Below are 122,856 nucleotides of genomic sequence, written 5' to 3'. Positions count from 1 at the left end.
TGGAAGGAGTTTTTAAAGACTCCTGACAGGCAATTTAGAATGCCAAATCCTTCTAGTTTGAATGTTTCCCCAATTACACAATTTTCTCAGCCACTTAGTATTAAACTTAGTTTCAATAGAAAAATATACGCCATTTAAATTTATATTTCAGCCATTCCTTATAACATAGAACTGCCAAAAACAAGTGTGTGAACAAACATAACTGACTTTCAGCACAGACACAAACCAACTGGTAAGGGGAAAACAAAGCAGATGTTCAGGAAGGAGTATCCTGCTAACTGCATGCAATATGGTGTCAGCCTGTGTGTTTTACAAAGGAATGGAAGATGCCAGTTGATCTAGGAAGTTATTTTCAAGTTCCAAATCCATAATACTGTTAAAGCTTAATGCAATGTAATCATTAATGTTAGAACTTTATTTTAATAAATATACCGAAAAAGCCATCAGAAAGCAGAGTGTGGTACCTCGCATATATAATAGTTCTTCTCCACTTAAGATCTACTTATAGCTCCCTATTGCTCTTAGAATAAAGTCCAAAATCCCTAACAGATTTACAAAGCTTTACAATATATGCTTTGACTTTGCAGGCTCATCTTTTAATATTTCCTACATAAACAAAGAGATGGGGTTGGGAATGGGGAGGGGAGAGGAGAGCAGGGGAGATGTAGGGATGGATGGGAGGGGAGGGAAGAGAAGGATTTCTTTTATTCCCTTGAACTAGACTTATCTGGTTGCACATATTCATTTCCTCTGCCTGGAACTCTATTCTCTCATCTCTTTAACTGACAAGCTCCTGCAGAGCCTGAGGTTAACTTAGACATTACATTCCCTAGGATACATTTCTTGACACTCTTAGCTTTGATTAGGAGCCCATGCTATGAACTTTCATGACACCTCGTATTTCCTCTTAGGACTCTATTACTTAAAATGGATATTTTCTTGCTTATATCCTCGCTAGTGTTGGTTCCACACAGGCCAGGGTCAACATGTTCACAGCTTTATCTCTATCTCCTGCCGCAATGACTAACAGTGCTTGTTTGCTTGGTTGATTAAACCAGTTTTAAGAGGCAGAACTATTTGTTGACAGAGAAGGGCCCAGAATCAGACTCCTCTATTATCCACCCCACACAGCCATGTGATTCACAGAAGCTTTTAGGCTTCAGTTTTCTCACTGGTGTAGTGGGAGAAATAATAGAGTCTACAGGAGGTACAAAATAAGATAATATATAAAATACATAGAGTGTCTTGCTTACTCCTATAGTATGAAACAACACATTAACAAAATGAAGGATAAGAGCACTTTAATAAATGTAAAGAAAGTATCTGACAAAACTCAACACCCTTTCATGATTAACAAAGAAAAAAAAAAAAAAAAAGAGTTCCCTTCATGGCTCAGTGGTTAACCAACCCGACAAGGAACCATGAGGACATGGGTTTGATCCCTGGCCTCGCTCAGTGGGTTAAGGATCCAGCATTGACATAAGCTGCAGCATAGGTCAAAGATGTGGCTCAGATCTGGCATGGCTGTGGCTGTGGTCATGGCTTAGGCCAGCTGCTGAAGCTCTGATTCAACCCAGGAACATCCATATACTACATTTTTAAAAAGAAAAAAGAAAAAAAGTTCTAAAAAAATTAGGTATTAATTAGGTACTAGCATAGACTTTGACATTATGCTTAGTGAAATAAGTCAGATACAGAAAGATAAATAGAGTATTTTTTTATATAATGATTTTTTTTCCATTATAGCTGGTTTACAGTGTTCTGTCAATTTTCTACTGTAAAGCATGGTGACCCAGTTACACATATATGTATACATTCTTTATTCTCACATTATTATGCTCCATCACAAGGGACCACTTAGTTCTCAGTGCTACACAGCAGGATCAAATAGAGTATTATCTCACTTATATGTGAAATCTAAAAAACAGAACAAGCATATATAAAAGCTTATGGATATAGAGAACAGATTGGTGGTTGTCAGAGTTGAGGGGAAGTGTTGAAAAAAATGGGTGAAAGGATTTTGGATTTCAAAGTACAAACTTCCAGCTGTAAAATAAATGTCATGGGATGTAAGGTATAGCATGTGGACTACAGTTAATACTACTGTATTGTATATTTGAAAGTTGCTAAGAGAGTAGACCTAAAAAGTTTTTAGCACAAGCAAAAAAAAAAAAATTTAGGTCTGTAAGATGATGGATGTTAACTAGACTTATTGTGATGATCATTTAGCAATGTACACAAATATTGAATCATCATGTTGCAGACCTTTAATTAAAAAAAGCTATATGTTAGAATTTTTTTTAAAAGACAAATGAAAAGCATTCAACAAAATCCAGCAAATACCCTTTTATGATAAAAATGCTCAGAAACTAGAATGGAGTTTCCACAAATTGGTAAAGGGCATCTACAAAAACCCAAAGATAACTTCATAATTAATAATGAAAGACTAAGTGCTTGTTCATTCAGGAATAAGACAAGCATATCTACTCTCACCACTTCTATTCAACATTAGAATTAGCAGTGCTAGAGGTTCCAGCAAGAGCAATTAGGCAATCAGGCAAGAAAAAGATATAAAAGTCATGCAGATTATAAAGAAACAAAATTATCTCTATTTGTAGGTGACATGATTTTGTATACAGAAGATCCTAAGAAAGCCACTCGAAAAATATTAGAACTAATAAGTTCAAAGTGATTGCAAGATACAAGACCAATATACCAAAAAACAAAAATTGTATTTCCATACAATTGCAATGAACAATCCAAAACAAAGCAATTTTGAGAAAGCAATTTTCACCTATAGTAACGTCAAAAAGAATAAAATACATAGGAATCAAATTAACAAAGGAAGTGCAAAATTTATTCTTCAAAAACTATAGCACATTGTTCAAAGAAGTTAAAGATCTAAATTAATGGGAAAACGTTATGTTCATGAATCAGAAAACGTTGTTAATATGGCAACACTCCCTGAGTTGATCTACAAAATCAATGCAATTCTCAACAGAATCCCAGCTGACTACCTTGTAGAAATTGACAATGATTCTAAAAATCACATGAAATTGCATGGGACCCTGAATAGCCAAAACAGTCTTGAAAAATAAGAAAAAAGTGGGAGAACTCACATTTCCTGATTTCAAAACTGACAACAGTCCCATGATGGCCAGCCTGGGAATGGGGCCTGGAGCCCTATGTGGATTAAACCTTCATCTCCAGAGTGTTTACCATCATGGAGGAGACCGTAATGAGCATCAAAATGATCCAAAAAAGCCTCACTGAGATCCCAGCTGGCTACTGCTTTGTCAAATGAACAGATTTGGCCACAGCTAAGAAGTGTTTGCATAAAATTAATGGGAAACCTCTCCCACAAGCCACACCTGCAAAACACCTTAAATTGAACTATACCACTTATGAGAAATTATCAGATAATACTGTGTACTCTTTTGTTTGGTGGGTGGGCTGACCCACAATATGGAGGATGGCATGCTGTAAGAATTGTCAACACCTACCCCTCCTGTCCAGGAGGCAAGATGTTTTGGCCAGACAGGTATGTCTAAGGAAGGGCTATTGTTTTGTGAAATTCATGGATGAACTGGAAGAGAAGGGAACCCTGAGAGAGTGCCAGGGAGTAGTGGACCTGGGCTTTAAACTGGTGCTGCTGAACATGGCAATCCCTAAAGTGAGACATGCAAAGTCAGTGGAATATGGTCAGACGAGCAGTTGCAGCTACAACCAGTATTATCAGCAGTACCAGAAGCACTATGCCTAACAGGGCGAGGACCAGAACACAAGGCAGCCACAGTCACAGTTACCCCCCACTTCGGCTCTACCCAGAGCATCATGCAGACATAGGAATAAGTTTGAGAGGATGCACTAGATGAACCCATGCCAAGCTGGATATGACAGGGCAGGGCAAGGGCTGTATGATGCACTGATGGACTGGCAGCCCCTGGCAGTGTCTTCAGAGATCCTCACCATGAGGTAGCCAGGACAAAGGAGAAGACAGACTCCTTTAAATATGAGCATACATACATGATTGATATTTAAATACACACACACACACACACACATTTGAGGGATAAGAACATTTACTTTTTTGGAAATATGATTTATGAGATTTTAGTAATCAATGATTTATGACTATTTCTCCAACACTGCTGCCTTGCTTTGATAGTGAATCATTTGAGTTTGAAAATCAAATAACTAACTTTAAAGAGGGTTGAAGAAAGTTCAAATTTGCATTTCTTTGAACAAGAATCATTTACCCATGTAGGGTTCTCCGTATTAGAAATAAGAAGAGTTTAGGATTATTAACCAAAGTGGGTCATAGGATTCAGTTACTAAACTCTGGGTTTAGAGGTCCTTCTCAGATGACAGGCATACAAATCATTAAGATTCTCTGGAATCAGCATGCATGGATTACCTGCTGTGTGTTAAACAGTGGGCAATTTTATCTATGGTATTTCAGGTATCCTCACCCAATCCCCCTGACAACACATTTGCTCCAAGGGTAGTAGCTAGGTAGAACAGTTCATTAGGCACTCCAGCTAAGATGGGCCAATGTATGGCGGGAACTGATGGAGCCAGCTCAACCTAGATTACAAGACTCAAGACTTAGCGTTTACTCTAGGACCGGGTCTAGATTTACAAAGCCTCGATTTTTTTTTAGGAACAAGACTGTTGATGGGCTGTCAGGCCCTCCAACCCTGCTCTTGTGTTTCTTGACTTTATCTAAATTTATTAAATAGATATGACTCTAAAATAGAGAACCCAGGAAACTAGGACTTTATGATTTGGGAAATTTTCAACATATCCAGATTGCAAAAGATGGTAAAATTAAGAGATTTGCTGTCAAGAGTTTGCTCTAGAGAGAGCACAGAGACTGTACAAACTTTTGTTAATATCTCGGAAATTTTTCCTTTGAAGAGATTAAGTGTGTGATTCATAGATTCCCCTCAGAGAACTCATCAGAAGCCAAAAGTAGAGACGAGGTTATTTAGGAAAGCTCTGTGAAGTAGCCTTTGTTCTAATGGAATGAATATCCTTGACAAACACAGGAGATGCGCAAGGTTCCTGCGAGTTATATATCAGCAGAAACACTGTCGGCTTGGTCTAAAGGTCATACAAAATGAAAAATGATATTGAATCTACTAGTAGAAACAAGCTGATAACAATTCTCACGTGCTGTATTTCATGAAAAAGGATGACTCAGAAGGTAAAGTCATGAACGACAGAGAATTAATCTCAGACTTTGAAACCAAATGTAGTTTGTTCAGATGGATTTTGGAATTGCTTGGGACCAGTGACTTCTTTTCCTTCTATATTTTCCCTTTTTTTGAACCAGAATGTCTACAATTGTAATCAAATGCTTGTCTTACTCTGGTTTGTTGCAAGCAGATACCTTCTTTCTTTAGTTTCCCTTTTTTTTTTTTTTTTTTTGTCTTTTTTGTCTTTTTGCCATTTCTTGGGCCGCTCCAGCGGCATATGGAGGTTCCCAGGCTAGGGGTCCAATCGGAGCCGTAGCCACCAGCCTACACCAGGGCCACAGCAACGCAGGATCTGAGCCGCGTCTGCGAACTACACCACAGCTCACGGCAACGCCGGATCGTTAACCCACCGAGCAAGGTCAGGGACAGAACCCGCAACCTCATGGTTCCTAGTCAGATTCGTTAACCACTGCGCCACGACAGGAACTCCTTTTCTTTAGTTTCATAGGGCCACATATAGAGAGGAATTGTATCCCAAAATGGATCATACCCAAACCTTGCCCATATTTTAGATGAAGAGATTTGTGACATTCAAGCTGCTGAGATTAAGAAGTCATTTTGGGAGTTCCCGTTGTGGCTCAATGGGTTAGGAATCTGACTAGTATCCATGGGGATGTGGATGCACAGAGGCAGCTGGGATCTGGCATCACTGTGGCTGTGGCATAGGCCAGCAGCTGCGGCTCTGATTCAACACCTAGCCTGGGAACTTCCATATGCCATGGGTGCTGCCATAAGAAGAAAAAAAAAGTCACGTTGGACTTTGTGTTGATGCTGTAATAGTTTGACTTTGGGAATGGGACGAATGTATTTTGCATGTGAGACAAATGTGAATCTTTGAGGGCCAGACATGGACTGTGGTAGACATAATAATGCCCTCCAAAAGATGTCCATGATCTAATCCCTGGATTCTGTGAATATGCCACTCTTCATGGTGAAAAGACTCTGCAGTAATTTAAACCTAATTCCTTGTCTAAGGCATGAGGTAGTTGGGCTCATCCAGTGACCAAGCCTGTGTGGGTCTTGGGGTGGATGTGAAGTAGATAATGTTATAAACAAGACTTGGAGACTCAGAGGCGAGAAGAGGGAACTATTTCTGTATGTGTGAACCAGATTCTCAGCTCTGTCATTAAATCACTCCTATACTGCTGCTGTTTTATGGTCCCCTTGAGAGGATAAGGCTGTTTAGTGGGAATATGGTAAAATTAGTTTCTTCTATATCATCCCCACTGTTACTTAAGAATCACTGAATTCCTGTAGAAGACCCTTCAGATTCCATTTGTGCTAGTAATTTAGTACTACATGATGCTGAAGTGCTTGGCTCTAGTTTAGTAGTAAAGGCTCAAGTCAGAAAGTCAAAATTAGTATTACTAAAGGGTAGGAAATGTGCTTATTCTTTAACTCTTCCCTTTCATCTCCTCAGATACACTAAAAATTCAAAATCATTCACTTGTCTGCCAATTACATGATATTTCTGAATTTTAAAGGCATTTGTGTCACTTATCTCAAAAATAACTTTAACTTCACTGTTCAAAGATGAGAAATTTTACAAGCCACCACAACATTCTTGATTCCTATGGTAAACTTACCATGTACCTTACCCATGATCAAGAATAATTTCTATTACTCAAGTAGAAAGCATAATTCCCCAAATTAAATACTACTACATTTATACATCACCTAGTGCTTGTTGTGAACAACTCTGTAACAACCAATTAATATTGTGAATACAAGATTGACTAAAAAATAATCCCTAAAGTTTCCATTTCTGACAAATGGTGTCAAAGAACATGGAGATTTAATTACTTGGAAACAAATTACGTTACTTTAATAACATGAAGATAAATTATGGTATAAAGTTCAAATTCAAAATCTAAGTGCTCCTTTTATTGAAACACCAATTGATATCTTTGTTATGCTTCAGGAAATGAGGCCAAGAAGGAACCTGAGTGTAAAAGGAAATGTAATTATATAACTCTCTAGGCAATTCGCAACAGTTTAGAAAATAAGTAAAAATACTACAATTGACCCTTGAATACAGGGGCTAGGGGTTATGATCCCCCATGCAGTTGAAAATCTGAGTATAATTGACAGTTAGCCTTCTGGATCTGTGTGTGGTTCCTCTACACTCAGAGTTCCACATTTGGGGATTCAACTAACCAAGGATAGGGAAAATCCCTTACATCAAAGCATGAAAAAAAATCAATGTATAGGTGGAGCCATGCAGGTCAAACCCTGTTACTCAAGAGTCAGCCGTAATTGGAAAAGCATTGGTGATGCTCCAATTGATATTCAGGCATTCCAACCTATTCACTAGCTGATGACAAATCTATTTTATAAACTGACTAGTAATTCAGGCAGTTTTACACATCAGAAAGCATACTGGACAAGGTGCTTGAATATATGAACTTTTGTCCTAATCTTGCCAGTAACTGATTTGAACCCTCTGGGCATGCTTAACAAAAGGGGGTGAGGTAAGCCCTTTCCAACACATGGTTTTTACCAGTTTGACCATGACCTGGACAGACGTGTTATTTGTGATTGTTCTGTTTGGGACTTGTGATTCCAGAATTGCAGGTTGCTAATTTTTTTTCTCTTTTTTGGCCGCACCATGGCACATGGAGTTCCCAGTCTGGATCAGATCTGAGCTACCAGGTGTGGCAACAATGGATCCTTAACCCACTATGCAGAGCCTGAGATCGAACCTGCATTCTAGCGCTCCCAACAGGCCGCTGATCCCACTGCACCACAGCGGGAAATCCACAGGTTGCTATTTTAGATGAAATTTGGGAACTTTTTGATTTGAAATATTTTCTCGCTCCTCAATTCCTTTAACACCTAGATGGTCCCATAGATAGCTGAGTCTTTTTGGCATTGTTTTCTTAGTCCTTTGTGTGTGTGTGTGCAAGCTTGGATGAATCTTGTCATCTCTAAGTACATGATCCTTTGTTTTATTCTATCCACTCTACTGTAACCTTCCTCCAATGAATCTCTGATTTCAGATATTGAAATTTAGTCTGAAGATTTCCGTCTGGGTTTTTCTCCTGAAATGCCCATCTTTTCATTCATAATTTTCACTAGTTCTTATATACACTTTAACATTATTATTATAGTTAAAGTGATATCTGTTCAACTGTTTGTAGGTCTGTTTCTATTCACTACTTCTTAAAACTATAGATCACATTTTCCTTTCTTTCCATTTACATACCACACACACATACACAACAATATGAATGATATATTGCAGAGTCTTTGGGTTGCATTATCTGCCATTATGAGAGGATAATTAAATTTCAGATGGACCACCTTAAACTTGTAGAAACTTGGTTTCATGCTTTGCTAGGGTGGGGCACTTTGTTTTTGCCCTTTGTTCATTAATCTTGAGAGGTAGTTATTTATTCCCAAGGAACAGATCCTCTGGGGACAGGAAAAGCCTGGGGTGTTTCCAAGGCCTTGCCACTATGTAAGACTTGAAATACAGTCTCTTGTTTCTCCTGCACTAGATAGTAGCTGGAATAACTGCTCAGCTCTTTCAACCTTCCATCTGTAGGCTCTCACTAGAATAAAGTCAGAGTCAGGGTCAAGCCAGGGATCTGACAGGAAAATATTCCCTCGTCCCACATGTGATTCCACCTGTTCCTGACGTTCTCCCCTTGATTTCTGCCATGATGGCAGTCCTCCTCCAGTCTCCCTCAACTCTGATCCTAACTCATGCCGGCTCGTGTGATTAAAAAACAAAACAAAACAACATAATAGAAGGAAAATATAAAGTGATTGCACAAAAGTGGCACCATATGCTCAAGTTTATTGAACAGACACCAGTTACACATTGGAAACTAGTAAGCAGAACACTGTACCAGTTTTCACTAACTCAAATCAAGTTAGCAAATGACAAATTTTAGAACACACTCATCTTATGTCTCACCCAATGTGGGTGATCACAAGAGAACTACATAAAGAAAGTTACTTTCTATGTTATTTAGATAGCAAATTAATTGATATACACAGCTTCGAAGTGTCTTTAAGATATTGCAAAGTGTTTCAAAACTAGTAGGGAACTGTTCATGTCCAGCCTGAAATAAAGTGTAGAATGGACCTTTGGAGGGTAAATAATTTCACTTGTACATCTATTGCAGAATCACTCCTTCCTGCTAACAAAAATACTAATAAATTTCCATTTAGATTAGGTTTACTAAATTAATAATGACTGAAATATCTAGGTTTGGTTACATTGTTATATTGCACTTGAGAAGAATAACAACAAAAATCAAAGACTCAGTACCTCTTCCAAGAACTTCACTATGTATCAGAAGCTACAATGAAATAGAAACATATATGCATGCTACATGTTCATAGGTTTACCGTTCAAACTATCCTACCATACCAAAAAGTTTAAAGGGATACTCTCCAAAACACTGAGTATTAAGTCATTTCATTTACCATTTTGGATCCTGTATTGAATTTTCAAATTTTATATTGTTTTCTTATTAATCAAGCTATCACATATACAAGCTATCCAAGATCACAAGCACAGTGACACTGAGATAGGCAACAGTCATACAGAAGTATTCCAAGAATGACTTATTCTTTGCCAAGCTCAACAAGACATTTTGTAACACAGGAACATCTATGAACTTACAGGTTTTAGCCTTATTAAAAAAAAAAAAAAACAAAAAACCGGCTGATCTATCATATACTATATTTTTGCCACATAAATCTCTCTCTTAGAGTCATGATTCACTATCAAAAATCTTTCACAATCTCTTAAAGAAGCCAATATAGTCTTTCTAATTAATACTTGAATTTTTTATATAAAGTATCACTGAGAATTTACTATAACAGGTAGAATTGTGGCACTAATATTTTGATTAATTGTTTCACATTTCAGTATTAAGAACTTAATCAGAATTACAATAATCATTAGTCACAAAAAAAGGTAAAAGGAAGAAAAGGAAAGAGCATTCCTCACATAGGTGTTTCTCAAAATATCAATTCTGAAATAAATGTCTATGTAAGAAATCAACAACAGTATCAATATTTCTTACCAATATCAAATGTTTTAAATATCCTCTATTCCAACCATATGTGTTTTCTTAAACTGAATCAGATTATGAGAATTTTACATTCTAAATGGATTTCAATTCTCAATAAATCACAAACACAGCAGTGACTATTTTTTGACATTTTAACCAAAACATTCGCATGCTATTTTAGGGTAAGAAGAATCCCAACATCCCCCCACATATTTTCCTCAAAGACTAGGTTTTGAAATTATACTCCTATCATATTTTTGTAGAGATATAAATAATCACTTTTTAAAAAGAAAATATTATTGCTTAAAACTACATTTCCTAAGAGCAATTTAAAACATCATGTTAATTTCCATGACAATGCCCTTCAATCTCCTTCCTCCAGTTAATGCTCTCCCAACTGAGATATTTTGGCTCTTCCTTCAATCTCTGGTAAAACATTATACCTTGCGATAAGAGGCCATAAAAGAATAGATTGTGCAAAAGCAAAGAGAAACAATTTTTTTTTTTTTTGAAACTGTGACTTTCTAGCCAACAGAATGTCAGGAATGACTGCTATTAGGCAGGAAAACAGGTAAGGTTGAAAGAACAACTTAGTGACTATCTGGTGGCAGGTCCTAGGATAAAAGTATTTTTTTCTTAAAAAACCTTCAAATTTGTTGGTAATAAAAATACTTATTGCATATGACTAAGATCTTTTAAGAGACTAATAAAATCTATTTTACAGTGCCTATTAATTTTGAAAATCACTAAAGCTAAATATAGGGTCTTGTCAACATTCCAACTTGTATAACTCACCTACATGTATGTACTCACCTACATATATAACTCACCACGAATATATTCTAGCTTAGCCACTTGTATAGGGAGTTATAACAAAAGACATGGCAAGATAAATTCCCGTTATGGTTCAAACAGAAAAATCTCCAGTCCTTTAAGGGAAATAAAAGGCTATTAAACTCTCAATTTCTAATGTACAATATGATGTAATTGCACAAAAATAGGTATAATTAATAGTTATCCCCAGGCCTTGAAGAACTGTGAATAATTCACATATTCCTCCAGAAGATTCATCACCCTACAGACCTATAAAACTTCAACTTGCCACCTGTGCAGCTTTTATTTAAAAATCCTAGAAAAGCAATTTATCTTAATACATCTAAGAAAGTTTTAAAGGTTTCCAGGAACTTGAATTGCTTGTAAAATAACCTCACAGAAGTCATTCTGAGAGCTGGGACTGGTTTTACATGTTATACTTTGCTTAAAATGAGGTAATATCCACATGAGTAGCATTATGCTACTGCTAGAAGTAACCCAGTGAGCTACTTTAAGAATTTTAATTCTTAAGCATTTTTCTCGTGGGGTTGGGAGGTTGAATGCAGGTTCCTGCAAGCTGTAAATATTCATCATTGATCTTGACACATTCTCAGCAATAGATTTGGAAATATAAGAAAAAAATACATATATAGGAGGAAAATAAATTAATCCCAACTAAAAAACTCTTGGTCTAAGAACAAACTATTAATAAGCAATTCTATAGAAGACCTACAAATATAGGCTTTTAATTTAAATGTTTTTTTTTTTTTTTTTTTGTATTGCATATAGCCAGACTAATGCAATGGAATAAACATACTTTGGAAATGATTTCCACCTCATATGGCTTTAAGCATCATGATGTCTAGCAGAAATTAAATATTACACAAAAAAGGCATTTTTGACTATAGAACTAATTTTTAGTATAAGCTGACTTAAAGGATTTGAAATAGAACTTATACAAAATAAAATGCAATAAAATGGATTGTGACTAAAAATATAAATAAAAATTTAATAGCATGTGCCCAATATTCATAGTAAAACAAAAAAACTGTACCTTTGCTATTAAAGTGTTTTGATGGGATCATTTGTTGTTTTTATTTAAAGTTCTACCATGTAGGTAATATTAAAATCCAAGTTTATGCAGTTAAAAAGTTAGCTTGAAACTCAACTGTAGTGTAATGTGCATTAGTATTCAGTATCTGTACAAAAGATGTGGATAGTAAGGTCTAAATTTGGATTGCTTTAAAATAACAAAAACAAAAACAAATTCCAACATACAAAATCAGAAACAATAATTATAGGAAGTACTATTTTATATAAAGTGGTAACTCAGGCACTACCTGTCTTATGTACATTGAAGAGGATCACTTGAAATGTTATTATTTAAATACCTAAAAACACAAATCAGTGGATGTATGTTAAATGTATATCTGAAATTAATTATAATGAAAAGGTGGACAAATATTGCTCTCACTTTGTGGTTAATACCAATGGGCACCATCAGCAGTGAAGTCTTGATATTTTATTCTTCCTGAAGGAAATTAAAATCTATAATGAAGTTGGTACTTCTAATGGGTCAGGATGTAGCGTAACTTTAAGAATCACAGTTAAGTTTCTGAGTTTCCTTCACCATTTTCATGAGGCTGAAGCTGTTCCCTTTCCTGTTCTTCTTGAGGTGGTCGGACACGTTTAAAAAAGCCCATCTGTCAAGAAAAACTAACATTACTGTCATATCAATGGAAGAATATTGAAAGTATTCTAAGTGACCATATTATGACCAAGATAATTTAAATGGCACTTTGTACAATTTTTCTTCCTTCAAAGGATAAGGAATGCTCATCAAGCACCATCATTAAAGATTAACGGTCTTTTTCTTCTTCCCTTCTTTTCCTCCCTCCCTTCTCCTTTTCATCTGCTTTCCCTCCCTCCCCCTCTTCCTAAGTCCATCACTTACCCTGTACATTACAAATACCAAAACAGCCAGTAACAACAATCCCGCTAGAACTGCTAAAATGATCACCCACACAGGCACCGGCATGGGTGCTGGCTGAATGCCCCAGGTAACATTAGTGGTAACCTGTTGGGGGGGGAATGTTTTTGAGTTAGAAAATAGGTCACTGAACTATTCAACACATATCTGAATGTCTATTATATTTTATTTTAATGTTACATTATTTTCTTTTCTCATATATAATTTATACATTTGATATCAATAGCATACACATACACACATGAAATTTTCAACAGCTTAACCACTGACTGCCTCTGAAATGATTTTTAAATAATGCAACCCAGTAATCGTTTTTGGAAATATAAGATCCCACCTTAATTCTCAAATTAAAATGCCTTCACTTAACTGCAGTTAATTTCCAACTTTTTAACTTTGTGGGGAGAAATTCCCCATAATTTCCCCCATGAAATTATTATATGCTAAGAATCTTATATAGGATAAGATGCTAAAGTAAATGATCTACCTTTAATAATTTGGGGTTGGGGGAGTAAAATAGTAATATTAAACTAGATTATAATCTATTGAAATAATTCAATTACTTTAAATTATCAAGATAGTTAAATTGCCATTATTTAAAATAAAATTTAAATATCTAAGGTTCTGAACTCAGTGCATTTATTCCATTTCCCCCAATCCATGACTTACTAATGTAGAGTTGAAAATGTCCTCAATTGGAAGGTTCTTATAAGGAAACTCTATGACATTAAATGAAGCAGATGACTTTAGAGAATATGAATGATTCTGGTTTTCTTTCTGTATGGAAATAATAATTAAATGATTTCTTAGATATCAGGCCTTTTTCATTTCTTTGAAAAAATGGGTAAGTTTGCTGAATGCTGCATCTGCTCACTTACATTCATAAAGGTCTCGGTCCACAGTAGAGACTTTACATACAGGATTGCACTCTTTCCTCTGTCTAGTCGCCCCACCTGGCAGACAATCTTCAAGCATTCAGCAATTCCACAACCCTGCCAAAAAATAATTATTTTCTTAAAAGGTCATCCTATCATATTGTATAAAAATTAGACATTTGACTTGTTTTATATGAAGGCTGAAGTGATGATCCAGACACTTTTGCCTTATAGCAGTAATGTTTAAAATGAACAGGACAGGGAGTTCTGTTGTGGCTCAGCGGTAACAAACCCAACTAGTATCCATGAGGATGTAGGTTTGATCCCTGGCCTTGCTCAGTGGGTTAAGGATACGTTGTTGCCATGAACTGTGGTGTAGGTCGCAGATGCAGCTCGGATCTGGTATTGCTGTGGCTATGGCATAGGCCAGCGGTTACAGCTCCAATTTGACTCCTAGCCTGGGAACTTCCATATGCCTTGGGTGTGGTCCTAAAAAGCACAAAACAAAAGACAGAGAGAGAGAGAGCAGGCTAATAGTTGAGTCTATGAATGCTTCTTGTCATGAGGGGTTGGTTTTCACATGATTTATTATAGAAGGCTAAGATCTATAATATTAAAGTGTTTAACAGCTTGAACTCAACATTCTTTAGGCAAACCCAGAGCATACTGATTTTAGTAAGACATGAAAATCAGATCCCAATATGCCTGTGGAAAAGAAAAAGAAACAGAGTGAATCTTTAATAGTTATTCCATGTCAGACCTTTAGAAATCAAGCAGCATGATTCAGTACCTTTACTGAATCATGTATCAGTAACTTTAAGGCAGACAGTCAAAAGTAACAGATATTCTCTACCTTCTATATGCTAGTCAAACTGCACTAGACATGTCATATGCATACACTTCACAACAGTGCTATCCAGTAAGCGACACTTCCAACTGATGACTAGGAATAGATGCAAACTTCCTTGACCTGATAAAGAACATCTATGAAAAGCCCACAGCTAACATCGTACTTACTGGTGAAAGAATGGATACTTTTCCCCTAAGATCAGAAACAAGACAACAATTCCCACTCATGACACTTCTATTCAACATTGTTCAGAAGGTTCTAGCCAGTACAATTAAGCAAGAAAATAAATAAATAAATAAATAAATAAAAGGTATCCAGATTGGAAAGACAGAAGCAAAGCTAGCTGTATTCACAGATGATAGAAACTGATACATAGAAAAATTTAAAGAACCTACAAGAAAACTATTGAACAAGTATAGAAAAGGTACAGAATATAAGATCAGTATTACACATATGAATTGTTTCTATATACATTAGTAATGATAAATCCGAAAACAAAATTTTAAAAATAATTCTATTTTATTTATTGATTTATTTTTTCAGCTGCACACACAGAATATGAAAGTTCCTGGGCCAGAGATCCAGAGAGGTGACATGAGAAGCTGTAGTGACAACACCAGATCTGTAACCTATTGCACCACAAGGGAACTCCACAATTCTATTTTAAATAGCTCCAAAAAAATCATAAAATATTTAGAAGTTACTTAACAAAGGCAGCACAAAACTTGCACATGTTTTTGAAAACTACAAAATATTTTTGAAGGTAATTAAAGAAGACATACACAAAAAGAAAGATAACACATGTTCAAGGAGTAAAAGACTTAATATTCAGATGGCAATACTCCCAAAGGGATAGACAGATCCAATAAATCTCCTGTCAAAATTCCAACTACTATTTTTGTAGAAATGGACAAGCTGATCCTAAAATTCATATGGAATTTCCAGGGACTCCAAGTAACCAAAACATTCTTGAAAAAGAAGAAAATATTGGAAGGCTCACACTCCCCAATTTCAAAACTTACTGCAGAGCTATAATAATCAAAACAATTTGGTACTGGCAATAGGATACATGTTTAGATCAATAGCATAGAACTGAGAGTCCAGAAATAAACCCACACATATATAAGTCAATTCATTTTCAACAAGGGAGGCAAGACCTTTTAAGGGAAAGAGAGAGATTTTTCCAACTGATGATGCTGGGAGAACCGGAAAGCCACAGGCAAAAGAAGGAATCTCGGCCTCTACTTCACACTTTGCACAAAAATTAATTCCATATGGATCAGAGACATAAAAAATAAGAGCTAAAAGTACAAAACTTAGAAAACCAGAAAACTTAGCTGTAAATCTCCAGGACTTGAGTTAGGCAATGGTTTTTAAAATATGACAGTAAAAACATAAGCAATACAAGAAGATATAGGCTTGATAAAAGAAATCTGAACTTCTTCAAATAAAAACTTTATTGCATCAAAGAATACTATCAAGAAAGTGAAAAAAAAAAACTTAGAGAATGAGAAAAATTATATATAGTAACAGTTCTGATAAGGGTAGTATCCAGAATATACAAAGAACTCTTTATGACTCAACAACAAAAGGCAAACAATTCAATTTAAATATGGGCAAAGGGTTTGAATTTAGATTTCTTGAAAGAATGTATACAAATGAAAAGATGCCTAGCATCATTAGTCATTAGGGAAATCCAAATGAAACTACAATGAGATACTACTTCATTCTGACAAGGATGACTACATATTTTTTAAAGGCAATAGCAAGTGATGACAAGGGTGTGGAGAAATTGGGATGCTTATACATTGCTGGCTGGGAATGTAACAATGGGGCAAACATTTTGGAAAATAGTTTGGCAGTACTTCAAAAGTAACTGATAAACATCAATGAATATAAACACAATACCAGGTTCTCTGCCAGTTGATTATTTGTATATCTGTTAAATTTTAAAAACCTAAGTGATAAGCTCATTTATAACATTATAGTCATTAGGAGGCTAACTCAGAATGGTTATCATCAAAAAAGACTATAAACAATAAATGCTGGAGAGGATGTGGAGAAAAGGGAGCTCTCATACACTGTGTGTTGGAATCATGTAAGCTTATATGCATCATGTAAGCTGATGCAATCATGATGGAGAACAGTATGGAGGTTCCTTAAAATACTTAATACAGCACTAACATATGATCCAGCAAGCCCACTCCTGGGCGTATATCCAGAGAAAACCATAATTTGAAAAGATACATGTACCCCAATGTTCACTGTAGCACTATCTACAATAACCAAGATATGGAAGCAATATAAATGTCTATTAACAGAGGACTGAATAAAGAAAATGTAGTACGTATATACAATGGAATATTACTCAGCCCTGAAAAGAATGCAATAATGCCATTTGCAGTAACACAGTTAGACCTAGAAATTATCATATAAGTAAAGTAAGACAGAGAAAGACAAATATCATATGAGATCACCAACATGTGTAACCTAATAAAAAATGATACAAAAGAACTTGCAAAAGAGAAACAGACTAAAGATTTTCAAACCAAATTTAAGTTTACCAAAAAGGAAACATGGGGGAAATGGGGAGGGATAAAGTAGGGGGTTGGGATTTATATATACAAACTACTATATATAAAATAGACAGGTAACAAGGACCTACTGTATAGTACAGGGAAATCTATTTAATACTGTGTAATAACCTGTATGGGAAAAGAATGGCTATATATATGTGTATAACTGATACTTCACATGCTTTGCTGTACACCTGAAACTAACACAACTTTGTAATTCAACTATATTCCAATAAAAACAACAACAACAACAACAAAAAGAGATGGGCTGACTCAACAAAGGTTAATCATAATGGTAATTATTCCTATAATACATTTTTGTTGAGATCTTCTGGGTTTTTCCTGCAGTACTGCATGTAAGCTTCAAAGATTAGTGCAAGACCAAGAATGAGGTCAGTTAAAGGGACACAACCAGAGAAATAAGTTGGAATATAAAATATTTTTATTAACAATCTACAAATATTTTTATTAGCAAGATAGATCATTCGAACACAATGTGACATCAATTCAATTAGGGACAAAGAAAGTAAGAGGAGTGAATGGTATAAAAATATATGGAGTTCTTTCCAGCACAGCTGTTGTTATTTTTGAAATGTTCTTTGGCATCAGTTCTATAATCACATATTTTTAAATATTTAACGTGCTTGTTGTTGAAATGGCACTTACCAAAGTGTGAACATCTCCCTCAATGAGGGTGAGATCCCGCTTAGTGACAAGATGGTTCCGGTCACCCTGCCCACCAACTGTGTCATTCTTTTCAGTCTGTGAATTTGAGATCTAGGATTACATTAGTAAACTGGTGGTAAATAACAATGGGAAATATTTTGCACTGACATTCTGGCATCAAACTGTTACACGAGATTAAAATACAGTGACTAAAAATTTGGTATGACAGAAAATTCACCTCTTAATATATGGCCAAAACTAAGCACAAAAAATACAGATTAGAATCCTTAATGAGGGAAACAGTTACCTCTGCCTAGCCATCATTTTCTCCCCTTGTACAGCTAGAGGAAAAATAGATAAAATACATAGAAACAGCCTGAAATTTCAGTGTAGATCTGTGATATATGTCGCTCATGAGTATACATTTTTTATTTTGTTCTCTTAACTTTCCTTAGTCCAACCTGTGCAATAACCTCTTATTCAAATCTATTTGCTAGGACAGAGATGACTATATCCAAAAATATACAGAATTTCATAAAATGACATTTTCTAGGTCACGTAAGTCAAAAGAGGAAAGAGTAAAATGTTGGATCTTATCCTAAAGACAAAAATTTCAACATCCAAACATCCTTGACACAATATTACATGTGAATAAACCGTGATGTGATGAAACCAACTTAAATATGGTCACTTAAGATTATCTCTAGAGGCTCGCTAAACACTATGTAAATAAATGGTTCAGTAGGATTTCACAGAATTTGTCCTGACTCATAACAAAAACAAACAATTTAATCTATAGTGTACTGGTTATGAACTAAAATATTTTTGCAGAATGGGTTTACCATTGAGACAATTGTTTTAGGAGTTTCCTTGTGGTGCAGTGGGTTGAAGATCCAGTGTTGTCACTGAGGTGGCCTGGCACAGGTTCGGTCCCTGGCCTGGGAACTCCTGCATGCTGCAGCCAAAAAAAAAAAAAAAAACCCAAAACAGCCAGTTGTTTTATTTCCTATTTCATGTGTTTCTTTTGTACATTAGAAAGAAAAGCAACAAGGAGTTCCCGTCGTGGCGCAGTGGTTAACGAATCCGACTAGGAACCATGAGGTTGTGGGTTCAATCCCTGCCCTTGCTCAGTGGGTTAACGATCCGGCGTTGCCGTGAGCTGTGGTGTAGGTTGCAGACGCGGCTCAGATCCTGCGTTGCTGTGGCTCTGGCGTAGGCCGGTGGCTACAGCTCCGATTCAACCCCTAGCTTGGGAACCTCCATATGCCGTGTGAGCAGCCCAAGAAATAGCTAAAAAAGACAAAAAAAGACCAAAAAAAAAAAAAAGAAAGAAAAGCGACGAAATATCATAATAAAGAGCTGCTTAATTTAAGCACATTACCTTAATTCTCAAAGGGTTGATCTCCATATCTGAAGTGCAGTTCATTGGCCCATCAATATCATATTGAAGGATGTACAACAAAGTGTTGTTGTTATATTTGTAAGGCCACTGAAGATTTAGCATTGCCTTGCTGAATGAACTTGGACCATTGTTTCTCAGCTAATAAGGAAAAGAAAATGTAAAAACTTTGGGCAAAAATCTATACCATAATCCTTCCCCTACTTCAACTCTAGGAATCATTAAGCAACAAGATTTGAATAACAGCGGTTTCCATAGTTACTCTAATATTACATTATTATTATGCAAAAGAGCTCAAACTCAACATCTGCCTCTGCATAGGGCAATATGTGTCAGGACAAAAATGTAAACAGAAGAAGAAAATGTGAAAAAGTTCATTGATAAGATGGCACAGACCATTTCCTATGTATAGATACAAAATTTTGGTGATTTGCTGCAGGCATTTTCAATTTTTTAGTTAGAACTGAAAAATGTCCACGTGAAAATACTCAATGACCTATTCATTTTACTCGAGTAGAACAACTTGGTTTTAAAAAGCAATTTGCATAATCAGCTTTCTTTTACAACTTGAAGCTACTTGTCGAATAAAAAAGAACTTAAGAATAGCGAAAAACTGAAGAAATCTGATACATACTTAAATCATGCAGAGTTTACATAAAAATTAAATAGACTTAATTTTTTCAAAGTAGCCTATCTTTTCTTTTTGTTAGCTCTCTACGAGGTATCAGATAAATCCAACAACTGCAAACCTCATAGATGTGCTGAACAACTGGCCCAACGTCTTCCTCAGTCTCAGGGTTCTCCTTGTGCTCCCAATTTGGAATTGGAAGAAAGATATGATCGGGACTTGAGACTCTAAACAATGACCAAAGAAAACCTACCATGAATATCAAAATGATATGGTCAGTTCATTTTCAAAAGTATATAGAATCCAAGTGAACAAAGTCAGAATTAAAAAAAAAAAAAAAAAAAAAAAAAAAAAACCCATACATTTAAAAGACAAAAAACAAAACAAAACAAAACCCTATGCCCAATTATACATGTATGGGTACAGGCACACATATACAAACTACTTTTATTGAATCTAATGTAACAGGTGAATTGCTAAGTCAATTTGCATAAAAGTTCAATAAACTTCTTTTGGGCCTGCTTTTGCCATGTCTGGTTTATTTCCAGAGGATTATCAAATAAATATTTGTAGCTTTGGAACATACCTAGTACCTTCCTTCAACAGAAGCTACAGTTCTAGTAAAACCACAACTAAGCATGGAGTGTCTGCTATGCAAATATGCAAAAGAGGCCTGGAGACTGAGAACTTACTTCTAAGAAGTAACTCCTTTTTAAAGTAGTTTAAATCATGAGAATGAGATACTCAACTGGGTAATCATACTGACCCTCTTATCTCAACAGCAGCTAAAACAGCAAGGTCAACTTTGTAAGATACAACCGGGCTTACTTTGTCAAAAAGATTGGAGCTGAAAAAGAAAAAAAAAAATTAGGACTGAACTGAGCATAACTGTCATCAAAATCATACAGAATCAAATGCAGTGAAACTAAGAGTGAGCAAATTAAAAGTGATAAAAAAAATGACAAATTCCCATTGGGCTCAGTGGTTAACGAATCTGACTAGCATCCGTGAGGACACAGGTTTGATCCCAGGCCTCGCTCAGTGGGTTAAGGATCTGGCATTGTTGTGAGCTCCGGTGTAGGCCTTAGACATGGCTCGGATCTGGCATTGCTGTGGCTATGGTGTAGGCCAGCAGCTACAGCTCTGATTTGACCCCTAGCCTGGGAACCTCCATATGCCACAGGTGCAGCCCTAAAAAGATAAAAAAGAAAAAAGCAATGACAAACTGTACAAATCAAAATTTTTTCATTAGCATTTAATTCCAAGAAGATGATTTCCATTTAACTTTCAGTTTTGTTTTACAAACTTACAAGCAACAATAAAATTATTCCTACGATGTAAATATTGATTTTTAAATGCTAGGACTAAGTACTAAAATTTTAGCCTATCCCATTCTATAATACTTAAGTATATTGCATAATGTATTTATAACAAGTAATATTTCCTCAATAGTTACAAACAGAAAAAAGTTGTTTCATACCTTTGGATTTGTAAATCAAATTTAACAGAAGTATCCATCTCTGATTGCTGCTGCACACTGAAACGAAGACCAGCTAAGAGCTGAAGGAGGAGGAAAAGATGGCAGTGGTGGTTACAACAGTGTCTAATTAGTGAAATTTCAAAATCAATGTCCAAAGGAAAAAAAAACTGGTCTAAAAATAGAGTTTTTCTGACCTCACAATAAAACTGGAATTACTCTAACAAAGATAATTAAGTCTGATCATCTATCAAATCTCTAATTATTTAAGATACTTGGGCTGATCCATAATGGAGACTATTTAACAGCGATGATTAATCATAATTATACCTCCCTATAATATCAACTATTCTTTACTACTATCTCTTTATAATATTAACTAATCATCTCATAATATTAACTAATATTAACTATCTAAAAAATGCAAAAGGAAATGTTTGTTGATCCAGTGAAAGTATAGGAGTTACAAACAATGGTTTGATGACAGGACACCAACACCTGAACTTGTGCTAATAAAGCAGGAAGGAAGAAATGAATGGTTTACAAGAGTGAGAAAACTTGGCAAAAACAGACAGAAGTAGGAGAGCCAGAAGCAGAATTTCCTCACGCCACTCACAACTCCACCAACACCAAACATCCTACTTTCTGTGGGTAGGAAATTATCATTATTTTATTTTTATTTTGTTGTCACTTAGCCACAACATGAACTCCTTGGAATTTTTTTTTTAATTGAAACATATTTGACATATAATACTGTATAAACTAAAGGCGTACAACATGCTGATTTGATATATTTATACATTGTTATATGACTGCCATTGTAGTAGTAATTGCACCTCTGTCATGTTACATAATTATTATTTCTATTTTTTGTTGTTGTTATTTCCCCAACACAATTTTTTTTTTCCACTCTACAGCATGGGGACCCAGTTACACATACATGTATACATACTTTTTCCTCCCATTATCATGCTCCATCCTAAGTATCTAGTTCTCAGTGCTACACAACAGGATCTCATTGTTAATCCATTCCAAAAGCAACACTTTGCATCCATTAACCCCAAGCTCCCAACCCATCCCACTCCCTCCCCATCCCCCGGGGAACCACAAGTCTATTCTCCAAGTCCATCATGTTCTTTTCTGTGGAAAGGTTCATTTGTGCCATATATTAGATTCCAGATATAAGTGATATCATATGGTATTTGTCTTTCTCTTTCTGACTTCCTTCACTCAGGATGAGAGTCTCTAGTTCCACCCATGTTGCTGCAAACAGCATTATTTTATTTTACTTTTTTCATGGCTGAGTGGTATTCTATTGGGAATATATACCACATCTTCCTAATCCAATCATCTGTCAATGGACATTTGGGTTGTTTGCATGTCTTGGCTATTGTGAATAGAGCTTCAATGAACTGCAATGAACATACAGGTGCATGTGTCTTTTTTAAGGAAAGTTTTGTCCAGATATATGCCCAAGAGTGGGATTGCTGGGTTATATGGTAGTTCTATGTATAGATTTTCAAGGTGCCTCCATACTGTTCTCCCTAGTGGTTGTACCAGCTTACATTCCCACCAACAGTGCAGGAGGGTTCCCTTTCTCCACACCCCGTCCAGCATTTGTTATTTGTGGACTTACTAATGATGGCCATTCTGACTGGTGTGAGGTGGTATCTCATGGTAGTTTTGCTTTGCATTTCTCTAATAATCATGGATGTTGAGCATTTTTTCATGTGCTTTTTGGCCATCTGTACATCTTCCTTGGGAAAATATCTATTCAGGTCTTTTGCCCATTTTTCCATTGGGTTGAGTTATATAAGTTGTTTGTATATTTTAGAGATTAAGCCCTTGTCATTTACATCATTTGAAACTATTTTTTCCCATTCTGTAAGTTGTCTTTTTGTTTTCTTTTTGGTTTCCTTTGCTGTGCAAAAGCTTGTCAGTTTGATTAGGTCCCACTGGTTTATTTTTGCTTTGATTTCTGTTGCTTTGGGAGACTGACCTGAGAAAACATTTGTAAGGTTGATGTCAGAGAATATTTTGCCTATATTCTCTTCCATGAGTTTGATGGTGTCTTATCTTATATTTAGGTCTTTCAGCCATTTCAAGTTTATTTTTGTGCATGGTGTGAGGGTGTGTTCTAGCTTCATTTGTTTGCAAGTAGCTGTCCATGTTTCCCAGCAATTCTTGCTAAATAGACTATCCTTTCCCCATTTTATGTTCTTGCTTCCTTTGTCAAAGATTAACTGACCATAGGTATATGGGTTTATTTTTGGGTTCTCTATTCTGTTCCATTGGTCTGTATGTCCTTTTTGGTACCCGTAGCACATTGTCTTGATGACTGTGGCTTCGTAATATTGCTTGAGGTCTGGGAGAGTTACGCCTGCTGCTTGGTGTTTGTTCTTCAGGATTGCTTTGGCAATTCTGGGTCTTTGGTGGTTCCATATAAATTTTTGGATTGTTTGTTCTAGTTGTGTGAAAAATGTCATGGGTAATTTCATAGGGATTGCATTGAATCTGTAGATTGCTTTGGGTAGTATGGCCATTTTCACAATATTGATTTTTCCAATCCAGGAACATGGAATATCTTTCCATTTCTTTACATCTGCTTTAATTTCCTTAATTAATGTTTTATAGTTCTTGGCATACAGGTCCTTTGCCTCCTTGGTCAGGTGTATTCCCAAGTATTTGATTTTTTGGGGGTGCAATTTTAAAAGGTATTGTGTTTTTATATTCCTTTTCTAAAGTTTCCTTTTTAGTATACAGAAATGTGACTGATTTCTGAATGTTAATCTTATATCCTGCTACTTTGCTGAATTTGTTGATCAGTTCAAGTAGTTTTTGGGTTGAATCTTTGGGGTTTTCTATGTATAGTATCATGTCATCTGCATATAGTGATAGTTTTATCTCTTCTCTTCCTATTTGGATGCCTTTTATTTCTTTTGTTTGTCTGATTGCTGTGTATTTCTATTTTGTAGTTAGATAATTAAGACCTAGTCTCTTAGCAAGTTTGATGATTATAATGCAGTCCTGTTGTCTATAATCACCATTCTACACAGTAGATCTCTAGGACTTCTTTACTCGTTACAAGTTTATACCCCTAAACATCTAATAAGAGTGATGTTGTTTATAAGGGTAGATATGGAATGTTTAGTCCCATATTATCACAGGTGTCTTCAAATTACCAATATCTATGTGCTATTAAATTCTGTTGAAATGGTAACATGATATATATTGCTGTTTTTCTTCCTTGATACCAGGAATTCTACAAGGTATATTTTGTGCCCTTTTTAGAGGATTTGGGAAGCGGCCAACTGTGTGCTTCTTCTCAAGTGCCTGGGCTTCCTTCTCCACCACCTGAAAGGAAGTTTGATCCAACCACTGTGCTTTTTAATCCTACTGGGATGACTATTTAGGTTGGAAGTTAATGAGGTCATTCTAACTCATCTAAAAATGACAGTCTTGGTATCTGTTAGAATAGCTTTGAGGATGTAGTAGAGCATTAGTTTAAAATATCAGTTACAATCTCAGTCCTCAGTTTAAACTGTGTTTGCATACATTTACCAAACTGAAGGCAAAGAGCAGCAGGTAATATCACAACTCAGTACTTCAGTATCTTAATCAAAATAAAACAGAACTCTGATAATCATTTCATTCTAAATGAAAACCAATTTAAAGATACTATTTTGAAACATTTATTTAAAAAATTACTATGAACGAACTTACAGAAAAAAGATGCCATTCTCTATAAAAGAGAAAGAAAAAAAAAGATCCACTTAATTAAAATGTCTTACTTGAGTTCCAGCCTTCATTGGGTTTCCAAGGTCACATACCACCTGGCGGGTTTGGTTTTCTGTCTTAAATGCACAGGAAAGTCTTGCTAAGGCCTTTGATTGACAAAGAAAAAGGATTGAAAGGAAAGTAAATTAATAACCAAAAAAAAAAAAAAAAAGCAGAAGGCATAATAAGACTTTAAAGTTCCTAGATAATATAATGCAGTTATATCTTTAGGGTTCTTCCTTAACAAAGCAAATACATCTATTTAAGCAATGAAGGGTACAGGAGAAACAAAAATTATATATAATTGCCAGGTATAAATGTAAAGTGTTTCTGAAAGATCCCTAGAGGACTTAGATACATAACCATATACTTCTGACAAATTATTTGATGGATAGGTTCAGATACTTTATTCACCTGACCTTGTTACAGGCTCTTAACTAGCAATTTTTAAAATGTCCTATCAATGCATTGTGCAAAGTATTAGGCTTGAAAGGAATTATATAAGATAGACACTCTATTGTCTAGCAATTTAGCCTTAGGTAGAATGGCTAAGCTTGTACTACGCCAAATACAGGAGCAGCTCATTAATGTTAATGAGAACCATGAGTGCATTTCGATTTTGAAGAGGCTGCTTGCTTACTTCACTGTTGCGGACTACCCCGATGAAATCAGCCTGCGGTGGAATAGAAACGATGAGCTCAGCTTCATAGGCACCTTCTCCTTGATTTTGAGCCTTAACAATTAAGGTCAGAGGGTTGTCATCCCCAACATAGATCTTCTTTTGATCACTACAAGTAAATACAAATCTAGACAATGAAAAAAGACTGCATGGGGAGAACATGATTGTTCAAAGCACTGACATCTTCAACATTGTCTCAAGATATTTTAAGACCACTTCACAGCTCAACAGAAAACTGGAATTAGCACACTGGGTGCAAATCCAATGCTTCTCCCAGGAAAAGAAAACACTGATGCCACTAGCTTATCATTATCACTCAGATCTATTATGGAAGTAATTTTATAATAAGGATTTATTAATTCCCTGACTGTTTCTAAAAGCTGAGTTAATCATATGACACAGGAGTCACTATCATTTATACATCTTATAAAATGGCAATTAGAGTCCTTTAGTTAAGAGTATCCTGAAGAAGTTGTGTTACTTTGTGACATTACTCAATGGTGAATGGAAATAGGTCTATTAACCTAGGCAACTAGTGAAAACATAGTGCCTAATTTTTTTTCTTTTTTTTTTGTCTTTTTTTTCTAGGGCCCCACCCACAGTATATGGAGTTTCCTAGCCGAGGGGTCTAATTGGAGCTGTAGCCGCCGGCCTACACCACAGCCACAGCAACACCAGATCTGAGCTGTGTCTGTGACCTACACCACAGCTCACGGCAACACCAGATACTTAACCCATTGAGCAAGGCCAGGGATCGAACCTGAGACCTCATGGTTCCTAGTCAGATTCGTTAACCACTGAGCCATGATGGAAACTCCCCACCTATTATTATTATTTTTTTCTTCTGCTTTTTTAAGCCCTCACCCATGGCATATGGAAGTTCCCAGGCTAGGTCTCGAATTGGAGCTACAGCTGTTGGTCTACACCACAGCAATGCAGGATCCCAGTCTCATCTGCAATCTACACCACAGCTCATGGCAATGCCAGATCCCCAACCCACTGAGTGAGGCCAGGAATCAAACCTGCATCTTCATGGATACTAATTGGATTCATTTCCACTGTGTTAGGATGGGAACTCCAGTGCCTGTTTTTTAAAAGCTCAATGTGTATAACTTTATTGAAAATTAAGGTGTATTCTCCATCCTAACTCTTGTACTTTAATAGAAAAATGTACTCTCCATTTAAATATCTTATTATACTATTATTTGGAGCAAAACTTACCTATCTACAGAAACTTCAAGTTTAGGTTTACAGACATTGTCTTCACCACAGTCAAGTAGTATATGAGCCTAAAAAAAAACCATTTTATTTTTTATAATAGTACCAATACAGGTCACACATGCCATGTATATCAATACATACATGAATGTGTATGAATATACATTTATGCACACATACATGCATTTATGTATATACTCAACTTGTTTACATATCCAAATGCAAAAAAGATCACGGCTGCTTATTTTTAAGTAGGTCAGTGAAGTCAGTCAAGAATAAAAAAGAAGTAAAAGATTGATAAAGTATAATACAATTAGTATAATACAATGGAACCTTTTAGCTCCATCTCAAATTTGGCAGTTATGATTTTGGAATGAAATGGAGAAGAGAAAGTAATACTCAAGAAATGATGATTCAGCTTGAGCCTGCTGTTGCTAGCAGAGTTGTGTGATCTTAGGCACAATAAACTCCTTTCCAGAATTTCTCAATACAGACTACGCCTTTGCTAATATGATGGAAATATGGCTGCAGAGTATAAACGAATAAGGAGTTGTGAATACATAGCAGCAATTCAGACAGAAGACCAAAGGGAACAAAAACTGGACAAAAGAGGCCCAGCATTTGCCTGGCCATTTGGAAAGAGAAAAAAGAAAAAGGAACCAGAAGCATCAAAGTTGGCTGCTCCAAGATAGGTACAATAAGCAAAGACTTGAACTGTCTCCCTCCAGGTATGACTATGAGACATGCCAGCCGAAGCATTATGGAAAAGCCAACTGAGAAACAGTGGGAGGAAGTAGAAGAGATTGGGCAGGATGTGAAAGAAGGAACATATAAATTAAGAGAAAAGGGAAAAAAAAAAAAAAAAGATGAAGCCATCCTTGGTTTGTATATTGTTAACATCCAAAGGGCTTCAAGCCCAAAGGCAGACAAAAGGAGAGAAAAAGATTTGAGGAAAAAATAGCAACAGGCTTTCTAAAAAAAAAAAAAAAAAAAAGACTATGTTTCAAAGTTGCAATGGCTGCACAGCTCCCCTGAATAAAATTACATGAGAAAGTTTTTTTTTTTTCTTTTCTAGGGCTGCACCTGTGGCATATGGAAGTTCCCAGGGTCTAATCGGAGCTGTAGCCACCGGCCTACGCCACAGCCACAGCAACACAGGATCCGAGCCGTTTCTGCAACCTACACCACAGCTCACAGAAACACCAGATCCTTAACCCACTGAGCGATGCCAGGGATCGAACCTGCAACCTCACGGTTCCTAGTCGGATTCGTTAACCACTGCGCCACGACAGGAACTCCAACATGAGAACGATCTTAATTGTCAATTTAATTGGGATAAAACCCAAGGATACACATGACCTTAATTCAATGACCTAAATGTAAACAGTTGCTATGTGCTTCAAGGAAGTGGGGGGAAAACAAGGTCAGGAACATCAGAAGAACTTTGAGGTGACTCCATAAGTCATACCAAATACAACCACTACTAATTTTGTTTAGGAACAAAGAATGGATTTAATACGTGATATGGTGTGTATTAAGAGTCCCAGTTAGAATGGTAAATATCTGAAGTTTGGAATAAGAAGTATTATGAAATATTAATAAACTATGGAAAAGGGATATTTGACTAACTACCCCTCTACATTAAAGAAAAGGGACTAAGCTGGCATTGGTGCATCTCTAGCCTTAAATATGACGCTATCAGCAAAGAGTTTCAGAAGTGGAAAAAACAGAGCAATGTCTTCCATCCACAGATAACTAAATCGTTACAAGTATATACTTAATATCTTGTACAGACTAAGAAATGAATACATATTTGAATGAATAAATGGAGGGCGGGGAATAAATACCACTCTTACTGCAGAAAGGACTAAACCTCTAACTCCAAAGGATTAGTGTACAGAAAGGGAAACTCAAGAGCTGCCTCATCCAATACCATAGCAGAAGTGAGCCACATGCGGCATCTGAAAACTTGGAATGTACCTAGTATAACTGGGTAGTTGAGTTCTACATTTTGTTTTATTTTAATTAATTTAAATTTAAAAACAGAGAGTTGATTCTGTTACTGAAAAACGGAGTAAGTTTAGAACAACTTGGCTGTAGGAATCTACTTTTTCAATTGTAAATTCTATGAATTCTAAACACAGAAAAATTATTTCTGATGAAGCTGTGGCATCTGAATTGAGATGTGCTCTGTGTGTGCGTGATACACTCTGGATTTTGAAGACAGTAAAAAACAACATAAAATATTTCACTGATAATGTGACTATTTGGAAATAGGGTCTTTAAAGAGATAATTAAGTTAAAATGACATCATTAGTGTGGGCCCTAACCCTACAACTGGTGTTTCATAAGGCGATTAGGACACAGACACAGAGGGGAGACACAGGGAGAAGATGACCATCTACAGGCCAGCGGGAGAGGCCTCAGAAGAAACCAACCCCGCCAACACCTCCAGAATTGTGAGAAAATAAATTTCTATTATGTAAGCCCCCCAATTTGTGGTACTTTGTTGTGGCAGTCCTAGCAAACTAATACAGATATATCATTAAAATTAATGTCACCAGTCTTCTATGTTTTTTTAAAATTGTTGTTGACCAATAAATTTAAAATTTCAAATGTGGCTCACACTATATTTCTATTAGATAGCAGTGCTTTATAGAGACAGAACAGTAAAAAGATTTGTAATATGAGCAGTGAAGTGAAGGACCATTTTAGAGAGAAGTAAATAATAAGAATGATGGGGTAAGTAATTAACATAGAAATGAGAGTATATAATAGAGCTAAGAATAGAGAAGGAAAGATGCCTAACAGTAGGTAATGTCATTGTTGAAACAAATGTAGGACACAAAGGAAATAGCAAAAAGGTTCAAATAATGAAGAAGGGGATGGGTGTGGACAGGAGAGAAAGTCAAATATTGCTAAAGTTATTGTTTCCCTCAAAGGGGTTTTAAAAGTTAAGCAATTGGATTAGCCGGCTTTAAAACTGTATTAGTATTAAAGAGATTGGTGATATCAGTAACTTAAACAAGAGTAATGTTTGCACCAATAAATAACTTCCCTCAAAGTCTAGAATTATAGAGAAAATAATTATAACTCCTATATCAAAACACATAATATAAAAAGATAAGAAACAAATTAACTTTTTTTTTTTCTTTTTCAGCTGCACTGGCAGCATATGAAAATTCCTAGGCCAGGGATCAGATCCAAGATAGAGCTGTGATCCACACCACAGCTGCAGCAACACAGGATCCTGAACCTGCTTCAATGAACCAGGGATTGAACTGGCACCTCCACAGAGACAAGCCAAATCATTAACCCACTACACCACACTGCACACACACTGTGCCACTATTTTTTAAAAAAGCATAAAATTGAAATGACAGACTCAGAGAGGCTCAGATGTTCATTATTAAATTATTAATTAATGATACTGTGTATCCCCTAAAAATAAAAATACAAAAAAATATGAACACAGAACTATGCTACAGTTCTACACTAATGGGTAATAGAAAATAGCACATTAACTATCCATGTGCAAAATGAAATACAAAAAAATTTTAAATATAAAAATTATAAAAGGCTTCAAAACATACTTTCATTTGCCTTATGCTGCTGCTATATATAGTCGTCTCAAAATAACAAAAAAAAGAGTTTATGAGATCTTAGCAAGTTAGATTAAGTATAATCTAAATGTAGGGTAGGAGTTCCCATCGTGCTGCAGTAGAAACAAAACTGACTAGTATCCATGAGGATGTGGGTTCTGTCTCTGGCCTTGCTCAGTGGGTTAAGGATCCAGCATTGCTGTGAGCTGTGGTGTAGGTCGCAGACATGGCTTAGATCTGGCGTTGCTGTGGCTCTTGTGTAGGCTGGTGGCAAGAGCTCCAATTAGACCCTTAGCCTGGGAACTTTATATGCCGCAGATGTGGCCCTAGAAAAGACAAAAGACAAAAATAAATAAATAAATAAATAAATGGTAAAGCATTTTATGAGAGCAGAAACAGTAATCTAAACGTATGAACATGAGAGGGCAGGGGATTAAGATGGGGGAATAGAAGGACTGGAGCTCAACTTCTCTCCTAAAAACAACAAAATTTACAACCAAATGTTGAGCAGTCTTCAACCAAATGGACTGGAAACTTTCAAAAAGATAATCTTTCTCCAGAAGATAAAGAGGAGGCCACATCAAGAGGTAGGAGGGGTGATTACATGATATAAGCAACCCCATACCTCCTGGATGGGAAGCCCCACAGACTGGAATGTAACTGTATCACAGAGACTCAACCGCAACCAGAAACAAAAATATCACAAGTGACAAGGCTCAGCAGTAAAGGTATATATACAGTAAAGATACAAAATCATCCATACACAATTATGCCACCAAAATCAGAAATCATGAGAAGAGGAGGGTACAAATGCAGGACACTGGAGATGCAGTTGGCAGTTAAGAGCCCAACAACTTAAAACAATCTTGTATATATAGAAACTCATATCAAAACTTCAGAATAACTGCAAACCAAAAATCTACAATTGATACACAAACAAATAAGAAAAACCAACTCAAATATAATACTAAAGATGGTCTTCAAACCACAAGAGGAGAGAACAAGAGATGAAGGGAAGAAAAAAGAGCAACAAAAACAAATCCAAAGCAATTAATAAAATGGCAATAAGAACATACATATCAATAATTACCTTAAATGTGAATGGACTAAATGCCCCAAACAAAAGACATAGACTGGCTGAATGGATACAAAAATAAGATCCATATATATGCTGTCTTCAAGAGACCCACTTCACTTCTAGGGACACATGCAAATTGAAAGTGAGAGGATGGAAGAAAATATTCCATGCAAATGGGGATCAAAAGAAAGGTGGAGTAGCAATACTCATAACAGACAAAATAGAATTTAAAATGATGAATATTTTAAGGGACAAGGAAGGTCACTACCTAATGATCAAAAGATCAATCCAAGAAGAAGATATAACAATTTTAAATATCTATGCACCCAACATAGGTTCACCACAATATATAAGGCAACTGCTAACAACCTTAAAAGGACAAATCGACAATAACACAATAATAGTGGGGAACTTTAACACCCCACTTACAGCAATGGACAGATCAACCAGACAGAAAATCAATAAGGAAACACAGGCTCTGAATGACGCATTAGACCACATGGACTTAATAGATATTTATAGGACATTCCATCCAAAAGCAACAGGATACACATTCTTCTCAAGTACACATGGAACATTTTCTAAGATTGATCACATCCTGGGCCACAAATCCAACCTCAGTAACTTTAAGAAAATTGAAATCATATCAAGCATCTTTTCCAACCACGACACTGTATGACTGGAAATCAACAACAAGAAAAAACTGCAAAAAAACACAAACATGCGGAGACTAAACAACATGCTACTAAACAACCAATGGATCACTGAAGAAATCAAAAGGAAATTTTAAAAAAGCCTAGAAGCAAATTACAACAAAGATAGGACACTCCAAAACCTATGGGATGCAGCAAAAGCCATTCTAAGAGGAAAGTTTATAGCAATACAAGCCCACCTCAGGAAACAAGGAAAAGCTCAAATAAACAAGCTAACTTTATATCTAAAGCAGCTCGAGAGAGAAGAACAGACAAGACCTAAAGTTAGCAGAAGGAAAGAAATCATAAAGATCAGAGCAGAAATCAATGAAATAGAAATGAAGAAAACCATAAAAAAGATCAATAAAACCAAAAGCTGGATCTTTGAAAAGATCGACAAAATTGATAAACCCTTAGCCAGACATATCAAGAAAAAAGAGAGAAGACTCAAATCAATAAAATTAGAAATGAAAAAGGAGGCGTAACAACGGACATCACAGAAATTCAAAGGATCACGAGAGACTACTACATGCAACTATACGTCAATAAAACGGAAAACCTAGAAGAAATGGACAAATTCTTAGAAAAGTACAATCTTCCAAGACTAAACCAAGATGAAATAGAAAAGATGAACAGACCAATCACAAGTACTGAAATTGAAACTGTGATTAAAAAACTTCCAACAAAGTCCAGAACCAGATGGCTTTACAGGTGAATTCTATCAAACATTTAGAGAAGACCTAACACCTATCCTTCTGACACTATTCCAAAAGATAGCAGAGGAAAGGACACTCCCAAACTCATACTATGAGGCCACCATCACCCTGATACCAAAACCAGACAAAGATACCACAAAAAAAAAGAAAACTAGGGGCCAATTTCACTGATGGACATAGATGCATAAATCCTCAACAAAATACTAGCAACCCGCATCCAACAACACATTAAAAGGATTGTACATCACGATCAGGTGGGATTTATCCCAGGGATGCAAGGGTTCTTCAATATCTGCAAATCCATCAGTGTGATACATCACATTAACAAACTGAAGAATAAAAACCATATGATCCTCTCAATAGATGCAGAAAAAGCCTTTGCCAAAATCCAACACCCATTTCTGATTAAAAAAAAAAAAAAAAAAAAAAACCCTTCAGGAGTTCCCATCGTGGCTCAGTGGTTAACAAATCCTACAAGGAACCATGAGGTTGTGGGTTTGATCCCTGGCCTTGCTCAGTGGGTTAACGATCCGGCATTGCCGTGAGCTGTGGTGTAGCTTGCAGATGAGGCTTGGATCCCACATTGCTGTGGCTCTGGTTTAGGCTGGCGGCTACAGCTCTGATTAAACCCCTAGCCTGGGAACCTCCATATGCCATGGGAGCAGCCATAGAAATGGCAAAAAGACAAAAAAAAAAAAAAAAAAAAACCTTCAGAAAGTGGGCATAGAGGGACCTACCTCCACATAATAAAGGCCATATATGACAAACCCACAGCGAACATCATTCTTAATGGTGAAAAGCTGAAAGAATTCCTGCTGAGATCAGGAACAAGACAAGGATGTCTGCTTTCACCACTACTCTTCAACATAGTTTTGGAAGTCCTAGCCACAGCTATCAGAGAAGTAAAAGAGATAAAAGGAGTCCAAATTGGAAAGGAAGAAGTAAAACTATCACTATTTGCAGATGACATGATACTCTATCTAGAGAAACCTAAAGATTCTATCAGAAAACTGTTAGAGCTCATCCATGAATTTGGCAAAGTCGCAGGATACAAAATTAATACACAGAAATCGACAGCGTTTCTATATACTAACAATGAAAGATCAGAAAGAGAAATTAGGGAAGCAAATCTGTTTACCATCGCATCCAAAAGAATAAAATACCTAGGAGTAAACCTACCTAAAGAGCCAAAAGACCTGTACTCTGAAAACTACAAGCCACTGATGAAAGAAATCAAAGATGACACAAATAGATGTAAAGATAAATCATGCTCATGGATTGGAAGAGTCAATATTCTTAAAATGACTATACTACACAGATTCAATGCAATCCCTACCAAAGTACCAAGGACATTTTTCACAGAACTAGATTCAATGCAATCCCTACCAAAGTACCAAGGACATTTTTCACAGAACTAGAACAAAATATTTTAAAGTTTGTTTGGAAGCACAAAAGACCCAGAATAGCCAAAGACATCCTGAAAAAGAAAAATGGAGCTGGAGGAATCAGGCGCCTGGACTTCAGACTATACTACAAAGCAACAGTCATCAAAACCATATGGTATTGGCACAAAGACAGACATATAGATCAGTGGAACAGGATAGAAAGCCCAGAATTCAACCCACACACCTACAGCCAACTATCTATGACAAAGGAGGCAAGAGTATATATACAATGGAGAAAAGACAGCCCCTTCAATAAGTGGTGCTGGGAAAACTGGATAGCCACAGGTAAAAGAATGAAATTAGAACACTCCCTGACACCATACACAAAAATAAACTCCAAATGGAATAAAGATCTCAATATAAGACCAGATACTATAAAACTCTTAGAGGAAAACATAGGCCAAACACTCTCTGACATAAACAACAGCAGGATCTTCTCAGATTTACCTCTTAGAATAATGACAGGAAAAACAAAAATAAAAAAATGGGACCTAATTAAACTTAAAAGTTTCTGGGGAGGAAACCCTAAACAAAACAAAAAGACAACCCACAGAACGGGAGAAAATTTTTGCAAATGAATCGACTGACAAGGGATGAATCTCCAAAATTTATGAACACCTCCTACTGCTCAATACCAAAAACACAAACAACCCCATCAATAAATGAGCCGAAGATCTAAACAGACAATTCTCCATAGAAGACATATGGATGTCCAAAAAACACATGAAAAGACGTTCAACATTACTCATTATCAGAGAAATGCAAACCAAAACCACTATGAGGTACCACCTTACACCAGCCAGTATGGCCATCATCCAAAAGTCTACAAACAATAAGTGCTGGAGAGGGTGTGGAGAAAAAGGAACCCTAGCACACTATTGGTGGGATTGTAAATTGGTGCAACCACTGTGGAAAACAGTATGGAGATGTCTCAGAAAACTAAAAATTGAACTACCATTTGATCCAGCAATCCCACTCCTGGGCGTCTATTCAGAGAAAACCATGACTCGCAAAGACACAGGTACTCCTATGTTCATTGCAGCACTATTTTCAATAGCCAAGACCTGGAAACAACCTAAATGTCCATTGACAGAGGAGTGTATCAAGAAGATGTGGTCCATATACACAATGGAATATTACTCAGCCATTAAAAGTAATGAAATACCAGATTTTTAGCAACATGGATGGACCTAGAAATTATCATGCTGAGTGAGGTCAGTCAGACAATGAGACACCAACATCAAATGCTTTCACTGACATGTGGGATCTGAAAAAAGGACACAAGGAACTTCTTTGCAGAACAATACTGACTCACAGACTTTGAAAAACTTTATGGTTTCCAAAGGAGACAGTTTGGGGAGTGGGAGGATGCGCCAGGATTGTGGGATGGAAATCTTATAAAACTGGATTGTGATGATCATTGTTCAACTATAAATGTAATAAATTCATTGAGTAATTAAAAAATAGAAAAAAGTAAATAAACATATGAACATGTAATAAAAGAGGAAAAAACAGAAACTATAATAACAATATTTGAATGTATGGGTTTTACACAGGATTTTCTTAAAATATTTTAATATAGTCTATGAAATTTTATGCTGCTTTCTTTGGTTTTATGAAAATGTATTATATATGTGTATATGTGTACATGTACTATTTTTTACAATTAAAATATAAAAGATGATAAATTTGTTTAGCAAAATACTAAAATATTATGTAAATAAATTGGCATTGTGTTGCTTTCCTTGACTCACTTTACTGTTTTATGCATATGAAATCTACCTTGTCTTCCTCTGCATATCACTAAGTTCTCAGTGGCTTTAAATGTCTCAGATTTGAAAATCCAGATTCCTTCCCCTCTGACCTTAGCTAAAAACTCAACATTATAAAAGCAATTCTTTATGCCATTAAAAAATACGAACGATTAAGACTTTTTAAAAAGTTAAAAGTATAATATTAATGATAAAATCAATGATACATTAATAAAGTACAATACCTGTCGACTAATGTTGGCAGGAGTGAATTGGTTAAGAATGGGTTGCAAGCCTGTTACATCAGCAGCTGTTGTATAATCCAGTCGATACTCCATAAAAATAGTAATGGGAGTGAGTTTGTCTCTAAATTCAGATTCATCCTAAAAATGGAAATATTTTGAATTAACAAAGACATCAACTTGTGACATCAAACTATCTGGAGAAATCCTTAAATGCACAATACAAAGCCAGCTGTATTCAAGTCTTGATCCAATTCTATCAAAACTCTTTGAAAAGCTAGACTTACATAAGAATAGAGTATCCAAAAAGATTATCATTATCCAGTGAGAACCCTTAATCGATTTTTGTTTTATAATGTAACATTTGACTCACCCCAAAATATTTGAGGCATGTCATTAAAATGAGCACTGAAACACACACCTGACATGAATAATAACTAGGACATTTCCCACACCGCTTAAGTTACCCACATGTTCTTTTCCCTTTTCATCCCTCTGTCTTGCTTCCAGAGGTACCTGAATTTTACCACTGCCTGAATTTTATGTTTACCATTCCCTTGGTTGCTTTCAGTAGTTTTATTCTAGTGCATATGTCCTTAAACAGTATGTTTTTCAGATTGCTTTTCCTGTTTGTTTGTTTTTTTAAATGAGATCATACATATTCTTCTGTCATTTTCTATCTGTTCAACACTCTCTTTAAGATTCATTCACACTGTTGCATGTATCCAAGGTTTTTACTGTTGAATAATATTTATCATATAATAAACCCACAATTTATCCATTCTTCTGTCAAAGTTATTCATAATATTCTATTATTTTAATTGATCATTTATCTGTACTTACGTCCTTTTCAATTCATAATTTTGTAGAGTTTTATTTTTCCTTTTTTTTTTCTATTAGGTTATTTAGATTGTTTTGAGTTTTTTGCTTGTTTTCTCTATGACAAAAAAAACATGCTGTATTGTTCTACATAGCGGCAAGCAGATTTGTCACCTCTGTAAGATAATATATTATTTTCCAAAGTCTTCCTAACAATTTACACTGCCACTAGCAATGTGTAGGAATTCTCATTAATTCACATCTTGACCAATCAATAGTACTGGCAGATTTTGTTTGAATAATGTAAAATAGTATTTCTTCATAAATGTTACTTGAAATGTTTGTCGTGTTTGCTTGTACCTTGAGTCATTATTAAATTAACAACCTTTCCGGCACTTAGGTAAGATGGCCATATTTTCACTCTGTTCATTAAAGTACACACACACACATTTTGGCCAAGCCTGTGGCATATGGAACTTCTTGGGCAAGGTTTTGAACCTGTGCCACAGAGCGACCCAAACCACTGCAGTAACAATGCTGGGTGCTTAACCTGCTGTGCCACAAGGGAACTCCTAAGTTGGTAGATTTTTAAATCTTTTGTTTTGTTTTTTTAAATTTTTTTTTTTTTTTTTTGTCTTTTTGCCATTTCTTGGGCCGCTCCCACGGCATATGGAGGTTCCTAGGCTAGGGGTCCAATCGGAGCTGTAGCCACCAGCCTTCACCAGAGCCACAGCAACGCAGGATCTGAGCCGTGTCTGCGACCTACACCACAGCTCACGGCAATGCCAGATCATTAACCCACTGAGCAAGGGCAGGGATTGAACCCGCAACCTCATGGTTCCTAGTCAGATTCGTTAACCACTGCACAACGACGGGAACTCCTAAAATCTTTAGGCTTTAGTTTGTTTATATTTGCTTAGTGATTTTACATCTGTGTTTTTGTAAGACTGGCATGAATTCTCCTTGATTTTACTATCTTTGACCAGTCTGGGTATCAATTACACTAGCTTCATAGAATATGAAGGCGAAAATATATTTTGTTTTTCTACTCTTTTTTTTTTTTTTTTTTTTTTTTTTTGCTATTTCTTGGGCCGCTCCCATGGCATATGGAGGTTCCCAAGCTAGGGGTTGAATCGGAGCTGTAGCCACTGGCCTACGCCAGAGCCACAGCAACGCGGGATCCAAGCCACGTCTGCAACCTACACCACAGCTCACTGGCAACGCCAGATCGTTAACCCACCGAGCAAGGTCAGGGACAGAACCTGCAACCTCATGGTTCCTATTCGGATTTGTTAACCACTGCACCACGACGGGAACTCCTGTTTTTCTATTCTTTAGAAGAGTTTAATATTGGAATTTCTTGCTCATGACGGTTTTGTAGATATTGCCTATAAAAGTATCTGTGCCTTGTGATCCCTTAAGATTTTTAATTCTCAGTTCAATTTTTTATATGGTTTAAATGAATTTTTCAGTTTTCTGTTTCTTCATATGACAGTTGTATTAGGGTTTTCTAAGAATGTCTCTATTTTACCTAAGTTTTCTACATTTTCACACAAGGTTATTACTAATATTCTATAATTACAATTGATCCTTTATCTGTATTTATGGCCCTTTTCAATTTCTAATTTTAACGAGGGTTTTTTTGTTTGTTTTTCCTTCATTTTTTTCGTAATCTTTCATTTAAATTAAATAGTATTTAAGGCTATACATCTACCTTTACATTCTCCTTCTGGGATATATGATACATTTTGATGTAGTATTTTCATTATGATTCACTTCTAAGTAAAGTTCTAATATGATCTCTTTTTTGATCCACAAGTTACTAAAAATTATAATTCCTAATTCCCAATTTATCCTTGTTACTAATTTCTAAAAACTGCACTGTAAACAAATAGCATATTTTCTATTATTCCAATTTTTTGAAATTGTCCAGACTTCCTTTATAATCTGTATGTGGTCAACTTTCACATTCTCTACCTTTTTTTTTCTTTTTACGGCCCTTCACCTATGGCATATGCAAGTTCCTAGGCCAAGGGTAGAACTGGATCTACAGCTAGGGCCTAGGCCACAGCCATGGCAACACCAGATCCAAGCCACACCTGCGACCTATGCTGCACTTTACCGCAACAATGGATTCTTAACCCACTGAGGCCAGGGATCAAACCCACATCCTCACAGACACAACATCTGGTTCTTAACCCACTGAGCCACAATGGAAACTCCCAACTTTCATATTCTCTAATTGTTGGATGCCACATTACATACAGGTCTGTTAAATTGAGCTTGTTAATTATGTTGAGTCTTCTAAACCTTTACTGATATTTTTGTCTTTTTAAAAAATTTCATCCTTTATTTCTTTAAACACTTCATACACAGTTATATTTTGTAACTGATAATTCCAGCATCTCAAGCTTTGAAAGACTAAGATGTTTGCTGTTTCTTCTAATGGTTTATTTTCCAGTGTGTTTCACACTTTTCTTTGAAATGAATTCTATTTGATTGAACTTAACCTAGGGGACCCATACTAGATTGTTCCAGTAAGGCCCTGAATTTATTCTTGCTGGAGTCAGAGTGGTTCTTTGTTCTGGGAAGACTTTAGCCTCGTGGAAGAGTCTGGCCCTAATGCAGGAGGCTCCAGTCAGACTCCAGGCTTGCAGAAGGCCCCAGGTGAGTCTGAATCCCTGTGCTGGTGTCTGCAAGTCTGTTCACTCTCTTCCCAGATCCCATTCCTTCCTAGACACCCTGGCTCACACACTTGCTTACAACTCAGGTCAGGTTTAGCCAATGGAGTGTTTTTTTTTTAATTGATTGTTTGGTGGCAGCAGGGGGTGGGGGATTTCTTTTACTGCCTTGAGAGTCCAGCAATATTCAAGAAATACATTTGTCATAATTTATTCAGTAGCATTGCTGTGGAAAGGCCATGTAGAATATTCAGTCTGACAAGAGTAGAAGTCCATTACTCAAGTCTGATTCTTTAAAAAGCCCAATTTCCTCCCCACATGTATTTTTCTGTGTTTTCCTTGTGATTTAATGCTAAAAAAATTTTACAGAGAATCATTCAGATGAAAAGAAAAAAAAAAAAAAACAATAAGTAAAAGAAAAGATGTTGGAACAGAAAAGTATCTCTTACCCGCAGATATGCTATCAGTTCCTCACACTGCATCTGTCCCCCCCTAGAGATGGTCATGTTCTTGGAGTGACCCGGGAACCTGTTATGGAGAAACAGCGCTCGTCGAATTGCTCCTTTCTGCTTGAGTTTATCCAAAAGAAGCTCCACCTGGAAGTCTATCAAACCAAAGGATTTATTTTACAACCAACAGAATCTTCACGGACACTTACCTCTCCTAAATATCTTGAGTTTTCAATTATCTATGTATCCAAATAGGAGTTTCATATATCCAGAGGATAGGTATCTATTCCTTAAGAAGTAACTGCCTTCAAATTCATCAAAAATGTCTATACAGGAGTTCCCGTCGTGGCGCAGTGGTTAACGAATCCGACTAGGAACCATGAGGTTGCAGGTTCGGTCCCTGCCCTTGCTCAGTGGGCTAACGATCCGGCGTTGCCTGTGAGCTGTGGTGTAGGTTGCAGACGCGGCTCGGATCCTGCGATGCTGTGGCTCTGGCGTAGGCTGGTGGCTACGGCTCCGACTGGACCCCTAGCCTGGGAATCTCCATATGCCGCGGGAGCGGCCCAAGAAATAGCAAAAAAAAAAAAAAAAAAAAAAAAAAAAAAGTCTATACATTGTTGTGAGACCACAATATATTAATTCTGAATAAATAATTACACAATTAACCCAACTATCCCCAAATTAGTGTCACACATTAATTCAGGCAGTAGACAATGGTGGTAATAAAACAACTATCAGAGGGGAAATTTATTCTTTTAATTTAAACTGAGGGGAGAAAGTCAGAAATGAAATACGTGGATTAAGACTCCCACCATCAATGCAGGTAGCAGGACTCTTGCTGATTGTGACTAAGAATGTTTATAAATACACACCCCCACCCCATATTGTAACATTCACCACTAGGATGATTAAACAGTTTGTATCACTTGCAACTCCTACTTCTAACTAAGCTACCATACCAACCTGTCAGATAAATATGTCCTCATGAAGCAAATGACTAAACATAGCTCACTGGGTCAAAAATCACCTTAAAATGGAAGTACAGCCAGTAGTCTGAAACACAGTTGTTAGATTACCCTTCCAAGAGTCAGTTCTTCTTTAAATAGTTTCTTCAAAGCAGGTCTTTAAAACCACAAATCTCCTTTCAGGTTTTTCTCTGTGTTGAACTTCATGTCAAATCTGGCTGAAAACCCAGGGTTATTTTGCTTCTACCCACCCTTTGAGAAGAAGTAAGCTCCTGCCTCAAGCCTTGACTAACTGCCATTTCCTCTTTGCTAAGTACTCCTTCAGACACCTCTTCGCTCCTGTATTTCCTTCAGGTCTTTACTGAAACATTACCTTCCAGTGAGACCCTTGCTACCCTATGTGAACTCTCATACATGAACATGATACCCCCAACAAATTCTTCCTCTATCCCTGCTTTATTGCTACTCCTTAGCACTTAACATACTGACAAATTTCAGCAACAGTAACTTAACACTCCTACCTTCCTCTCAGGAGTGTAGAAACCATTTTTTTTTTGGAAAGGAAGTCAAGTTAGAGTTTGCTTTGGGGGTTAGATATAGTGGTCAAGCTTTTTCTCCTTCTATTTCTAAATCACTTTTAGAGATTTTTGGGGTTTCCCCAAGACATAAACTTCTCATAGGTCATTACTTATAAAAAATGATACACATTTCCCCTGCAGTTCATGTGCCTCACACTGGTAAGTGCTTAACTTTCTGAAGGCCATACTAACTATTCCGTGGGCTATTTTGTTCACAATGTCAATAAATAAATTTGTTATTTCTGAATTGGTTTAAGAGTTGCCAAACAAAATAATTATGTTGCAGTTTCAAATGTCATTAAGTATTAACATTCCAAAAAAAAAACCCAGGAACTATTTGAGTAGTTATTCAAATATCCTAAAACATTTTTAAGTACAATGTATGCAGCATCATTAAAATAATATAGTTTTTACAGAGAACACTTACTAAGTTTCGTGGGAAGTGTTCCTTTGCCATCCGCCTTTAAGCAGAACCTGACATGAAAACTGCAGAAAAATAAAAAATAAATACAAATCTGCTCTAAACATTTTTTTAAATATCATCCAAATGTCACATTTCTAATACTTAGTTTACATTGTGAAGCCTTATATCTTTCTCTCCGTCATATTATTCTTTTCTTTTTTTTTTTGGTCTGTGCCCATGGCATAAGATCCTAGGCCAGGGATCAAACCCATACCCCAGCAGTGACCCAAGTCACTGCAGTGACAATGCTGGATCCTTAACCGACTGTGGCACAAGGGAACTTATGTCCTATTATTCTTAAAACATGAAACTATAGAGAATAATCTAATTCATCCTTCAATAATTTAGGTACATTTCCTTACATGATATCTTAATGAGAAAAAAGAAAAAAAAAGAATTTTCTAACTTCCTCTCAAGTTTATAGAATCTGTTGATGAATCTAAATAAGGGAAACAACAGTCCATATTTAAAATAAATGTCTCATTTATTAAAAAGCCCCACAAAGCTTCCCATTAATTAGCAAGCTCCAGCAGAACAGTATTTTTCACAATTTATTAACAAATCATGGTGTCAGTTTAAAGGGTTGTGTCCAGCGTCTTAAAAAAATACATAGAACTTACTTAAGTATAGAGGGTAAGATTTCATGAAACTTCTGTTTTAATTATATACATGTGTTAACAGGATTATGGTACAAAATGTATTCCATCCTATGTGTCATAATCAAAACATACAAAAGCTACTGCTCTAGTTAGTGTATTCAAAGCCTCCACATTGTTACTATAATCATAAGTATATTATCAGCAACTTTACCAGGACACAAAGGGTGAGTACAGGGAAGAAAGGCAGTAAAACTTAGAACCAAAATCTTGAGAACAAATTCATTGGCAATTAATGAAAATGAAGACCAAATATTACTGAATTTTTAATATAATCCAATGAAAGAAGCAAAAAATTGTGTTATGGATGCTTATTTATTTAATATATATTTTATTATAAATACAATTTTGAAAGGTGGTTTTTAAAAATTTTTTAATGATTTTTTTCCATTATGCTGTTTACAGTGTTCTGTCAATTTCTACTGTATAGCAATGTGATCCAGTCACACACACACACACAGACACACACATTCTTTTTCTCACATTATCCTCCATCATGTCCCATCATAAGTGACTAGATATAGTTCCCTGTGCTATAGAGCAGAAAGGCGGTATTTAATAACTATAATAAATAATCCAAAAACAAAATCAGGAAAAATATCTTTTCATTAGCCCTTTTGTAGTAAAATATTCCCAGCTTCCAATCATTTTACCTTCATCTCTAAGTCCTCTGATTTTTCTGTGTGAGCAGGGAACTGAACAATGTTTCCCTAAGTGAGATAATCAGGGGGAGTTTCATAGTATATGGGTCAAGATTTTTCATTATTAAATTTGTATTGATTTTGACATGTATGAGAAAGATACTAGTTTCTCCATTTTATGTGTCTTAAAGTAAATCATGAGTCAATTTAAAGAAAAAATCTTAAGGGGTTATAAATGCAGGCAGAATGAAAATTGTAGCAAAAATCATACAATATAGCAAAAAGTTAACATACAAATAATGGAGATGAGAGAATTCAGACAAACTTATTTTTTTAAATTACATTATTCTTTAGAAACGAGTAAAGGAATAAGCAGAAGACCAATATATTAATATTTTTTCATACAAGCTGGTCATAGATATTAAATCTGAAAAAGATCATAGTTTTAAAAAAATTGAAATGTTCACAGATTTAGAATTAAATGAGTTCTGAAATCTTACTAGCTTTTTCTTTTTGAATCTATATTCACCAAGCATGCATCATATTTTAAAAATTAGTTTTACACTAGTTTTTAGCATTTCTGGAGCCTTCTACATATCTTCTTTGCAACATTATTTCTATAATCCAATCTACGATACGAAAAAAGAGTACACCCATAGAAACTGCTTTAGCAATATTTCAGCCCCCGTCTTCATTTTCAAATGTCTTAATAATGACTGAACCAATAATCACAATAATAACTATTACATACAAAACAAACATCCTTACCAGGAAACTTTGAGATCTGTCCCAGGCAGTGGGCAGGTTTTATTGTCTTGATTTAAAATACTAGGGTACACTTCAAGGCCAGCATTTACAGTGATAACTGGTCTGGCCCTGGTTAAAAAAGAAAGAAAGAAAGAGACTACTTAAAATGTTATATTGATCTAAGCATTTTTGGTTCACATTAACTGCATATACAGTGTGATGCACACTGAAGTAGTGTTTATAACAGCAAAAAGAATAGAAACAACCCAAACACAGAACAACCAAACATCCAGGTTTGCCCAGGACTGTCCTGATCTTAGCAGTGAAAGTCTCACATCCTGGTAAATTCCTCAGTTCCAGACAAAGGACAATGGCCACAACCTCATGTGAATGCAGCCCATTCAAGCAGGATAGTTAAACCAGTCGTGGGTCATCTACTTAATGGAGTACAATACAGTGGGGGAAATGAGTGCTGTAAATCCAGCATGTAAAGTGTCAATGTGGTGTGTGACTTCTAGGATATAGACAAGGCAGAATATCAGTATAAGAGAAAAAACACCATGTACAAAGGATGCGATACACACACACAATTTTTTAGTACACAGACTAGTTCTCAAAGCATATACTAGTAAACTAGTAACTGATGTGAGGAGAAGTATTCTTTTTATTGTATGCCCTTTTTATATTTGTTTGAATTTTAACAGCAATTTTTAAAACTGAAAAAATAAATTAAGTAATTTTCCAAAGTTCAGGTGCCAGGTTTCCACTCTGTGCAAAAATATGGCAGGCTCAGATCAGTGTGTCTGCCTCAATCATGATAAGTCCTGGAATCTGTGGACACAAGCTGCCCCAAGAGGCACAATCAAGTTGCCCTACCATAACCTCCACTACACAGTGGCAGTATTAGCTTTCTTGTCATGTATCAGCACAACCCACAGAAGTGTAAACATCTTAATCTATTTGGGATGCTAGATGATATTGTAAGGTATGAGGAATTGATGTAATGTAGAGAATTACTGGGAACATGATTAAGCTGGGAAATACAGACATGTGGGTTTATACATATTGCTGTAATAAAAATATTCATTCTAGAAGTCATTACATATTGACTTGTAGTCACAGAATGCTATGGCACAAACACCAAGTTAATTTCTCGTCTCTTAGCAGAAAATGTAAACTCCTATCATATAATCTAAAACACAAGAGAATATGTTTGAACATAATTTAAAGAATAGAAAAAATTTGAAATGCTTTTCTAAATTAAAAATCTACAGGATTTTCTACTTTGGGATCGTCTTGGATCACCACCACTTGCCTGCAGCAAATACTGAATAGAAAGAAATTTTAATCATTACTTCATGAAAGTTAAATTCAAACTGAAATTTTTTACTGAAATTCAAACACTGGTACTTAACTGTAAACTTTCATAGAATTCACAATATTTCTACATTATAGGATATGGAAATGTTTACCTGTATAACACAGCTCTATCTACACCAAAAGCTCCCACAATTAAGTCTTAAAAGAGAGAAGAAAAAAAATTAATAATATTTTTTAATTCTCATATCATTTTATAAAACATTCAATGCATATAATAAAGATTTAGACATAGTCTCAAAACTATTCTTCATTAAATGGTTTTAAGAGAAAGTCGAAAAGGTTAAAATGTGTGTGAAAACTCCAAATACACTACCCTCAATGGTAAACACTCATCATAAAACTAATTTTTTCCATCCATCCAGGTAGATAAGAATCTTTCTAATGGATACCTAGTAAAAAACCAGCAACACTAAGGAAGTGTAAACCACCCAAACACACATATCCCCAAAGGAAAAAGCTTTATAGATACCAGTGGATTTTGCAATTTCATTGTAAAATTTCTCTTTTTTTCACTGTATTTATTTTGCTTCAGAAACAAAATTTAAAAAGCACAATATGTATACAATTGACCCTTGAACAACACAGGTTGCAACTGCATGAGTCTACTTATAAGTGGATTTTTTTCACTGAATATAGCATCACACAACCTGAGGTTAGCGAATCCACAGATGCGGAACTATGGATACAAAAGCGCTGACTGTAAGGTTAGTTATACATGGATTTTTGACTGTGCAGAGGGTCAACACCCTTAATCTTCACACTGTCCAAGGATCAACTGTACTTAGGATCTCTAGAATGACAGCAGACAGCATCCAAATGAAGAATAGAATGCCTTAGTTTTTACATGCAGGCATAGCACTGGTTCACAATTAGGAAAAAATGAAAACAGAATTCTATCTCGTTGTATACCCAAGCTAAATTTGACAAAGCCCTTTCTAAACAGACAAGTATTGAGAAACCACAAAGATAGGAAGACATAGAAAATAAGAAGTTCTTTATGCCCAAAAAGAAAATGTGATAAAACTGAGAAATACATATGAGTTAAAAAGTGCCTCAATATCTAAGGCACTGCCAAAAATTTAAAAAAATTTTTAAAAAAGAAGGAAAAAAAAAAAAGAAAAATATTCCAATAGAAATGGAAAAAAAGGTGTTTGAATTCCTGTTGTGGCTCAGTGGGTTACAAACCAGAAACCAGACAAGTATCGATGAGGATACATGTTGAATCCCTGGCCTCATTCAGTGTGTTAAGGATCTGGCACTGCCATGAGCTGTGGTGTAGGTCGCAGACGCAGCTCAGATCTGTGTGGCTGTGGCACAGGCTAGCAGCTGCAGCTGCAGCTATGATTCAACCCCTAGCCCAGAAACTTCAATCTACCACAGGTGAGGCCCTAAAAATTGAAAGAAAAAAAAAAAGATATAAAATAGAAATTCACTAAAGTAAATATACATATGCAAATAAACAAAAATGCTTATTACTTTCACTAATAATCCAAAACTGTAAATTAAAACAAAATAACATTTTCTACCTATCGTAGAGTTTAAAGTTATTTTAAAGGAAATAAAAGATGATGGAGGTTCCCTGGTAGCTCAGTGGGTTAAGGATCCAGTGTTGTCACTGCTGTGGCTCTGGTTACAGCTAGGGCATGGGTTTAACCCCTGGCCCAGGAATTTCCACATGCTATGAGTATGGCCAAAAAATGAATAAATAAATAAAGAGAGAGAAATAAAAGATGACACCTAGTGTGAGCACAATATGGGAAAACGATCACTCATTTGCCGCTGGTAAGTGCTTTAAAAACTTGCAAAATCTTTCTGAGGGAGTGAGATTATAATCTGACAATGTGTATCAAGAGCCTTTTTTTAAAAAGTACATCTCTTTGACATTGCAATGCTAGAGTTTTGTCCTAAGGAAATAACCAGAGGTATGCACCAGAATTATATACAAGGATATATTGGAGTTCCTGTTGTGGCTCAGTGGAAATGAACCCAGTTAGTATACATGAGGACATGGGTTCAATACCTGGCTTCACTCAGTGGGTCAAGGATCCGGCGCTGCCATGAGCTATGGTGTAGGTCGCAGACTTGGCTCAGATTTGGCATTGCTGTGGCTGTGGGTGGCAGCTGTAGCTCCAATTCGACCCCTAGCCTGGGAACTTCCACATGCCATGGCTGTGGCCCTAAAAAGCAAAAAAAAAAAAAAAAAAAAAAAAAAAAAAAAAAATATATATATATATATATATATGCAAGGATATAAATGCCCCAAAATAAATAAGATATGACAAAGATATCTGATAGAATGGAAAACACAAATTCATGCTTCAGAAGAATAATTAGTAACCTGAGGAACTATTTGATACTTTAAGTGAATAAAATATGCTATTAACAGTACGTAAAGCATAATTCTATTTTGTTAAAGAATGTATGTCAATGTGCTGGAAAAAAGAAAGCATAATGAAAGATATGCTTTGCTTATTTTCTAAAAGTTCTATAATAAATATATTGTAACAAAAAACATTTCCTAAAATAACACTAACATGGTAAGAATCAACTTTGTGTCCTATTTCTAAAAGCATTTCAAGATACTTGTACACTGAGCTCATTAACTATTTCAAAGACAAAAGTAATTAAATTTTCTATATTAAAGAATATACCCATTATGACCCTAGATCCATTAAAATATTCCAAAGTGCCTAATCATAAAAAGGCCTCACTTCCTGCACTAGCACAAACCAGTAGGCAATGTATAGCAAATTACCTTCCTCATCCAGAAAATGGTATATAACAGGTGGAGCCAAGCCAGCTTATAATCCTTACCAGCCTTATTGGAAGAATTGCGTATGTTTTTTAAAAATCACAATGATTAGTCAACTGCATGAAAAAGTTAAATCTTTAAAAAACAAGAAAAGATGGCTGACATTATAAATCCTAGACTGAGCTTTGTTTACAGCTTCTACATTTTACTCTGACATTTCATTACAGACCTCAAGACAATAAAAGAAGAAACTGAGTACGTGTTTTCTATTGGATGTTCCCAGAACACACAGCTGTCTATGCTTTGTAGCACCTTTAGGGATGAGAACAGTGTCCTGAACATCAGCATGGGCTTGAACAGTACTAACAGTACTTGAAATATTGAACTGAAATGATGTGTAACATAAAAAAAGAAAGCAGTAACTAATGCTACTTGCTATTAGGACTAAAAAATCTAAGAAGCTCTATGTATGTCTAGGAAAGCACCTGGATATCCATTCTTGTCTATGTCCGTGGCTCCTTTCATTGAATAGCCGAAGCTTGGTGGCATGCTCCGAGCAGCCCACTTCCCTTCAAGGATCTGAGATGGTACCGCATTCAAGCCTGTGGGTCTTCCGTTGAAAATATAAACAATTCCTTTTTTATCTTCACCCCCATATGGAGCAGCAATTGCAATATCTGAGGGGGGAGAGGGAGGAGGAGGAGAGGAAGGAGAGAAAAGAGGAGAGGAGAGAGGGAGGGAGGAGGAGGGCAAGGATGGAGGGAAGGAAGTCTTAGCACTCATCATTACTTCTGTGGAGAAGATTTTAACATCTACAGAACCCATGTATCATGATAAACATCGATTCAAAGGTCAGTAGGGTACTCTCAATTCAAATGCAACAACCAAATTCAAGCAAAACTGTATGGAAATGACATTAATTTAGAGACGGATGATCTGGGTCTGACTTTGGACGCATCCTAAACTTTCTGGGCCTCAAATGTCTCATCCTTAAAATAGAGGGGAGGGAACATGTCAAAATATTCATCTAAGGTTCCTTCTAGCTCTCACAATTCTAGTTAATTTAGTTGGGTATAGGTTCGGGGTTTTTTGGAGAGGTCAATCTGGCTTGGAAACTTGAAAGCTATGATTTCATCTCTATCTTGCTCAACTTATATTGAAATGAAATAAACAAATAAAAAGTTGAGAATTCTTTTAAAAAAGGTCACTATGACCTTTCCTAACTCTAGAATATATTACAGAAACTATTTCTACTTCCTTCTATCTTTGCTGGTACCACCCTAGATAAGCCCTTCTCATCCTTTGCCTGGACCCCTAAAGCAGCCTGAGTGGCCTCCCGCTTCTTCTCTTGTCCCTACATTCCTCCTCAAAACTGCCAAATGTTAGTATCTTGTCACCTTCCTTCATAAAATCCTTCAATTATTTCCCAAAGCATTTATAGGTTATCTGATTTGTCCATTCATCACCCCAATTCTATCCTCACTCACTCTTGCTACTTGGCCTTTTTTTTTCCTTTCTTCAACTCGCTAAGCTAGTTCCCATCTCTGGTTTTATACTTGCTATTCCCTCCATCTTAACAGCTCTTGCTCCAGAGCTTTTTTAAGCTTTGCTCCTTCTGTTTGTCTAAATCACAGCTCAAATGTTATCTTGTCAGAGAAGTCTCCCTGGCCATGCTATGAAGCAATGCCCTTTTTCTTTCTATCTAGGCATGCCCTATCACATTATCTTGCCTTTACATGTTTGAACTCACAGCCTTAATCACTCTCTGAATTTCCCCTTTATGTGATGACTCTATAGCTCCTCCACAAAACATAAATTTCATGATAGCAAGGACATGTCCATCTTGCCTATGACAGCCCTTATGTACCCCCATTCCAAATTGCTTCAATTTCTTTAACACACCCAAACTGTTTCAGTCCCCTCAATGCAGCATCTCCAGAGACATCAAAGACACTTTGGTCACTCGTCTTTTCTTTAAGACCATTATGTCCAGGAATATTTCAAACACAGTGATGACTACATTCTAGTTTTTACTTGTTCACATTAAACTTGCCCCTATTGCTGCTCAAGTCCTTAAGGGCATGGATGGATTCTAATAATTTATCCTCTCATTTTTAGAATAGTGCTTGGCCTGAAGTAAGAACCAATTAAGCATTTGTTATTTGAAAAAAAAAAGTATTTAAATTATGTAAAAGTCCTTTTCCTTTTTTAGGCTTCAAAAGATAAATATAACTTCTTAATTGATATGTTCATTAAGAAAGTTTTTTTAAATATAATTTTCCAATAGAAGATGGCTCTACTGTTGAGGGATGATTTTTAAAAATTACTTTTTCTAAACCTTTCATTATTCATACAGTCTAACCATCTTTTCTCTCTGGCTTGTATCTCTCTAGTCTAGAGAGTCCTACTTTTTCATGCAATTAACCTCTTCCTTTGATCACTTTAGTTTCTCTTTTCTGTGTGTGTGTGTGTGTTCTTCTCTTTGCCTTTCTGGAGGAGTACTACCAAAAACCGCACATAAATATGAAACATAATTTTATTGTTTTAAGTATCCCTCTTGATGATACCTAGGGTTTTCCTGGTGGGTGCCGGTAGAAAAGGAGGAATATAGGAACAATGGCATAACAAAAGGTCAATGTCATCAGGTCTGAACAAGGAAAAGATCCAGATTATAACTAATACTTCATTATATATACATATATATATACTATATATACTATAAATATATATAAACAATATACATAGTTAGATAAATACAGCTCAGATAATTTTCTCCTTAAGACATTATTATTCGCAATCTACCAAATGGGATAATAAGAACCCAGGAGAAAATCTGGGAGAACAAACTCGTCCTCTAAGTTTTCTCTAAAAGTAAAATCTTTTTGTAAAATTGGAGTAAAACTTCAATATTTTTTAGCTGTCATTGCTTATAATTGTTTTGTTCACAGATTATACTTTTTTATTTTGTCTTTTTAGGGCCACACCCACAGCATATGAAAGTCCCCAGGCTAGGGGTCAAATCAGAGCTGCAGCTGGCCTACACTATAGCTCACAGCCACGCCAGATCCTTAATCCACTGCGTGAGGCCAGGGATCGAACCTGCGTCCTCACGGACGACAGTCAAGAGTCGCTTCGCTTCTACTGAGCCATGACGGGAACTCCATTTTAATAAAAATTGAGAAAGCAGAATGAGATGTTTTCTGCATGATGATATTAAAGAAACATTCTTTAATGTTCCCGTCATGGCTAAGCGCTAACCAACTCAACTAGTATCCATGAGGGTGTGGGTTCAATCCCTGGCCCTCTGCTCAGAGAGTTAAGGATAAGGCATTGCCATGAGCTACAGTATAAGTTGAAGACACAGCTCAGATCTGGCATTGCTGTGGTTGTGGTGTAGGCCGGCAGCTGTAGCTCTGATTTGACTCCTAGTATGGAAACTTCCATATGCCACTTGTGCAGCCCTAAAAAAAAAAGAGAGAGAGAGAGAAAAGAAACGTTCTTTAAAGTGGCTGGAAAAACCTCAAAACAAGGTGACAGCCATGTCCAGGCTCTCCCAAAACACAGGAGACAGGCCCAATTACAGCAAAAGAACTCAAGAGAGGACCTCAAATCTGGACCTGGTTTTCCAGGAAGTTTTTGCTATCGATAAGTAATGATTTTGTCTGTTCTATAGTATTCTTTTCAAGTTTTATGCTGAACTTTATACCAGAATTCCATTTGATTTATGTTAAATTTTCTTGGTGGTAAATATCTTTAAGGCTATTTTAGGAAGCAAAATGTCCCCTTGAGTAGTTTTTCTTTTTTGCTTTTTTTGCTTTTTAGGGCCAAACCTGCAGCATATGGAAGTTCCCAGACCAGGGGTAGAATCGGAGCTACAGCTGACAGCCTATGCCACAGCCACAGCCACGTGGGGTCTAACCCATGTTTGCAACCTCCACCACAGCTCATGGCAACAATGGATCCTTGACACATTGAGCAAAGCTGGGGATCGAACCCGCCCCCTCATGGATCTTAGTTGGGTTCGTTAACCACTGAGCCACAAAAGGAAATCCCTTTTTTTTTTAGCAGTTTTCATTAACAATGAAACCTTCTAGGGTTGGAGATGACACTTTAAGCATATGACATAAAGCTACCCACAAGGCAGGAGTGGAGTCTTGAGGCCAAACAAACATTCTCCTTTTCTACTACTACTTGAGAGATTTGAAAATTGTCTGTATTTTTGAGGTTTTCATCTTAATTTATTATTTTATATTTTCAGGGGGATATCCCTATATATTGTTTTTTGTTTGTTTGTTTCTGTTCACAGCCACACCTGAAACATATGGAAGTTCCTGGGCTAGGGTTCAAAATGGAGCTCCAGCTGCCAGCCTACAACACAGCCACAGCAGTGCCAGATCCAAGCCACATCTGTAACCTATGCCACAGCTGTGGCAATACCAGATCCTTAACCCACTGAATGAGGCCAGTGATCAAACCCGCATCCTCATGGATACTAATCAGGTTCTTAACGCGCTGGGGCACAGCGGGAACGCCTATGTATTGTTGATTATATAAACCAACCAACAGTTTAACTCTCCATTCAGTGATGGCTAGAAAGGTTTTTAGCAGTATTATTTAAAAAAAAAAAAAAAACTTTGTAATTTGTAATCTATATTTCATTATATAGTAGAAGACAACTGTGATTTTTAAAGATATCTACAGATATTAATTAACTTATTAGGAAGTTCCCTGATGGCTCAGTGGATTAAGGATCTGGCATTGTTGAAGTTCCCATCATGGCACAGTGGTTAACAAATCCGACTAGGAACCATGAGGTTGCAGGTTCGGTCCCTGCCCTTGCTCAGTGGGTTAAGGATCCGGCGTTGCCGTGAGCTGTGGTGTAGGTTGCAGACTCGGCTCGGATCCCACATTGCTGTGGCTCTGGCATAGGCCGGGGGCTACAGCTCTGATTCAACCCCTAGCCTGGGAACCTCCATATGCTGCAGGAGCAGCCTAAAGAAATAGCAAAAAGACAAAAAAAAAAAAAAAAAAAAAAATCATTAAATGGGACTATTATAAAACTATGAGCTTATACCTTTTTACTTGTCCCCATGAAAGGAGATATAACCTCCTTCAGAATATTCTGGACAGCCACAAAAAGCTATGGCTTTAAAAATATTAATGGCTAATCATACCTTGGAGGGATGCATCAGGGTCAGCATTGCCTCGACAATGTGCCTGGGAGCATTTTTTACATTTGTATCCAAATGGACAGCAGAGGGCACTGCTGCTAAGCAGGATAGAGTCAGAGAACACCACCAGCTCATACTGGGTTCCCTGGAATGCAAGCTCCTTTCAAAAATTAGCTACTCAGACACTCCAATTTGAGGGTATTTGAACAATAACTCATGAGAATCAGTTTTTGAAAGTTTTGCTCTAGTTTTTAAGGGAAATGAGCATCCTGTGTATCATTCAAATCCTTCTTTCCAAGAAAGACTTTTGTTTGTGTGAATCTCTATAGTTGGGGTCCAGATTTTCCAGGTGGACAGTGAAAATCAGGGACCCACCGTTGCTAAACTTTGACCTTACCATTAAAGCCATCCTGGTCCAGATCTCCCAAAGGGGCTATGGCACTGCCAAACCTCGCGAAGACCTCAAACCCATTCAGCTTGGTCGTTTGGAAGTTTCCCGAAGCTTTCTGCAGAGACACTGAGACTTGTCCCACTTCCTGGAGTTTGCCGTCAGAACCACGATCCATGAATAGAGGCGCTCCAATAAACACATCAGCGTAACTAAAAGAACAGAAGCTTTTTCACCGAAAGCAAGATCAAATGCCATGTGACCATTAATAATCATTTTCTTTCATATTCTTTCTAAAACTCAAGTTTTCCTTTCTACACTTCTCATGGCCATATCTGAAATGATCATTTCTAACTCAAACCTTCCTTCAGCTCTTTTAAGAAACTATGAGTAATTCATAAAATTACTTTTTTCTTTAATATTCTAAAAGCTATTCCAATAAATTATGAACAACATAAAAGCTTTTCTAGTATTTGTGATAAGGTTGCTTCAAATTGGTTCTTTAAATAGAAAGATTAGCAGGAAGGGGACAGAGAAACGAAAGAAAAATGTTTAGTTTTAGTGAAGTGTTCATAAACATGAGAAGAAAACTGTCTCTGGAAACATTTTTTAAAACTTACTCATCCCCATTAATGTCAGTGGCAGCGACAGAAAATCCAAAATATGCAGCCATCTGGATAATAAGATGAAAATGAAATGTTTACATTTCATCCAACTAGTTTAGACAATTAATATTTGTTGCATATTTATCAGATAGAAAGGATGAATTTTTCTCTGCATACAGTTGCTTCAATCTCAATTTCTTCTTTTGTTTATTCTACCAACACAGTGACAATCACGCAATGAGGCTTACACATGTTCCTAGATTTATTGGCAAAACATAGCCCAGGTATATCACTTCAGTGTCTTCAACACTTGCCACTTAAGTCCAAGTACAATAAAGGCTCCTTCAGAGGCCCCACCTGTTATCTCTCTTCCTCAACACCACCCAAAGCATTCCAGACAGACACACTACCAGAAAGACAGACAGTCATAGATGTTTCAATTGAACCCAAGAAGTTATAAATGATGACTATGCATAAAGACAATAAATAATAATTATTAATAGGTCATAAATGGCTCTCCCTATGTGAAACCACTACAAATCTAAAGAAAATACTGTTTGGAATTGAAACAGAATGCAATACATTCTCGTTTCACATCTCACTTAATTATGTGTCAGTGGTTTTGCTTTTGAATTATACACAGTACAAATGTGCGTAGGTTTATCATGGGTTTGTTTTGGAGAATGAAAAAGAATGTCCTTTCCCCCACCATAGGGGGCAGCTGGCCATCACAGACAAAGCAGCCTGGCTAGTAATAAATGTGAAAAAAGAACGTTCTAAAGAGATTCCAACATGTAAAACAAAACTAGGAGAGGTGACATTAAAGATGAATGAAGGTGAAGGATGAGTTAACAAACCAAAGAAAGTAAAGCTAGCAAGCTTCCTAAATTTGATTAGCTGAGCTATCAGGAGGGAAAGAGTCAGGAGAATCCTACATTAATCTACTTTTGGTTGATACAGAGTAAGTGAGGGAAAAATGAGAGGTGCAATCTGTGTTCAATCACAAGGTCAGAACATGTGTAATAAAGTGCACTGTATCTGGGGTACCATGTTGAAGTACTGACTGGAATTTAACAGAATACTATTCTTGGGTCTTAGTCTCTCAGGATGTTCAGCCTGAAACTGTAAAGAGAGGATGGCATTTACCGAGACAAGTTTTGTCCTGGGCACTATCATGAAAATGTTATCCTTTGATCCTCACCACCACCCCAGGAGGAATGAGCAGTATCCCTATTATTATACATGAGCTACCAGATTTACAGTGGTAAACACCTTGTCAAATGCAATCAGACTGAGTATGGAGAGCCCACATCTGTCCTAATGCAAAGCCCGTGCCTCCCCAACAAGAGCTGAGGGGGAACAGAGAAAGCATCATGGACTGTGAATGACGTAATCCAGAGGCACACATGGGCATCTGACAGGAGAAGATGCTTAAGGTGAAGAAGTCACAACAGCACAAAGGGAGAACTACTCCTGCTACAACCCTAACAGCCTGTCAACTCCAGGCCATTCATCACAGTGCCTCAACCCTGATCACCACACAAATGGGAAGAGGTTACTGGGAACCAGAAGGCTAGTTCCCCATCCTACCAATCTGCTCGCAAAGCCCAACAGTCTTGAATGCCAGATCTGCAAACTAGGAGATGTTCTTTCTCTGCCAACCGATTAATTTTTTCTTTATCATTACAAGCATACCTTGGAGATATTGTGGGTTGAGTTCTAGACCATCGCAACAAATCAAATAGTCTGATACAATGAGTCACACAAATTTTTGGTTTTATATACATATAAAAGTTAAATTTACACTATACTATAGTCTATGAAGTATGCAATAGCATTATATCTAAAAAAAGGTACAGATTTTAATTTTAAAATACCTTATTGCTAAAAAATACCATCATCTGACAACTCAGGGTTGCCACAAACCTTCGATTTGTAAAAAAATGTAGAATCTGTGAGGCACAATAAAATGAAATAAAACAAAATAAGGTATGCCTGAACTCACTTATCATTTCATTGAGACACACAATACAGGATTTTATAAAATGCCTATGATTGTACAGAATGTCTAGTACTTAAAAGTACTAGATGTTTTTAACTGAAGAATGTTCTATTTCGGTAGTCAATAGAAGTGTACTTGTACTATCTATAGTACCCACATACATCTGTACCATGTTTTGTTTTGCATTTAATAAAATTAAAAGGCATAGATCATTCTTTAAAAGAAGTGAATATCATCAGCAATGAAAAAGGGATTTTATTTTGGCTTTGTATGTATGTAATTTGATTTTGCATTTTCTTCAAAAAAAAAAAAAAACCTCAAACTATTATGGCAATTATAAAGGTCTTTGTTTATACAAATCACTTTGGTTAAAACAAGGTGAAATATTCAAAGCCATTTTAATAATCTTTCATGTCAAATACTAAAACAGTAGTTATTATTTATTAAATATTAAACCATTAGAATATTGCCAAGCAAAGTTTTAAAAGACATCAGGAAGTGCTGGTGTTAAAATGTTAAGTGAAAAAAAGAACACTTTAAAAACATACCTGTTCACCAGTAAAATTGTGTAAGGAGGACATGTTTTTCCCATCATAAATATAAACCTGCACAGAAAAAACAAAAGCATATGAAACAGAGTAAAATATAAAATAACCCAGAGACTATTTTAGAAAATACTTTTTAACTTTCCTACCATTCCCAAAGTCCTCGCTGCTCTTGGAACTCCCGAAACAAAGTCTGAAAAGAAAAAAACTAAATTACTGATTTTTAAGACCAGTATTGGCAACTGCAGGAGTAAGTGGTTATATTAGAAGGCTTTAAATTTCAGTAAAACATAAGTAAGAGATAAAAAAAAAAAAAACAACTTGGTTTTTTCTTTTATAATAAATGATTCCAGCATTTTTTTAACCACAAAATCAAATCTTTACAAAATATGGAAAAATTCTTAAAGACCATTCAAATAAATGCAGCTGTGCCCTCAAGGCATTTGTAATCTTGTTAAAGAGAACAGACGAGAGAAGGGCTTAAGGATGAAGAAAAGCTGTATGTACAATAATGAAAGGTAATATAGTAATGAAAGGTAATACAGAGTAAATTGAAACTGAGTGGAAATGAGAGTGGCACAGAAATGTGATCCAAATCAAGTAAAGTCAAGGATCCCCAGATTGAGTTCTCAAGAAAGATGGAGAAAGAGAGAGAAGATGGAGTAACAGCCTTAGAGACAGAGCCCAGAAGGTTACAAATCATATGCCTGAAGAAAGAAGAAACTACTAAACTATGCCTCTCCAAGAGACCTGAATCTGCTGAAAGCAAGGAGTTCCAAATATCATATGAGATCACTTAAATGTGGAATCTAATAAAAATGATACAAAAGAACTTATTCACAAAACAGAAACAGACTCAAAAAACTGAAACCAAACTTAGGGTTACCAAAGGAGAAACTGTGGGGGGTGAGGGGGACAAATTAGGGGGATGGAATTAACATACATATACTGCTGCATATAAAAGAGTTAACTGACAAGGACCTACAGTATAGCACAGGGAAATCTACTCAATATTCTATAATAACCTATAAGGGAAAAATGAATATACATATCCATATATCTATATCCATTCATTTTTGAATAATGTGTTCCATTTCAGGCATACTCTGTTGCTGTACACCTTAAACTAATACAACATTGTAAGTCAACTATACTCCAATAAAATTAGAAGAAAAAACAAAGAAAGAAAGAAAAGAAGGAAGGAGCTGAAGAAATAACCAGAAGTGCTGGCAGCTACAAATAAGCAGATGAGAAGCCACTGAGGCCCAAATCCCACAGCCCCCATCAGCTGCTAGAGGAAGTTTTCCACAGACCAAGCTCAATCTTATACTCCTTAACTGCTGAAATTTTTCAATTCTTAGTCTAAAATTTTTAAAAAGGATTAAATACAGTTCCAAGTGCATCATACCATCTATGCCATCACCGTTGAAATCTCCAACAGCCACTGAGTAGCCTAAAAGGGAGCCAAAGGAAAACACCATCAGGGCAGGACTGGTTATCTTTTTTTTTTTTCCTTTTAGGGCCACACATGTGGCATATGGAAGTTCCCAGGCTAGGGGTCGAATCGGAGCTGCAGCTGCTGGCGGACACCACAGCCACAGCAACATGCCAGATCCAAGCTGCGTCTGCGACCTAAGCAGCAGCTTGCAGCAATGGAGGATCCTTAAGCCACTGCGTGGGGCCAGGGATTGAACCCACATCCTCATGGATATCAGTCAGGTTGGATACCACTGAGCCACAACAGGAACTCCAGGACTGGTTATTTTCAGCATTCTTGCCACCTAAGCTTTCCTCGATAATATCCAAATAATTCCTTTATGTAATATTTTGTCCTCTGGGGTAATGAGTCATATGCATATGATAAATGAATCTTAGAGAAAATAATAATAGACTTAAATACTCAAATAGTATAATCTCTGTTAAAAATATAAGACTGTTGGGAGTTCCCGTCATGGCTCAGTGGCAGCAAATCCAACTAGTATGCATGAAGATGAAGGTTTGATCCCTGGCCTCACTCAGTGGGTTAAGGATCTGGCGTTGCCATGAGCTGAGGTGTAGGTTCCAGCTGTGGCTCGGATCCCATGTTTTTGTGGCTGTGTTGTAGGCCGGCAGCTGCAGCTCTGATTTGACCCCTAGCCTGGCAACTTCCATATGCCATGGGTGTAGCCCTAAGAGACAAAAAAAGAAATATAAAACTGTTTTATCAACTTTACAAAGGAGTTGGTTAAAAAGAGGGTAAATTGACTCATCATAGAGGAGAAACAAATAACAGACCTTCTCAATCAACAAAATATTACTTTTGTCATGTATACTTGGTTTAATGAATAAGAAAAATTAAAAAGAGAGAAGTTCCCTTGAGGCACAGTAGGTTAAGGATCTGGCGTTGCCACAGCTGAGATGCAGGCTGCAGCTGCACTATGGGTTCTATCCCTGGCCCAGGAATTTCCACATACCACAGGTGAGGCCAAAAAAAAAAAAAATAGGTCTCAAAAAAAAATTTAAAAAGAACAAAAGTTAATAAATCTTAAACCAAAATTGTACTTTAACATAGTGGATAAAAGTTCAGGAGTTAGACTCCTGGGTTTGAACTTCACAAATGCAAGTTATAAGTGAGGAACTTTAGGCAAATTATTTTGCCTCTCTGTGCCTCAGTTTCTTTATCTATAAAATAGGAGTAATAACAGTATTCTTTCATAGACTTGGTGTGAGAATTAAATGAGTTAATATAGATAAAACACAATACAGAAAAATGCCCAGAATGCAGTAAGCACATCTTAAAGGTTATCTATTATTATTATCATGGTATAAATAATCATGCACTTAAATTTCAATTACTGAAGTACGACATAACCTAAGAACTTAATAAACTGAAACTGTATGTTCCTTGTATGTTAAGAAAATGTTAATCTACTTCACATAAAAGATTTTCCTACCTAAAACAGCACATGCAAATAAAGGATAAATCCACCACAACACCAGAAAATAAATCCATATTTTGGTTTTACCTACCCAAATAACTGTCATCAAAAATAGCTTGTGCAGTCCGAGTTGCTAACTGGTTATTATACTTGATGCTGTAAACTTTGGGATCATATTTAGATACAATTTCTGCTACTTGATCTGAAATGAGCTGACCTGAAAGAAATATGTAAATTAAATTATAATTTGAAATGAACTGACCTGAAAAATACATATAAAATAAGAGACAATTTTCTAATGGGTATTTTATGATGCAGACAACAGACGGCACCCACATGAAAGAAAATAGACTGGGTATGTCTTCTAATTATTGGCCTTAAATAACTCTTTTTCATAGTACTAAATCAGAAATTTGATTATTTTTAAGTCATAATTATTTTTATTCGAGCTAGTACTTAAAATTAGTCTCTACTTATAACAAAAATTTATATGTAGAATTTTGTTTTAATTTACTAAGAAATCAATGGTAAATGGAACCATAAAATCAAGGATTGTTTCCCAACCAAATTTTATTTTATTTTATTTATTGTTTTTTAGGGCCACACATGCAGCATATGGAGGTTCCTAGCTAAAGGTCGAATCGGAGCTACAGCTGCTGGCCTATCTCACAGCCACAGCAACGCCAGATCTGAGCCATGTCTGCGCCCTAAACCACAGCTCATGACAATGCCAGATCCTTAACCCACTGAGCAAGGCCAGGGATTGAACCCACATCCTCATATATACTAGTCGGATTTGTTTCCACTGTGCCACAGTGGGAACTCCTCCAACCAAGTTTTATTTATTTTTTTTTATATTTTATTGTATTGTATTTTGTCTTTTTGCCTTTTCTAGGGCCCCTTCCCACGGCATATGGAGGTTCCCAGGCTAGGGGTCTAATAGGAGCTGTTGACACCAGCCTACGCCACAGCCACAGCAACTGGGGATCTGAGCCGCGTCTGCAACCTACACCACAGCTCACGGCAACGCCGGATCTTTAACCCACCGAGCAGGGCCAGGGATCGATCCTCCAATCAAATTTTAAATTAAAACTTGAAAAATCTACTGAAACAATTACTTTAATCTTCATAATAACTGGTTAAACTGATTTTTTTTAACAAATTATTTGGACAGCTTTATAAAGCAACCTGGGTGAGTTCACTTTTCTTCACAACCTTAAGTTATTAGGTACAACAAGAAATCCAGACAACTACATAAAAATAAGACTGCCTTCCTGCCCAAGAAAGGTTGGCTGATTTATCAAATGCCATCTCCATAACACAGGGAAAATAATTTCTTTATTTCTGCTATTTCAGAAAGAAAATCATATAGTTAAAGATTTCAATCTTGCTCCAATTTTTCCAGCCATATAAGCGGAGTCTGTAGGGCAGAAATATGTTGTGTATGGGTCACTACTCTACCCTCTGTGCCTAAAGAGAATCTAACACATATGAGGGATTCATTAAATACTCCTTGAATCAAAGAACACAAGAAAATTTCTCATCCTTCGGAATAAAACATCATTATCATTTTTTCTATTCTTACAGAGACAATTCTGAGATCTGAGGAAAAATTCATCCTAACATCTTCCCTATTCAGGGAGAAATGTGCTGATTTTAATCTTATTAAAATAAAATACTTTATGCCCAGTCACTGAGTTTTTAAGTTACATATCATATATCATTTATGATAAATCTCCAATGAACATAATATTAATAGTATCTATATCTGTCTTAATTTATAATAAATAGGAATGCAGTCAGACATTGTGCAATACTCAAGGTATTAAAAGAACAAATCATTTGAACAAGTTCACAGCTGTGTCTCTTAAAAAGGCAGAGTAGGCAAGGAGCCCTGATTGAAAATCACAAAATTTATCTTTGGTTCCTACACATGCCCATCAGACACTTCCCTCCCTTCCACTTGAATGATATACCTAGCAAAAAAGAAAAATAAATCCATGTTTTACAGCTAACTAGAAGGTATTAATATCTATTTCTTATATGCAATTAGAACTATTTTAACTTTCATCATAAAACTATAAAACTCAAGTACAATTTTCCCAAGTCATTTCCAGTAGATGTATATTCCACAAAATTCAAAAATTTCAGTTTCAGTTAGTACATCTCCTATACTGATCCATCTTTGCCTGATTTTTCTCTTTTTCATTTTCTCCTTTGCCGTCCTTTTAATTTTTCCCTTATTCCCATTTCTGATTCCTTCTTATTTTCCTTCCATCTTGTTTTCCTTCAGCAAATCTCATTCTTTAGTTTCTCTTTCTATAAAGCAAAAGCATAGGTTTTTCCTACAAAGAAGTAAAGAAAGTATAGTGGAGAATACAGAAGTAAAATTCAGGATTAGAAAGTACTTGCAAATTAATATAGTCATAGATTTTCCAGTTTTTCCAAATATTAATATTGCTTAAATATCAGAATGCCAATAAACAAGAGTTCTGATCTGGTAAATGGCACTTTTTAGCAGAAAATAAACATGAATATATTGACTAAATAAATGTGTATCTAATGATAAATGAAACATAAAGGAAGCAAATAAGCAGATATAGTTACCTGTTCTCAAGCTGTCAGCAAATAATGATGTTATATTGCTAAAATGGTAATTTTACTAGGCCTCTGAGAATGACTAAAGAATGCAGTGATTTAACTTTACATCAGTCATCAATGCCAGTTTAACATATTCTTTTGAAACTTAATAAGACCTCTATTTAAAAAATTCCCTAAACACAAAGAAATCATTCTTGTTGTTAGTGATTAATGAGAAAACAACCATTTAAACATTTTAATGAGCAAACTCAAATTAATTTGTAAAACATGAACTTTTGGAATGCCACAATTTACCTATTACAGATCAATTCCACACATTCCCTAATGTTTAATTAAGTCATTTCCTCTAAAGTACAAAGATAGAGAAGTACATATCATAAAAAATTAAAATATTTAAATTACTTTATAAATTTTCTTTATAATTTACTTTTGAAAAATTCAGTTTATTTTATACTAGGAATATATATATATAACACAAATTATATATTATGGTATATATTTTGCATATATCTTATTCTATATGATGTCACAGTCTTTTTTTAAAAAACATATACAGATACTGACTATACATTAAAATTATATTTTTACATTTCTTTCTTTAAAATAATTTGAAAAGTTTCATAGGCACATTATAAGCCAGGTGAGTGTGAAACATGGTCACTATTGGGTAGTTTTTAAAAGATTAACCTACCTTGCCAATAAAAGCTACCAGGACCACCAAGAAGTACTCTGTCAGCCTAGATTAAATCAAACAACAAAAAGATACATATTTTAAAACAGGAAGCTTTAAAATATGAAAGCAATATAATAAACATAAAAGCTACACATGTGTGTATATATGTGTGTGTGTATATATATATATATAAGCAAACAAAATCATAAATTTCAAACTCATCTAATTCAGTTTCAATAACTTTCACTGTATCTTTGCTAAAACACAATAAAATATTAAAAAGGAAAGTTATAATATATTCATTTAATATAGGAAAATATACAAACATATATACATATAGATTCTGTAGCTCTTGGCTGCTTCACATCCTTAGTATGAAGTACTATCAGCAAAGTATTATGGGTTACAGTAAGAAAAAGTCACTCCATCATTGTGTATATTACATTTGTGACTACATAGGCCAATTTCCTTTCTAGTAATCATTAAAAATATTTCAGCTAAAGGAAAAATTGTAGTGTCATATAGATCTAAACTGGAGTAAGGTTAGAGGGTAAATTTTTCATGGTATATTATAAATACAAATTACACTTGACTAGCATTTCTTATATCTATAAATTACAAGTATCTAATTCAAAGTAGTTAGTGTTTGAGTGTTTATATATGTATGTTTGAGTGTTTATATAAATAAAAAATATACATATTTTTGTCTTTTCAAGGTTGCACCCATGACATATGGAAGTTCCCAGGCTAGGGGTAGAATCAGAGTACAGCTGCCAGCCTACACCACAGCCAGAGCAACATGGGATCCGAGCTACGTCTGTGACCTACACTGCAGTTCACAGCAATGCTGGATCCTTAACCCACTGAGCAGGTTCGAACCCACATCCTCATGGATACTAGTCAGGTTCATTTCTGCTGAGCCACATTGGGAACTGCTTGAGCATAATATTTTAAAAATTTCTTCTTGCTGGAGGCAAGAGAAAAATTTTCTCCCTCCAAATAGACATACAGCCTTCCAAGCTTTCAACAAGCTCCTGCCCTGGCTATGTAAAAGATATTTCTAAGTTGTCTGCTTTAAAATGACACCATTTTCAGAAATGAGTTGAAGAACACAGTTAATTTAGCAGTGACTATTCATAATACGGGAATACTTCTGGGAATATAGTTACACTGGCATAAGTACAGAAATCGAAGACATTTTTTGTTTTAATATAATACCTATTTGAAAATACATCATCCAAGTTTAAACCTAATATGTATTAACATACTTTATCTCTCTTTGTTATGCTTCTTTAAAATTTAAATTATGAGTAATTATGAATAAATTTTAAATTATGAATTTCAAATTGAGTGAATTAAAATTAATTACTTAATAAGGAGAGAACTATAATTATCTCTCTTTGTTATGCTTCTTTAAAATTTAAATTATGAGTAATTATGAGTAAATTTTAAATTATGAATTTCAAATTGAGTGAATTAAAATTAATTACTTAATAAGGAGAGAACTATAATTATTATTACCTAATCTAGAAAAAAATTTGAAGATATAATACAATTTTTTTAAAGATAAGAAAATGCTTTATTAGTTTTTCTGAATCACATGATTATAGTTTCTGTTGTTTTAATAAATTTAAGGCAACTCTGCTTGCATTTTCTAAGAAAGCCATATTAAGCTTTCTAAGGAAGCTCTACTTTTAATCAAGCAATATATATTTGAGACTTCTCTAGGAGTAATTAATATCTTCACTTTGATATTCAAAATGTTCATATGTCCCAGCCAAAAAAACCACACACATAAAAAAAGAATCAAATAAAGAAAAACACTTAAGAAAAAATTTCCTTTGAAAATATAAATAGAATTCTTATTTTAGAAAAACCGATTAAAAACTATTAACTCTGGACAGCATATTAGCTTAGTTAAAAATATGCAGAGCCCTGTATATGAAATTTCTTACAATAATTAAATTGCTTCATCTTACTTATTGCATACAGGCACATTATAGACAGCAAACATGCATGTTTTCCAACTTTCATGTAACCAAACCCTAATTTTGTAATAAAATTCCCACTGACAGTTTTTATAAAAACTCAATTTCAGTCAAAAAAAAGAAAGTTTTAACATTCTACAAATTTAGCTCACTGAAAATTTTAATATTAAGTCATAACGACTATCTATCTTCTACTAAGGATTCTCTGTCCTCCATTCCCATTTTGATGTTTATTTCAAGTAAGCAATGTCTCCTAGGGAGAGAATAATATATAAGGCAAAGGATATCAAATTTATGGGTCGTTTTTATTAGTTGTTTTCATACAACAGGTTATAATCACAGAGAAGCTTAAGTAGGAACCAGTTAACTTTTTTTTTGGCCACGCCTACGGCACATGGAAGTTCCCAGGCCAGGGACCGAACCCACGCCACAGCAGCAACCCGAGCCACTGCAGTGACAATACTGGATCCCTAAAACATTGCACCACAGAAGAACTTAACTTTTAACCATGGTTTACGTAATAAGGTAGATCTGAATCTCATTCAGTCTTAAATGAGAACTTACTTTAGTAAAATCAATGCTGAATCCTCCTTGACAAAATCCCTGTCCATCAGCATCAATATTTTCTAAAATAAAAAGATTGGAAATATACACAAACCCAAAAACAAATAAATAACACAAAACAAACAAAACATGAGAAAAATCTGATATCACTGTAACTGTAAGATAACACACTAATTTCTGAGAGGGTTGATTCACTCAAGCACTTAATGAGTTATTACCACATTCTGAAAAAGTTAGTATGCATGTCTATCAGCACTCGTTAATCAGCTAGGGCAACAGAGAGAGATGAAAGTATGTGGACCAGTCACCAGGGAACAGAAAGATCACCTCAGATGGTGGATTTCAAACTTATTTTTAACCACAACCCACAATAAGATTATAGTTTATATCACAGATCATACAACCCAATATACACACATTATATTTCATACCACTTTTTAAAAATGACTGGTTATGACCCACTACTTTGATTTCATAAAGCAGTGATGTGTTCTGATCTTCAAATTAAAAATCTGAAAATTCTATTTCTTATTATTATTCCCCTGTAATAATATTCCCCTAGCCTTGCTAGGGCTTCACCAAGTTATTATGAACACTAATAAAGAAATATCTACATCCCTGATACATACATTTCCTATACATATATTTAGAGACAACAATAACAACATGTCTGTAAAAATGTAGTTCAGAATTTGGGGAGACGATCAGACCCACATTTAAGGTTCTGCAAAGATGAAATCTACCCTCACAACACATTTAGAACTGGGATTTAATAAAAGTCAACTTTTTAAAATATAACACTTTTGTGTATTTTCCAAATGATAATAGACTCAATTGTTTTACTCTTTTACAGTTACCCCTTTTTTGGAATTCTCACAAAAGGGGACAATACTCGGCTAATTATTATTAGCCAATTCAGTTAATTCTAAACAAGACTAATACTGTACCTAGAACAGAGGTTAAGAGGGAACCTGAAGGCTCTTTCATATTTTATTTTGAGGATAATAAAGAATAATGAAAAATAGCTACCCTTTAGTCATCAAGGAATTCTTGCAGTCAACATTACAATATATAAATTGTGCTACAGTATTCTTATATTTGCCATCCAAATTCAGGAACCAAAAATACTTACTTTCAGTCATAAGGACAACTTGCAAGAATTTTTGTCAAATACTCCCATTAAAAATTTTGAATGCATTTTTAAAACCTGGGAACTGCCCCAAAATTACACCCTTAATATCTAAATTTGGAATTTTTTTCAGAAAATAACCTCAGGAGTGTAATGCTAACCCAATGTAAATTTTTCTAACCAAGAGGGAATGGGAAAATGTGGGGCTGGGGTTTCCAGTGTCTAGTGAATCATACTAAGGCATTCTGTTCTGACCTCAAGTCAGTTGTTTATTTCCTTTATTCAAGATGCATCTGGGGAACTATTTCAAGCTATTCATAAAGACATCCTTTTTTGATTATCTACTGTATAATTATCTACTTTATTTGGTTTCCCAGAACATCCAGCTAGAAAGTATCACTGTCCTTTAAAAATTTTTCATTTTAACAGGTATATATTAAACAGTGCGCCAATGTAAAGAATTTTAAATTGACTATAATCTAGTTCAGTGAAGGCTTCTGTTTTTATTTCTATGGACAATTAATACTTCTCCATGTGTTAGGCCTGACAATATTAGAAATAATAATGTTATTGATCATGACCGTAACAGCAGCTAACGTTTTTTGGTTTTGTTTTTGTTGTGTTTTTTAGGGCCGAGCCTGCAGCATATGTAAGTTCCCAGGCTAGTGGTCAAATTGGAGCTACAGCTGCCAGGATATGCCACAGCCACAGCAACACGGGATCCGAGACACGTCTGTGACCTACAGCACAGCTCACAGCAGTGCCAGATCCCCAAGGCCAGGGATCAAACCTGAATCCTCATGGATGTTAGTTGGATTCATTTCCACTGTGCCACAATGGGAAACTCCCAGCTAATGTTTATTAAGCCCAGTAGTATATGAAAGCATTTAAAATCTTTAAAAATCTTTAAAGCAATCTCATAAGAGATACTATTATTATTCACAATTTACAATAGAAAGAAACTAAGGCTCATAGAAATTGAGGAACTTGACCATAGCCAACCAGCTAGTATATAAAAGAGTGTAGATCTGACCACTAGGCTGGACTATTTCAAACCAGCAATGTATTTATAATTTCCTGAGCAACTATCAAGAGGAAGAAAAAGCAAACTAAAAATCATAAGAAATACATTTGCACAAATAACATTATCATCAGAAAGCAGACAGAAGGAACAAAAGACTCAGTCTGAACATGGAGTATTTAAGCCATATGATTTGTGGTTCAGACACTTTTACAACAGAAAGATATTCAACCTATTGGGTAAGGTAAGGCCAAGAATGGTCACAGATACATATATGAAAAGCCAAAAGCAATCAGTAACAAGGTAAGTTTTTTAGACACTGAAGTTTCATAGATCCATGGAGGTCATGTTAAAAACAAAAGCAAACAAACAAAAAAATGAAAAACAAGAACAAAAACAAAAAACAAATAAAAAACCCCCACAAACTACCACCACTGAAACAAGCAAAGCTATCAAGAAGTTAGCAATGTAGCCCTACAAAAGGGACATACATCCTCCTGTAAAATCAGTTACTAGCTTACATAATTTATTAAAGTATTAGGAAGATGCAAGATACAAAAATTGCACCTCTCAAGTTTTTTTGTATAAATCAGTGTTTTACCAGTGATGAATCACCTACAATTACAGGCAGGTTCTCGGCAGAGTGTGAGAATACAACCCAAGTTCTCAGATTCCCACTCTTGAGTGTTTTCTTTCTCTGAGCAGGTTGCCCCTTGTAATTTGGACCTACAGATAGCTTAATGTTTCAGAGGTTGAGCCAAAAAGAACATACAATGATCAAGGGATACTGAAAGCCAGACTTATTAGGAAGAAAGGCATTCACTTTGATTTTTTTTTTTTAAATATTGTTCTTTGTGCTTTTTCTAATATTTGAGGTATTATTATTCAGAACAGGGATTAGCAATGTCTTTTGCTAAGGGCCAAGTAAGAAATGCTTTTGGATCAGGAGCCATACAGTCTCCAGGGCAAGGACTCCTCTCTCCCTTTAGAGATAACACATAAACAAATGGATATCCCAATAAAACTTTATTTACAAAAACAGACTCACAAGCCATAGTTTGCTGAGCTGATTAGGATGTTAAATACTTTAGAAAATAAGGCTAAAATGTCTGTGTCCAAAACAAATAAGTGAAAGCATTATGTAGCAGCTACTTCATGCAAACACTGGCTTAATCCTTTAATGCATGTTAGGAAAAGAACTAGTTGTTACTGAAAAGGCAAAATGATGAAAACTACCAGCCAAATATGGCATAGCCTCAAGGGATTATCATCAGAGTGCTTGTTTCTGAAGGATTCTGCGGCCTCTTACACAGCAGAAATTATGAAAGCAGAGTGTATTCTGGGCAGAAAAGCTGTGCTTAATACAGAGGGAACTGAAATGGAAAACATTTTCTATCATTAGTTGATACAGGGAAAAAATTCCTTTGGATTAAGACAGATCTGGGAGTAAATTCTCATTAGATCACTGACCACCATAAGAAATAGGGGGGGAAAAATGACTTCAATTGTCTGGATCTCCATTCCCACATGTATCAGATGGGAATAAGGGTGATTTTACGAGTGTGTCCATCACATAAACAATAATTTACAAGCCTGGCACACAAAGGTTAGCTCATCATTGAGAGCTATCTTCTCACAATAGGAACATTTTTGCAGTACAGAGGTTAAAAACACAAACTTGGTCCTCACGTCTTTCATACACCACCAAAAAGAACAGTACTACGACCATTACCAACATAAAGGTGGTGATTCAGATGGCATCACACACTGAGGATAAAGCTGCCCATCACCCCCATCCTTGGAAGGCTGTGCTTTCTGACCTATCCTAATAAACAAAGTGGTTTTTGGTACATATCATTCTTTTCATGTTTACCTCCCACTTAACAACAAGTAGGGCCAAGGCAGTGGGAGAAGATATAAGTGTTTAATGCAATCATTTGTAATTTCTCAGAGGCTCAATTGCTTAGAATTTTGAGGATTAAGTAGATACATTGACCTGGTGTCACCAAGCTGCCTAACAGAAAAAAAGAATCTAGCAGTAACAGACTTACTGTTGAACTTTGGCACTCTCTCTACTACACTACCTGGTACTCAGTGGAATAGAAAAAAGTCATGGTCTAAAAAGTGCTCTAGATAATAAACACTAAATCGGGTTTTGGTTTGTTTTGTTGGGTTTTGGTTTGTTTTTGCTTTTTAGGGCTACACCTGCGGCATATGGATGTTCCCAGGCTAGGGGTCGAATCAGAGCTGTAGCTGCTGGCCTCCACCACAGCCACAGGGCATCCTTTACCCACTTAGCAAGGCCAGGGATTGAACCCACATCCTCATGAATACCTGTTGGGTTCGTAACCCACTGAGTCACAATGGGAAATTTCCATATTACATTTTAAAAAGCTATTTTTAGGTTCTGGTATAAAGAGCATCTGGAGTGGTGGCCAGTTGATGGTTGAAAAGAAAAAGGACTGCAATCTCCAAGAAGAAAAAAAAATGTATAGAGTTTGGAAAACAATCAAAATTATAAGTGCTCAACATCATCTGTCGTCACAATATCTATTTCATTTGAAATTTTAAATAATCTGAGAGACCAGGGTAAGATCTTTTGGGTCATCAAGAAGAGTGAGCTTAGTTAACAGACTGACAAAGGAACTCTGATTAAAGGCAGGGAATTTCAGACTGGGACTCCTGAACACAGTGTCTCACCTTCTATGTAAGCCCTGTCTCTTAAGACATAATTTTTTACATTTAATGTCATTATTAATATAAAGCTGTAGCTCTCAAACTTTGGTGTCCATCAGAATTACCTTGTAAAGTTTGTTAAAAATGAAGGTACCCAGGCCTGACCTAGACGAGCTGAATCAGAATCGCTAGCTGGGGGCCTGCATCTCCGTTAGAGCAGCTCAAGGGAGCACATTTTGACTAACAGTAACTAAACATAAAGGGTTCTGAAATCAAATATTAATTATTAATAACCAAGGAAGATGAACACTAGTTCTTAGGAAGACGTAATCCATAATTTCTTTCTCTTTCTTTCTTTTTTTTTTTTGCTTTTTAGGGCCACACCTGAGGCACATGGAAGTTCCCAGGCTAGGAGTCAAATCAGAGCTACAGCTGCTGGCCTACATCACAGCCATAGCAATGCAGGATCCGAGTCTGGTCTGTGATCTACACTGCAGCTCATGGCAATGGCAGATCCTTAACCCACTGAGAGAGAACAGGGGTTCAAGCCGCAACCTCGTGGATCCTAGTCAGGTTCATCAACCATTGAGACACAAAGGGAACTCTCATAATTTCTTTACATTAATAAGACTGCAGTCATCAAACATCATAGCATGTCTACAAATTTTAAAACACACACATACACTTTTTAACGATCTAGGCTTCCCAACCTTCTTCACAAAAACCAGTACAACTCCCTATACATACTTGATCTGCATGGAGCATACTCAACAGTCTTTGTTCCGTCCTGAAGAAAGCAAGTTCCAACAGGCTCTCTCTCCTGTTTCATTTCAGTCCTCCAGTGATATAGCGGAGCACAAGCCTGAAATCAAAGGGGGTTTCATAAAAAATTCTCTGAAAAAATTAGTGTTTCAGACAATCTACATTGCCTCTAATTATAACATTCCTTTATATGCTTTAATAAAAATTAATCAAACCTATCCTCTATCTTAAATTCCTTAACACGGCAGTGGATAAAGATTTTAAAAGTACTCTTCTCACATTCTTCTGAAGGCTGTATTTGTAGTTTAGGTATTTTCTTTTTCCAAAATAGTTATTAGCAAAATTATTATTTTGTGCAGCACCTTTCTTGATGTTATATGCTAAGCAGAAGTCATAGACTCAGTCAACATTTTAACTAAAACACTTTCATGCAAGTAGTATAAAGTTATAAAGCAAACAATTTATCAAGAAGAAAGTAAAAGACTTTGCAGTGCTTATTTTATTACTTTCCAAATAAACTATGACCATTCTGCTTTCGGAGTTATAGATTTCAATACCATGTATAAGTGGCAGAATGCATGTTTTAATAGCATAGTAATGTACCAAAATGTAACAATTCAATTTGCTGGAAAAAAAGTTCCATGAATTTTCAACAATATCCTTTGAGGCAAAATATTTTAACACAAACCCCTGGAAAACACTTGGTTATTTTATATTTACCCTAAAAATTGAAAGTAAAAAAATTACTGTTACTTCTTTATATGTACTTGATGTTCCAAAGTGGAATATTTGTCACTTCTGCTTATTTTTGCTTCTTTGTACCTCTTTCTGACCAGATTATTTGTCACTTCTAGTTATTTTTTTGCCTCCAAGTGCCTCTTTTCGCCACTCTCAACCCTCCTTTCACCTCCAATTGCTAAAATTTGACACAGCATTTAAAGATATGCTGAAATTTCACTTTCTAAACAAATTCTTCCCTATGCCCCACAATCAAATTTTTTAAAAAATACTATGTAGGTAATAAAAACAGGTAAAGGCTCTCTGAAAAAATAAAAGTAGAGGAGTTCTTGTGGCTCTGTGGTAACGAATCCAACTAGTATCCATGAGTACTCAGTTTCAATCCCTAGCCCTGATCAGTGGGTTAAGGATCCGGTGTTGCCATGACCTGTGGTGTAGGCTCAGATGCCGAGTTACTGTGGCTGTGGTGTTGGCTGGCAACTGCAGCTCCAATTTGATCCCTAGCCTGGGAACTTCAATATGCCATGGGTATGGCCCTAAAAAAATAAAAGTAGAGCTGAAATCAGAAAGGCAAGGAGCCAGCTCCAGTGATAAGCAACATGATGAACATAACACAGGCAGCGGGATGAACACTAAGAAACTAACTGAAATGATGTGGCATGGAACGAATAAACAGACTAGCGTAGTTACACATGTAAAGTGGAGTGAGATGAGGCACAGCACCAGTGACTGGAAGATGAAGATGCTTGTAAAAGCCAGGATGAGCATGAAATTTTTATTCTGAAAGTGATGAAAAGCTGCTTGGCTATTTAAATCAGGAAGGTGAAATGTTCTGGTTCACTCTGGCTCTTCAATAAAGGATGGGTTGTACTTGGGGCAAAAGAGCAAGCAGACAGGTTAAAACAGCCACTGCACTGGCCCAAATGAGTAATGCTGGTGTCTTGGTACAGGGTAGGATAGTGGAGATGATGATTTCTTGATGCATGTGGGATATATTCTAAAAACTGAAGGCAGAACTTACAAGGCTTGCTGGTGGCTGGGGTAGAAAATCATGCCTCTAGCTAAGCTGGGAAAATTTCATATGGAAATAGTTATTCTTATAGTTTTTCTTTTATGATGGAGGGTAACAGTTCTGTTTTGTTCCCCATTCATTTCTAGTAATATAGAAGATATCCAAATGGCAATGCCAAATTAGTAGTTTGGAAATATGACTTTAAAGATCCAAGGAGGAGTTCCCTACTGGCTCAGAGGGTTAAGGATCTGGCTTTGTCACTGCTGTGGCTCTGGTTACTGCTGTGGTGCAAGTTTGAACCCTGGCCCAGGAACTTCCACGTGCTAATGACACAGCCAAAAAAGAAAAATGAAGACCCAGAACAAAGCTCAGAGATACTCCACTATTTAGAAACTGAGCAGAAGTGGAGCTATTAATGGAGATTTCAAAGGAGCAACCAGTGAGAAGGGGGAAAACCAGAAAAGTATAGCATCCCAGGAGCCAAGGAAAGAAGAGTATTTCAAAAAGAATGGGTCAACTGACCTTGTTGCATGGTACTTAGAGGGCAAGAAAAATATTCTTGAACTGACACAAGGGTAACCTTGGCCATGTCTACCTGAGCCTGACTGCAAGGGTTGGGAAGAGGATGAGAAGTGAAGAACTGGAGATAGTTACTACAGAAAACACTTTCAACACATCTTTGAAAAGAGGAGCAAAGGAAGGAGACTGTTGCAGAGAAGAAGATGGCAAAAGCAAGGGTGTTTTATTTGTAAGGAAAAGGAAAGGGTGTTTGATTAATCAAAGGCACATAATTATTCCTCAACCTGGCTGGAGAGAAACAAACTGATGGGAACTCTTAAGTGGGGCAGAAAAAGTGGGCAATGTAGGAATGAAGGTGAAAGCAGCAAAAGCCAAGTCTTTGAAGGATAGAGAGATGAATGCCTTAAAAGTGGTAGCCTTTGATCAGAGCTATGTTAATTCATCATACTCTCTGCTCTGGAGTAGTGAATTTTACTACCAGCTTTCAAACATAAAACTTCCTGTGTTGACACATAAATTGACTAAACTTAACCTGTGACTAAATATCCAAAACACTTACCAAAATTTTATCCTGTTTTGACCTCACAGATGCTCCAAACCACTGGTGGGACTTAAACTCCAATGGATCATCCTTGGCATAGTCTCTGTTGCCTTAAAAAAATTAAAAAAATAAAAATGTGAGGAGTGAAAAACAAAACATAAAAACACATACTTTCTTAGTATAATAGAATTTATTTCAACAGCCAGGTTTACAAATAGTGTGCCTTTGATTAAGCAAATATTGCACAGGCTATTTATCTCATATACTTTATACATATTAGGAATTTTCAACTAATCATAAAAACAAAATACAGGGTGACTTAGAAGTGTCTCAGATTTGATATTAACTATATCAATTATCATAATGCAAATGTGAAAAAGTAAGAGTAAGTGGTTTTCCAGTTGCCAAATTATAAGATAATTAACTATTAAACAAATATTTATGATTACCTTCTCAATTTCCAAAATTTCTTTCTGTGGCATAAAGATATTTATGCAAATAGAAGGCAATGAAACACCTTTACAGAACACCAACAGTAAAAGACTAAGCAGAAGACTAAGACCTTGCCAATGACATTATAACACAAAAGTCAGAATCCAGGAGATATGATTTGGCTGGCAGGAAAAAGAATTAGATTTGGCATACTACATGTAAACATTTATTTTTCAGCCTATATTATTGAGAAAATTATTTTCAGTGTACCAGTTATTCATATAAAGCCCTGTATATTAAAAAAAAAAAAGATGAAAATATTTTCCATGAGAAAGTTCTTGATCTGGTCAATGAAAAAATTACCAAAATATATGCATAAAGTCTTTTGAGATGGAGAGACTTTTTTTTTTTTTGGGCACACATGCAGCATGTGTAAATTCCCCAGCCAGGGATCGAACCAACACCACAGCTGCAACCCAAGCCACTGCAATGATGCCAGATCCTTAACTCACTGTACCACAAAAGAATTCCATTTTCTTTGGGGGGGAGGGGAGAGACAATTTTTAAAGTCTGATCTGTTCCTCTTAAAAATCTGTCTATAATAGTCATTCCTTATAAACAACTATATTGGACAAATACATCAGGCAAGTGTTTTAAGAATTTTAAGAATGTCAGCATTCCCATTGTGGCTCAGTGGGTTAAGAACCAGACAGTCTCTGTGAGGATGCAGGTTCAATCTCTGGCCTCACTCAGTGGGTTAAGGAGCTGTGGTGTAGATCACAGAAGCAGCTTTGACCTGATGTTGCAGTGGCTGTGGCATAGGCCTGCAGCAGCAGCTCTGATTCAACCCCTAATCTGGAGCTTCCATATACTGCAGGTACAGCCATAAACAGGAAAAAAAAAAAAAAAAGAATGCCAGCCAACATGTAAATATCATCAAAACATTTGGTTAAAATCTGCTCCCTAAACCTTACCCATCTAACTAACATAGAGTTTATGGGTTATTCAATTCCATTCTAAAGACTTAAGACCAACTGGGGAGTCATAAATAATTAATGAGCATTTCAATGATGCCAGATGTTTATAGGCAAGGTGAAGGGTATGACACTGTTCACGGTACTATTCCTTGAAGTTTTTCATTGATTTGAAAAAAAGTTTAATATGTCAATCTCCAAAAGCCTCTATCTGTAGTCTAAACACCACTGTTCTTTCTCAGGGGTCACAAAGGTACCTTTTTAATAGTAAAGGGAAAAAAAAAACAGGCTATGAATTCTCCATATTTTAAATAGTAATGGGGAAAGGAGGAATGAACTAGCTAGTCCATGCTTTTTACCATGTAAACCAAAGTTTCCCAGCAGTGGTTGACTTGCCTTTGAAGACTATGTTCACGTGCTGTTCCCACTGGAAACAATACACAACAGTGACCTACAGACTACCAAACAGTCCACATGCTCCCTTCCATTCCCATTATCTGAGCATTAAGTTAAAGTCACACAGCACATTCTTGTCAATAAGCTAAGAGCAGAAGTGGCATGTATCCCTTCCAATTCAAGTCAGTTAAGCTTGCATTTCATCACGGAAATGCAAATCAAAACCACAAGAAGATAGCATCTCATACCAATTTAAAAGGCTATTATCAGAAGATATGGAGAAAAGGGAGCATTCATATACTATTGGCTGGCAATGAAAATTGGTACAGCAATTATGGAAAACAGCATGTGGGCTATCCAAGAAATTAAACATAGAGTCATTGTGTTATCTAGCAATCCCACTTCTGGGTATATATTTAAAGGAAATGATGCCACTATCTTGAAGAGATATCTGTACTCCTACGTTCACTGCAGCATTATTCACAACAGTCAAGACATGCAAGCAGCCTTAGTGTCTATGGTCTAATGAATAAAAAAGAAAATGTGGTGTAAATAAAATGGGATATTATTCAGCCTTAAAAAAAAGTACGAAATCCTGCCATGTGCAACAACATGGATGGATCTAGAAGACATTAGGCAATGTGAAATAAGCCAGACACAGAAAGACAAACATTCAATCATATCACTTATAAGTGAAAATCTCAAACAACAATGCATTAAAAAAAAAAAAAAAAAAAAAAAAACAGGCTATGAATTCTCCGTATTTTCTCTCTTCCATCCATGAGGTTAGAAGACTAAATGGTGTGGAATCCCTTGCCGGAAGCAGCCTCAGTTCAAATTTCTAAAACACCAAGAACAGCCAAATAACCCACACAAGATGATGGCATAAATAAGAAATTATCCGCTTTTTTAAGTGAGTGAGATTTGGGGATTCGTTTGTTTTACAAAACATGTTGTTACTGCATTATAGCCTAGCACACTTTGAATAACATATATTCTAAAAACAAAATGCTATTTCCAAAAGACCCTGACCTACAACTACAAAGAGGCTAATCCCTTGGAAGAATTGGATTCAATTAATTTTTTTTCAAGGATTTTAGCCATAACATGTACAGTTACAAGTTATTTAATAGGATTCTTTTAAAAGTTCCAGTGCAAGCTAACTGTGCTCTCTCACTGTGTTGCTGGCTTTCTATTCTATTCCTTTCTACAAAGGAAATAAAGACATTTTTTCTCCCTTACATTAGTGAAACAGGAGAAACACAGTATGACAGTGAAACAGCTGGTGCTTAGAGGGATTCACTTCTATTCATTGTCCCTTGAGACCATAAGCATCATGATAAACTCAGGTAAGCTTCCTGAGGGAACTGGCTTTATGAGCTGATGTATCTGAACAAAAAGTACAGCATTTTCACAACTGCTGCCTCCTACTTCTGCTTTCATTTAAACAGTTTTTTCAGCAAGACCTTAAAAATACTCAAGAAGAAGCATAACTGTTCTATGTCAGAGGAAATCTTCCATGAACAGAAGTGCCACATTAGAGACTAATTCAAATTAAGGCTCCACATAATTCTCATACTCTCTAAAACTTCAAAAAAAAAAAAAAAATGCAGACCCAACATCAGTATATTCTTGCTGATATACGTATTCCTGCCCACAAGACACCTGGTATAGCTTCTTCAAAATGTCAGTGTCATGAAAGACAACAAAGTAAGATTCAAGATTAAAAGAGAACAATGAGACATAGCAACCCACTGCAAGATGTGATCCTTGATTAAATCTTGTATCTGAAGAAATTTTTTCAAGTTACAAAGGACTTTTTTAGATAACAGTATGTGATAAGGACATATACCTAGTGTGTGATGATAGTATCATGGTTCTCTCAAGCAAGGTTCTAGTTATGAGGAGACATCTGCTGAAGTATTTAGGGGTAAAGTTTCACAACGTTCACAACAATACTTGAATCTAGGTGAAAGGTACTTTGCTCATTGTATTACAGTTTCTAATTGTCTGTAAGTTTAAAATTTTTCAAAATAAAAATGCAGCAATCAACAAGTACCCATTGTATACACCATACAGCCAACAACAGGTAATCTCTACTTCTCTTTATTTGAACTTTTTATTAAATTTACTCTAAAAACAATTACTAAAAATATTACAAAATAAAAACATAAAATAAACCTACATGTAAGGTCGAGTCTAAATTCCACAATCCCAACACAAGGAAACATTTTTGTGCCTATCCTAAAGACGTTTTCAGTAATACACACATATCTTTTTTTATGTAAAATAGATACTTTAAGCCAATATTAAAAAAAAACATTCGGAGCTCCCATCGTGGCACAGCGGAAACGAATCCAACTAGGAACCATGAGGCTGAGTGTTTGATCCCTGGCCTCGTTCAGTGGGCTAAAGATCCAGCGTTGCCGTGAGCTGTGGTGTAGGTCGCAGATGCCGCTCGGATCTGGTGTCTCTGTGGCTGTGGTATAGGCCGGCAGCTGTAGCTCCAATTAAACCCCTAGCCTGGGAACCTCCATACACCACAGCTGCGGCCCTAAAAAGCGAAAAAGAAAAAGAAAAAGAAAAAATTCAAGTTATTATTATATATAAATGTATATACCTTTTCCCCTCTAAAAATATCTCAAAAAAGTAGGCCTACAGCACCATTTCCATTGTTGCGTAGTACATTATACAGCTGTACAGCAGTTACTTAATCCCCTGTATCTCCTTCAGTTTCAAGTTTAGAAATATTTCTATTTTAAGAGACTTACGGATTTGCTCGAAGTCACATCTACTTCTTCTTCCATATATATAAAAAGCTCAGCATAAGCTATCTAAGAATGAGCTCATTGCTAAATCAAGATGATGAACCTTCTAGAAAACGGTGTGTAATACAGAATATTATTCTAATGGATAAACTTTTATCGAGGTTCCCAAATACACTTATTTTTATTTGTAAGAATTCCTTACCCTGAATCCCCAGTGCCTGATACAAGACCTGCTCATTCCCATCTGTAAGCCTTTGTACCCAAGAGCCTCTGGAAACCTTATTCCTTCCATGTTTGATTCAAACCCTAACTGAAAATTCCGTTGTAGTTGTCCATGACCATAACACATGATGAAATGGTCATCTTCCCCTGAAGAAAATACCTGACACAAGAGACAGTCCAGGAAATGAGTAATTACGGTGACACAATGGTAGAGAAGTGTCTAAGGAGGAAGGAGTACCTGGAAAAGCAGGGCAAAGTACAAGGGAGGGAATACTTTCTGGGTCAAGAGAAAATTCTGTGCAAGAGAAACAAAAGAGCGGATGTTCTTTAGAGACTTGTGAGCTGGCCGGGATGGCGGGGGCGGGGGCAAGAGCTTTCATGCCACCTGAAGAGTAAGCTTCATCAGGTTTTTGAATCGCCCTCTATACTAAGCAATTTTTCTTTAATTATATTCTTGAAAGACGGAAGATAAGTGTCCTCTTTGTAAAATGTCATTCAATTCTCTTCCAACTACTACAAAAAGCTGCCTCCATAGATTTTTTTTTTTTCCTAAACAAATAGAGTTTTCTAAATTTGTATGTGGTAGCACAGGACATTGCTATACATTGTCAAGTAGTATTTGATTCTCATCGCCCCCACGTTCTATTTCCTATTTTTTTAAAAACATCAAAAACATCTCCTACCATTATGATTACAGGTTTTTGGCCTTTGTGGACATCAAGTTTAGCTTAAGCTAAGAACTCTCAAAATAAGTAGAAATTTACATTATATTTTGGCTTTATTTTTATCAAGTATTATGGAACACAGATGTCCATTGTTTTGTCCAATATGGCAAGCAATTTACCCACAGTATTTAAGAAGAATGAAGGAGCACCAGTCAAAGGTGAAAAAGCAGCAGGCAACAGGGCTCTTTTTCATTAAAAAGTACATTTGAGGGAGATCCCTGGTGGCTGAGCAGGTTAAGGATCCAACATTGTCACTGCTGTGACCTGTGACAAAGGTTCAATCCCTGACCTGGGAACTTCTGCATGCCATGGGGGCAGCCAAAAAAAAAAGTGCATTTGAAAAATCTGGAGCTTAACTAAAACTTAAATATGCCCCAAGACAACAGCCATGTCTTAAAGCACCATGAGATTAAATGTGTTTTTAATTACACTACCAAACAAAAGAAGCCAAATATATGCTGCTATAATGCACTGGTATACACTGGCATTCAAAACTCAGTCAACAGTTTTCCAAAAACTATGTCACCCATTGCTTTGAATGCTTTCAGCTTCGACAGGGTCACAACCTCAAATTACCATCTTTTCAAGAAGTTTGCTCAATGGGAAGTTCTTCTTTACCAATCAGAACTTTTGTTTCCAGAGACCAAGTCTTAAAATAGCCATTTCAACCTTAGGCAGAAGTTTCACTGAGAGGAAGTGTGAATAGAAGTGGGTGGGGAGAAAGAAAAAAGGAAAGCCTGCTCTCCAAACACATTGACAAGAAGTTCATTCATGACCTGGCTGAAACTGGCAGCTAATCCAGGGCGCATGAGGGAAGTAAATATTTTGAGTCACAGCCTTAAGTCACTATTTCTAGTGATGCCAGAACTACAAGGCTGCTTGGACTGACCATGCCACCAAGCTTGAAAGGGAAATCGAATATAGACAACTGCAGAAATTCCAGTGCTACAAGAAATGCTTCAGTCAAGAAAGAACAATAGTTTCTGTCCATAATTCTGTGAAACACCTTGGAATATTAGCTCTGGTCTCCTGACTAAATTAAAGGGGAAAGAGTATCTCACACAAGGGCAAAAATGAGAAGAAACTGCCCTGTATTGTGTAAATTAACAGAAGCCTCTATATTATCACTTTCAAAAATTCATAGAGGAACATGTTGCTAGAGAAACTTGAAGTTAATTAGCAAGTACACCAAAGACTTGAAAGTGTAATGTCTATTTTTGTCAGCTTTAAAATTTGCCAGTTGTGCTTTATCAAACTCCCAGGGTTGAAGACTTCAGGACAGAAGCATACTGAACAACAAAAACTGTCATAGTTTTAGGTTCTGCCCCCTGATCAGTAGCCAGCTCTTCTCATTTTTTTCTCATTTCCTCTGAGTGTGTGAAAAGACACTGTAGAACATTCAACATACTGGAGAATTACAGAGGATGCTTATTTTCAAGACGAAATTACTTTACCACCTAAAGGCAGATTTTTTTTTTTTTTTTTGGTTCTCCTTTCCATGCCTAAAGAACATCCTTTGGAGCAACAAGATTATGTCACCTTTTCTGAAGAGGCCAAAGGTAAGAAGAATGTCAAAACATTAGAAAAGCAAGACAGTAAACTTCTGTTTGGAAATTACCTGTGTACTTAGTCATTCAGTTCCTATTTGTTACTTTATGAATAATGAAATACTGTAGGTTCTCAGCTTATTTTTGCCCCCAAAGTGACCATTAAAACAATGTACAGTATGGTGTATAATTAATAATACTGTATTGCATATCTGAAAGTTGCTAAGAGAAGAGATCTCAAAAGTTCTCATCACAAGAAAAAAAAAAATATTTTGTGGAGCAACACTTGGTGGTGGGCATCTCTGCAGCACCAGGATGCAGGCTCGATCCCCAGCCCAGTTGAAGGATCTGGTGTTGCTATAGCTGTGAAGTAGGTCACAACTCCAGCTGGGATCTTATCCCTGGCCTGGAACTCCATATGACAAGGAGTAGTAAAAAAAGGAAAAAAAATAAAAAATATTTTGTAATTATATATGATGACAGATGTTAATTAGGCTTATTGTGGTCATCATTTTGCAATATATACAAACACTGAATCATTACGTTGTATACTTGAAATTAATATGCCAATTATACCTCAATTAAAAAAAAACAATGCCACACTACATTCATCCTTTAATAAAACAGACAATTTGCAGGCTTCTTTTTGTGTCTGTCTTTTAGGGCCACAACTGTGGCATATGGAAGTTCCCAGCTAGGGGTCGAATTGGAGCTGTAGCTACAAGCTTACACCGCAACCACAGCAGTGCTAGATCTGAGCCACATCTGCAGCCTACACCACAGCTCACAGCAACACCAGATCCTTAACCCACTGATCAAAGATAAGGACTGAACCCATATCCTCATGGATAATAGTTGGGTTTGTTACCACTGAGCCACGATGGGAATTCCTACAGGCTTCTTCAAGCAGCTTTTTATCTCAAACATCACTTTTACTCAGTCGCATTTCCTAGAACAAATTTTCCTGAAAGAAAATATCTCCTAATATGGCTTACTTATTTATGTGAAAATTAACAGGTGAGAGGAAGAAATCTCTTTGACCACTTATTTAAATAAATCAATCATGGGTACCTCCTATGTCTAAATGCATAGAATATAGCTGTTAAATGAAACAGATAAGGTCCCTGCTTTCAAGGGAGAGAAATAATAAATAATCATGTAAGACATCTTCAGAGAGTTATAAATACTACAAAAAAAATGAGAGAAAATGAGGAAGTAGACAGCTGCTGGTGTCATGTATTTGTAACTTAATGCTACTGTGAAATAATGTGTTTCACTGATTCAGAGCTGCAAATATTCAGACAGCAACATCTTCAAAATATGAATGTGTCTTATAGTCAATGGTGACAGAATTATAATTAACAGTATTTTAGTAGTACGTAAATAGCACATTTTAACATCAATGACGGTGCAAATGGGGAGTGGCTGACAATGAACATAGAGTTTCTTTTTAGAGGGTAAAAGAAATGCTCTGGAATTACATTATAATGGTATCTGCAAAACTATAAATATGTACCCTGAAAATACGTGAATTTTATGATAAATTATATCTCAATAAAACTTTTTAAAAATGACAAACTCGTTGGGTAGAAAGGTAGCTGCCACATAAAATAGGTGAATTTTATGATAAATTATATCTCAATAAGACTTTCTAAAAATGAAAAACTCGTTGGGTAGAAAGGTAGAAGTGTACATATATAATACTTTTCCAAAAGCAACAAAAAATAAACAGCATCAGTAGGTAAACAGACTAAGAATATCAACAGACAATACAAAACAAAAACAACACAGAGCCAATAAACATATAAGAAATTATTTAATCTCACTAGAAATCAGAAATGCATTTTAAAACAAGGTAAATTTCACCTGCCAGACTAAGAAAGATTATATCAAATGTGCTTCAAAGATAGGTCACATCAGAGTTTCCCGTTGTGGCTCAGCAGTAATGAACCGACTAGAACCCACAAGGATGCAGGTTCAATCCTGCATCCCCTGCACTGGGCCTTGCTCAGTGGGTTAGAGGATCTGGCATTGCTGTGAACGGCAGTGTAGGTTGCAGATGTGGCTCAAATCCTGCATTGCTGAGGCTATGGCGTAGGCGGACAGCTACAGCTTAGATTCAACCTCTAGCCTGGGAACTTCCATATGCTGCCGTTGCAGCCCTAAAGAAAAAAAAAAAGAAAAAGATTATAAGATAGACTCTATCAACGTTTTCCTGCTTTGCAAATATATACCCAATGTGTGTTAAAAAACACATCCCTGGGAGTTCCCGTCATGGCGCAGTGGTTAACGGAACCATGAGGTTGCGGGTTCGGTCCCTGCCCTTGCTCAGTGGGTTAACGATCCGGCGTTGCCGTGAGCTGTGGTGTAGGTTGCAGACGCGGCTCGGATCCCGCGTTGCTGTGGCTCTGGTGTAGGCCGGTGGCTACAGCTCCGATTGGACCCCTAGCCTGGGAACCTCCATATGCCACGGGAGTGGCCCAAGAAATAGCAACAACAATAACAACAACAAAAAAAAGACAAAAAAAAAAAAACAAAACACATCCCTTTGACTTCTAAATTTCATTTTTAGACATTAATCTTAAATAATTTAAAATATGAAAACAAAGACTTAAACATGCTCAAAGCATTGTTATAATTTTTTTAAAAAGCAGCAAAAAACCTATCTCCAACACAACAGGAGATAAATTGAATAAATTATAATTTTACATATTTATACACACATAGACACACACATAGACACAGTATTACAAAGGCTACAAGGTACATACATAAACATGTTATACACATATATCCAATTATATCCTATGGCCACTGATTTCTTGGGTGGTGGAATTTGGGAGATTTTTACTTTCTTTTTCCTCCTCAGAGTTTTCTCATTTTTTCAATCAATGAATGTGAGTTATTCATACGTTTTAAAAAAGGTGAAAAGAAATGTGGATGTGTATCCAATAATCTTCACATCCAGCTTAGGCGCTTCCACAACACCTCTTAATTAACTGTATGTTTACATTTTCATCTCCCACACACAAAGGAGTTGTAGTTCATGAAATTCAAGAACATTTAAATTGAGCAAGCTTTTTCTTTAGCAATTTTTTTTTTTTTTTTTTTTTTTGGTCTTTTTGCCTTTTCTAGGGCCGCTCCCGCAACACATGGAGTTCCCAGGCTAGGGGTCTAATCGGAGCTGTAGCCACAGGCCTACACCAGAGCCACAGCAACTCGGGATCCAAGCCGCGTCTGCAACCTACACCACAGCTTGTGGCAATGCCGGATCCTTAACCCACTGAGCAAGGCCAGGGATCGAACTGGCAACCTCATGGTTCCTAGTTGGATTCATTAACCACTGAGCCACGACGGGAACTCCATTCAGCAAAATTTTTATAAGAATTATTCTTCTATACTCAATACACCTTATGTTTTCTCATACTCAAACTACTATAGTAGAATACTGGGAAAAATAATTCATTAAAAAAAAAATCACAATTCCAGATACTACTAAAGATCAAAATGGAGGTTAATAACCTCTTTGACTTAATGAGAAAATAGCTTCTTAATTTAAGAAACTCTAAAAGACAGTATGTAGTGGTTAGATAGTAGTATTAATCAAAGGATGATTTGCTTTATAAACTTTAAAGTGTCTTTAAAGGTTTCTAGAAGCATATTTGTATTGACTTAAAGTGACAAAAGATAAAGGTCTCTAAATCTAGTGTTTGGGGGCCACGGACTACTGAAAAACTAATCATTTGTGAACATAAAAATAAGTTCTGAAATCACAATCTATGAACACAAGAGAGTGATAATAATTTACACAAAGCTATCTGGAAACATCTTTTATATGAAATTGATATAACTGTTTTTCAAAAGCAAATAAGAAGAGTCAGAAAGGTAGAGCCGGAAGAAAACATAATGAAGTTCATTTTGCTGGGGATTGGTGTTTATTTATTTATTGAGTTTTTACTACCATGGGGAACAGAGAATCAAAATCTCCCTTTTTTTCTATGAGCAATTCTGATGCTTCTAATGGAGCCAAAGCAAAGAATACAGGCCCTTTGAAAGCACCCAAAGCTCTATCAATGCTGGTTTGTTTCCTCCTAGTGATGAGAAGGAAATGATCCTGACAGCATCTAACATTTTAAAACAAAAACTCTTTACTAAAAATTTAAAAAAGAAAAAAGCCAAGTCAATGTTAAGTCCTACAGTAACGAGTATGAGTCAGGTCAAAGTGGGCCGGAAGACGATGGCCTTCAAAGGAGCATGTGAACTCAGTTCTGGTAAAGCATTTAAAGCATTAACATACCAACTAACTGCAATTAGTCAACTAGGAATAAAGGATATGGATTAAAGGATTTCTAGGTTGCCTGCCAGCTCTCCGCTGTATAATTCTGTATCAGGGGATGACAGATTATATCAAGAGAAACAGTTTAATTTAAAAATGTATATATATATATATGGAGTTCCCTGGTGGCCTAGTGGTTAAGGATTCAGCATTGTCACTGCTGTGGCTCAGGTTTGATTCCTGGCCTGGGAACTTCCTCATGCCATGGGTGCAGCCAAAACAAACAAACAATCCCCAAAAAAATCAGATATGTATATATAATATCTACATATATAAACCCTTAATATAAATTTATTTTATATTAACAAGGGAAGAGAGGCTATTTTTCTCTGTGTTTTCAACTGTAAACAGGACTGCTGCAACCAGGACAGACACCTAGACATAACTGAAATATAGAAAAATCACCAAGCAGACAGTTTTTCAGTTGGCCTGATAGTTTTGATTGCAGTGAGTTGAAAACTGTATGGCACAGAGGCCAGAGAGCTGCTACGTTTTCTATTTTCTATTAAATACAGAACATAGTAAAATCCAGAAAATACTCCACAGCATTTTTCTTGACCAGAAAATTGGCATGGCCGGGATTTGCCCACAGCCTACAGCCAAGCCCTTCTGGGAACAAGCAGTACATGTTCCAGCAAGTCGTTTGGGTGGACAGGGCAGTAATGGGACTTCTGGCCCCCCCTGGGACAGATATTGGTGGGGAGAGGTAACATCCATTCACTGAATTTGGAACATAAACCTTGGAGCTTCTCCTTTTATTAAGGGATGCATTTAACATCCATGCAGGCAAGCCCATATTTCTAAACAAACAGACTTGGATGATGCCAGGTGCTACATGTTCTTCTCTGTCTGGGTACACCGACAGTCTCTCTTTTGGGCAAAAACTTACCATTGAGTAAACTGGGCAATGGTCAGTCTGTTTGTAACATCTGCTTCCTAACAGGAAAGCATGTTGCAAAAAAAAAGGATTTTCCTAAATGTCACCACAGCAGAGGTTACAACATAAACCAACATCTAATCCACTTAAGAATATCCACAATTATCTTCATTTTTTTTTTCCTTTTCCATAATCATCACTTCCCCACAGCTGTAGCATGGGCATGATACAAATCATCTTCTCTTCATTTGTACACTGCTGCATCATTTATGAAGTCCCTTCATAACATCCTCTCATTTGATCCACAAGACAATCTTGAAAGGTAGGTATTATGTTTATTTGATAAATAAGAAAAATTGAGGCTGGCAAACTGAAACTACTTGCACAAAGTCACATCTAATGAGTGTCAGAGTCTGAATCTGAGCTTACACTTTCTAATTTGCATTCCCCATAACCAAAGAAAAAGAATAAGAGAACAAGGCAGATTTATATAAGCGATAGTTGTGGCCTAAAGTAGCTTACAGTATAACCAATATCAAGGTATTTTTTTTATCAAAGTATAGTTGATTTACAAAATTGTATTAATTTCTGCCATACAACAAAGTGATTCAGTTATATATACATTCTTTGTCAGATTCTTTTCCATTACAATTTATCACAGGATATTGAATATAGTTCCCTGTGCTATACTGTAGGACCTTTTTGTTTAATCCCTTCCGTCTGTAATAGTTTGCATCTACTAACCCCAAAGTACCAGTACATACCTCCCCCACCCCCTTTCCCCTCGGCAATCACAGAGTGTTTTAAAGGGCACTGTAGTAATGGAATACTGCCTCCCACTTTGTCACCTAAAGATGTCTAAAAGTCCTAATCCTGGGAAATTTACATGGCAAAAGGGACCTTGCAGGTGTAATTAAATTAAAGGCCTTGTGGAGTTCCCCTTGTAGCTCAGTGGTAATGAACCTGACTAGTAACCATGAGCATGTGGGTTCAGATCCCTGGACTCACTCAGTGGGTTAAGGATCCAGCATTGCCGTGAGCTGTGGTGTAGGTTGCAGATGTGTCTCAGATCCCCCTTTGCTGTGGCTATGCTGTAGGCCGGCAGCTGCAGCTCTGATCCAACCCATAACCTGGAAACTTCCATACACTGCAGGTACAGCCATAAAAATAAATAAATAATAAACTAAAGGCCTTGAATGGAAGATTACTCTATATTATCTTGGTGGGCCTGATGTAATCACAATCTCGGGATGGGGGGCAGAAGAGTCAATTTCAGAGTGATGTAGCCTGAGAAAGACTTGATCTGCCACTGCTGGCTTTTAAGATAGAGGAAGGTGTTGCAAGCCAAGGAAGGTAGATGATCTCTAGAGGCTGGAGATTCTTCCCTAGAGCCTCCAAAACAAATGCAGCACTGCAGACATCTTGGTTTTGGCCCATTGAGATCCATTTGGACATCTGACCTCCATAACTGAATATAACAAGTTGGCGTTATTTTTAAGCCTCCAAGTTTATAGTAACTTATTATGACAGCAATAAGAAACTAATTCAGGCAACGAAGACAAAATTGAGGTAACAGACTACCCCTAATCTGCTACATAAATATTCTTGATATTGTTTTGCATGCCAACATAATTCAGTTTTAGAATTTTACTTCCTCAAATACAGAGATCAGTAATCCTTAAACCAAAGCAGCTTTGCTTAAGTTCTACTTTTCCATGTCCAGATTCAGATAAATTGTGTTTTCTACATAACAATTACCTTTTTTTTTTTAAAGAGATAGGAGAATAAGATGTGCAAACTACCATGAAATGAAATAAGCTACAAGGATTATACAGGGAATACTCCCAATATTTTATAACTATAAATGGAGTATAATCTATAAAAGTTGTGGATCACTATATTATATATCTGAAACATAGATAATATTGTAAATCAACTACATACCTCAATAAAAAAAATCATCTCAGAGTAAAAAAAACATCATAGTGACCAAAACTACCTTTTTTTAAAAAATTTAATTTTATTACAGTATAGTTGACTTAATAATGTTGTATTAGTTTCAGGTATACCAAAATGACCTTTTAATTTGCAACAATTCAACAATGTTCCAAAGTGCATATTATTCTGTCAATTTACGGAAAAATCAGTTTTTAGCCATTATGCAAACCTTAGTCAAAACCTACAAATCTTGTGGAGTCATGGACACTAGTCAGGTTCGTTAACATAAGAAAACAGGGAGTTCCAGTCATGGCTCAGTGGTAATGAACCCGACTAGTATCCATGAGGATTTGGGTTAGATCCTTGGCCTTGCTCAGTGGGTTAAGGTTCCGGCATTGCCGTGAGCTGTGGTGTAGCTTGCAGACTTGGCTCAGATCTGGTGCTGCTGTGGCCATGGTGTAGGCTGGCAGCTGCAGCTCTGATTCGACCCCTAGCCTGGGAACTTCCACAATGCCTTGGGTACAGCCCTAAAAAGACAGAAAAAAAAAAAGAGAGAGAGAGAGAGAGAAAAGAAAAAAGAAAACAAAGAAGACAAAATTCAAAACCTTGAAAGAACTAACAGATTGCATGTTTGGGAACCTAAGTACCACAAATCCAAGAAATAAGAAATTTTAGACTGAAGTTTCCCTTTGTTCCTGCAGTCTCAGTAATGCATAAATACCACTCAAAATTCAAGGCAGTAAGTAAGCTTGGATTGAATTTTCTACTAAATTAAACTTTTCATCACAGAACCCTACACTTTCCCTTGTTTAAAAGGCATGTCTACAATATTTTGGAGACATCCATATGATAATAATCATTATTTTATGTAACTTGTATAAGTGTACTAAAAGTAATAGCTAGGAAAATTAATACAATGGGTACTGAAAGTGTTACTTTCTCTGTACTGCACACATCAAATCTACCCAGCATGGTGAGGAACCCAGATCTACCCACTGAGCTCTTGATCTTTTTTTTTTTCTGTCGTTTGTCTTTTTTGGGGTGCACCTGCAGCATATGGAGGTTCCCAGGCTAGGGGTCAAATTGGAGCTGCAGCTACTGGCCACAGCCACAGCAATGCCAGATCTGAGCCGCATCTGTGACCTACACCACAGCTCCTGGCAACACTGGATCCTTAACCCACTGAGCGAGGCCAGGGATCAAACCCACCACCTCATGGTTCCTAGTCGGATTCGTTTCTGCTGCACCATGACGGGAACTCCTTGATCTTTTTATTTTTCTATGTGTGTTAGGTTTGGTAGCAATTTTATTTGGTTGGGCTTCTGGTTTAGGGTACCTTTTCCTTTTTTTTTTTTTTTTTTTATCTTTTTTAGGGCCTCATCCACAGCATATGGAGGTTCCCAAGCTAGGGGTTGAATTGGAGCTATAGCTACTAGCCTATACCATGGCCACAGCCATGGCCGCATCAGACCCCAGCCTCACCTTTGAACTACACCACTGCTCACAGCAATGCCAGATCCTTAACCCACTGAACAGAGCCAGGGATGGAACCTGAGTCCTCATGGATACCAGTCGGGTTCCTTACTGCTGAGACACATGATCATTTCTCATCATGCCCTCAATGCTCTCATACAACACATATAAATTGTATACTCATATACAGATACACATATGCAGGTCACATGGAATTACCTGACTTTCACAAACATCTTTTACTAATCTATGCATATACTGTTCCCTCTTCCTGGAACCCTCATCCTCATCTGGTGAATTCCATCTCATCTTTTATTAACTACCTTGAATATCACCAATCAATCTGGGAAGTCTGTCTTAAAGGCCCCAAGACAATGAGATACCTTGCAGGTATGCCCCCTTTATTTTGGTATAAATTTTTGTGTCTACTGTTCAGAGTTAAAGTGAAATAAATTTATATTGGTCTTCTAAACATATTTTTGAAAATTTCTTCCTCTCACTACCCAAAATCATGCCCTGGGATAGGAAGGAAAGCATACTAAAAGTATTCAACTTCCTCTTTAAGCGCTAAGAAACTAATTGTTATGCTACCTTAATATCAAAATCTAGGCTTTCTTTCTTAGCTACTACTACAACTCAATGTACATGACAAGCTGCAATAAAAGAGTAAAATGCCAGAGTTCCCGTCGTGGTGCAGTGGTTGACGAATCTGACTAGGAACCATGAGGTTGTGGGTTCGATCCCTGGCCTTGCTCAGTGGGTTGAGGATCCGGCGTTGTCGTGAGCTGTGGTGTAGGTTGCAGATGTGGCTCGGATCCCGCATTGCTGTGGCTCTGGTGTAGGCCGGCAGCTAAAGCTCCGATTAGACCCCTAGCCTGGGAACCTCCATATGCTGCAGGAAGCGGCCCTAGAAAAAGCAAAAAGACAAAAAAAAAAAAAAAAAAAAAAGTAAAATGCCCTAATTATATACCGTCTAATATCCATATATATTTTTGATAAACAGAAGGTAAAATTGGTTCATGAATTATTGATCAGTAACAGATACACACTAGATTTGTAAAGGATGTTTTCTATTACCATTTTCCAGCCCAAAAGAGAAAAAGGCACTCTTTTACTACTATTCTTTTTCTTCTTTGAAAGGACCCTGAGTTTTAATTCTCTAAACAAGCTCATAATCTATCATGTTTTAGCTGTGCAAAATAAGACAGACCTTCCTCGACAATCATAGGCATGAGGTTTAGATTCAGCCAATCAGATACTATAATGACAGCTTTGAATCTCTAACAAATAATGCAGAGAGCCAGGAATGGTAAGAAATTATTCCCATGGTGTAGCCCCAGAGTCAGCAAGTGCAATTTCAAAAGCAGTAAAATCTAGCACTCCTGGTTCCTCTGTTGGCTTCTCTTGCCCATTTTTCAGGAAACTAGTGAGATACCAATATCCTGTCAATTCCTATCCAGCAAAATTCAGCCAAAATCAATTTTTATTGCTTTGCATGAACCCAACACCTACATGAAATAAACACACATATACATCCTACCACGACAGGCACTTCTCCATATACTAGCACACACTACCAAGCAGAAACAAATGTGTTTCTTTTTTGATGAGTTCACAGTCTTGTCAGAAAAACAAACATAAGATGCTCAGAAAAAGAAAAGAAGTATATATTTCAGCTAAATGAAGAAAAAGAGCTGTACTCAGTGAACTAACTGCCTGTATAGCAGAACCTGACTTAAAAGGAAGAGGAAAGGAATGGGAGAGGATGTTCACAATATACGATATAATACCAAGCATTTACGGTACCTCCAAAAAGCCTCTTAACTGTAAGAGTTTATTGTTTTGTTTTGGGTTTTTGTTTTTTGATTTTTTTAGGGTCATATCCGTGACATAAAGTTCCCAGGCTAGGGGGCGAATTGGAGGTGCAGCTGCCGGCCTACACCACAGCCACAGCAATACAAGATCCAAGCTACAATAGCAGCTTGCAGCAACATCAGATCCTTAACCCAATGAGCAAAGCCAGGGGTCAAACCCGCATCCTCACGGATATTAGTTGGGTTCTTAACCTGCTGAGCCATAACAGGAACTCTCTTACTGTAAAAGTTTTCATTGTGATTCTGGAGCTAGTGAGGTTTGTTCTTTCCACAAGAAGGGATAAAGTCACTTTTATCCACTTTAATTTCTGTTTTATTCTTAAGAGAAATAGCCCAAGAAACAAATGAGAATACAGAACTTCACAGTTAGAATTTCAAATGTTGATGCAACAACTATCAGGAGGGCTTCTCAAGGGCCAACTAAACTTTCAGACTTATAAAACTACCAAAGGCCACATGTAGCACCAGTCTATTTAGAGGATATAGGACAGAACCGGACATACCTCCCTGATGAGTCCTTACATGAACTTCCCCATGCAGCAGTACACACAGCTGTCCAGACTCTTCTCTTTAACTCCCCAGGTGACAGCTCAGATACGAAGAAACAAGAATCTGGTAGGTATAGGAACTACCCTCACTTCAAAGCTTCATGCCTCATAGGAATGCTTCTCTTGTAATAACGCAACAGCACAGCTTTCAGGAGTAACTGCAAAGGACATGCCAGCTGTGAGAGTCCCTGTACTCAGGGAACCCAAAAGCTACATCTTCTTCATCAGGTACTTATTCTATTTATAGTTTCTCCCAGTCTAAATGCAACTTACCAACTAGGGGCCATTCTTAGCATAAGCAATGATATCAGGTCACTTAGCCATTCAGTACCCAGTAAAACAGAACAAGAAACTTAACAGAGGGGAGTTCTTTTGGGGTGCAGTGGGTTAAGGTTCCACAGGAGCATGTGGCATTGAGGACCAGCAGGGCTTGTGAGCAGGAGCTCCACGGGACTGGGGGAAACAGAGACTCCACTCTTGAAAGGTGCACATGGGCTTTTGTGTGCACTGGGTCCCAGGGAAAAGCAGACTCCACAGGAATCTGGGTCAGACCTGCCTGCAGTTCTTGGAGGATCTCCTGGGAAACCACGGGGTGACTGTGGCTTGTTGTAGGGGAAGACCATCGGAGGAAAAGGTCTTGGAAATAATCATCAGTGTGAACTACCCTGGAGGTGGCAAGTTTGGAAATATCTGGCCCCACCCATTAGGAAATAGGCTGCCTAAAGATCTCCAGGCACACAGCTGCCTCTAATCACACCCAGAGACAAAGCTCCACCCAAGAGAGGGATAAGAATCAGCTCTACCAGTGGGCAGGCACCAGTCCCTCATCAGGAACCCTGCTGCAAGCCCCTGTATCAACTTTAGCCATAAGGCGGGGGCGGGGTGGGAGGAGACATCAGAAGCAAAAGAGGCGGAGTTCCCATCATGGCTCAGTGGTTAACATTAGGAACCATGAGGTTGCAGGTTCGATTCCTGGCCTTGCTCAGTGGGTTAAGGATCCGGCATTTGCCATGAGCTGTGGTGTTGGTCACAGATGCGGCTCGGATCCCGCATTGCTATGCCTCTGGCATAGGCTGGCAGCTACAGCTCCGATTCGATCCCTAGCCTGGGAACCTCCATATGCCAAGGCAGCGGCCCAAGAAAAGGCAAAAAGATAAAAAAAAAAAAAAAAAAAAAAAAGCAAAAGAGGCTACAACCCTACAACCCTATTGCCTGCACAATAAAAAATGAGAGAATTATGTCTCAGATAAAGAAATAAAGCAAAACCCTAGAAGAACAGCTAAGTGATCCAGAGATTACCAACCTCCATAAAAAAGACTTTAGACTAATGACAGTAAAGATCATTCAAGATCTTGGAAATAAACTGGAGGCAAAGTTGATAATTACAAGAAACACTGAACAAGGAAATAGAAGATTTAAAGATTAAGTAAGCAGAGATGCAAAATACAATAACTGAAATAAAAAAATTCACTAGAAGGAACCAACAGCAGAACATAGAAGGCAGAAGACAGACTGGTAGAAATCACCAACCAGAAAAGAAAAAAAAAGTTTTAAAAGAACTGAAGAGACCTCTGGGACAACTTTAAACGCACCAACATCTGTATTATAGAGGTGACAGAAGGAGAAGAGAGAAAGGGCCAATGAAATTATTTGAAGAGATAATAGCTGAAAAATTCCCTAACATGAAAAAGGAATCACTCACTCAAATCCAGGAAGCACAAATAATACCACATAAAATAAACCAAAACAGAAACACTCTGAGACACATATTAATCAATCTGACCAAAATCAAAGAGAAAATATTGAAAGCAATTAGGGAGAGGAAACAAATAACATGAAAGGGAACCCCAATAACGTTATCAGCTGATTTTTCAGCAGAAACTCTGCAGGCCAGAAGGCAGTGGCACAATACACTTAAAGTGATGAAAGGAAGAAAAACCTCCATCCAAGATTACTTTACACAGCAAGGCTCTCATTCAGATTTGAAGGAGAAATCAAAAGTTTTACAGACAAGGAAAAGCTAAGAGAATTCAGCACCACTAAACCAGCTTTACAACAAATACTAAAGGAACTTCTCTAGGTGGAAAAGAAAAGGCCACAACTGAAAACAAAAATATTGCAAATACAGGAGTTCCCGTTGTGGAGCAGTGGAAAGGAATTTGACTGGTATCCATGAGGATACAAGATTAATACCTGTCCTCATTCAGTGGGTTAAGTATCCAGCACTGTCATAAGCTATGGTTTAGGTCACAGATGCTGCTCGGATCCTGCATTGCTGTGGTTGTGGCATAGGCCAGCACCTGTAGCTCCAATTAGACCCCTAGCCTGGGAACTTCCATACACCACAGGTGCAGCCATTAAAAAAAAAAAAAAAAAAAAAAAAAAAAAAAAAAAAAAAGATGCATCATACAAGATGGATTTAATAGATATTTATAGAATATTCCATTCAAAAGCAGCAGAATACACATTCTTCTTAGGTGCATAAGGAACATTCTTTAGGACAGATCACATTCTGGGCCACGAGTCAAGCCTCTGCAAATTATAAAAATTTGAAATCATATCAAGCATCTTTACCTAACACAATGCCATAAGACTAGACATCAACAAGAAAAAACTGCAAAAAACACAAACAGATGGAAACTAAACAACATGCTACTAAACAACCAATGGATCACTGAAAAAACCCAAGAGGAAATTTAAAAATACCTAGAAGCAAATGACAACAAAGACACTATAATCCAAAACCTATGGGATATAGCAAAAGCAGTTCTAAGAGGGAAGTTTATAGCAATACAAGCCTACTTTAGGAAACAAACAAAAAATCTCAAATAAACAACCTAACTTTGCCCCTAAAGCAACTAGAAAAAGAACAGACAGAACCCAAAGTTAGCAGAAGCGAAGAAATCATAAAGATCAGAGCAGAAATCAATGAAATAGAAATGAAGAAAATCATAGAGGGAAAAAAAAAATCAATGAAACTAAAAGCTGGTTCCTTTGAAAGGAGGCAACAAAATTGACAGACCCTTAGAGTCATCAAGAAAAAAGAGGACTCAAATCAATAAAATTAGAAGTGAAAAAGGAGACGTTACAAGGGACATCACAGAAATAGAAAGGATCATAAAAGACTACTACATGCAATTATATGCCAATAAAATGGAAAACCTAGAAGAAATAGACAAATTCTTAGAAAAGAACAATTCTCTAAGACTAAACCAAGAAAAAACAGAAAAGATGAATGGACCAATCACAAGTACTGAAGTTGAAACTGTGATTTAAAAAATTGCCAACAAACAGGGAGTTCCCGTCATGGCTCAGTGGTTAACAAATCCAACTAGGAACCACGAGGTTGCGGGTTCGATCCTTGGCCTTGCTCAGTGGGTTAAGGATCCGGCATTGCCGTGAGCTGTGGTGTAGGTCACAGACATGGCTTGGATCCTGCATTGCTGTGGCTCTGGCATAGGCTGGCGGCTGCAGCTCCTATTAAACTCCTAGCCTGGGAACCTCCATGTGCCGCAGGAGTGGCCCTAGAAAAAGGCAAAGACAAAAAATAATAAAAATAAAAAAAATAAAAATAAATTAAAAATTGCCAACAAACAAAAGTCCAGAATCAGACGGCTTCATAGGAGAATTCTATCAAATATTCAGAAAAGAGTTAACACCTATCCTTCTGAAACTATTCCAAAAAATTGCAGAGGAAGGAATACTCCCAAACTCATTCTATGAGGCCGCCATCACCCTGATATCAAAACAAGACAAAGATAGCACCAGAAAAGGAAATTTACAGGCCAATATCACTGATGAACATAGATGCAAAAATCCTCAACAAAATACTAGCAAATCAAATCCAACAATACATTAAAATGATTGTACACCATGATCAAGTGGGATTCATCCCAGGGATGCAAGGGTTCTTCAATATCTGCAAATCAATCAGTGTGATACACCATATTAACAAACTGAAGAATAAAAACCATATGATTCTCTCAATAGATGCAGAAAAAGCTTTTGACAAAATCCAACACCCATTTCTGATAAAAACTCCCAGAAAGTGGGCATAGAAGGAACCTACCTCAACATAATAAAGGCCATATATGACAAACCCACAGCGAACATCATTCTCAATGGTGAAAAGCTGAAAGAATTCCTGCTGAGGTCAGGAACAAGACAAGGATGCCCACTCTCACCACTTCTATTCAACACAGTTTTGGAAGTCCTAGCCATAGCAATCAGAGAAGAAGAAACAAAAGGAATCCAAATTGGAAAGGAAGAAGTAAAACTATCACTGTTTGCAGATGGCATGGCACTATATCTAGAAAATCCTGAAGACACTACCAGAAAACTGTTAAGCACATCAATGAATTTGGCAAAGTCGCGGGATACAAAATTAATACACAGAAATCAACTACATTTCTATATACTAACAACGAAAGATCAGAAAGAGAAATTAGAGGAACAATCCCATTTACTATCACATTGAAAAGAATAAAACACCTAGGAATAAACTTAACTAAAGAGACAAAGACCTATACTCTGAAAACTATAAGACCCTGATGAAAGAAATCAAAGATGACACAGGAGTTCCCGTTGTGGCACAGGGAAACAAATCCGATTAGGAATCATGAGGTTGTGGGTTCAACCCCTGGCTTCACTCAGTGGGTTGAGGATTCAGCATTGCCATGAGCTGGGATGTAGGTCACAGACACTGCTCGGATCTGGCATTGCTGTGGCTCTGGTGTAGGCTGGTAGCTGTAGCTCTGATTGGATCCCTTGCCTGGGAATGTCCATGTGCCACAGGTGTGGCCCTAAAAAGACAAAAACACCAAAAAAAAAAAAGATGACACAAATAAATAGAAAGATATACCATGCTCTTGACTGGAAGAATCAATATTGTCAAAATGACTATACTACCCAAAGCAATCTACAGATTCACTGCAATCCCTATCAAATTACCAATGGCATTTTTCTCGGAACTAGAACAAAATATTTTAAAGTTTGTTTGGAAGCACAAAAGACCCAGAATAGCCAAAGCAATCTAAGAAACAAAAATGGAGCTGGTAATATGCCCTGACTTCAGACTATACTACAAAGCTACAGTTATAAAAACAGTGTGGTACTGGCACAAAAAAAGAAATACTACCTCCATGGAAAAGGATAGAAAGCCCAGAATTAAACCTATACACCTATGGTCAACTATTGTATGACAAAGGAGGCAAGAATATACATGGAGAAAAGTGGTGCTGGGAAAACTGGAAAAGAATGAAATTAGAACACTCCCTAGTACTATATACAAAAATAAACTCAAAATGGATTAAAGACCTAAATATAAGACTGGATAATATAAAACTTTTAGAGTAGAACATAGGCTGAATACTCTCTGACATAAACAACAGCACTATCTTCTCAGATCCACCTCCTAGAATAATGACAATAAAAGTAAAAACAAAAATAAATAAATGGAACCTAATTAAACTTACAAGTTTTTGCACAGCAAAGGATACCCTAAACAAAACGAAAGGAAAACCCACAGAATGGGAGAAAATATTTGCAAATGAAGCGCCTGACAACAGATTAATCTCCAAAATATATAAACACCTTCTGAAGTGCAACACAAAAAAAACAAACAACCTAATCAAAAAGTGGGCAAAGGGGGAATTCCTGTTGTGATGCAATGGAAACAAATCCACCCAGTATCCATGAGGATGCAGATTCAATCCCCACTGAGGCCTTTCTCAGTGGGTTGGGGATCCAGCATTGCCATGATCTGTGGTTATAGACGCAGCTTAGATCCTGCGTTGCTGTGTCTGTGGCTTAGGCTGGCAGCTGTAGCTCCAATTCGACCCCTAACCTGGGAACTTCCATATGCCACAGGTGCAGCCCTAAAAAGACAAAAAAAAAAAAAAAAAAAAAAAAAAAAAAAAATTAGGCAGAAGATCTAAACATGTAATTCTCCAAAGAAGGTATACAGATGGAAAAAAAAAAAAAAACCATAAAAATTAGTTCAACATCACTAATTATTAGAGAAATGCAAATCAAAACTACTATGAGGTACCACTTTACACCAGCCAGAACCATCATCAAAAAGTCTGCGGAGCCTCCTTGCCTGCCCACTTGTGTCTCTCACAATCATCCTATCTTCATAAATCCATTTCTTGACTTAAAAAAAAAAGTCTGCAAATAATAAATGCTGGAGAGGGTGTGGGAAAATGGTGTACATTCCACACTGTTGATGGGAATGTACACCAGTGCAGCCATGGAAAACATGGAGATTCTTCAAAAAACTAAAAACAGAATTACCATTTGATCCAGCAATCCTACCCCAGGGCAACTATCTGGAGATAACCATGACTCAAAAAGATACAAGTATCCCAAAGTTCACGTAACACTATATACAATAGCCAAGACATGCAAGCAACTTAAATGTCCATCCACAGGGGAGTGGATAAATAAGATGTGGTACATATACACAATGGAATATTACTCATCCTTAAAAAGGAATGAAATAATGACATTTGCTGCAATATGCATGGACCTAGAAATTGTCATGCTAAGTGAAGTTAGACACAAATACCACATGCTATCACTTACATGTGGAATCTAAAAAGAGGGTACAATGAACTTATTTGTAGAACAGAAACAGACTCACAGCCTTTGAAAAACTCATGGTTACCAAAGGAGACAGGTTGGGGGGAAGGATATACTGGAGGTTTGGGGATGGAAATGTTCTAAAATTAGGCTGTGATGATGGCTGTACAACTGTAAATATAATAAAATTCACTGAATTTTTTTAAAAATCTAAAAAAATTAATCTTTGCTGAATTAAAAAATAAAATAAAATAATAAAAGAAAAGGGGCGGGGGAGAACAGGAGATAAGTGAAAGATAGTAGTGTTTCCAAGGAGGGAGAAGTAACAACAATATAAAACAGCTTATATACTAAGTGAGCCATTGCAATGTGCCAATCCCTGCCCGAAGCACTTTACATGTCTTAACACATATATTAATCAACTTATTAGGTTTAATGCATTCCAATGGAGGAGGGTTGATGAGGACTCTCCATCAGGGAGAGGGTGGTAACCTGACAGTAACCTGTGCAAGTTAAACAGCTATAAATGACAGGGCTGGGGTTTGAGCCCCAGGCAATCTGCCTCCAGGATCTACTCAGCTAATTACCTCCCCCATCTGAGATGAGGGACAGAAAGAGAAAAGCCACTATCCCTCTTGAGATAAGGGAAAAGTATAAGCTGTCAGTGGTGCAGAGATTATTTATGTGTTTGGGCTAGGATGGGACAGAGGTGTGAGGAAAGGTCAGGAGGAGGCTGTAAGTTATAAGCATTTCTTCCATAAAGTCAAGATATAATCTAATGGTGCTGTTTCTAGACATACATTTTCATGACTAGATTACTGAAACCTATATTGTCCTCTTCTCTTAAATTTGATAGATTACTGAAACCTATATTGTCCTCTTCTCTTAAATTTGAACACTATTTGGATAAAATTTCCAATGTAAAAAATGCTGTCAATTTGTAAACTCTTTTCATAAAAGAAGTGTCAGAGGTATACAGAATGATTAGAGAAATATCATAAGGACAAAAAGAGAACAGAACAAAAAAATCCATATTTGTACATGTATAACTAAAGGACATTAGATATTTCCTCACTATAGAAAAAGCTCTTATGATTCATTCATTCGTCTATTCAATTTATTGGGCACCAATTTGTGCCAGGCACTGGGCATTGTTCTCAGCCTTGGGGTTTCAGCAGTGAACAAAAACAGATAAAAACTATCCCTATGGAACATATATATCCTAATTGAAAGAAAGAGACTAACTAAAAATAAATAATGGCACTCCCACTGTGGTGAAGCAGAAACAGATAAAAACTATCACTATGGAACATACATCCTTATTGAAAGAAAAAGAGTAACTAAAAATAAATAAAGGAGTTCCCATTGAGCACAGTGGAAATGAACCCAACTAGTATCCATGGGGATGCAGGTTCAATCCCCTGACCTCGCTCAGTGGGTCAGGGATCTGGCATTGCCATGAGCTGTGGTGTAGGCAGCAGAGGCAGCTCTGATCAATCCCAGGTTGCTGTGGCTGTGGCATAGGCCAGCAGACTCAGCTCCGATTTGACCCGTAGCCTGGGAACTTCCATATGCCTCAGGTGTGGCCCTAAAACGCAAAAAAATAAAAATAAATAACTTGCATAGCAACGTGAGTACCTCAGGGAAAAATTAAGCAGAGAAGAGGACAGAAGCACAAAGCAGGAAAAGGGGAATTGCAATTTTAAATAAGATGGCCAGAGCATTACTGAGAAATGACATTTGAGCAATTCCTGAAGGAGGTGGTGGAGGGGTACCCAAAGTACATTTGGGGAAACAATGTTCTAGGCAGAGGAAACAGCCCAGGGAAAGGTGAGGTGCAAATGTGTCTACTGTTTACAAGCCACTGCAAAGAGACCCAGTGAGGCTGGTAGGGCATCAAGGAGGAGACGACACTAGAAGATGAAGGTAAAGACAGAAATAGTGGCTGGAATACCCAGAGTCCTCTCAGCCACTGTGAGACAGATGGGAAGATATTAGTGGAATTTGAGCAGGAGTGTTATGATCTAAATATTTTAAAAGAATCATCTGGCTGCTGTAGAGAATGAAGTGTCAGGGGGTACCCAGGGCAGAAGTGGGGAAGATAGCAAGACTCTCTTCCATCTGCCCCTCCCGTTTCCTCCCCACCCTTCTCCAGCCTGCTCTTTGCCCAGGATGCTGACCAGTGTGACCTCAGAACAGCTGGGCTCTGGCTCCCAGCTGGATTCAGCCAGATGCAGGAGCATGCACAGAGATCACAGGGAGGAAGGGAAGGGAGGCCTAGGTTTTACTCCCCTGCTCCTCTCTTCCAGTCACCTTGGGCTGGCTGCTGCCCTCTGACAAAAGCCACAGCCCTTCTCCCAAGGCTCCCTCCACCTGCCTGGATTCTGGTAACTGCTCCCTCCCCTCTCTCCCTTCCAGCTAATGGCCACATTTCAACTAATGCCTACACACTATGATCCCTGAGGCCCTGCACAATCTATTGTGAATAATCCTTTTACCAAAAGTTCCTCAAACTATTAAGCCAATTTAAGTGTGCCATCTCTTTACTAATTCAGGAGTCTAGCGCAACAGTCCTAGACATACATTGATAGCCTGAACTAGGATGTTAGCAGCAGCAGAACAAGTACAAGAATCGGTTAGACTTTAACTTGCTGAGACGTCGTGGCAATCATGGCTCCAGATTTTGGCCTAAGCAACTGAAAGGACTGAGTACCATCAACTGAGATTCATTTTTTAATTCACAAATCATACAAAATATGTGCAAATATATTAAAAATGCCTCAAAGGAAAAAGAATATTGTGCCTTACAAACAAATATAAAGATGCATAGTCTTTACTGTTAAAGGTATATAAATTAACATAATAATACGAAATAATATAATACAATATTATATGTATAAATTATACACATATATAATAATGATATATAATATAAAACTGACAAAAATTAAAAATATGGTGATAAATGGTTTTGGCATGGATATCAGAAAACACAATTGGAGGAATGTAAACCTCTGTGAAGAATAATTTATAATTTCTATCAAAACATGTGGAATGTCCAGGGCCAGGGATCAAAACCAGGCCACAACAGTGACACAAGACACAGCTGTGACAACGCCAGATCCTTAACCTGCCTTTCCAACAGGAAATAAAATAAAATAAAATCTGCTAGGATTTTATTCTACATACTCATACATTTGCACAAATATCTGTGCATAAAATTTTCACTATAGCAGTATTTATAATTACAAAAACTGGAAACAACCTAAATGTCTATCAACAGGAAACATGAGTTAAATAATTTGGCCTATATATACTATAAAATGGAATATTATGTGATTTGTAAGGAACAAGGTAAATCCATAAAATCTACATGAGATTTATAGTGGTGGGGAGGGCAGTGAGTCAGGTGCCTAGGAGCAGTATTTAGTATATTCCTATTTGTGAATTGTGGTTTTTTTTTTAAGGACTTATAGATATTTATGAATAAGAAAATTCCAGACAGATCAAAGAAATTGTTTAAGGCGATTGCCTCTAGGCAGGCTGTGAACAAGTCTTATTTTTTTCATTGTATACCCTTTTGGACTGTTTGAAATTGTTTCAATAAATAACACTAAAGCCAAATTTTTAAAAAGATCAGTAACAAATCATGTTTCACCATACAAAAACCAGTGGTGTTGAATACAGAAATATATCTCAACAGTTCAACCAATCCAAACTGAATTAGTTTTACTTTATTAATATCCACATTTTGTTAGAGGATATAAATGCCCTGACCCATAATATTCTGAATCACAGGTATTTCTGTATTTGTGACAAAACTGAGCCTATTTACAAACTCTTGGGGTTTTCCAAACGCCAGCCATATGTGGAAAAAAAACAAGGTTGAATGTAGATGGTTTCAAATGGAAAAAAGCAAACACATGACATGATTCCTATGAAGAACTAGCTTAATGACACTCATTTTGGCACCGATCATAACATCAAATGGAACAGTCCACATCACGATTTCTGTTTCACTGATATTATAATTCCCAGAATGAATATATTTTAGAATTTGCAGGAAATAACAATATGAGGGGGGAGTATTAATTTTCTTCAGGCTTATCTTAGAATCTGCTGTCAAAGCCAGCAAATCAGAACTGTTGAAAAATTTTGTAAAACTATTGTACTAGAAGAATGTCACACTATTTCTTTGAGGATTCGCTAAGCTTTCACAAATGTAGATAACTATACCGATATAAGTGAGTACCAGGGCATGTATATTTTATTTCAATGAGGTAAATATAAAACTTAAGTTATTTCTTATTTCTTCCTTTTGCTACTTTTCTCCTTACCACTACCACAATCCTGACAGACACTGGAATTTATCCCTATAGATAAAATTTTAATGTTATCAGCACCATAACATGTTATTTTCCTAATAAATTTTGGATAAGAATTTTAAGACAACCAAATCTACTTGAACACAAAAGATTCCTCAACTGGTCTTGGTAGCACAACCCAAGATTTAGATTATTTAATGATTAAGGAGTTGACCTTCTACAGTTGTCTGTGTGTCAATTTTGCCGACAGAGAAAGGACCAAAAGCCTTGCTCTTTCTTCTCAGAGGAGGTGCAGAAACATGTTAATAGATTTTCCCCAGACTTTTGAAGACTGACACTGTTAAAGATGAAGACATTCAAAGCAGTGGAAATACAATGTATTTTTAAGGCTTTTATATGCCCAAAATTATTAAAAAAAAATCATATAATAAGTCATTTGTCTTTATATAACTTCCTCTGGAAATCTGAAGTGCTTATACACATTATTTTACTGAACTGTTGCATTTAAGTTAAAGAAAGTGCTTTCAAAAATTAAATAATATTTTTAAATATCTCAAATGGGGGAGGTAAAAGTAGGGGGAAATCATCAAATAACAGAAATGAAAAAGAGCAGCTACTGCATCAACATTTACCTGTTGCATCAAATTCAATTGGCTGGCACCCCCGGTGAGAAGACCAGTCACACTTGAGGACTTGCCCTCCCTCCACAATCCCAGGCTGGGTAGTGTTTGCTTTGGGTGCTCCCACCAGAAGAAACATCCTGTTAAAACACAAAAGGGAAAACAAGATTTTAAGCGGCACATAGCATAAATAATATCTTATGATTTATTTATGAAGATCAATCATTCTCCTGATTTTATTCACACACACACAAAAACCCACTTGCTGAAAGCATCATCAACTTTTGGTACTCATTTGGTACTCTTTTACATACACTATTCAACATAGTTTATTCATCTTAGTAACACACTAATAAAGCAACTTCAGGGTTACATGTCATTTGAAAAATTTATACCGGCGAGGAATATTCTTGCAGTGCAGCAGGTTAAGGAGCCAGCGTTGTCTCTGCAGCAGCTTGGGTTGCTGCTGTGGAATGGATTCAATCCCTGCCCAGGAACTTCCACATGTCATGGGTGTGGCCATAAAAAAATAAAGAAAAATAAAGAATGGAGAGAAGAGATCTCTTTTAGATAAAGTAGCATCTAGGTAAATTGAGATGGATAGGATTAGAAGGAGGTTGCCAAGGAATGTTTGTGTGTTGGGAGTACAGGAAGAAGGGAGTGGCACGGAGAGGTGGATGGGGCACCTCAGGCAGAGGTAGAAAGACCCAAGGCAGGAAAGAGGTGTGGCTGAAGGAGAACAAGCTGGGATGGCACAAGGTAAAACTGGAGAGCTTGGCAAGAACCAAAACATGCAGGGCCATTTAGCCAAGGTAAAACTTTTGGATTTTATCATAGGGTCCATGTGAAACTTTTGAATATTTATTTTTTTGGTTTTGGTTTTGTTTTAATTTTTAGGGCCACACCTGTGGCATAAGGAAGTTCCCAGGCTAGGGTTGAATCAGAGCCGTGGCTGCCAGCCACAGACACAGCCACAGCCGCACCCACACTGGATCCATGCTGCATCTGCAACCTATGCTGCAGCTAATGGCAATGCCAGATCCTTAACCCACTGAGTGAGGCCAGGGACTGAACCTGAACCCTCATGGATACTTGTTGGATTCTTAACACATTGAGCCACAATGGGAACTCCAAGAATGTGTTCTGAAGCAAGAGAATGACAAAATCTAATAAAGAAAATGAAATGTGGTGCCTTAGGTGGAAAAGGGGGCAAAATGGAAGAAGAAAAGCAAAAGCCTTTCAGCAGCTGAAGGGGAAGGTAAATAACCTAGATTGGGAGGGCAGATGGAGGAAGAAATGGATGGGGAACCTTGGGAAATATGTAGAATAGAACGGAACAGGAATAGCTGGTGGCTTGAATATGGTAGAAAGGGAAGATTAGATTAAAGAATGTCCCCCAGGTTTCTTTCAGAAGTGCACGTCTGGGAGAAACATTTACTGTGCTAGAAAAGCCTAGAGACCAGGGAAGCAGAAGGCAGACCAAGTATTTACAGGAAGATCGAGAGTTCAGTTTTCAACATGTTAGCCTAAAATACCTGTGAGACTACCTAATTGGTAGTCTGTTGCTCTAAGCAGAGTTCTGCCTTTGAGATAACCTGTTGAGAATGTCAACTTGGATGGGTTCACGCAGGATAAGGCCTTCAGAGAGCAGAGGACCAAAGAGAGGAAGCAATGACACTGAGGAGTCAGAGAAAGCAGAGTACAAGAGACTGAGAAGAAATCAACTCAAATTTAGAAGAAAACAGGCTACAGAGAGACAATAAAGGCCCTTGATAAATGCTATCACCATTATTATTTCATTTCCCCATTAAATACTAAACCACTTACTTTCTTCTAGCTAAGAAAATACTCAATAATTGCTTTCATTTTTTGTGAAGTCATGAACAAACCTACATCTTAAATACGGAATGCTTTCATTTTAACTTTTATTTATCAATTTCAATTTCATTTCTTCTGGATGCTATCTGCCAAGTCATATATAGACCAGTAGAGAGCTGGGTGCATGAACTGCTGGAGTGCTGCTTTCAGACACTTATCTTAAAATTCCATATTCAAAATAATGACAAAACTCCCAACCAAACCACACCCTGTTTAATAAAGCTTTATGCAGTCATATTTGGCATCAGTAAAACACCAATACTGGCCCTTTCTCCTCATAGCCAACTTAGTTTTCATTCAGTAGGAAAAAATAAATAAAGCTGAATGAGAGCCCTCAGCCCCCAAGAATAAGAAAGCAGCTAAGTGTCATCACAACCTCCTTTTCCACAGCAGAGCTGATTAACACCTAAATATACACACACTCACATACACACACACACACACATACATGAAATTTATCTTTTCAACAGGTCAGATATTGGGCCACAGAATCACAAAACTGCCCCTCCTCATGTGAATTAAATGATTTTTGAGTGCATGACAGGGAAAAAAGAACATTTCAGAGAAGTATACTTTTCAGGTCTACACCTGAAAAGGCAGAGGGTCATTCCAGCAACAGCCCTAATGAGCTAATACAAGCATAGGTTTGCATGTGATTTTAGTACTGTCAATAATGACCCAATTCTGGGAGATGAGACAGAAGAGCTGGATCTCAGAATTTGCCTACAAACCTTCAAGTAAACTCATTTCTGAACTGTCATCACATAGCATATTACAGAATCTTTTCTAATTTTTTGTCAAAGCACTTCTTCCTGCCTTATGCTAAACTGCTTCACTGAATGTAGGGGACCTTTATCCATCTTTGCACTGCCACATAATAAGCACTTTAAAAAAAAAAAAAGCTGGCGTTCCCTTTGTGGCTCAGTTGTTAAAAATCTGACTAGTGTCCATGAGAACTCGGGTTCGATCCCTGGCCTTGCTTGGCAGGTCAAGGATCGAGTGTTGCCGTGAGTTGTAGATGCAGCTCGGATCCCAAATTGCTGTGGTTTAGGCCAGGAGCTACAGCTCCAATTCGACCCCTACCTGGAAAACTCCATATGCCGGGTGTGGCCCTAAAAAGACAAAAGAAAGAAAAAAAAAGCTTTTTTTTTTTTTCTTTTTAAAAATTTTATGGCCTTGTCTGCAGCATATGAAAGGTCCCAGGCCAGTGATCAAATCTGAGCTGCAGCTTTGACCAAACACCACAGCTGTGCAATACCAGGTCCTTACCCACTGCCCTAGGCTGAGAGTCAAATCCATGCCAATGCAGAGACAGTTCAGGTCTTTAACCCACTAGGCCATAGTGGTAGAAGTTTTTAAAATTGACTCAAATTGACAATTGAGTAGCAAGTAAGTCAAATAGTTATAAGTCCCAATCTTAGCAGCCATATATAAAAAGCCATCTCCACTATCACCAACCCCTGTAGAATGCAGACACCCTTTATTAAATGCCCAATTATTGGGAGTTCCCATTGTGGTGCAGTGGTTAACGAATCCAACTAAGGAACCATGAGGTTGCAGGTTCGATCCCTTCCCTTGCTCACTGGGTTAAGGATCTGGTGTTGCTGTGAGCTGTGGTGTAGGTTGCAGACTCGGCTTGGATCCTGCATTGCTGTGGCTCTGGTGTAGGCCGGTGGCTACAGCTCCAATTCAACCCCTAGCCTGGGAACCTCCATATGCCGCGGGAGCGGCCCAAGAAATGGCAAAAAAAAAGACAACAAAAGACAAAAAAATAAAAAAATAAAAATAAATAAATGCCCAATTATTTAAATTATCCTTAAAATATTCTTTTTCTGTAATATATCTCTTCTTAATTCTAGATTTCACATACTTTCTTTACTTGGCACTAGAAGACAGAGAAGGCTGGAACGTTATTAGGGGATGCAGGACTTCAGCAAAGACAGAAAACAAGGGCACAGTAAGAGAGCTCTCAATGAAAACTGCACTCACTGGATTGTCAGCACAGCGATCAAGGTCCTTGGGTAAGATTAGGAACAGGCCGGTGCTTTCATCAGACCATTTGCACATTACAGGCATGAAATGACGGTAATTACAGGTACTAATATGGATGTTCATCAAGTTGTCCTAAGCATACCTTCATGTACAGTCTTGCACACTGGTGAAATGCCACAGAAATGATAGAATAATATAAAAGGAATGTGTGAGCATTCTTAATTTCTAAGTGCTAGGTTAATGGGGGGGGGGGTGAGGCTGAGGAATAAAGTTTTTTGTGCCAGGTGTCAGCATGGTATTTAAGTTACTTTTAAGAGTGTACAGAAAGTTTTTGAAAGGAAAAAATGGAGAGAGAGACAGCAAGACTGCCTTAGAAAAATGTTAAGTCCTAAGAGGGAGGCATATGGAGAAAAATTAAGTATTTGTAGAGAATAAAGACTACAGGATGGTAAGAGATGCTATGTGAGAAATTAAGGACTATAAAAGCAACACATACTACAAAAAACAGAAGCCTGTTAATGTGTTGGGAGGGTGAATTTTATGTCATGTGTCCTTCTGCCACAATAACAAAAAACAGCCTGTTAATGAAATGCCTTATAAAAAATTAAATCATTATCACTTGAAGTTCACCTAGGAACATCTAATGAATGTCAACAGCAGCTTAATTAAAGTAAGAAAAGTGACAGACTAGAAAAAATTTTCAATATAAGCAGCACTGTTTAATGGGTAGTTTGGAACTAAATGTTACAGTCACCATAAGTCAATTAAGACTGAGCCTGAGCTTCCTTGTCTATTGAATGAAATAACAATGCTCAGGATAATTACTTAAAAAGGAGTTCCCGCTGTGGCTTGGCAGAACGAATCCAACCAGTATGCACGAGGATGAGGGTTCAATCCCTGGGTTAGCTCAGTGGGTTAAGGATCTGGCATTGCCTTGAGCTGTGGTGTAGGTCACCAGCTGCAGCTCCAACTGGACCTCTAGCCTGGGAACCTCCATATGCCTTGGGTGAGGCCCTAAAAAGACAAAACCAAAAAAAAAAAAGAAATGTTCTGAATAGGGATAGTAAACATAAAAGCAAACTTAGAAAATGTGAAAGCATAAAAATATAAGATGGTAACATAAATACAAAAACAACAATTAATAAGATACTCCCTAATAAAACAGGAAATATAAAAGTTAAAATCTGTTTTTAAAAGAGATTTTCTTGGAGTTCCTGTCATGGCACAGTGGTTAACGAATCCAACTAAGGAACCATGAGGTTGCAGGTTCGATCCCTGCCCTTGCTCACTGGGTTAAGGATCTGGTGTTGCTGTGAGCTGTGGTGTAGGTTGCAGACATGGCCCGGATCCCACATTGCTGTGGCTCTGGCGTAGGCCAGTGGCTGCAACTCCAATTTGACCCCTAGCCTGGGAACCTCCATATGCCGTGGGGAGTGGCCCTAGAAAAGGCAAAAAGACAAAAAAAAAGAAAAAAAAAAAAAGAGCTTTTCTTAACACACTTATCACACAATGTGCTCATCATCGGCAGAAATGACTATGTGTGTATCCTTCCTCTATATGTTTTCATAATTTTTTACATATGTAATTATAACACTGCTTCTTATTTGTTCATAAGTTATATAAATATACTTCACTGCATGTATCCTTTGGCAACTAACATGTTTCTGTTTAACTAAATATTAAGCTTTTGTGATTTTACATACTAAATTTTTTAATTGCTCTAGATTTTTCCAATGAATTAAACAAATTACTTTCTGGGAAAAAAAAAAAAAAGTTTTTCTTTTCTCTTGTTCTCTCATAACCCTAATGCAAGCTCTTAAGAGAGAGAGGGAAAAAAAAAAAAGAGTAGGAAATAGTTGGCTTGCAACATTTCCTGACAGTGGTGGAGAGTTGAAGAAGATACACTGGGTTACTTGAGGCTGAGAGATTTCTTGCTTATCAAGAAAATCTAAAGCTGAGCAACTTAGTTTCCTAAACCTGCAACTTCCTCCTGATAGAATCCATCTCCCTCCAAAACGAACGAACAATATCAGGATTCCCATCCTCACCATTCTTTATAAATGACGTGAATCATTTTCATTAAATGAAATATTTAAGTAAGATTTACAAACTGGAGCAGGCTATTAATACCATGCCAAGAAATTCTAAAAGAGTAGAAAGGGTGGGAGTGGGTTAGAGCAATAGAAAGAGGGAGGGCGAGGGTGTAGTGGGAAAGAAGGGAGTGAGAGAGAAGGGAGGAGAGGTAGAGAAGGGTGGGCAAGGGAAGGAGAGGAAAGAGAGAGCTAGGGAGGGAGAGGGAAAGGAAGGGGAAGAGAGAAAGAGAGAAGAGGATCCTAGAAGCCAGCAACCAGCAGGGAGGATACCCTTCAGATGCACTTCCTATCCACAGTGTACTTTAAGGGCAGTTGCTTCAGGGAATGTGACCTTGACTACCAAGGAGAGGCAACCAGCCAAACAATGACAAGTACATTTTTTAAACCCTCCAAATGAACTAAGTTATTTGGCTGCTTTCAGCAGTGACTTTTCCAAGATAAAGTATGTTTAATATATTTTGGCTGACTCTGGCTGACCAATGAGGCTTCACCAAAAGGAACTTCTGAAAAATGATCATACATGTCCATCAAAAGAAATGTGCATAAAATAGCAGCGAATGTTATTTCAGAGCCATAATCCCAGTCTCATTTACTTTTCATTTTTAAAAAATGCTACAGAGTCAACATTTATATGATGTAAAACAGATACATTAACTAAAAATTCTATACACTTTCCCTTTTCTTTTATAATATCCTATAAACCTGGGGCCTTAATCAGGAATAATCAACATAGGATTTGCTTTCTAAATAATCTATGCATGTATCTTATATATGATAAGAAAAAAGAACCAATAGCCAGAGCCACACTAAGTTCATAAAAATGAGCTGGTGTCTTTTTGGAAAGGGTTACAAAGGTGAAGGGAGAAATGGGATACAAACTTTTAAAAGTAGATGTAGGTTGGTACACAACAGAATATCAAGATCAAAAAGATGCTTCTGAAAGATAAAACTGTTAGAAATATGTAGGAGATTTTTGCAGGCCTGAGAGCTAAATGATGGGCAGAGGGATAATGCCCTTAGTGCCACGGACCATGCTTGTGATGACTGGTCCAAGGAGAAGTGGAAAGCAGAGATGGATGCAAGAAGCATTAAAAGGAAGAAATCCTAGAAGTCCCATGGCTCAGTGGGTTAGTGGGTTAAGGATGTGGCGTTGTCACTGCTGTGGCTCAGTCACTGCTATGGCACAGGTTCGACCTCTGGCCCAGGAACTTCCACATTCCACGGGCATGGTAAAAAAAAAAAAAAAAAAGTAATTAGTTCTAGGACCTTCTGCCTGGTGACTAATCACTGACTAATATTAGGGGTGTGCAGCAGAAGAGACAAAGAAAAATAGAAAATGAGAGGGAGGAATATGAAATTATTTCTAGGGCGACAGAGAAAATGATGGCACCATTAATAGAAACAGAGGTGCAGTTGACACCATCTGGTGAAAAAGAGTTCATTTTTAGTCAAATTGAGGTAAGACAGGCTCGTCAAGGAGAAATGATCCACAAGCTGTTGAACATAGAGTTAGAGCTCTACTTTTAGATCTAAGATGCAGCCAGGCCACCAGCCAGCAGTTTGGTTTTAAAAGCTCTCCAGGTGTTGCAAACAGAAAGTTACGATTGAGAACCACTGACTATTCTTTTTTTTTTTTTTATTTTCCCACTGTACAGCAAGGGGATCAAGTTATCCTTACATGTATACACTACATTTACATTTTTTCCCCACCCCCACTGACTATTCTTTAGGACCATCTGAGAACAGGACACACTCACCCACAACTTGTCTCTGGGGTCATAAGAACAGAAATAACCGTAAATAAGGCTCCATTAGTGTTTAACTGGGGAAAAAAAGCCTGGTAAGCCAGTGTTGCTCATTACGGCATTATTTAAAAATAAATATATTCGTAAAGTGAGAACTGTATGACTGACATTTTAAGAATAAGAAAATTGTTCACTTTCTTTTTAAAATTTTTAAATTTGAATGTAAAAATTAAATGGAATTTGAATTTCATATCCTCTGCTTTTTGTTTCCATCTTTTCCCTGACCCCACCCACCCCACTCAGACAACTAAAAGCTTCAAACTCTTCTGACCTGTTTTCTCATCTCTAAAAATAAGTTTATCTGCTTTCCTGCTTTCCCTGTTGAGCTATCACAAGTAAAAGTGTTTTGTAAATAATAAGATAGGTCAACTAGTATAAGGTATCATTATTATAACTAAACCTAGGGTGTAATTTTTGATTTATCCAATTATTCTCCACAAGAAAAACATGACTTTACTTCCTGGCCTATATATAATATTTAAATTTTATGTAAATTTGACAATATAGTCACCATAAGTCAATGCAAAAAATATAGTGTTAATGTATTATTTTTCATAATTTTTCTTTTTTATTTGAGTATACAGTTAATTTACAATGTTGTGTTAGTTTCTGGCATACAGCAAAATACTTCAGTTACACAAATATATTCTTTTTCATATTCATTATTCACATATTTCATTATAATTACAAGATATTGAATATAGATTCATGTACTACACAGTAAATCACTGTTGTTTATCTATTTTATATGCAATAGTTTACATCTGCTAATCCCAATTTCCTAATTTATCCTTCCCATCTTCCTCCCTTCCTTCTTTGGTAACCATAAGTTTGTTTTCTGCATTTCTGAAATTTTTCTTTTTTTTTTCATAATATTCAAATGACAATTTCTTTCCTTTTTTTCTTTTTAGGGCCACACCTGCGGCATATGGAAGTTCCCAGGCTAGGGGTTGAATCAGAGCGGCAGCTGCCAGCCTATGCCACAGCCATGGCCATGTCAGATCCAAGCCCCATCTGCCACCTATACCGAATCTTGCCACAACACAGAATCCTTAACCCACTGAACAAGGCCAGGGATCAGAACCACATCCTCCTGGATTCTAGTCGGGTTCTTCAGCCACTGAGCTACAAGGGGAGCACCTCAAATCACAATTTTTGTGACTTTTCATTTCAAACCTAAGACTCATTTTTGGAGGAATTTTACTGAGGAGTCAATGTTTTTGCTTAGTAGTTTATTTCTCCTTCTTTTGAAAAAAAAATTGTTTCATTAGTTTTCACAATATGATATAATTCAATAACAATTTTCTGTAACAAGAAAAATGAGACATAAAAGAGTTCTACAGCTTGCTAGACATATTTAGACATCTATAGAAATAGGAAGCAGCAGGAGGAGACCTTATTACCTTTGCTTCCTCATTAATCCAAGAACTCTTCCTTCAGAAGAAAGGAATCTTTAATTAGCACTTTTTTACTACGAAAATTTTCTTTCACTCTAGGAAGTTTATTATCATACCAGATAACAACAACAATAAATACAGCTGGTAATATTATAATATAATGGCATCCCCAGGTACCTTTTTACAAAGTTAAGCATAACTTTGCATTAATCTTTGTTAAATCTTAAAGGCTCAGAAGCAGACACCTTTGTTTTTATATATATTTTGGGTTTTTTAAATCTCAAAGTTTATCATTTTTTGTTAGGCTATATCTAGAGTTCACTAGTCTATCAGTAACAAAGTCACTTAAGAAAGTTTCAAGATGTTATATGAAACAAAAGCAAGTTCAACCATTTAAGGCCCAAATAGGAGGTCATGTAAACCTATGAGGTCATGGTATATTCAATGACCATAATAACTAGTCACTGATTAGCCATCCAGCCTCACAACCAAAAATAGGAAATATCTTATGCCAACAGGTCAATATTACTGCATTTTTTATGGTAAAAAACACGTAAAGTGAACAACTGAACTCAGAGAGTTAGTTGCCAAAGAATTAAGAGCAACATTTGCAAAACATTCCATCAACTTGAAAATATTTAATTGCTACCTCTTGCTACTGCACTAACTCTTGACAAAAGAATACATATTTTCAAAATTATTAGAAGTTCTGTAGAAATTAGATCTAAAGAGCCTCCTCAGAAGCAACTAAAATCTTCTGCTCCATGAAGGCAAGGACCAAAAACCATCTGGAAACAACAACAAAAAAATGTAAATAACAGAAAAGGCCAACAAGTGATTAGATCAAGTGAGAAGGCAGCAAATGCTTGCTGAAGTTAATGATTATTCTTATCATTTTGGAAAATGTGTGCTCAGGTCTCATAGAAAGCACTGAGGCTGGAAAAACCATACATAAAACATAAAACAAGGTCTAGTTTCCACTAACCGCTTCGAACCTATTTATTGCTGCAAAAATTGTCAACAAAATGAATGATACTCAGCAACATTCAGAAAGAATAAATCCTGCTGAATGTTCTAACAGTCATGTAAAAATATTTAGATCATCCTCAAATTAAGCAGGTATGAATAGGAAAAATGATTCTAAAAAGTACTGACCATTAAAATTATCCTCCCTCTCCCCATCTAAAAAATACTTTAAAATATAGAGGAAACTTTAAAACAAAAATAGGTTGTTACAATTTCTAAGAACTTAGAAAGAATCCTAAGAACAATATTCCCTCTTGGAAAAAAGATTTAAACATTAAAAGACATTCAGTGAACAGTGAAAACAGTATTTTCTAAGGCTAAAAAGGGGGTAGGGTGGTGAGAATGACGTCAGCGTTCGGTAAGGTCAGAGACAACTTTTAATCCAATAATGACAGTAACTCTGTTCCAAATACTGTGCAACGCGAAACGTTGGCAATTTGAAACATAACTGGATTCTTAAATTCTACAGTATTCAAATGACCTGTAGTGAGCGAAAACTCAGCAAACACCCTTGTTCTTTCTGAACAATGACCTAAATAATGAATCACTATAAAAAGAACAGATGACACATTCAGTTCATCTGTTCACCCTCAAATGTGCAAAGGTTTGACAGTCTCAGAGGTAAGATACAACGAATTTACCACGACAGAGCGGTCATTTTAGTCATCAGAATGTCTGGGAAAGGAGCAGATAAGAAGAGACAGAACAAGATTGAGAGGCGTAAAGAATGGGGGAGGGTTTGTTCAAGGAGAGTGAAAAACACGGGTGTTTAAGTTTGTGAAGCCAAAAAAGGCTACGGGGGAAGCCTAACTGGTACCGGGAAAAAAGATGTTTGGAAATGAAATTGACAAAGTCCCGGACGCCAGCAGAGGCTGCGCGGCGTGCCGCCGGACCAGCCTTTTGTTGATCTCCCACTTTCCCCTAATTTTAAGCATAGGTCTGTTTCAAAGCGCTCCCTCGGAGGAGAGAAGGGGGAACCGGGTGGTAGGTGGTACTGGGATTCATCTCCCCCAAAACCGCCCAGTAGGAGGAGGGAGTTAGAGGAAACGGATAGATAAACGCCAGGGTCTCTCGCAGAGATCTCTCCCGGTGGGTAATCGCAGGGTGGATGCGAGTGATGGGGGAGGGGGCCGACTCCCCTTCCAAGTGCCGCCACTTACGAAGACGCGCTGGGAACGAAGAAATCAACCGCGAACCCGAAGTAACTTCCTTCGGGGCCGGAGTACTCCGCAGGACTGTCCACGTCTAGGTTGAAGGCGCCGCACAGAGGCAACAAGAATCCGGGGAGAAGGAGCAAGAGGCGGCGGGGGCGAAGGCGCAGCCGTCGCCGCGGCAGAGAAGCCATCGCCGAAGTGCGCGCGGGGCGCAGAGCCCGAAGCCGCGGCCACCACTCGCGGAGCGCACGGTGCCCGCGGCCCGCCGCCTGCGCGCGCCGAAACTTGCCGGCTGCTTGCTTCCCAGAGAGTCCGGGACAGCGCCGGAGGAGGCAGGAGGGCTGAGCTTTGGAGCGGCCGCCGGGAAAGTGGGGCGCAGGGCGCGCGGGGCGGGGACAGCAGCGCAGGCGGCCCCTTGGCCTCCCTCCCGCTCCGCCGCTCAGCGTCGCGCCTCCGGCTCGGGACTGCTGGGATGGGCGCACCACCCGCGGCCCCAGTGCAGCGGCGGCCAGTGGGAGGAGGCAGAGCAGGAGGAGGAGCCGCCTGGGAGGCTGAGCCCTAGCGCTGGAGGAAGTGGAGGAGGAGAGTCGGCCTCCGACTGGGGCGAGCGGAGCGCACTTCCGTGCGCGCTGTCTCCTCCTGTCCCGAGAACAGGGCTCCTGTGCGGAGGCCCTAGACCCTTAGAGTCCCAGTCAGTGGCAGCGCTCCTGGACGAGAGCCTCAGACCCAACACCGGGAGGATGGCTGGAGGGGAGAGTGGCGGGAACTATGATCCAGCCTCCCAACCCTCCCACGTCCACCAGAGCGCCTAGGGCACCCGGGTCCCGCAGGAAACTCCCGTGCGACTTTTGTTTAAAAAATGAGGAAGGCTTTATCCGTTTCTCCAGTTTCTGCTACTTAAAAGCCTGGCAGGCTCTCATAAACGAAACTCTATAATGAATGGTCGTTTTCCTACCCCACAGAAACACAGAACTTAATTATAAACTTCCAGAGTGCTAAGCACAGCCTCTTCCAGGTGAGATGTGTTAAAGCTGAACTTCACCGGGTCAACAAAAGGATGGGCAAGGCGAAGAATAGGCAGTAAGCGTTTTAAGCTATGTTAAATTAGTCAAAACCTTAATCCGAGTTTATTAGCTAAAGTCACATGATTTCGGATAACTCATAGAAATATAATTTTGGGGTTGGAAGAAGGAATATGAGGCCCTTTGGGGCTTGTTCGCTGTTGATGTGTTCCACTAGGCCCAGGCCCCTGACCTCAAGACTGAGGCAGGAACCTTCACCTCTTTCTTTACATTCACACGTCTTAGCACCTTGCCTGGCAGATAGTAAGCAATCAATAAAATGCTGACTGGGAGTCTCCCTGAGGTGCTGCAGCAGGTTGAGGATCCTGCCTTGTCTCTGCAGCACCACAGGTTTGATCTCCAGCCCCACACAGTGGATTAAAGATCCTGTCTGGCCACAGGGCCAAAAAAAGGGGGGGGGGAGTTGACTGACTAAATGAATGCAGATGAAATGATGAGTAAACTTTGCCTAGAGAAGTGACTTCACCATATTGTGTGTCATGTGCTAAAAGAATTTGGTGAATAAGAAGAGTATAAATGCATTGTAGGGATCTTAAAAACTTACTAGTACTAGAACAGTGATTTCCAATAGTTTTCCCAATGTAACTATTAAAACTCAATTATAATGCACATTAACCTAATAGCTCTTAATCCTGTGAAGGGATATGTGTATAAATGGAAATATCTAATTTGAATAAATAATACTTAATTGCATTATGTGTTTTTATTTTCTTGTCTTTTTGCCTTTTCTAGGGGCGCTCCCAGGTCATATGGAGGTTCCCAGGCTAGGGGTCTAATCGGACCTTTAGCTGCCGACCTACAGCTCATGGCAACGCCGGATCCTTAACCCACTGAGCGAGGCCAGGGATTGAACCCTCAACCTCATGGTTCCTAGTCGGATTTGTTAACCACTGAGCCACGACGGGAACTTCCTATATTTTGATTTTTAAATGTGACTAAAAGATATGCAGCAAAACCTTAGGCATGTGTTTACAAACTATGGTCCAGCACTTGCCTAAAGGAAATTACCATGTGGGACAGGCAATTCTACACAAAAACTTGCATATAAATACAAATGAACTTTTCTCCTCACCACGTTCTCTGGTACACCGAGAAGGCCATGGGTATATACATACATAAAACCAAAGGGTCATTCATGCCTTAAAACCTGAGAACTGGTGTTCCGGTCGTGGCTCAGCAGAAATGAATCAGACAAGGAAACATGAAGTTGCAGGTTTGATCCCTGGCCTTGCTCAGTGGGTTAAGGATCTGGCATTGCTGTGAGCTGTGGTGCAGCTCACAGAAACAGTTCAGATCCCGCGTTGCTGTGGCTGTGGGATAGGCTGCCAGCTGTAGCTCCAATTCGACCCCTAGCCTGGGAACCTCCATATTCCAAGGTTGCAGCCCTAAAAAGCAAAAAATAAAAAATAACCTGAGAACCAAGCACCTTGAAATCCATCCAGTTAGGGAGGACAGAAAAGTAATTTAAACTTTCGCTGGATCCAGTAAGCCCTCTCACTCCTCAATTTCTAATCCAGGACAGAGGTCTGACAGAACAGAGGAGTGGAAGGAAGAAATGGGAAAATAAGAAAAGAATGAAGTCAAAGCAATGGCAACACCCATCTACCCACTGAAACTTGCATGAATGAGGATCACATTTCTATGAGAAGACAGTGAACTGGGCTGACCAAATACCGTAACCCAGGGTTATAAATGCCAGCATCTTTGAACAGAGTAGTCAGGCTTGAGCAGTCACCTATCCAGCACCTTACACACTGAGGAAGTTTATTACAGCATAATTCAGCCAGCGCTTATTCAGAATCCACAATGTGCTGGGTACTGTGTGCATAGAAGTGGGAAAGGGCATATTTTATGCTCTAGAAGAAAAGATATACCCCTCCCCCATTCCTATGGCACTCTTTATCTTATAGCAATTTTCCAATTTAAGAGGACTACATATCTTCATTAAGTATAATCACTTTTTTACAGAGAAAATAAAGTAGTTAAGTAGTAAAAGGATTTTGACTTTGAATTTTACCTTTTACTGCTTTGTCCTGTGGTTAAAATCTTGATATCACTGACGTCTGTAAATTCAAATGCCTGAGTTCAATTCCTAGCTTCACCAAGCATTAATTATTAGTTGTGTGACCCTGGGCAAATCACTCCAGTTATTATGTGCCTCAGTTTTCTTATCTATTAAATGGGGATGATGATAGCATTTACCCTGTAGGATTGAACAGTACTTTATGCCATGAATACTTGCACTACTATTCATTTAGAACAGCAGTAACAGTACGTTTGTATGACCATTATTACACTTTCTTAGTTTTTGTGGTACTCATCCAACAGTTCCTTCAATAACTGTATCAAACCAGGGCTCCACCTGGCTTTGTCTGTGGACACAAAGGAGCACAGTCCAGTTAACCCAAAATAATTAAAGAGGAATTTCAAATTTTTATCTTTCAACCAACATCAAGGGGGATTTGATTCACAACCCATGGAAATCCTTTTGAGATCCCCTTTTTCCACTTTCCATTTCTCCAGAGACTTTAATCCTCTAAGCTCAACATTACAGTGTTTGTTGCTATTGCTTTTTTGTCTCTCTCTTGCCTCTCCTCTCCCAGCTGTTTATTAGAGAGATTGAATTGGCCTTGGCTTCTCTGGCTTCACCCCCGCATCACCCCCCAGTGCTGCCTTTCTTTTTTATATTTATTTTTATTGTGATAATGTTGGCTTAAAACATTACAAAAGTTTCATAGGTACAAAAGTGTATTTCTATTTCTACATGCCGTACAGAGTGCTGCCTTTTCCTATCTGATCTCTATCACAAATGATCCACAGCCAGGACTGGTGCTCCCTGGATATTTAGAAGAAAAGGAAGGTGGAAAACTTGTTTCCTTTCTGGGCTGTTTCCTAATCTGCTGCTTTATTTTGGAGTTGTCCAGGTGTCTGTGTTTGATTCATTCCATTTCTCATTCCTCACATCCTCAGCATGAGCTTATTCATTATCATGTTCTTACCACCTCCCCCCCACACACAGGAGTTTTAGCCATATCAAATTAATTACATTGATTACTTATAATTTCCCAAGAATTCCATCTTTCTTCACAGGTCTCCATCTTCCTAGAAAACATTAGCCCTCCTCCTCAACTACTTCCCCTGGCCTTCATTCTTCTGCCACGTACAAACCTACACTATGTCCTCCACATGAATATTTCCTACTCTTCTGTCAAGATGTGCACCAGGCATCATCATGTCCTCCTGAAGGTCTTCTATCAGGAACCATGCCTTCTGTTTATATCCTCTGAACTCAACATAGAATTACTCAACATAGAATTAATCCCATTGTGCAGAGAGACTTAATGAACATTTTTATTAGGTATATCCATTACATACTGGACACTGTGCTAAGTAGTTGTGTATATATAAGTCATCCGTTAGTCATAAAACCCTATCAGGCAGGTTCTGTTAGTATTCCCAATTTAAAGATGAAGAAACTTGGAGTTCCCTTGTGGCTGTTGACCCTGCAGCAGCTTGAGTCTCTACTATGGCACAGGTTCGATCTCTAGCTTGGAATTTCTGCTTGCCACAGGCAGGCCACAAAAATTAAAAAGTAAAAAATAAAAGATGAAGAAATTGATTCTCTACTAGATCTTTTTCCAAGATCACAAAGGTAGTGTGGCTGAGGCAGATTTTGAACACACGATGGTCTTTTCCAAGCTCACAGCCATTAGCACTAGGTTGCCTTTATAAAAATACACAATATAGGAGTTCCCATCGTGGCGCAGTGGTTAACGAATCCAACTAGGAACCATGAGGTTGCGGGTTCGATCCCTGGCCTCGCTCAGTGGGTTAAGGATCCGGCGTTGCCATGAGCTGTGGTGTAGGTCGCAGACGCGGCTCAGATCCCACGTTGCTGTGGCTGTGGCTGTGGCGTAGGCTGGTGTCAACAGCTCCTATTAGACCCCTAGCCTGGGAACCTCCATATGCCGTGGGAGCGGCCCAACAAATGGCAAAAGACAAAAATAAATAAATAAATAAAAAATAATAATAAAAACACACAATATAACAATACAAGAATAAACAAAGATAAAAGGGTAATATATTCAAAGTGATCTAAAATTTACTTAACAAATTATCTTTATCCATAATCCGTCTGAATTTTTCATAGCATAATGTTTATTTATAAATATATATATATATGACAAATATATATTTGGCTGCAACATACAGCAGCTTGATGTGGGATCTCATTTCCCAGACCAGGTATTGAACCAGGTCACAGAGGTGGAAACACTGAATCCTAACCACTAGACCACCAAGGAACTCCCTACCAATAAAATAGTTTAATCAAATTTTCCTGGTTGTATTCATCACTGACTTGGCAAGGTTCTTCTAAGAATAAATTATGAATCAGCTACTGAACTACTGTAGTAAAGACTGAAAATGGTCTAAGTTTACTAAAGTTTCATTAGGAAGAAAGTGGTTGTAAGTGAATATTTGTGAAGTTAATGTGAAGGGGCAAAGACAGTTTTGCATGTATATTCCATCTTCCAATCTTTCACATCTCATGACCTCGATATCCTTGTGGGCAAGGAAGGGCACTGGGTACTGCTCTCCAAGATCCTCCCCATCCCTGAGAACCTGGGACCTCGGTGACTTTTCCAGGGTAACTAAGGTGGTTGTTGAGAGCCCCCATGGAACAAAATCACCTGATCTTGTTCAATTATCTCTCCCCCTCTGAGGAGAAATTCACTCACACTCATTAATATCTAGGAGGGGAAATGTTTCTCATCCTTATCTTTAAGTGATATATTTATATTTTCATAACTGTAGGAAATCAATCATTTGTAGCATTTATTTATTTATTTATTTAGTCTTTAGGGCTGCACCCATGGCATATGGAGGTTCCCAGGCTAGGGGTCTAGTCAGAACTACAGTTGCAGGCCTACGCCACAGCCACAGCAACACCAGATCCAAGCCATATTTGCAACCTACACCACAACTCATGGCAACGCCGGATCCTCAACCCACTGAGTGAGGCCAGGGATCGAACCTACATCCTTAGGGATGCTAGTCAGATCCATTTCTGCTGAGCCACGACGGGAACTCCATATCTATCTATCCATTTATCTATCTATCTATTTATTTATTTATGGCTGCACCCACTGGCATGTGGAAGTTCCCAGGCCAGGGGTCCAGGGATCAAATACACACTACAGCTCAACCCAAGCCATTGTGGTGACAATGCTGGATCCTTATCCTGAGGCACAACAAGGGAACTTCCATTTGTGATGTTTAGAACAGATACTTCTTCCATGTACTAGGAAAAGTTAGTTAAAATATAAGAAGTTTCAGATAAATGTTGGGAGAAATGTGGAAATATTTTTGTTCCCTTGTTTAAGGAATAAAGCATATATAATGAATCTTTTCAAAAGAAACAAAAATGCAACTTTCCTTGAAACTCTTTTCTTTTTTTAATGAATTTAACCTAGGAGGATCGTTGCTTAATAGAAATATTTACTATCCAGGAAGCTTCTTTGGATTTTTTTCCCCTCAGGACTGAATATATTGGTAAGCCAAATACAAATATGTACTGTCTTTTATCTCTAGCTGAACTAACAGATAATATTTCATCAGCCGAATATTTCTTTTCTCTCCAACATACACTTAGTTTACTCATCACACAATCTGGTTTTTAAATTTCCATCTCTGTCTTTAATACCATGGAACTTAAAGGCCAAATTGAAAAGATCATATTGATTACTTTTGTATAAAAATCCTAAATACCATTCCCATTATGGCACAGTGGGTTAAGGATCCAACTGCAGCGGCTCACACAGATGCAGAAGCAAGGATTTGATCCTTGGCTTGGTGCAGTGGTTTAAAGGATCTGGCATTGCCACAACTGCAGCATAGGTCACAGCTGCAGCTCATGTTCAGTCGCTGGCCTGCGACCTTCCAATTCCTAGACCAGGGATAGAACCCAGGCATCAGGGGTGAAAGTGCAGAGTCCTACCCACTAGACCACCAGGGAACTCCCTCAAACTTATATTTTAAATATCCA

The 122,856-nt window shown here is 37.2% G+C and overlaps 1 protein-coding gene and 1 pseudogene across 7 annotated transcripts; one reads left to right on the top strand and one right to left on the bottom strand.

Annotated features, from left to right (window-relative positions):
- On the top strand, positions 2,910-9,928 carry LOC110256917 (annotated as a pseudogene). The gene is made up of 2 exons (XR_002339008.1): positions 2,910-3,084; positions 3,162-9,928. The product of XR_002339008.1 is annotated as a tRNA selenocysteine 1-associated protein 1 pseudogene (transcript).
- ITGAV (integrin, alpha V) lies at positions 9,044-116,221 on the bottom strand. 6 transcript variants are annotated; one of them, XM_021074688.1, is made up of 30 exons: positions 115,735-116,221; positions 104,396-104,523; positions 74,765-74,856; positions 71,922-72,036; positions 66,349-66,410; positions 63,815-63,860; positions 60,614-60,739; positions 59,013-59,057; positions 57,754-57,797; positions 57,608-57,664; positions 55,073-55,125; positions 54,462-54,664; positions 49,379-49,570; positions 46,234-46,279; positions 44,783-44,890; positions 42,682-42,740; positions 40,712-40,866; positions 36,766-36,903; positions 27,240-27,307; positions 25,980-26,127; positions 25,354-25,446; positions 21,566-21,645; positions 20,852-20,932; positions 20,207-20,312; positions 19,440-19,598; positions 18,059-18,154; positions 13,970-14,083; positions 13,761-13,868; positions 13,059-13,181; positions 9,044-12,807 (listed from the first exon to the last, which is right to left on the bottom strand). In XM_021074688.1, the coding sequence occupies exons 1-30, from the start codon at positions 115,917-115,919 to the stop codon at positions 12,712-12,714; spliced, it is 3,126 nt and encodes a 1,041-aa protein (XP_020930347.1). In that variant the 5' UTR covers positions 115,920-116,221; the 3' UTR covers positions 9,044-12,711. The 6 variants fall into 6 exon arrangements, with proteins under 6 accessions (XP_020930347.1, XP_020930345.1, XP_020930346.1 ...); XM_021074686.1 differs by having other exon boundaries at positions 18,059-18,169; positions 25,980-26,145; positions 115,735-116,210; XM_021074687.1 differs by having other exon boundaries at positions 25,980-26,145; positions 115,735-116,210.

The sequence above is a fragment of the Sus scrofa genome, chromosome 15 (genome assembly GCF_000003025.6).
Source record: "Sus scrofa isolate TJ Tabasco breed Duroc chromosome 15, Sscrofa11.1, whole genome shotgun sequence".
Classification (NCBI taxonomy): Eukaryota; Metazoa; Chordata; class Mammalia; order Artiodactyla; family Suidae; genus Sus; species Sus scrofa.
The sequence above is the reverse complement of the archived record's forward strand: the minus strand, read 5'-3'. Positions and strand labels throughout refer to the sequence as shown.

What these genes read in the sequence shown, in the direction of transcription:
- ITGAV (XM_021074686.1), bottom strand. Translation starts at nt 115,919, where the DNA reads ATGGCTTCTCTGCCGCGGCGACGGCTGCGCCTTCGCCCCCGCCGCCTC. An exon ending in CTGCCAACATTAGTCGACAG is followed by an intron (nt 27,308 to 36,765) that starts GTATTGTACTTT and finishes GTTTTTTTTTAG; the next exon opens with GCTCATATACTACTTGACTG. An exon ending in GGACCGAGACCTTTATGAAT is followed by an intron (nt 13,869 to 13,969) that starts GTAAGTGAGCAG and finishes ATTTCCATACAG; the next exon opens with AAAGAAAACCAGAATCATTC.